This window comes from Globicephala melas, chromosome X, assembly GCF_963455315.2.
Source record: "Globicephala melas chromosome X, mGloMel1.2, whole genome shotgun sequence".
NCBI classification, from domain to species: Eukaryota; Metazoa; Chordata; class Mammalia; order Artiodactyla; family Delphinidae; genus Globicephala; species Globicephala melas.
The window spans coordinates 27,925,859-28,046,484 of record NC_083335.1 but is presented as its reverse complement, the minus strand read 5'-3'; the positions used below and the strand labels follow the sequence as shown (position 1 = coordinate 28,046,484).

General features: G+C 41.5%; 1 protein-coding gene across 1 annotated transcript; it reads left to right on the top strand.

The window, feature by feature from the left end:
* Positions 1–33,181: 33,181 nt before the first annotated feature.
* Positions 33,182–98,704, top strand: IL13RA1 (interleukin 13 receptor subunit alpha 1). Its single transcript, XM_030849810.3, has 11 exons — positions 33,182–33,377; positions 39,977–40,116; positions 45,853–45,991; positions 47,783–47,903; positions 68,981–69,168; positions 71,880–72,031; positions 77,916–77,963; positions 78,250–78,382; positions 81,834–81,930; positions 84,952–85,036; positions 95,944–98,704. The coding sequence occupies exons 1-11, from the start codon at positions 33,299–33,301 to the stop codon at positions 96,034–96,036; spliced, it is 1,275 nt and encodes a 424-aa protein (XP_030705670.1). The 5' UTR covers positions 33,182–33,298; the 3' UTR covers positions 96,037–98,704.
* The last annotated feature ends 21,922 nt before the right edge of the window (positions 98,705–120,626 follow it).

Here is a 120,626-nt window from a genome sequence, read left to right as displayed (position 1 = left end):
TTATCATATGATCCAGCTATTTACCCAAAGGAAATGATAACATGTCCACACAAAAACCTGCACAGGAATATTTATAGCAGTTTTATTCACCATTGCCAAAACTTGGAAGCAACCAAGATGTCCTTCTTGGTAGCTGAGTGGATAAATAAACTGAGGTACGTCCAGACAATGGAATGTTATTCAGCCCTAAAAAGAAATGAGCTATCAAGCCCTAAAAAGACATGGAGGAACCCTAAATGCATATTACTAAGTGAGAGAAGCCAGTCTGAAAACGCTACATACTGTATGACTCCAACTATATGACATTCTAGAAAAGGCAAAACTATGGAAAGACTTCCCTGGCGGTCCAGTAGTTAAGACCCCGCGCTTCCAATGCAGGGGTCGCAGGTTCAATCCCTGGTCGAGGAACTAGGATCCCGCATGACACAAAGTGCAGCCCAAAAATAAATAAATAAATTCTGGAAAAAAGGTGGACATCCTTGTTAAAAAAAAAAAGGCAAAACTATGGAGACAATAAAAACATCAGTGATTGCTGTTTGGAAAGTGGGTGGAGGGAAATGAATAGGCAGAGCACAGAGGATTTTTAGGGCAGGGAAAATACTCTGTATGATACTATAATGATGGATACATATCATTATAGATTTGTCCAAACCCATAGAATGTACACCACCAAGAGTGAGCCCTAAGGTAAACTACAGACTTCGGGTGATTCTGATGTGTCAGTGTAGCTTCACGCTTGGTAACAAATGCACCCCTCTGGTGGGGGCTGTGGGTAATGGGGGAGGCCGCGCACCTGTGGGAAAGGGGTACGTGGGAAATCTCTGCACCTTCCTCTCAATTTTGCTGTGAACCTAAAACTGCTCCAAAAGAAAAAGTCAATAATTTTTTTCAAACTGGGAACTTACTAATATGGAAATAGGCAGGCAGAAGGATGTAACAGAATAATATATGTAAAAATCTATAGGACAAAGCTTTAATTTCAAAAAATAAATCAATAAATCATGTTGGGATTATTCAATAAATAGTATTGTAATAATCAGCTAAGTATCTGCACAAAAGTTAAGGGATCCCTACCTTACTATTTACAAAAAAATCAATTTCAAATTGATCATAGATTTAAAAGTTAAAAAAACAAGACCCTTAAAGAGCTAGAATTGAACATGTATTGCTATGTGTACAGTCTTGAGGTTGGGAAGGTCTTTCCAATGAAGACTCAGAATTCAGAAGTCAAAAAGAATAAGCAACTGATAAATTCGATCCCCCAAATTGTATTTATTTTTTATTTTATCTTTAATTTTATTTTTTTTTGGCCGCGCCGCAGTGTGTGGGATCTCACTTCCCCAACCAGGGATCGAACCCGTGCTCCCTGCAGTGGAGCGCGGAGTCTTAACCGCTGGACTGCCAGGGAAGTCCCCCCAAAATTTTAAACTAAAAACATTATAAGTAAAGTCAAAAGAAAAATAACTGAGTAAAATATTTGCAGCTCTATGATAGATTATAAATATCCTTAATATAAAAAGCATTCTTACAAATCAATAAGATGAATTTTCTAATAAGAAAATGGGTAAAGAACATGAATAGGCAATTTTCAGGAGGGAAAACACAAATGGTTTATAAATATATGAACAAATGTTCAACTTTCTTATTAAAGAAATGTAAATTAAAACAATGACAGTCAAAGGAGGAAGGAAGGACATCTTTATTAAACTCTAAGGAGGAACAAAAAGGAAGTAAACATCTGAGACATCTAGCCTTAAAAAAGACTGGCACAACTTCAGTGACATCTTAACCTGGGGTCCTCGCTTTTTCTCCCTGCTTCTCACCACCCACAGCCTACTTCTCAGCCCGGGAGGTCCCTCCTAGACACTGTGACATCTTCCTGGGGAAGATGGAGAGTCAGTGTCCCAATAGATATGCCAATGAAAGTTCTCCTGCCCAGGACAAGTCGGTTGTTTGTTTTTGGTTTGAGAGGCAGGCATCTTACCAAGGTGACCGACACCTGGAATTGACTGATTCACGTGAGGATTCACCTCTGTGAGGTTCCACATTGAATAAATACACAACAACCGCAGCACTCATGAAAGGAAACTCAAGCCTAGGCAGTAATCCAAGTGGGATCATTGCAGGACAGTAAACAATGAGGAAAGGAGAAAAAAGGATGTGGAAGGGAATGATGACATAAATAGTAACTCAGACAGTACTTAAATATGTGCCTGGCACTGTTATAAGTGCTTTGCATACAAGAATTCATTTCATTCTCACTACAAATTTGTGAGGCAATTACTAATATTACCCACCATCTTATGACTGGGGAAACTGAGGCACAGTGACGCTAGATAAGTTGTTTGAGATCACACAATAAGTGGCAGAGCTGGAGTTTGAACCCAGGGAATCTGGTGTAAAAATTCACACTCTGAGCCACCACGCTGAGATGAATCAAGGGAAAAAGAAGAGAGATGCTGGAGCATAAAAAGATGAGGAAGGAAGGAAAGAGGAGGAAAGCCTCAGTTTCCTGACGTCGGAAGGCAGTTGCTAGATGTATACATATATCCACTCTTTTTTAGATTCTTTTCCCATGTAGGTCATTACAGAGTACTGAGTAGAGTTCCCTGTGCTGTACAGTAGGTCCTTTTTAGTGATCTATTTTATATATAGTAGCGTGTATATGTCAATCCCAATCTCCCAATTTATCCCCCTCCTCCCTTTTCCCCCCTGGTGACCATAAGTTTGTTTCTACATCTGTGACTCTATTTCTGTCTTGTAAATAAGTTCATTTGTACCATTTTTTTAGATTCCACATATAAGCGATACCATATTTGTCTTTCTCTGTCTGACTGACTTCACTTACTATGATAATCTCTAGTTGCATCCATGTTGCTGCAAATGGCATTATTCCATTCTTTTTTATGGCTGAGTCATATTCTAATGTTATTTTTATATTGTGAGAGACAATTGTTTTCAGAAGGAATCCATGTGAATTCAGGAATACCAAAATGCTGCCTTTTGGGTTTGTTTTTCTCCCCTCTGCCGTAGCACAACCTAGAGCAGCAAAATCAGGGCGAGAGAGAGGCATGGACATATATACACTACCAAACGTAAGGTAGATAGCTAGTGGGAAGCAGCCGCATAGCACAGGGATATCGGCTTGGTGCTTTGTGACTGCCTGGAGGGGTGGGATAGGGAGGGTGGGAGGGAGGGAGACACAAGAGGGAAGAGATATGGGAACATATGTATATGTATAAGTGATTCACTTTGTTATAAAGCAGAAACTAACACACCATTGTAAAGCAATTATACCCCAATAAAGATGTTTAAAAAAAAAAGATCTACCTATGCCCCCTCCCACCTCACCATTTAGCTGTAATTTAAACAAGAAAAGGCCTTACATCCTAGGAAGACTGGAGACTAAACTGAAGATAATTCCAATTCTCAGATAAATTCTTAAACGCCCTCTAGTCTTCACCTGCACCATGCCACATCTTTAGGGTTCTAAACGAAATTACAGCTTTATGGCTAAAGCAAACACTGAAATTGAGGAAAAACTGGGAATTCTAAGGCCACTACCAAAATAGTTGGCAGAGACTGTGGGATTTGGGGCATTTACTTCTGAAGAAGGGGAAGGGTGCCAGTATTCACCAGCTTGGTGTCCTGCCGTGGCCTCTCTCCCAAGTTCTAGAGCCTTAAACCCAGCTGCTTGCTGGGCTTCTCACCTTCGGGGCCCATGGGCACCTCAGGATCACCATGCCCCCACCCGACCTCCTCCTCTTCCCTAGAAACCTGCTTCTCTTCCTGTGTTCCCCATCTCAGCGATGACATCTCCCATCCAGTCACCCAGGCCACAAACCCGCAAGTCATCTAGGTCGGCGTACTTTTTCCATGAAGGGCCAAATAGGAAATATTTGAGGCGTTGCAGGCCACATGGTCTCTGTCACAACTACTCAACCCCGCCATTGCAGAATGAAAGCAGCCATAGACAGCACGTAGCAAATGGGTGGGGCTGAGTTCCAATAAATCTGCAGTTAGGTGCACTGAAATATTTTCACATACTTTTCATATGTTACAAAATAGTCTTCTTTTGATTTTTGCCAGCTATTTAAAAATGTAAAATCCATGCTTAGGCCATGGGTCGTACAGAAGTAAGTGGGCTGGATTTTGTTGCTCTAGAATCCTCACCTTCCTTCCCACATCTAATCGGGCAAGTCCTACAGAACTCACTTCCTAAATACTTCTCGAATCTGCCCCACCTCTTCCTCCATATCGACACCGTTTTAATTCGGGTACTTGTCCATATTGCTTTCTGACATGGACAGTTAAAGTTGAAGGCTGCAAAGAAAAATCCTCTATAACTATGGTAGGTGGAAGCACATGTCCCTTCCCAGGTTTTTTAAGTTCCTCATAGCACGAAGCATAAGCTACAGATTAGTTTGCCTCTTCCTTCATCTGGCACTGGAGAAACGATCTATTAATGTATGCCACTGTTTCATGAGGTGGCCTGGGAGGAGAGGGTAACTGATGCCCTGTAATCTAGTCCCGGTGAAAAGCAGAGAATGGGAGCGAGCGCTTGAACGCATGCGCATGCTGGCTCTGTCTAACCTCAGGGGCCGGCTGGACTAGGTCTGGCCCTTGTCTCCACTGGTCTCCAGACTGGACATTCAGACGTGCTTTAGCTTGGGGCCAAGCCGTCTGCTGGTGGCTAGGACTCAGCTAATCTACCCAAGACATCTGTGGCATTGGTCCTCAATTTCTAGTCCTTTGCCCTATGTTTTCAGTGTGGCATTGGACAGCAGCAGTGTTCTTCTCTGGAAACGAGACCAGTGGCCAAACATCACGGGAGTTCACCCTGCCTATATGATGACACTCACCAAGTCTTGGTGGGAGCAAGAGACATTAGACGAATCACTCTCTGATGTCACACCTCCCACGTAAATAAAGGGGAAAGCCAATTTAGTTTCTATTTTATTCACTTTCTGGAATTTAAGAAACATTTTAGATTTTTTAAAAAATTTCATTGAAGTAGAGTTGATTTACAATGTTGGGTTAATTTCTGCTGTACAGCAAAGTGATTCAGTTATACTTAACATACTTTTTTTTTTTCATATTCTTTTCCACTATGGTTTATTGCAGGATACTGAAAATAGTTCCTTGTGCTATAGAGTAGGACCTTCTTGTTTATCCATTCTCTATATAATAGTTTGCATCTGCTAATCCCAAACTCCCAGTCCTTCCCTCCCCCACCCCCCTTCCCCTTGGCAACCACAAGTCTGTTCTCTATGTCTGTGAGTCTGTAAGAAACATTTTAGATTTTTGATTGTTTCTTTTTTCTATGTTGTCTAATATGTCAGTTTCTTAAGTAAAGCATCTTTTGGCTTATTTTGGATAGGATGATTGTAAGTACCTACAAGTCTTTTAATTTAAAATGACCTTTTTCCCTCATCATAAAAGTGAGCTACAACAGCAAACTGCTCATTGGATGACGCAAAAATCCCTCCCACAACGAACACCTAGAAATGTTGTACAAAATATAACATCACAAGTAGATATTTCAGGACTTCCCTGGTGGTGCAATGGTTAAGAATCTGCCTGCCAGTGCAGGAGACATGGGTTTGAGCCCTGGTCCGGGAAGATCCCACATGCCACGGAGCAACTAAGCCCGTGCACCACAACTACTGAGCCTGCACGCCTAGAGCCCGCGCTCCGCAACAAAGAGAAGCCACTGCAATGAGAAGCCCACACACCACAATGAAGAGCAGCCCCTGCTCACCACAACTAGAGAAAGCCAGCGTGCAAAGAGCCAACGCAGCCAAAAATAAACAAATAAAAATTTATTTAAAAAAAATAAAGCAGCATCTTCACTGTCTGTTCCTTGATTCTACCTTATAATCCTACTTTGCATAATGTTGCATAATATACTGTATTTAAAAAAAAGATTTTTCACACCGTCTCCCCTCTCCTCAAACCTCCAGTTTTCTCTCTACCGTGTCACTGTTAGCAAATGATTTTTCTACTGATTTCACTGAAAAAAAAAGGAATAAGAAGAGAATGTTCTGGGCTTCCCTGGTGGTGCAGTGGTTAAGAATCCGCCTGCCAATGCAGGGAACACGGGTTCGAGGCCTGGTCAGGGAAGATCCCACATGCTGCGGAGCAACTAAGCCCGTGCGCCACAACTACTGAGCCTGCGCTCTAGAGCCCGCGTGCCACAACTACTGAGCCCGCGTGCCACAACTACTGAAGCCTGTGCACCTAGAGCCCATGCTGCACAACAAGAGAAGCCACCGCAATGAGAAGCCCACGCACCGCAACGAAGAGCAGCCCCCGCTCGCCGCATCTAGAGAAAGCCTGCACACAGCAAAGAAGACCCAACACAGCCAGTAAATAAATAAATGAATGAATAAAATTTTTTTAAAAATTAAATTATATTAAAAAAAGAAAAACAACCTTCCAATGGCCTCTCTTCTCACTCCAATAAAAGCAAAATCCTTCGAAGCTCTGGCTGATCTGGCACTTTGGGACCTCTGGTGTACTGCTGCTCTCTCTCTCTCCACTTTCCAGCCATGCTCCAGTCACACAGGCCTCCTTGCTCTTCCTTGAACATACCATGTCCACTTCCACCTCAGGGCATTTGCACTGGCTCTTACCTCTGCCTGAAATGCTCTCACCAAAATAACGTCGTAGCTTTCTTCCTCATTTCATTTAGGTTTCTACCCAAATGTCGGTTTTCCCTGAGATAATAACTGCTCCCTCCACTCCCAGCACTCCCCATCCCCTTAGTAAACATGCTTTACTTTTCTCCATCCCAATTCATACTCTCTGACATTATAGTATTGTATTTTCTGGTTTGTTTGTGGTCTGCCTCCTTCAATTAGAATGTAAGCTTCATGAGGGCGGGGCTTTTGCCTTGTTCACTGGTGTAACTCCTGAAAACAGTTCCTGGTTCCATAGTAGATGCTCAATAAATATTTATTGAATGACTGTCTGAAAGGCACAGTTGAGAGTACAAGAAAATAAGGTGGCAGAAAGGATGAGAGAACTAAAAACTATAGTGGTATATGGGTAACTTGTCATCTAATGACTTGAGATTTGACCACTGTGGCCAAGACTGTCATCCCCTAATATCCATTCTCCTCTGTATCTATAACAGAACTCCTAATTTTTAGTTGGACACAGTCACACAGAATAAAGACTACCATGACTAAGTTCTGACCAATGGAATATGAAAGAAAATGTTATTTGGAAGCTACTGAGGATCTTCCTTAAAAGACAGCTGCCATGTCCCTTCTTCTTGACCTCTTACTCTTTTCTGCTGGCTGGAATGTACAAGCGAAGGCTAGAGCTGGAGCAGCCATCTTGGACCATGAGGTGACCTGAGATACAGAGACCACATGGACTGGAAGAACAATATAGAAAGAGCCTGGGTACCTGAGAACATGGTAGGGACAAACACTCCATGCCGGCGTGGCCTGCCTTACTCTGGACTGTTATATGAGACAATTTTTCTCTCACTTATACCTCTATTATTTTGGAGCTCTGTTGCTCTCAGCTGAACCTAGTACTAATCAGTACAATGCACATGCAGAGAGAGGAGCCAAGGCTTTGGAACCAAGAACCCTATATTAGTGTTGGACCATCAATTAGTTATCCCCTCAGTGAAATGGCAAATTAGGAAAAAACCTGTCCACTGGCAGAGGAGACTAAATGAAAGATTGCCTACCTAGGCCTGGGTTCTGGGCAGAAAAATAGAGTTCCTTTGAGAATTCATAACCACTAATATGGTAAGATTTTTTAAACAATAAAAAGCACAACCCAAAGGGGGAAATGATAAATCTGAGTATATTATTATTATTATTTTATTTATTTATTTATTTTTGCAGTACGCGGGCCTCTCACTGTTGTGGCCTCTCCCGTTGTGGAGCACAGGCTCCGGACGCGCAGGCTCAGCGGCCATGGCTCACGGGCCCAGCCGCTCCGCGGCATGTGGGATCTTCCCGGACCGGGGCACGAACCCGTGTCCCCTGCATCAGCAGGCGGACTCTCAACCACTGTGCCACCAGGGAAGCCCTGAGTATATTAAAATAAAAAAATATAATTCTGAATGACAAAATACACCATAAATGAAGTTAAAGACAGGCCACAGAATACATAAGCAACAAAGAATTAGTGCAAGAAAATATAAAGACTTCTATAAATCAATAAGAAAAAGACAACCTAGTAGAAGAACAATGGGGAAGGGACATGAAGAGGTAATTCACAGAAGAGGAAACTTTTTTTTAACATCTTTATGGGAGTATAATTGCTTTATAATGTTGTGTTAGTTTCTGCTGTATAAAAAAGTGAATCAGCTATATGTATACATATATCCCTATATCTCCTCCCTCTTGCATCTCCCTCCCACCCTCCCTTTCCCACCCCTCTAGGTGGTCACAAAGCAGCAAGCTGATCTCCCTGTGCTATGCGGCTGCTTCCCACTAGCTATCTATTTTATGTTTGGTAGTGTATATATGTCCATGCCACTCTCTCGCTTCGTCCCAGCTTACCCTTCCCCCTCCCCATGTCCTCAAGTTCATTCTCTATGTCTGCGTCTTTATTCCTGTCCTGCCCCTAGGTTCTTTAGAACCTTTTTTTTTTTTTAGATTCCATATATATGTGTTAGCATACAGTATTTGTTTTTCAGAACAGGAAACTTTTAACGACCAGCAAACAAATGAAAAGGTGCCCAAACCATATTGATTATGGAAATGGTAATTAAAATAATAACTCATCCTTACTGAGACCCTACTATGTGCCAGGCAACATTCTAAAGGCTTTACATAAGAAACCATTTCATATCCATCAAACTGGCAAAACTTTTAAAAGCACAACAAATAACAACTTCTGGCGAGGATGTGAAGCAATGGAAACTTCCAGGCATGGCTGGTGAGAGTACAAGTACTTTACAAGGCAATTTGGCAATATCTAGTCAAGTGGAAGATACAAATATCACTTCTAGATGGACGTTTAGAGAAATCTGTATATATGCCCAAGAATTTTCAGAGCAACCCCATTTGTAACAGCGAAAACATGGAAACGATATAAATGTCCTCTTTCAGGAGAATGGATAAGTGAACACACACACTCTGGAGCTCTCTACAAGGAAAATGAATGAACTAGAGCTACATGTATCGACATGAATGAGTCTCACAAAGTACTGAATGAAAAAGATTGTTTCAGAATGATACATGTACAGATTACCATTTGTATAGAGTTTTAAAATATGCAAAAACCCCTATATTATTTATGAATACATCCTCATTGTAGTAGTATAAAAATATTCAAGACAATGACACTTCTAGGGAGAGGTGGTGTTGGAGAGACAGGGTGTCAACTCTGTAATGTTTTAATTCTTAAAGGAAACTCAGGTAAATAGGGCATGGGGTTACAGTTTAATAAAGCTAAGTAATGGGTATACGTGTGTTCACCATGTGGGTCTCTATACATTTCTGTAGGCTTGAAATATTAACAATAAAATTATATAAACAAATAAAAGTAATCCAGTCATTTTGAGAAAAAAATTAGAAACTGGCTTAAAACTTACATAATTGTATCATCCAAAAATGTTAACATTTTAATCTAAACTTTTTCACCGAATTCTAATACTTACTGAGCCCCTACTTTGTGCCCAATCAGGATACTGGACATTCTAGATACCTGGGGCCAATAAGACTGTGACATTCCTGCTATATGTGCTGCCAAAATCTCCAGCAAAAAGGTTACAGCTCTGTTAAGAAGTGTCTTTAAAATGTATGTTTAAGTTTTTTCACTGGACAAATATTCAATATTCATCAAAGGGATTACCCACAGTTTTCTGGAAATAACAGTAACTGATACTTTCATTGAGTGTTTACTATGTGCCAGGATCTGTTCTGAGCACTTTACGTGTATTAACACATCTAATCCTCACAACAGCTCTCTGAAGTAGGTGCCATTATTATCATAATCATCCCCATTTTCAACAGGAGGACACTGAGGCACAGAGAAGTTAAGTAACTTGCACAAGGTCACACAGCTAGTAAACGATGGAGCCAGGATTCAGACCAGTCTGACTCCAGAGCCCTTGCTCTTAACCATGGTGAAATCTTATTTTCAGTATCACTAATTTTACAATAATAATGCTTTCGGTTAGTTGTGTGTGGCAAGTGGACATGAGTTGATAATTGAACTCCAACATGGCATTGTCTTAATTAATCTCATTTCATGTGTGTATGGCTTGTCTCCTTAATCAGAGAGCAAGCTTCTGAAAGGCAGACACCGTGGTTTAAGACAATATTTTTTGTTGTTGATCACTATGTACCTTCAATAGTGTTATTTTCCCACAGAAAAATTTCAATAAATACTTACTGAATGACTGAAGGGAAATACAAGAAAACCCATGAACATTTCCACACGGAGGCATAAGAGTTTAATTTCCTAGGTCAATCAGGAAAGATATTCCTCAAGAGTCTTTTCTACGATTTTGGTTTTCATTAACCTTTTTGTTAACGAAAGCTTTATTGAGATATAACTCACTCATTTAAAGTGAATTTAGTGATTTTCAGTATAGCCACTGAGTTGTATGACCATCACCACAGTCAATTTAAAACATAATCATCTTTCCGCCTCAAAACACCCTGTGTCCATTAACACCATTAGCAGCCTTTCCTCTTTTCATCCCATGTCTCCTCCTAGCCCGAGGCAGCCACTAAACCAGTTTCTGTCCCTATGGACTTGCCTCTTCCAGACCTCTCACAGAAATGAATCCTACAATACGTGGTCTTCTGTGACTGGCTTCTCTCACTTAGCATAATGTTTTCAAGGTGGTATATCCCTACAATGAACTATTATTTGGCAATAAAAAGGAATGACTCATTAACTATTTTATGCAACCAATGTATTGCAAGATTTCAAACATACTTATACTTAATTTTTTTATTTTTATTTTTTGCGGTACGCAGGCCTCTCACTGTTGTGGCCTCACCCGTTGTGGAGCACAGGCTCCGGACGCGCAGGCTCAGCGGCCATGGCTCACGGGCCCAGCCACTCCGCGGCATGCAGGATCTTCCCGGACCGGGGCACGAACCCGTGTCCCCTGCATCAGCAGGCGGACTCTCAACCACTGCGCCACCAGGGAAGCCCCTTATACTTAATTTTTAAAAAACTTTTTGTGGTGAAATATTCATAACATAAACATTTCCATTTTAACCATTTTTAAGTGTACAAATCAGAGACATTAAGTATATTCACATTATCGTACCACCATCACTACTATCCACCTCCAGAACTTTTTCATCATCCCAAACTGAAATGCTATATGCATTAAGCAATAGCACCCCATTCTCCCCTCCCCCCAGCCTCTGGCAACTACCACTGTACTTTCTATCAATCTGACTCTTCTAGATACCTCATATAAGAGGAATAATACAGTATTTGTTCATTTGTTACTGGCTTATTTCACTTAGCATGACGTCTTCAATGTTCATCACTGTTGTAGCATGTCTCAGAATTTCCTTCCTTTTTAAGACTGAATAATATTCTACCGTATGAACACACCATATTTTGCTTCCGTTCATCTGTCTGTGGATATCTGGGTTGCTTCCATGTTTCAGCTATTGTGAATAATGCTGCTATAAACATGGATGTACAAAAATCTGTTCACGTCACTCCTCTCAGTTCTTTTGGATATATACCTAGAAGTAAAATTGTTGGATCATATGATAACTCTATGTTTAACTTTTTGAGGAACTGCTACACAGTCTTCCACAGCAGCTGCACAATTTTATATTCCTACCAGCAATGCACAAGCATTCCAACTTCTCCACATCCTTGCCAAAGCTTGTTTCTTTTCTTTCTTTTTCTAATAATAGCCATCCTAATGGGTGTCATGTGGTACCTCACTGTGGTTTTAATTTGCATTTCCCTAATGATTATACCGTATTTTTCGTAAATCCTATTATCCAAGAAATACCTTAAGAGATTTTAAAAACCTCTTTACAAAATGAATAATCCCCACATGTAGCTGAGGAAACTAATTGCTGCAATACTTTAAGCATAAATATGGTAGGTCCTGTGCTGGACACTTTTCACAGGTTAAGTTCCCCCAGGAAGTGAACTCTGAGACAGTTCAGAGTGCAGGCTGTTAAGTAAGGAGTGCCCTTGGGATGAACAGCTGTGGGAGAGGGGTCCTCGATAATTTTTAAGAGTTTAAAGGGGTCCTGAGATCAAAAAATTTGAGATCCACAGTCTAGAGCATACTAGGTGAGGTAAAACCCCCTCAGAGTCACTTTAAATCAAATATCAACCATAAAAAAGGAACAGAATTGGGTCATTTGTAGAGACGTGGATGGACCTAGAGACTGTCATACAGAGTGAAGCAAGTCAGAAAGAGAAAAACAAATATCGTATATTAACGCATATATGTGGAATCTGGAAAAATGGTACAGATGAACCGGTTTGCAGGGCAGAAACAGAGACACAGATGTAGAGAACAAACGTGTGGACACCAAGGAGAGGAAAGCAGGGGGTGGGTTGAATTGGGAGATTGGGATTGACACATATACACTAATATGTATGAAATTGATAACTAATAAGAATCTGCTTATTAAAAAAATAAATTAAATTCAAAAAATCAATGAATCAATCAATCAAATATTTACCTGACTACTAAAATTGGAAGACTCTCTCTCCCATTTCCAATCTGTCTGTCTCTCTCTCTCTCTGTCTCTCTCTCTCTCTGACCTTCATTCCTTTTCCTGTGGGACTCGAGGGACATTGTTCCAGCTAATGATTAAGAACTCTCCAGACAATAGGGGCTTCTTAGACAATGGGTGAATTTCCAGGATGTCCAGCCCCCTTCCGAGAAGGAGGGAGATAACAAAATGTAAAAAAGGTGTCTGTCAAAGACCAATCAGGCAGCTGGGGAGAAGGAGGGAGATAACAAAATGTAAAAAAGGTGTCTGTCAAAGACCAATCAGGCAGCTGGGGACAAGTTCCCTCTCTGGTCCGAGCCTAAGCCGGGACCAATCAGCAGGAGAACACAACCAAATCTATAATTTACATACGGGGAAGTGGGAACCTATAAAACTGACATATTCGCGCCCAAAAGGGTTCCTTCTTCGACCTCCTGCGTGAGGTCCAAGGAACCCCGGTGCACCGGCCTTCAATAAACCTCTTGCGTTTTGCATCGACTTCCGACTCTTGTTGTTTCCTGGGCGAGTCGAAACTCCTAGGAGACCGCGCAGGTCTAACATTTGGGGGCTCGTCCGGGATTCCACTCGCCCCGGACCACAAGAACATCGGGAGTTGGAGGTACCAGGTAAGCTCGAGCTTGATTGTCTGTTTGTCCCTTGTTCTTTGTGGGCCATTATCGGAGGAAAGCCGTAAGAATCGGCTTATTATGGAATCTGTATCGGACCTCTGGCTAGGCAGACGTGCTAATAGCCGGCGTCCATGAGCCCTAGGGGACGCCCTGGTGGCTCATCTGGAAGGAGAGGCAAAGTCTGTCTCCCCTTCACTCGGTTTCGGCAGTTCCCTTGGTGATAACTGCCATCTGAAGAAGTTTCGGTTTTGAAGCGAGCTCGCGGTGGCCCATACGTATATGTGTTTCGTGGAGTTTTAACTGTTTCTGTATTGTGGTCTATTCTTCTTCTCTGACGGACGACAATGGGACAAACTATGACGACTTCTCTTTCCCTTACCCTAAGCTATTGGACCGAAGTTCGGGCCAGAGCCCATAATTTTTCGGTAGAGGTAAAGAAAGGAAAGTGGCAGACTTTGTGTGCCTCTGAATGGCCATTTCAGATAGGATGGCCCCCCGAAGGATCCTTTTTATTAGACAAGATTAAGCTGCTGAAGTCTAAGATATTTAATACAGATCCCCACGGACATCCAGACCAAGTACCATATGTCTTGGTCGGGGAAGATTTAATTCTCTCCCCACCTCCGTGGGTCCGGCCCTTTGTTTCCTCAACAGGTACGTCCGCGCATACATCAGCAGCGTCGGAAATATTAGCCTTAAAGAAAAACCCCAACACGGAGAAGCTACCCGACGCCCCGGATCTACCGAAGGCGATTTATCCTGACCCGCAGTCCGATTTGCTTCTTTTGGATTCCCCACCCCCTTATCCTCCGGCCCCGAATCCCCTACCACCTAGAGGACCCCCAGCTCCACTGCCCTCGGCACCAAGGGAACCATCCATGATGGAAGAAGAAAGGGGTCCCTCAGTGGGCACTAGGAGCCGGAGGGCTATCTCCCCGGACTCCACTGCCCTACCTCTTAGAGAATATGGCCCCCCCGATGGCCAAGGGAATAGACCTCTCCAATATTGGCCCTTTTCCTCTGCAGATCTTTATAATTGGAAAATGCATAACCCAACTTTTTCCGAAAATCCACAGGCCCTTACCGCTTTAATAGAATCTCTTGTTTTCTCCCACCAGCCCACATGGGATGATTGTCAGCAGCTGCTCCAGACTCTCCTAACGACTGAGGAGAGGCAACGGGTTCTTTTAGAAGCCAGAAAAAATGTATTAGGCGCCAATGGGCAACCTACCCAGCTGCCTAACGAGATTGATGCTGGTTTCCCACTCGTCAGGCCAAACTGGGATTTCAATGCCCCGGAAGGTAGGGAGCGCCTGAAAATGTATCGCCAGGCTCTGGTGGCGGGTCTCCATGGAGCGGCCAGACGGCCCACTAATTTGGCTAAGGTAAGGGAAGTAACTCAGGGGCCCCAGGAATCGCCAACTGTGTTCCTGGAACGTTTAATGGAAGCCTTTAGACGCTTTACCCCTTATGATCCAACTTCGGAGGGACATAGGGCTACTATAGCAATGGCTTTCATAGATCAAGTGGCCCCTGATATTAAGAAGAAATTACAGAGGCTAGATGGCTTGCAGGGATTTTCGCTTCAGGAGTTAGTAAAAGAGGCAGATAAAGTATATAACAAAAGAGAAACAGAGGAAGAGAAGGAAGAAAGAAAGCAGAAAGAGCAGGAAGCCCGTGAAATAAGACGGGATAAGAGACAGGAGAGGAATTTAAGTAAGATACTGGCCACTGTGGTTGGAGGAAGAAATATAGGGGATAGAAATAGGCAGGAAGGGCGAACAGCAGACAGAAGGCGGCCATTAGACAAGGACCAATGTGCCTACTGTAAAGAAAAAGGACATTGGGCGAGAGAATGCCCTAAGAAAAAGAATGGAGGAAGGCCAACCAAAAACAAAATCTTAACATTGAAAGAAGAAGACTAGGAAAGTCAGGGCTCGAACCCTCTCCCCAAGCCCCGGGTAACTCTTAAAGTGGAGGGGGAACCTGTTCAATTTTTGGTAGATACCGGAGCCCAGCACTCCGTCCTTCTCCACTCAAAAGGTTCTATCTCAGCTAAAAGGTCATGGGTACAAGGAGCCACTGGGAATAAACAATATTCATGGACCACACGAAGGACAGTAGATCTTGGGATTGGACGAGTAACCCATTCATTTTTGATTATTCCGGAATGCCCCTATCCTTTGCTGGGAAGAGATTTACTCTCCAAAGTAGGGGCTCAAATCCACTTTCAGCCAGAAGGTCCCACCATAACTGATAATAAGGGAAGGTTACTTCAAATATTGACTATGAAATTAGAAGATGAATATAAATTATACGAGCAGCCTTCATCCTCACGAGTTAATGTTACTGATTGGGTAACTCGGTTCCCTCAAGCCTGGGCAGAAACTGCCGGAATGGGGATGGCCAAAAATCGGTCCCCGGTGCTAGTGGAACTCAAGGCAACTGCCACCCCAATAACGGTCCGTCAATACCCCATGAGTAGAGAAGCCAAAGACGGTATCCGTCCCCATATACAGAGGCTACTAGACTTGGGCATCTTAATAAGATGTCAATCAGCATGGAACACCCCTCTCCTGCCGGTAAAGAAACCAGGAACAAATGATTATCGGCCGGTGCAGGATCTACGAGAGGTAAACAAACGGGTGGCAGACCTCCACCCCACAGTTCCAAACCCTTACAACCTCCTGAGCACTCTTCCACCTCAACATACGTGGTATACTGTTTTGGACCTTAAAGATGCTTTTTTCTGTTTAAGACTCTCTCCCCTGAGCCAACCCTACTTTGCCTTCGAATGGAAAGATCCAACATCGGGAATGTCTGGTCAGCTGACATGGACACGGCTACCTCAGGGATTTAAGAACTCCCCGACCATCTTTGATGAAGCCCTCCATCAGGATTTGGCATTATATAGAGAATCAAATCCCCAGGTAACATTACTCCAATACGTTGATGATATTTTATTAGCTGCTGAGACCCAAGAAGATTGTATCAAGGGTACTGAAAAACTGTTAACGGAACTTGGAACCCTGGGATATAGAGCCTCAGCCAAGAAAGCACAAATATGCCAACAACAGGTCAGTTACCTGGGGTATCTATTAAAAGGGGGGCAAAGATGGCTCACGGAGAGCAGAAAGGATACGGTGGCCCAAATTCCGGCTCCCAAAAACGCCAGGCAGGTTAGAGAATTTTTGGGGACGGCCGGATTCTGTAGACTATGGATTCCAGGGTTTGCTGAGCTGGCAGCCCCATTGTACCCCCTAACCAAAAACAGCACTCTTTTCGTTTGGGGCGATAAGGAACAACGGGCTTTTGACCAAATCAAACGAGCTTTACTTTCAGCTCCAGCCCTAGGACTGCCAGATGTAACCAAACCTTTTCATTTATATGTGGCCGAAAATAAGGGCATTGCAAAAGGAGTATTGACTCAGAAATTGGGTCCCTGGAATCGCCCAGTTGCTTATTTGTCAAAAAAATTGGACCCTGTGGCATCAGGATGGCCCACCTGTTTAAAGATAATCGCTGCAGTGGCCGTTCTAGTCAAAGATGCTGACAAACTAACTTTAGGACAAAATCTAACGATAACAGCTCCTCATGCCCTGGAAAATGTAGTCCGTCAACCACCGGATAGGTGGCTAACTAATGCCAGGATGACCCACTACCAAACCCTGTTGCTAAACTCAGATCGCATCAAGTTTGCTCCAGCCACAGGACTCAATCCAGCCACCTTGCTACCTGATCCTGACTTGGAAGGCTCCACCATCATACATGATTGTCAGGAAGTACTAGCCGCAGCACACGGCAGTAGGCCAGATCTGATGGACCTGCCCCTCCCTGATGCTGATTTCACCTGGTTCACGGATGGGAGCAGTTTCCTGGAGGAAGGTAAGCGTCGAACTGGGGCAGCCGTGGTAGACGGAAAACAAGTCATATAGGCAGCGGCGCTACCACAAGGGACCTCAGCCCAACGAGCTGAATTAATTGCCCTGACGAGGGCATTAGAGATGGCAGAGAATAAAAAAGTAAACATCTACACAGACAGTAGATATGCGTTTGCTACCGCTCATATCCACGGTGCCATTTACCAACAGAGAGGGCTACTAACTTCAGGTGGCAAAGAAATTAAAAACAAAGACGAAATCGTGGCTTTGTTGACTGCACTCATGCTTCCTACTAAAGTCAGTAGCATCCACTGCCCTGGACATCAAAAAGGAAATACCCCAATAATTAGGGGAAATAATATGACTGACCAAGTGGCCCGAGAAATAGCATCGGGAGAAGTCATTTTAGGACTGTCAGATAAAGTTCCTGAAAAACCAGGCCGCGATGAAGAAATCATCCCGGCCACAACAAAAGGAACTTTGTCCCCTCAGCAAGCAGAATCCATGTTACAACAGATGCACAGATGGACACATTTGGGGACTAAAAAGATGGTAGCCTTGTTACAAAAAGCCGGGTACGAAACCCCTGGAATGACAAAATTAGCTGAACACATTGTGCAGGAATGCGTCCCATGTCAACAGGTAAATGCTCACAAAGGGAAACTTGAAACTGGAAAGAGACTCAGGGGGGACCGCCCAGGAACTTACTGGGAAGTGGACTTTACCGAAGTGCGTCTTGGAAGGTACGGTGATAAATACCTTTTAGTTTTTGTAGACACTTTTTCAGGATGGATAGAGGCTTTCCCAACAAAGAAAGAAACAGCTGCTGTAGTAGCCAAGAAGATTTTAGAAGAAATTTTTCCTCGATTTGGAGCATCAAAGGTAATAGGGTCTGATAATGGTCCAGCCTTCGTCGCCCAGGTAAGTCAGGATGTGGCCAGATATTTGGGGACTGATTGGAAATTACATTGTGCCTATAGACCCCAAAGTTTAGGTCAGGTAGAAAGAATGAATAGGACTCTAAAAGAGACCCTAACTAAATTGTCCTTGGAGACTGGCGGTACCGATTGGACGGTGCTCCTTCCTTTGGCCCTATTCCGGGTTAGAAATACACCTTCCCGATACCATCTTACTCCTTTTGAAATATTATATGGTGCCCCGCCTCCCCTCCTCACTTTAGGAAAAGAAATAAAACCTGATTGTCAAAATAACACTGACTTATATGCTAGGCTACTGGGACTCCAATTGGTCCAGAAAGAAATATGGTCCCAACTCGCCAAGGCCTACCAACCGGGAACACCGGGAGAAACTCATCCTTTCCAAGTCGGAGACTCCGTATACGTCCGTCGGCATCGAACCCAGACGTTGGAACCTCGATGGAAAGGACCATACACCGTCCTCCTCACCACCCCAATGGCCATAAAAGTGGACGGCATCGCTGCCTGGATCCATGCTTCACATGTGAAGGCTGCACCAGCGACGGCATCATCAGGATGGCGGGCCCAAAGAACCGACAACCCGCTCAAACTCAAGCTTCTACGAACCTAAGACTTATAATTTTGGTTTTACTGCCTTTACTGACTGTAAGTGATTTTAGCCCTCACCTCCCCCAACGTTTAACTTGGCAGGTAATTTCTCAGACTGGAGATGTAACCTGGTCCATTAGTCATACTGCACCCCCCTGGACCTGGTGGCCAGATCTTTTTCCTGATGTTTGTAAATTGGCTATAGGAGCACCTTATTGGGATACAGAAGATTCTCATGATATGAACACTGCCCCTTCCAAAGTTTCGGAAACTGATTGGTTTGGGCCGGGTTGCAAAAATGCAGGCAAAAGAATGATGCTTGGTATCCTCACTTTCTACGTATGCCCCGGGTTCCACCGCCCTTGATCTCTGAATTATAAATGTGGTGGAACTGAAAACTTTTATTGCAAAAGCTGGGGATGTGAAACTACCGGGGATACTAATTGGAAACCCACCTCAACTTGGGATTTTATTACTGTAACGGCTAATTATTCTCATATTGAGGATACCGGACACCGGAGTAAATGTTCAGGATGGTGTCATCCCCTTAAAATTTCCTTTAGTAATCCCGGAAAAAGAGATAAAAAATGGATAAATGGTCATTCTTGGGGCGTTAGATTTTACATGAGGGGATATGATTTAGGAATATTAATGACCCTTAAACTAAAGATTGAGACTCCTGCTCCTATATCAATAGGCCCAAATCCCATACTTGGCCCCCCTTTGCTTCCCCCGGCCCCTTCAACTACGTCAACAAAGAATGAGACTAATGAAACCTCTGGATCCAAAGAACCCACAGTTAAGCCTGGGACTCCTCAGGATAGGATGCTTTCTTTGGTGCAGGCAGCCTTTACGGTTCTCAATGCTATAAACCCAGAGGCTGTTGGCTTTGCTATGCTGCCCCTCCCCCTTATTATGATGCTATAGGATATAGCTCCAACTATACTAATTCTACCTCCTCAGACCAATGTCGATGGAAGCAAGAAGGGAACAGTAAATTAACCCTGTCCTCGGTTTTTGGAAATGGTACTTGTATAGGAACACCTCCCCAGTCCCATAGACACCTTTGTCATGATTTTAGCCTCCCTTCAGGCTCAGGATATCTTGTACCTCCTCAAGATGGATGGTGGACATGTAACACGGGGCTCACCCCTTGTGTCTCTTTAGAGGTTCTTAATACTTCAGCTGACTTTTGTGTGTTAGTGCAATTAGTCCCTAGACTTATCTACCATTCAGACTCATCCTTTTTAGATGAATATGTAGGAAAAACAAAAAACAAAAGAGAACCTGTAACCCTCACATTGGCTGTCCTTCTAGGACTAGGAATATCTGCCGGGATAGGAACAGGAACCACAGCCCTCATACAACAACCCCAGTATTATGCAAGTTTAAGACAGGCTGTAGACATCGACCTTCGAGCATTAGAAAGTTCCATAACTCAACTAAAGGAATCACTCACCTCACTTTCAGAAACGGTGTTGCAGCCTAGATTTGCTGTTTCTTAAGGAAGGGGGATTATGCGCCGCTCTAAAAGAAGAATGTTGCTTTTATATTGATCATTCAGGAACCATTACCAAAACCATGGATAAACTAAGGGAACGCTTAGATAAAAGGCAAAGGGAGAGAGAGAACGAAAAAGGATGGTTTCAATCATGGTTTGATAAGTCCCCCTGGTTTACCACCTTAATCTCTACTCTGTTGGGACCTCTTATTGTTTTATTGTTGATTTTAACTTTTGGACCATGTGTTCTAAATCGCCTGATAGCATTTATTAGAGAACGTATCAGTACTGTACAAGTTCTAATGTTAAGACAACAGTACCAAAGTTTACGAACAGAAGGTTGAGATTCCATGATTGGAATCAATAGTCACAAGAAAAAGGGGGGAATGTGGGACTCGAGGGACATTGTTCCAGCTAATGATTAAGAACTCTCCAGACAATAGGGGCTTCTTAGACAATGGGTGAATTTCCAGGATGTCCAGCCCCCTTCCGAGAAGGAGGGAGATAACAAAATGTAAAAAAGGTGTCTGTCAAAGACCAATCAGGCAGCTGGGGAGAAGGAGGGAGATAACAAAATGTAAAAAAGGTGTCTGTCAAAGACCAATCAGGCAGCTGGGGACAAGTTCCCTCTCTGGTCCGAGCCTAAGCCGGGACCAATCAGCAGGAGAACACAACCAAATCTATAATTTACATACGGGGAAGTGGGAACCTATAAAACTGACATATTCGCGCCCAAAAGGGTTCCTTCTTCGACCTCCTGCGTGAGGACCAAGGAACCCCGGTGCACCGGCCTTCAATAAACCTCTTGCGTTTTGCATCGACTTCCGACTCTTGTTGTTTCCTGGGCGAGTCGAAACTCCTAGGAGACCGCGCAGGTCTAACATTCCCACTTTATCCTAAAACTCTCTCACCCCCCTTGATGTGTTTCACTCTGCATCCCTGTCTCCAGCATATGTTTATCTCACCTTCTCCTCCAGACCTTTTCTGTGGATTGCAAGAAATTAAACTGCTCCTGTTTCCATGCTGGCAGTAGCATTCTCTTTGATGAAGATAAATACAATACATTATATATAGTTTGTTTTTTTAGACCTTCTGAATCACAGAGAGGCATTTTCTTATTGTGTATGCTGACAGGGGTGTACTGCATTTCATTTACATTGTAAGTTGAAATTACACTTTTGTAATAAAGAAATTTCCAAAAATACCAACAGCGTCTATTTAAAGTTTATTGTGAAGAATAAAAGTATATGCTGAATCGCCGTCAAAAGATTCGACTCTCATATTTCCGTGAGGCCCATTCAAAATATGGATGAACAACACCACTGCTTATTTCAATCCAAGTACAGAAACCACCAGAGAACCAAAAACTACCCAAAACTCAACCAAGTTCCAATGTGCCTCTGGTGACATAATCTCTCTTGGAAGAATGTCATGGACACAGAAAAAGTAAAGATCTGAAGTAGGTGGAGTAAGGAATCATCATGACAATCAAATACGAGATGAGAAGAGGGCTTTCTTTTTGGTCTGGGGAGTTTTTGCTATTTGGAAACATAATGTGTTGCTTTCTCCAAGCATCACACGCACACACACACAAAGCACGTAGCTTGCTAAATTTAGTTGCAGTTCTGTCACAACAATGGTGACAAAATTTTCCTCTGACCACAATGTGTTTGAGTAAAAATGCTTCCTCTTTCCAGGCTGTGGTTAGTACATATGCAAATTCCTAGTGAGGTGACACCCACTGTCCCACAGCAGGACTCCTTCTTGACAGCAGACAGTGAGGATCCGACCATCCTCCCTAGGCACAGGTGCAAAGGAATTAAACTGTATCCTAGCTGGTGAGTTCTCTGGCCTTATACCCATTTCACAGAAACTGATGATCGCAGCTGATCCAGTTTCACCGTGGTCAGCCAAGAGGGACACACAAATTCGGCCGCGTGTTGGGCAGTACCTTTTTCACCTTGTGAAACGGGAATCAGTGGACAAGGCACCACTGTCTCTCCTCCTGCTCCTGCTGCGCCACAGAGCCCCTCCACGCTGACTCTCTTCCCCAAGGGGCTTCACCACTGCAGCTTGCACATGGAGCTGGCTTGGGGATGAAAGGGTGAGCAGAAACAGGAAATCAAATGGCAGGAAAGGAGAAATGAAAGAAAAGGGACTGAGAACAAATGGAATATTGTCAGCAGAAAGGAGAACAACAGAAGCGGAACCGTGAGAGACAAGGGAACCCTAAATATGAAAGAGTACTACAACTTCTAATAATGGTTCCCATTTAGTAGTGCTTATTATGTGTTAGGCACTGGATAAATATTTTATGTGAGTTTCTTCATCTCATTTAATCCTTACAACAAAACCTGTGGCAGGCAGTATTATTATGAATATTTTATGAAAAATAAAACATGCTCTTGCAATGAAAAAACAACCCCCCACATACACACACAACATTTAAAAGAAGTCAAAAGAGGAGAGGATAAAAAGGAACAGAAAAAAAAGGGACACACAGAAAGCACAAAATCAGATGGTAGAAATAAGTATAAACATACTAGAACTAAACTGTACAGTTAAAAGACAAGACTGATATGATTCCAATTTTCTTAAATTTTCTGAGGCTTGATTTGTGACCCAAGATGTTCTGACAACAACGCTATGAGATTGGAAATCAATTACAGGAAAAAAAACTGTAAAAACCTCAAATACATGGAGGCTAAACAGTGCACTACTAAATAACCAAGAGATGGCTGAAGAAATCAAAGAAGAAATAAAAAAATACAAAGAAACAAATGACAGTGAAAACATGATGACCCCAAACCTATGGGATACAGCAAAAGCAGTTCTAAGAGGGAAGTTTATAGCAATTCAATCTCACCTCAAGAAACAAGAAAAATATCAAATAATCAAACCCTACACTTAAAACACCTAGAGAAAGAAGAACAAAGAAAATCCAAAGTCTGTAGAAGGAAAGAAAACATAAAGATCAGAGCAGAAATAAATGAAATAGAAATGAAGAAAACAATAGCAAAGATCAATAAAACTAAAAGCTGGCTCTTTGAGAAGATAAACAAAACTGATAAACCCTTAGCCAGACTCATCAAGAAAGAAAGGGAGAGGACGCAAATCAATAAAATTAGAAATGAAAAAGGAGAAATCACAACTGACACTGCAGAAATACAAAGAATTACAAGAGACTCATGCAAAAAATTATATGCCAATAAAATGGACAACCACAAAGAAATGGACAAATTCTTGGAAAGGTACAATTTTCCAAGGCAGAACCAGGAAGAATTAGAAAATATAAACAGACCTATCACAAGCAATGAAATTAAAAATCTTCCAACAAACAAAAGTCCAGGACCACATGGCCTCACAGGCGAATTCTATCAAATATTTAGAGAAGAGCTAACACTGGTCCTTCTCAAACTCTTCCAAAAAATTGCAGAGGGAGAAACACTCCCAAATTCATTCTACAAAGCCACCATCACCCTGATACCAAAACCAGAAAAAGATATCACAAAAAAAGAAAATTATAGACCAATACCACTGATGAACATAGATGCAAAAATCCTGAACAAAATACTAGCAAACAGAATCCAACAGCACATTAAAAGGATCATACAATACAACATGATCAAGTGGGATTTATCCCAGGGATGCAAGGATTCTTTAATATATGCAAATCAATCAATGTGATACACCATATTAACTAATTAAGGAATAAAAACTATATGATCATCTCAATAGATGCAGAAAAACTTTTGACAAAATTCAACAACCATTTATGATAAAAACTCTCCGGAAAATGGGCATAGAGGGAACCTACCTCAACATAATAAAGGCCATATATGACAAACACACAGCAAGCATCATACTCAATGGTGAAAATCTGAAATCATTTCTACTAAGATCAGGAACAAGACAAGGATGTCCACTCTCGCCACTCTTTTATTTTTTTTTTATTTTTATTTTTTATTTTTGGCTGCTTTCGGTCTTTGCTGCTGTGTGTGGGATTTTCTTTAGTTGCGGCAGGCGGGGGCTACTCTTCATTGCGGTGCACAGGCTTCTCATTGGGTGGCTTCTCTTGTTGCAGAGCATGGGCTCTAGGCGTGCAGGCTTCAGTAGTTGTGGCACTCGGGCTCAGTAGTTGTGGCTCGTGGACTCTAGCATGCAGGCTCAGTAGTTGTGACGCATGGGCTTAGTTGCTCCGCAGCATGTGGGATCTTCCTGGAGCAGGGCCTGAACCCATGTCCCCTGCATTGGCAGGCGGATTCTTAACCACTGCGCCACCAGGGAAGCCCATCACCACTCTTATTCAACATAGTTTTGGAAGTCCTAGCCACGGCAATCAGAGAAGAAAAAGAAATAAAAGGAATACAAATTGGAAAGGAAGAAGTAAAACTGTCACTCTTTGCAGATGACATGATACTATACATAGAAAATCCTAAAGATGCCATCAGAAAACTACTAGAACTAATCAAAGAATTTGGTAAGGTTCCAGGATACAAAATTAATGCACAGAAATCTCTGGCATTCGTATACACCAACAACGAAAAATCAGAAAGAGAAATTAAGGAAGCACTCCCATTTACCACTGCAACAAAAAGAATAAAATACCTAGGAATAAACCTACCTAAGGAGGCAAAAGATCTGTATGCAGAAAACTATAAGACACTGATGAAAGAAATTAAAGATGATACAAATAGATGGAGAGATATACCAAGTTCTTGGATTGGAAGAATCAACATTGTGAAAATGACTATACTACCCAAAGCAATCTACAGATTCACTGCAATCCCTATCAAACTACCAATGACATTCTTTACAGAATTAGAACAAAAAATTTTACAGTTCGTATGGCAACACAAAAGACCCCGAATAGCCAAAGCAATCTTGAGAAAGAAAAATGGAGCTGGAGGAATCAGGCTCCCTGACTTCAGACTCTACCACAAGGCTACAGTAATCAAGACAGTAGGATACTGGCACAAAAATAGAAATATAGATCAGTCGAACAGGATAGAAAACCCAGTGATAAAACCACACACATATGGGAACCTAATTTATGACAAAGGAGGCAAGAACATACAGTGGAGAAAAGACAGCCTCTTCAATAAGTAGTGCTGGGAAAACTGGGCAGCCACATGTAAAAGAATGAAATTAGAACACTAGGTAACACCATACAAAAAATAAACTCCAAATGGATTAAAGACTTAAATATAAGACCAGACACTATAAAATTCTTAGAGGAAAACATAGGAGAAACACTCTTTGACATAAACCACAGCAAGATCCTTTTGGACCCACCTCCTAGAGTAACGGAAATAAAAACAAAAATAAAAAAATGGGACTTAAACTTAAAAGCTTTTGCACAGCAAAGGAAACCATAAACAAGACAAAAAGACAACCCTCAGAATGGGAGAAAATATTTGCAAATGAAACAATAGACAAAGGATTAATCTCCAAAATATACAAACAGATCATGGAGCTCAATATCAAAAAAACAAACAATCCAGTTAAAAAATGGGTGGAAGACCGAAATAGACATTTCACCAAGGAAGACATAGACATGGCCAAGAGGCACATGAAAAGATGCTCGACATCACTAATTATTAGAAAAATTCAAATCAAAACTACAATGAAGTATCACCTCACGCTGGTCAGAATGGCCATTATCAAAAAATCTAGAAACAATAAATGCTGGAGAGGGTGTGGAGAAAAGGGAACCCTCTTGTCCTGTTGGTGGGAATGTAAATTAATACAGCCACTGTGGAGAACAGTATGGCGGTTCCTTAAAAAACTACAAATAGAACTACCATCTGACCCAGCAATCCCACTACTGGGCATATACCCTGAGAAAAGCACAAGTCAAAAAGACTTTGAAATGGATTTTGCTGCTCCCCCGCCCTCCCCCAAGCCTGGTGTTTTCCAAGTGAAAAGTGAGGCCTCAGTGCACAGTTCTCAGAGGGAACTGTGCAACAGCCAGATAGGCGAAGTGACCTCTGGGGATGTGCAAATTCGAGCACTGATTCCTTAGCCTCTGGGAGGCACAGTAGATTGAGGCAAGAGAGACTGGAGGGTTCTACGTTCAAATGTAAATAGTAACTACCCTACACATTCAAGACAAACAATGGAGACTTTTCAGGACAAAAAGATGCAGGCAACTAACATGCAAGTGATGCATTTGAATCTTTAAACTGAATGAGTCCTGAGTGGTGAGGCGCTAGCACAGATGGGACTGTTGAAGGCTGTGCTTGGCAGTGTGCAAAGATTGGTCCTGCCTGGGCCAGGGAAGGGGCCAGGACCTAAATAGGGTCTTACATCCAGGGTGGAGAGGGTACAGTGAGAAGGTTGCAGGAATCCTGGCTGAGATGCTGGGGTAGTGGGCCCAACGACAGCACCCCAACCTGAGGCCAAAGGAGGAGCCCTGGATTCCCGACAAGGCACAGAAAGTGTCGGAAAGCAGAACGGGGCCAGCTCCGTAGAGGGAGGGTCTGCGGTCTGAAGGGAGTGAGGCCACGGAGTCCCTGAAAGGGATCTTGAATGCTCTCAAGGGGAGAGAGGGAGAGAGAGAGTAGGGGTGCCAGGCCCCAGGTGTATGTCCTTTGCAACACAGCGCCCCAAGTTGTTTGGCCCAGGGAAGAATTGGCCTCACAGCCCCAGGGGTCTGATGGTGGAGCCCGCAGTTTGCCTAGAGGCTGACCCTGTCCCTGACTGCCAAGCCTCAAATAGTCTTTCCCTAGCCTTCTTCCCTCTGGGCAAGAACTAAGGAAGTCTTGATAATTCCTCTTAGACAACCAGATCTCCTAAACACCACTTTTATTATGTATGTCGCTGCCTTGCTGGTAAAAGTCTCCTTATTACTTCTGAGATCTAGCCTTGAGCTGACTGCTGTTGGCTTATGCTCTCTCTGTCCCTCCCTCCCCCTCCCTCCCCCTCCCTCCCTTTCCCCCCACCCCTTTCCCTAAGTTCTGGTCATCCTTCAAGGTCTAGTTCAACTCCCAACTACTCCAAGAAGCCTTCAAAAGCAATTCCAACCATACTGATCTGTCTCGCCTTTCTCTGAAACCTGTACCACAAAAGAGCATTTTTGCCATTTATGTTTGTTTGTTCCATTTCCTCTAATTGTTTTATAGACCTTTCCATACTTAGGCTGGAAGTTTCCCAAGGGCAACAGCAAGAACTGTTGTCTTTTGTTGGTTGGTTGGTTGGTATCCCTCCTAGCACCTATCAAAGTGTAGCTTATTCATTCATTCAGACATGTTTATTGAGTGTGTACTATGTGTCAGGTACAGTTATGAGTGCTGGGGATACAGCTGGGGGGAAAAATCAGAAAAAATTCCCTGCCCTCCTGAAGCTTACATTCGAGTGTTAGAGAGACAGAGTGACCCAGGAAGGGAGATAGGGAGTGTTGATGGGGTTTGCAATTTTTGATGAGGCGGCCAGAGCAGGCCTCCATGCGCTATCTGAATGAGGTGAGGGAGTGGGGCAAGTAGCAGTGGAAATAGGCAGGGCAAAGGCCCTGAGGCAGGAGTGCGCCTGGCCTGTGTGAGGAACGGCCACAGTCCTGTCACAGGCCTCTCGTGCAAACAGCACTTCCTTGAGTGCACCCTTTTCTAGAAGAAAACCACTTGCTGAAGAGCAAGAACCTTAAAGTCAATTAAATCCGGACTGATCATGTTACATTCATCTTCATCTTCTCTGTGGTACCAGGCGCTGTCTTCCCTACAGCCACCCCAAATAAACTTATAACCTAAGTCAGAGCAGTGTGCTTGCATGCTGTACGCATGGCCTCCAGTCAGATTGCTGGCCCTAAGCTCCTCCTAGGTGGAAATCCTGGAGTCACCCTGGAGAGAGTCTCCGGCCTCCAGGAACGTAAATCCAGTGACGGAAATTGACTTGCACGCAAACCTCTGTATTATTTGCTATGGTAGAGAAATTTGTCGAGAGCTACGGGCACACGTATAGGAGGGAGTAAAGTATTTTGCATTTGGGGGTTAAAGAAGCTAAAAAAATAAGTGACATTTGAAGAATGGAAAAGCTTTCTGGACAACAGAACAGCAAGAGGAAAGGTCTGTAGTGAGAAAATACCAGAGGTGACAAACAAGTAGTAAGTAAGGGGAGTAGGCCAGGCCAGGGAGCTTAGGGCCTGTGCAGACAAGGAGGCACATGCCCTCTTGGTGAGGTGGCAGCCCTGTTTAGCGCCCTCTGACAGCTGGCACAGTGAAACGCCGGCCCAGTGTTAGCAGAACTTCTGGTTTCTTAAGAGAAGCTAAAGATCTGCGGTGTTATGCAAAATTGCCTGTTTATTTTTTTTCTTCATTTCTGGCACCTACATCTAAATAAATACAAACATGTTGTGAACCAAACAAAATTGCCTGCAAGGGACATTCAGCCTGAAGGTGGCCAGCAGCTAGGAGGGCTAGAGCTCCCAGTGACCTGGGGAGTCTGGCTGGACATAAAGCTGGGAAGAGTTTGGGGAATCAGTCACGAAGAAACAAGCCTGCAGGCAAAGGAGTTGGGACTGCCTTTTGTGGCATTTGAGGGGAGGGGGTGTCACTGAAGAAGCTTAAGCTGGGAGTGAAATGGTCAGATTTTCACACTGGGAAGGTCTGTCTCCTGGAGGGTGGATTTGAAGACCATTGTGATCTATAAGGGCAAGACGATAAGGACCTGAACAGAAAAGTGGAGGTGAGGAGGGGGAAAGGGTAGATCTGAGAGATGTTTTCCCGGCTAAGTGACCTCATGGCTAATTGGTGGGGTGGGCAGACTATGTACACTAGATACAGGGAAGGGAGGTGTCAAGGATAAGTTTTAGCATTAACCTCTCACTGATTTTTGGTGGGCATGAGGACAGTGGCTGGGTAGGGATAAAGTACAAAAGAGAACAAAGTACGCTAGCTCAGAATTTCTCAATTATTGTCATTTTGTGCCGGGGAAGTCTGTTCTGGGGGATCATCCTGTGCATTGTTGGATGTTTTGCAGCATCCTTGGCCTCTACCCACTAGATCCCTCAAGTTGTGACCGCCAAAAATATCTCCAGACTTTGCTTCCCCCGCAGAGGCAAAATCGCCCCTGTTTGGGAACCATCTCTAGTGTCAGGAGGGAAGTTCCCTGTTTGCTACTTCCCTTTTTTCTTTGCATTGCAGTGGCGCTGAGAGTCTGTTCTGGTTTCGCTTAGTAAAAGGTAGAAGACCTTTTGTGAGATTTTTTCCTAAGGAGCCAGAATTCTTGACTAAGCCCTTGGTCTGTGTTGGGGTCTGTGTCCTTTTTTTTTTTTAATTTAATTTATTTTTGGCTGCATTGGGACTTCATTGCTGCGCACGGGCTTTCTCTAGTTGCGGCGAGCGGGGGCTACTCTTCATTGCAGTGCGCGGGCTTCTCACTGTGGTGGCTTCTCGTTGCGGAGCACGGGCTCTAGGCATGCGGGCTTCGGTAGTTGTAGCACGTGGGCTCAGTAGTTGTGGCTCGCGGGCTCTAGAGCGCAGGCTCAGTAGTTGTGGCGCACGGGCTTAGTTGCTCCGCGGCATGTGGGATCTTCCCAGACCAGGGCTTGAACACGTGTCCCCTGCATTGGCAGGCGGATTCTTAACCACTGCACCATGAGGGAAGCCCGGGTCTGTGTCCTTTATGAACTCAGCAGGGGGCCTCTCGCTGGCTGGAAGGAGATCTGACTTTGGAAAGGGGGACATCATTCTCTCCCCCCAGATACTTTCTTGTTTGTGCCCCTTTCTAACTCCATTTACAGAAAAGAAGAAAGCCTTAGTGAGAAGGGTAAAGATCAAGAAAGCCAACTGGATGCACCAGTCAGCCCAGAACTCAAGCCACGACCAGCCAAAGTGAAAAGAACTGCAACTGGGAATCTCACACCCAAGTCATCAGGGCTCAATGGATTAAAGGTTAAACCTAAACTTGATGTTGACTCATCAGGACTTTGATTACACAAAGCCAAAATGAGAGTTCTTTGTTTATTGCAGTTCCTGGAAAGCCTTGCATCTGTCTTCATCTTCTTGTATGCGGGGGCAGTGGCCTAACTCAATCAAGATGTTCTTTGAGTAAAAGTACACAGAGATTACAAATAAAAGCTTGATGTTAAAAAACAGCATTCCTAACCCTCGCCTAGTCCTACAAAAAAAATTCTTTTTTTCAAATGTTGCATGACGTTTAGGGTCTACAGGAAATGGAACTGACTATAAGAGTCTTACCCAAAAAAACAAAACAAAACAAACAAAAAAAAGAGTCTTACCCATGACAGCAGGCCAGGACTGTCGAGGCCATGCCACCACGCTTGGTTTTTTTCCCTCACAATGTGCACACTTTCAGGGCCTTTTCTGAAGGCTAATGACAAGTCATGACCCTTATTTTTCTAATCGTTTGCAGCCATTACTGTTCATTTCATTAAGGACTTGCTCAGTCTATGCCAGGCGGTGCCCACGATGGCACTCAGCCAGTCCCCAGGGGCTCCTGTTCCAACTGGAGACTTCTTAAAAGGCAGATGACATAATCATTTTGGAAACATCATTATAAACTTATTATATAATGTTTATAGCAAATGTCAACAAGTGTATGTGTGTGGTGATGGGGAAGGGGAGGTCTTAGGTTAGAGAGTGGCTAGTCTATTTGTGGGGCGACTTAGAAATAATAGTAATCTCTCAGTTCTGCTGGATTCAATAGTTTACACAGTGTTTTCATAAACATTATTTTGTTCGGTAATATACACAGGCAAGGATTCATTCTGAACTTTGGAGTGCAAGACTCAATATCTCAAAATTCAGCTCGGGCAGGCCTGCCCTCTGGAAGCCTCTCCTGCCTCTGCCCTCCCATAGGTTGTCCCTTCTTTGTGGCCCACAGTTCCCTGTTCTTGACCTTATGATCGCCCCTCACACTGGCTGCAGCTCTTTGTTGGCAGGGCCTGCTTTTAATGAGTGTCTACTGCAGTTTCTAGAAGGACAATAATATTTATTGAACTTGAGGGCCTTAATTCCAAGAGTGAGGCCTTTGTTTCGGATAGGTTAAACATCCCCAGGCTCTTTGAGTAGGGTCTAGACTAGGTGTATTATCTGCAATTTTATTGCTATATTTTTTGCAAAAGATTTCAGGTGTGTCCATTGGTTTAATTCAACTCAAATACACCCTAGTTAGTGGGTCTCATCATCCATCCAGACATGACACTTTTTTGGGGGGATAGTGCCAGAATAATCCCCCCCCAATGGTGTACATGACCTAATCCCAGACAACTGTGAATATGTTTGTTACCTTATATGGCACAAGTGACGTTGTAGGTGTGATTAAATCAAGGATTTTTCAAAATTCATTTTTATTGGAGTACAGTTGATTTACAATGTTGTGTTAGTTCCAGGTGTACAGCAAAGTGAATCAGTTATACATATACGTATATCCACTCTTTTTAAGATTCTTTTCCCATATAGGTCATTACAGAGTATTGAGTAGAGTTCCCTGTGCTATACAGTAGGTTCTTATTAGTTATTAATCAAGGATTTTGAGATAGGGAGATTATCATGGATTATCTGGTAGGTCCAAATCTATTTTTTTCCTTAAAAAAATTTTTTTTTAATTTATTTTTCGCTGCATCAGGTCTTAGTTGCGGCATGAGGAATCTTCGCCACGCACGCGGGCTTCTCTCTAGTTGAGGTGCTTGAACTCAGTAGTTGTGGCGCGCAGCCTTAGTTGCCCCGCAGGCATGTGGGATCTTAGTTCCCCGACCAGGGATCGAACTTGCGTCCCCTGCACTGGAAGGCGGACTCTTTACCACCAGACCACCAGGGAAATCCCCCACCCCCCAATTTTTAAAAATTTGTACACAAAAAGGTTACACTCCGTTTACAGCTATTACAGAATATTGGCTATACTCCTTATAGCCTATCTACACCCAGTAGTTTGTACCTCCCACTCCCCCAGCCCTGTATGGCCCCTCCAACCACTAGTTCCTTCTCTATATCTGGTAGGTCCAATCAAATCATAAGGGTTTTTATAAATGTAAAAGGAAGGCAGGAAGGTCAGAGTATGTGACGAGGGAAGCAGAGGTCTGAGCGGTACAGGAACGAGCCAGGGAATGTAGGCAGTCTCTAGAAGCTGGAAAAGGCGAGGAATAGATTCTCCCTTAGAACCTCCAGAAGGAACGCAGCTCTGCCTACACCTAGATATTAGCCCAGGGAGACTTCTGACTTCCAGAACTCTAACATAATACAGCTGGGTTGTTTTAAGTCACTAAATTTGTGGTAATTTGTTACAGCAGGCACAGGAAACTGAAGGGTTCCCGTTTTCCTCCACCCTCAGCGTCATTAATCTTCATAGTCACCCACTTTGAACATATTCAATGTGTATCCTTCCCGCTCACCTTCCGTCTCTCAATATATATCTATCAAAAAGATGAAGAAAGTTCTTTGTGAGCTTTGAAAAATCGAAGTACATAGTATGGCACTGTCCCTCATATTTAGAATTTTTCTTTTTTTCTTCGACTCAACATTATGTCTCACCAGCTTTCAAATATACCTTTTGTCCCGTTGACAAAGCACACTCCCGCCAAGTCCCCTCCTTGGTCTTCCAAGTCCTCCCTGTGAGGTCAGGCCTGGGTTTACTAACCCCGGGGTCAGAATTTAGGAAACAAGGACTCAGAGGCCAACGACTGGAAGCCTCGTCTCCAGACTCCCAGGGCAAGGCTCCTTCCCCGAGACCGCCCGGGCCCGGTGCCCGGCAGGGCACAGCCCGGGTCCTGTCCGAGGCTCAGCCAGGCTGCACAGTCCGCACCGAGCCGGGGGGAGGGGCCGCGCCGCAACAAGGTCAGGGAAGTTCTGTCTGGCCCGCGATCGGACTCCGGGGGCGCGGTGGCGGCTTGGCTGCCGCGGGGCCAGACGTCAGGCCGCGGGAGCCGCGGGCGCCCCGCCCCTCTGTCCTCGCTGACCGCCTGGGGTTACCTGGGGCCTGTGGGCGGGGCGGCTCTTCCAGTCTGCGCCGGCCCCCGGCCTCCAGGGCGGCGGAGCCGGGAAGTGGGAGAGGGGGCGAAGGAGGCGGAGACTACAGCGGCTGCAGCCCGGCCGGGCTCCGAGCGAGGGACTGCATGGAGCGGCCGGCGCGGCTCTGCGGGCTGTGGGCGCTGCTGCTCTGCGCCGGCGGCGGCGGGGTGGCCGCGCCCGCGGGTGAGTGCGGCCGCCGGGGCCCGGGGCGGCGGGGGTCGCGGCCGAGAGGCCAGCAGGGGCGCTCCGGGGGCGCCGCGGCGGGGGTGGGCGCCGGGGGCCGTCCCCACGACGCCCCGCGCCCGCGGCCGCCGCCGCCTCCCTCGCCCGGCTAGAGGTGGGGGAACCGGAGCGGCCGGGTTTTTCCGGATCCCGGGCGGCAGGGGCGGCTGCGGGGCCGGAGGACGACGACTTGTCGCCGCACTTCCCTCGGTCGTCGGGAAGCGCCGAGCCTAGCGCCGGGGCCCGGGGCCGAAACGAGTCCGTGGCATCGGAGGGCCGCGGGGTCGGGAGCCGGAATGTCGCCGGTGCCCCCGGGAGGGGATGAGGGGTCGGGAGGCCGCGGGGACGGCAAGCTAGGTCCGGGCGAGCTGGGACGCGCCGGGGCTTCTTGCGCGGCCGGTCCAGCGAGGGGGTGGGAGTCGGAGGGAACCTCTAAAGCTCCTAGTCCCTGTAGGAAAAGGACGTGAGGGTCGCGGCCACCTCTGGCGTCCAAGAAATCCGGTGGGAATCTCGGAGCAGCATCCACGTGGATGCCTTTTTTTCCTTTTCCTTTATTAACCTTTATATTTTGGAATAATTTTCGATTGACAGAAAAGTTGCAAAGATGGTATAGAGAGTTCTCGTATACCCCTCACCCTGGTGCGGCAATTTAAATTAATCAACCAGAGTTACTGTGAGAAGTTGAGGGCTGATGAATTCCTCACGGCCAGCTTTTGCCATGAGCGGCCTAATGGACATTTTTGGTGACGATAGTATAACTTCAAATTCTAGCCCCAAATTCGATAGGTTTTATTGTCACATTGACACAAACACCCACAATTTGTTTATTGCATTTTCAACCAGTGTGTTGTGCTTTGAAACCCAAGTTGAAATGTTGATTAGGAAACCTCGATAGCCTCTATTGATTCAGTCAACAAAACGTATGCACAGTCTCCTCTGTGCTGGACAGTGTTCTAGGGGCAGAGAGTGGAGCCGTGAGCAAAACAGGTCAAGTTCCTGCCCTTTGGAGTTTATATGCTGTTGGCAGTCAGAGGAAGGGGCCGGGGGCGGAGGGGGGGGGAGTAAAATATAAGGTATGTCGGATGGCGATAAGTACTATGGAGAAAAACAAAGCAGGGAAGGGGTTTGCCATTGTAAATAGGGTGGAGTAGGAAGACCTCCACTGAAAAGGTGGCATTTGAGTAGAGACTTGAGGGAGGTTTGAAGTTTGACAGTCAATGATTCAAGTGCCTGCCTTGTTTAGTACTGAGCCAGGCTCTGTAGGTTGGCTTAGAACCTTAGAGTATACTGCGTAATCGTTGCCCCCAGTTCACTTGGGGGGATCTGATTCCCATAATCATATGGGGCAGCTGCAGTCCAAAGAAGGGAGGGGGTCACCCATCTCATTAGTCTCCTGATTTTCACAGTGCTACTCTAACCCCCTCCCTCCTACAGATTTCGTCCCCCCACGCACCTGGAACAACAAACAGCTGGCCTTCCAGTAATACTGGCAACCCCCAACTTAATCAGTTTTGTCACAGAAGTTCATTAGTAACTTGGTTACTTAGAAATAGAAAAACTTTTTTCCCATTGGAAATATTGATAGAATTGCATGGTTAAAAAAAAAAAAAAGAAAGAAAAAAGACAGTCAGGGGACTTGAGTGTTAGCGGTCTGACATTTCCCAGGTGTGGGACTTCAGGGCTTATCATTTCCCCTGCCTTGCACAGCAGCTTTCTCATCTGTGACAGGAGGTTGAACTCCGTAAGTTTTAAGGGCTCTTCCAGCGCTAATCTTTTGAGTGTTTATAAAAGATTAGGTTACCAGCTTAGTTTAGTCTGTTTAGATTGGTAGCCCACATTGTGGCATGTCTTAATAACAGCTAGCACTTATATAGTGTTTACTCTGCCGGGCAGCGTTCTAAGTTTTCCACTTGAACTATTTCATTTAATTTTTACACAAAACCCTCCTGTAGGTGCTGTTTTAGTCCTGTTTTGTATGTGAGGAAGCTGAGGCACAGCAAGGCCCAGAGCTCTCGTAGGTGATAGAGTGGAGGAGCTTGGCTTCCGACCCTGGCAGCCTGGTTCCAGAGGCCGTGCCCCTACCACTGTATTCAGTGCCTCTCTCTGCAGAATTGAAGGGAGTCCTTGGCTGGGAGAGGAGCTGGGCCCCTCCCAGAGTAGCAGGGCAGGACTGGTTGGCACCCATGCAAGTATGTACAGGCCATTGGTATGAAGTGAATGATCATGTATTGGAGACTTGCTTTATAATAGCCAGACTGTGTAGTCCAAACAATAAGTACTGTAGGCGTTCAGAAGAGGGGAAACTGAGGGCTGGGAGTGTCATGGAAGAGCTAAAGTTTGAGCTAGACTTTTAGGGTGGGTGACATTTGAGTAGGTGGAGGAGAAGTTATTCCCAGTTGGGGGGAATAGCAGCTACAGAGGCCCAGAGGTAAGGGTGAGGGTGCCCTTTTGTGCTCAGCGAGGAGCCCAGCTTGGCAGGAGGGTGCATTGGCAAAATCAGTCCAGGCAGAAGGGCTTCATTTGCCCTTGAAGCTCAGTGGGGCGCAGCGTGAGGGAAATGACACTGGAGGAGAAGCCAGCAGGGAGACTTGACTGAGTGTGGGGAATCACTGGAGTGCGAAGCGACGCAGGGATCTAGGGTTGGAGGTGGCCACTAGAAAGATGTGCTGTGCACGCCTTCTGTCCAGGCCCGTGCCTTACTGCTGTATGTCTGCCTGGCTCACGGGGCCCAGCAGAGCGCATTAGTGTGATTGGGATGGTTGAGAGAGGTGTTACAGGACTTTCCTGGTGGCGCAGTGGTTAAGAATCCACCTGCCAATGCAGGGGGCATGGGTTCGAGCCCTAGTCCGGGAAGATCCCACATGCCGTGGAGCAACTAAGCCCACGCGCCACAACTACTGATCCTGCGCTCTAGAGCCCACGAGCCACAACTACTGAGTCGGCGTGCCACAACTACTGAAGCCCGTGTGCCTAGAGCCTGTGCTCTGCAACAAGAGAAGCCCCCGCTCGCTGCAAGTAGAGAAAGCCCACGCGCAGCAATGAAGAGCCAGTGCAGCCAAAAATAAATAAATACATAAATTTATTTTTTAAAAAAGTGTTGCAAAAAGCTCTGAAAGAGGTTGATGACTGAGTAGATGTAAAGGAAGGAGATGAATGACTCATGTATAACTCTTGTGATTTCCTTGACTTTTCCCGAAATATGCATGCTTCTGCCAGCTCCTGTGATTGAACAAGAGAGAGCAAAAAGTTTTAGTTAAGTAACATGCCTTATTATTAGAAACAGCATTGATCATGTTAATTCATAATTCGAATGGGATCTTGTGCTAGATGTCCACACAGACTCACTTGAGGTTTGACGTTTAGTTGAGGGAGCTACTTGAGTCCCTCTCTCCTTCCCACTCCCCTTTCTGGTGAGTGATCAACCCCTAAGAAATGGTTAGAATTAGATGCTTAAGGAAAGCTCATCAGGCAGAGAAGCTTGTGTCTCTAAGGCCACGGACACATATCAATTCCAGAGAAAACCAAAGCAACTGTTTAGAACTGTTTCGTCTCTTCAAAAAGGAAGAAAGCAGACAGCACACATTTACACAGCACTTGTTCTGTGCCAGGCACTGTTCTGAGTTCTTTTTTATCTGTATTAACTCATTTAATCCTCATAATAACCCTTTTTCATTAGTTTACTATTATCATCCTCACATTATAGATGCAGACACTGAGGCAGAGAGAGGTTAAGTAACCTGGCAGCTGGTGTGTAGCAGAGCTGGCATATGAGCTCAGGCAGTAGGGCTCCAGAGTCCGTGCTCTTAATCACTACACTACGCTGAAATGATGTGTCTTACAGATGAGGAGCTGTTACAGACTTTTACAAGAAGCACAGGTCTCCACTTATTTATGTGTCTGGATGTATTATACCCACATACATATATTCAGATATATTTAAACATTTGGAGATTGTATCGCAAGAGGGAGGAGGTATGGGGATATATGTTTATGTATAGCTGATTCACTTTGTTATACAGCATCAACTAAAACAGCGCTGTAAAGCAATTATACTCCAATAAAGATGTTAAAAAAGTAAAAATTAAAAAAAGAGTTTCTGTGAGCATGTGTGCTTTTTAAAGTATAGGAAGTAGAAAAATCTTAAGAGAAATGGAAGGAACCATTGGGGGGGGAAAAAAGGATGGCAGATAGCCACAAGTAGCCTAAAATGCAAACCTGTTAGAAGATCTGACTAAAGGATGCTTCAGAACAGATGGGGGAAAATGAAATCCGTTTGAGAGATTGGAAATAGGGCCGGCTATTGTTCTATTAAAATACTGAGGTTCAAAAATAGATTTAAAAAGGTCTTAGACTACCTTGAAAATTGGGGTATGATTTAAGCAAACCATAAATAGGTAATATTTTTATTGTTAGGGCTTTAATTTTTGTGTGGGAGTGGGAGGTTTGTGGGAAGGCAGAGTGTCAGGAAGTGCTAAGCCAGCTATCCTGGACTTTTGCTCTAGTGTGTTTCTGGAAACTACACAGTAAGGGAGATAATCCTAAAGTAAATTGTAATCTTCGGTAGGAACAAAGTTTTCATTAGAGACTCTATACCTGATAAACAATTTGCCTTCAAAAATATCATTGACGTGGGCTTCCCTGGTGGTGCAGTGGTTGAGAGTCCACCTGCCGATGCAGGGCACACCGGTTCGTGCCCCGGTCCGGGAAGATCCCACATGCCGCGGAGCGGCTGGGCCCGTGAGCCATGGCCGCTGAGCCTGCGCGTCCGGAGCCTGTGCTCCGCAACGGGAGAGGCCGCAACAGTGAGAGGCCCGCGTACGGTAAAAATAAATAAATAAATAAAAAATATCATTGACGTGATGTTCGAAAGGCCAAACTGGAATAGCTATACACTCCTGTAATCACTTAAAATCCTAACTTAAAATCACTGTCGCCTGAGCCATTGGTGCTCCTGGCACTGGCTGGGTTTTAATGCAGTGCAATAGGACCCCCCTGCTTCCACAAAGACTTGGCCTGCTGTGGCCTCCTCCTCCCCACGGTTGGGCCTTTGGTCTACCTTTCAGAAAGCCTAATGGTAGTTGAGTTAGGAAAGGCGGAATGAATATTGAGAGTTCAGGGTCTGTGCAGGCTGCTGTGTATAAACCTGACTTAGGGGGGAATCCCACCTCTGTAGTGCCTGTGGGGTTGATGTTTTGGGACAAATGGTGTTTTTTGTTCAGTTAAAGAGGAAGGTAATGGCATAAATACTGCAGATTATGTAAGAGGCCCAGAGCACTCCAAAGTGTTGGCATAGAGTATAAAATAGAACTACTGATTGATAAATTAATAAAACTGTAGTCCTTAAGTAATTAATAATGATTAAGTTTGCCACTTTAGACAATTTGGGGGGATTGTTTTTAAAATTAGTTTAATAAACTTTATAAATTTCGACTTACAGAAAATTTGCAAAGATAGGACAGAGGAGCCCTCATCCAGTTTCCGTGGGACGATTTTGGCCTCAGGAGAAGTTCTCAGGAAAGTTTGAAATGGTGTTTCCTTTCCCTCCTCCATATGTACTTCCCTGCATTTGGCAGAAGCATGAAAACTCCTATCCCCGATCCTAAAGCTGGGTCCAGGATAATAGAGCCAGTAAATATTTGGTGGAGACAGTGGTGGGTTTTCTCAAAATGAAACACATTTTTTAAGACACTGGTTCACAGTTTCTCCTCTTTTCGTCCCTCTTCAGATTTGTCAAAGCTACAGTTCCAGTTGTTTAGTGTCAGACCTCAGGGGAGCAACAGGGTTGTTAGATCTCTTTCTCAGTACTTCTTTGGAAAAGTTATAAGAACAATTGCCAGGTCACGTTAGCAAGCACGATTAAAGATGAGCCACTTAAACTGACTTGCAGAACTGCTGGGATTGAACTGTCTGTATTGAATGGGCCTGAGCGCGCAGTGTAGGGGACCCCAAATACCCACCGGAGGAAAACTTGGACATTTAAGAATATACTCTCCTCTGTGTTCACACCATAGCAAGTGGTTAAGAATGCGGCCTGGGGGACTTCCCTGGTGGTGCAGTGGTTGAGAGTCCGCCTGCCGATGCAGGGGACACGGGTTCGTGCCCCGGTCCGGGAGGATCCCACATGCCGCGGAGCGGCTGGGCCCGTGAGCCGTGGCCGCTGAGCCTGCGCGTCCGGAGCCTGTGCTCCGCAACGGGAGAGGCCACAACAGTGAGAGGCCCGCGTACCGCAAAAAAAAAAAAAAAAAAAAAAAAGAATGCGGCCTGGGAGCCACACTTTCTGGGTTTGCATCTCAGCTCTGCCATTGACTGGCCGTGGGATATGGGGCCAGTGATTCAATGTCCCTGTGCCTCAGTCGCCTCATCTTTACATGAGGCTGAGAGTCCCTGTCTCATAAGGTTGTGGAGAGTACTTAGAATGCTGCCTGGCTCAATAAATGTTAGCTCTTGATAACTCAGTTTTCTGATTCTTGGTCTCCAGGACTTGGAGGAATGGATTAAATTAACCACTGAAAACACTGGCTGCTGTGGATAAATGTATTTCTTGTGCTTGATTTGAACAGAAACTCAGCCACCTGTGACGAATTTGAGTGTGTCTGTTGAAAACCTCTGCACAGTCACATGGACATGGAATCCTCCTGAGGGAGCCAGCCCGAATTGTAGTCTAAAGTATTTTAGTCATTTTGGCAACAAACAAGATAAGGTAAGTTTTCTGGAACATATTGCATTGATAAGGTAAAGTGAACCCTGTGAGTTGGAGCTAAGAATAAGTCAAATTCTAATCTTACTTCAAAGTGGGATTTTTATTTTTGAGTTGTGTCCAAATGTTTTAACTGGGAAAATTATGGAAACAACTGTTGACAAAATTGAACATTAGAAAATATTTGCCAATCAAATACAATTGAGATTATTACTCTTTTAGGAAATACTAGGCACTCAATAAATAATTAATTATGTTAAAGTTGGTTCCTGTAGGCACCCAGTGAATAATTAATTATGTTAACATTGGTTTCTGTGTTGCTGCCTGAAGGCTTGTATTTATATAGCACTTTCCATTCCTCAGGGAATTTTCAAATTTACCATCTCACTAATCCCATGCACAGATAGATATGCAAGAACTATGTGATGCAAAAGTAAATGGCCATATGGAAAATGAAAACATAAGATGTCAGTGGCAGGTGGGGTTGACCAGACAGTTCCCTGATGCTTGAGGAAAGATGAGAGAAACTTTCAGCCTTTCCAGTCGGATGTGTGACCGATTTAAGTGAATTTTTGTTAACAAGATTGGATAATTTCGGATTCTTTATGATAGTCTTATTCAATGGAAGTTCCTTTTGAGCCTTATTGGTTTGTAGCCCCTGCTAATTGACAGGTTCCTCAAAGCATCATATCGTCTGTTCAAAACTGTTTTATATCTTTATACAGTCCTTGGGTTCTGCATCTGTGGATTCAGCCAACTGCAGATGGAAAATATTAGGGAAAAAGAATTCCAGGAAATTCCAAAAAGGAAAACTTGAATGCCTCGTAGTGGCAACTATTTACATATCATTTACGTCGCGCTAGGTATTATAAGTAATTTAGAGATGATGTAAAGTATAGGAGAGGATGTGCCTAGGTCATATGCAAACCCTACACCATTTTAATTAAAGACTCGAGCATCCATGCATTTTGGTGTCAGTGGTGGGTCCTGGAACCAATGCCCCTCGGGTGTAAGAGGGATGACTGTATCTTCTTTCAGTGTATGGGTGGGGGAGGTGGAGGATGTTTGGGGTTGAATTTGTCCTGGATTTTGAGAAGGCCAATGAGAAGTTGTTATTAATGACAGTACTTTGGCTCAGTGAACTGTGGAATCACCATGTTCGAGCAGTTTGGTGGCAGGAAGAGTCTGGAGAACTAGTTAGTGCACCATTTAGCTAGCTCATTGGGCTGGGGTAAATTCCTTAACCTCTGTGAGCCTTCATTTCCTCATGTGTAAAGTGTGGCTCTACTCACGTCTCTGGCTTGCTGGTCCACCAAAAATAATGTATGGGAAACTCAATGAAGTGCGGGTGGAATGGGCTCTTCCTCTAGAGGGAAACTTGCTAATCTGCCTTCCTGCTTTCCTGCAGAGGTGTTAATTATAGTTTAGGTGTTGATTGATAAGGAATTGAGGCTGGTCAGAAATATTTGTGTTTTAAAAGAGGTCCTCCAAATGCAGAAGCCTGTGAAACTCTGGTAGGCCAGTTCCCCTTTTCACACTGTTGGCTTCCTCTTGTTCCTAAGGAGGGGCCTTAGACAGTTGGAGTCTTAGTGGCAACTTTTGGTAGTTCAGCCTTGAGAAATTCCAGGAAAGACCCTTTAGTGCGTCACCTAAGTATCTAACTGAAACCCCCAGGAGAGGTCACCATCTTTCTAACATGTCCTTATTCATTAGCCCGTCAACCGCACTCAAGGATCAGTCAGGTAGACATGCTGATATGCTAGTGTAGAAATGGGGCTAATTCCTCGGTATAGTTACAGAAATTTAGACTTGAAAGTAACTTTAGGAGGCAGTGGAATCAGATAGAATTGGGTTTGAAATTTTGTCTCTTTCCCTTTCAAGTTTTGTGGCCGTAGGCAAGTCATTTAACCTATCTGAGCCTGAGCCTCCATTTCCTTGTTTGTAGAATGCTGGGGGGAAAGGCTAGTAAAAGTACCTACCTCATATGAATGGTGTGTGTTTGTTAAAGGAGATAATGTTTGTGATACACCTGGCACAGAGTTAGTGTTCAATAATTGTTAGCTTTTGTTATTATTACTGTTGTTAGATTCAACCATATGAAATTGTTGCCTTTATAGGTCATATTATATGGTTCAACCTAATATTATCGTTTAAACTTGGTCCCTCCGTTTTGCCCCTGAAGAGACCAGATGGAGACCATAAAGGGTGGCCGCTGCCTAAGGCCTGCTCCTTTATTCCAGCCATTTGACAGCTTTGAAGGCTGCCAATGTGGCAGTTGTGATAAACACAGATTATTCTTTCCAGTCAGTGATGGGGGATTTCCTGTCTGGACCTTTTTGAAGTTTACAATCCTGAGACTCAGAATCAATGGGAGGAGTGGTTTTCCTTCCCTCTTTCTGTCCTTTGGACACAGCATTAATGTCATCAGACCACACCGGGGTGTATATGTGCTTTGAAGCATGTTGAAGCAGTGGCATTATGATAGTTTGTACATGTTACAGGACTTTTATGACCGTCTAACAGTCCCAAATTGCTAAATGAGGTAAATCCTTGAGGTCATTTTCAATCTTCAGATTGGAGGACCATTAAGATGAGAGATATGGAATCATAGATGATTTTTTTTTTTTTCAGTACGCAGGCCTTTCACTGCTGTGGCCTCTCCCGTTGCGGAGCACAGGCTCCGGACGCGCAGGCTCAGCGGCCGTGGCTCACGGGCCCAGCTGCTCCGCGGCATGTGGAATCTTCCCGGACCGGGGCACGAACCCGCGTCCCCTGAATCGGCAGGCGGACTCTCAACCACTGCGCCACCAGGGAAGCCCCATAGATGATTAAAAAAAAAAAATTCAATACAAGACTAGCTTAAGTGGCTGCCCTTCACCATTGTTTTAGCAATGTGTAATCTGGCAATTAGAAGAAGGATCTGGCATCAGATTTTAGATCTCTTTCATCACCAAGAGATAAGCAAGTCTTACTAGGTGAATAAATTAAAAGGATGTTGTTCTGTCTAGGCATCCAAAGAGACTGAAGCTGAAGCTGACTCCCCTTTCCTTCTGAGAAAGGATTAGCAGTTGGGAAAGCTGCGATCTAGCCAAATGAACTTTGGTCTTGAGGGGGAGGGATCGGTTCAGGACTCTGGCCTTGATTTTTGATAAATTTTCAAAGGACCCCAGATTCTCTGACAGGTAGAACATAATGTCATACAGCAGCTACCAGTGCAATGAGTCACCACAGCCGAAAGTCACATGGGAGCGATCACACATACTTCATCAAGATCTTCTGGGAGGGATTTAGTTCCTTGTCTGATACAGAGAGGTGCACTTGACTTGGCAATCATTGACAATTGGGGTTCCTACTTTATTCATGCCAATTTAATATTATTTGCCTTGAGCTTTGAAAGAGATTTTTTAAAAGTATTTTATCTTTCCCCCTACCATGTCTTTTCTAAGTTATTTTTTTATTCATATGCCCAAAACAAAAGGTTCAGGTTTAGGGCTTCCCTGATGGCGCAGTGGTTAAGAGTCCGCCTGCCAATGCAGGGGCCACAGGTTCAAGCCCTGGTCCAGAAAGATCCTACATGCTGCGGAGCAACTAAGCCCGTGAACCACAACTACTGAGCCCACGTGCCACAACTACTGAAGCTCGCATGCCTAGAGCCCTTGCTCCGTGACAAGAGAAGCTACCGCAATGAGAAGCCTGTGCACTGCAACGAAGAGTAGCCCCCACTCGCCGCAACTAGAGAAAGCCCGCGTGCAGCAATGAAGACCCAACGCAGCCCAAAATAAATAAATTAATAAAGGGTCTGAATCAATAACCGATTAACTTTGAAAATGAAGTTTTTTTTAAAAAAAAAGGTTCAGATTTAGATGCTAAAGTATGTTTTTACTTTAAGAAATTCCATTTATTAAAAATACTTGTGTAATAAAACTCCTCAGCCCTCTCACTGGAACAATATCTAATATAAGAGAACTGGGATTTTTCCATAATGATTCTAATTTATGGCATTTGACCGTACATTTTCTCCCGGGTGTCCTCAGAGGGCAAATGCAGCTTCCACACAAGAGTTACCAAGGATTCTTGGGTCAGGGTGGCTCCTTCAGGGGTATATGGGACTTCTGCTTAGTAAAATTGTGTGGTTGGTGAAATTTGCATTCGGAGCTTTCCTGCCACCATTACCAACAATCCTTGTTTCCTCAGCACACATTCATCAATTAAGGGCCAGTTTCCTTACTTCGCCATGAGAGCTATAATGGTGAAACATTCTCGAGAGCCTTCTCTTGGCTCAACTGGTATGTTCTAGTCCTGTAGGCAGCGACTATATGGAAAGCCAAATGATAAGTAGGTTTCTTGGCAAGGAATCAGGAATTTGTTGTGAAAATGTACTTGACTCAGAATAGCTGGAGGCCCCACTGAAAGTAGGCAGGGCTTTGCTCTGGGACAAAAATAATCAATGTCCATGGAGCTGAATCACCCTCTCTTTTCTCCCTGTCAGAATTTTGTTTGCAGGCATTTCTTTTTCTCTTCTTCCAGGGCTGACCAGCTAACTCCTTTTTTAGAGTGCTTTCTTGCCTGGGCCTAAGAGCTGTTCGGTCTGTACAAAGTGTTGTTTCTTCCCCATGTCTTTGCTGTGGCTCGTTAATTGATTTGCTGGCTACCTCTCAGAGGACATCCTTGTGCCTGGTTTTGAGAGTCTCTCGCAGTTGCCCTCATGCTCAGTTGGCAGCAGGCATGTGAAATGGCAGAGTACCCCTTAGGGTGGTAGATAAAGGTAACTCTGACAAAATTTCCCTTCATGGCTATCACCTCGTATATAAAAGGAAGTGCTGTCTCCAACTTGAGTCAGAAACTATTGCAAAACAGGAAGCTCCTTGGAGCTCTGATTAAAAGCGGCTCTGTTCTTAATTATCCCAACTCTGTCACCTTGGAAAATGTTAATTTCCTTAAGAGCCTTTAATCTCATTATTCTAAATCATAATAACCAGGCTTGTGATTGTTATCCGTAAGCCATGTATAAGTTGGCTTTCTGTGGTTCCACAAAGCTTATCTACCTTTTAGAATAAGAGCGTGCTATACTCAGTGCATATAATATCAACCCTTATAATTCATATGTGTATATGAGATAATCAAAATGGTCAAACAGTGCAGAAAGGTGTTTCCTGAAAAGTCTCCTCAGCCCTCAGGCTCCCCTTCTTTACTTCCTCTCCTCAGAGGTGACCAGGATTGCCAGATTCTTAAAGCAGTCCTTTTTACCTTGATCTTGATGTTATACTGCATCTACTTGGAATTGAATTTTGATAAGCTTATTGTGTTTCCTTTGAAATTGCTCTTAGATATATGTGTTAGCATGGTAGGTTTGTAGTAAATATCATGATGTGTATACATTGAAAATGCAGGAAACTGTCTTTTATCTATGCCATGGTTTCTCAATGGTGGCACTACGGACATTTGATGCAGGATAATTTTTTGTTGTTGGGGGAGGGAAGGCTGTCTTGTGCATTATAGGATGTTTGGCAGCATCCTTGGCCTCTACCCAGTAGATGCCAGTAGCAGCCCCCTCCCAAGTTATCACAACGAAAAATGTTCTTAGACATTAACAAATGTCCCCCAGGAATGGGAGAACAGAATCACCCGAAGCTGAGAATCACTGAACTGTATACCATTTGATAACTTTCCATTTTCTTTACACAACTGTATTTCTGTGTGTTTGCTACTGCAATGCCTTTTTAAATTTCCTTATCTTAGAAAATTGCTCCAGAAACTTATCGTTCAAAAGAAGTGCCCCTGAATGAGAGGATTTGTCTGCAAGTGGGGTCCCAGTGTAGCACCAACGAAAGTGAGAAGCCTAGCATTTTGGTGGAAAAGTGCATCTCACCCCCTGAAGGTAACAGCTAAAAACACTGTCTCTTGGCATTTAGAGAATAAATCCAAATTATCCATATGCTTATGTTCAGTGTTCATTAATTCATTTAATTTTCAAACATTTGTTGAGTCTAATAAGTGTCAGGCACTGGTACTAGATGCTGACGACACACCAACAACTGTCAGGACATCTCTGCCTTTGAGGTGCTCACAGACAACTTGAATAACAATGCCTGATAGTTATAGACCACTTAATAATTTGGAAAGTGGCACACACACACACACACACACGCACACACACACACACGCCTCTCCCCTAAATAGAGCTTCGCAAGCTTATTCGGTGAAATGAGCAAGGCATGTATTATTACCCTGATCTATTTTGTGAGGAAGAAGGGAACTGAGTGAGTTGCTGTAGATCTTCAGGTCCCAGGTCCAGTACCTTAAACAAATGAAAATATTGATAGTGTCTCACTCATTATATAGAGAGATTAGATTGATATACAGGATGTATTTGGGGAAAGATGTTAAAAGAGGAAAGTGGGCATGTTGGCCCAGCTCTGACTCAAGACTAGCCCTAGAAAAAGCTGTCAAGTAGTCAGCTTGATCATTGTTCCCAGCTCTTATGTTACATGCAGGGAGTAGCATATACTCAGGAAGAGCAGGGCTACCAGAGCCCAGATGTCCAAGTTTAAATCTCAGCTCTGCCAGCTTCTAGTTGTGTGACCTTAGGCAGATCACTTAGCCCCTTCTCTCTTCAGTTTCCTCACCTGTAAAAAGAGATGATGATAGTACTTATCTCCCAGGAATGTTGAAAGGATTACATCAATCAGTACACATGAGGTGCTGAGAATACTGCCTGGCAGACAGTAAATGCTAGATACATATTATCTATTCACATCATGTTGCCCTTTGGTTGGGCAAGGTCCCATCTCCTACCTCCAAACCTTAACACTACATGACTTGTTTTCTAGACCGTTCTCTCTACCTGTATGCACAGATCAAATGTATATGAAGTAATATTTGTAAAGTTATAAAATTCAGTACTGCTAGGAGGCTGGGAGCATGGTTTACAGCAAGTTACCTCCCCTATACTCGTTTCTTGAGGACTTTAATAATCTGAAAGAAACTAAATTGTATTATGACGAAAAGGTGGGTGGTGATGGCTCAGCACAGTACGCCTTTAAGGAGCACGAGGGATAACAGGTTTGAATTTTAAACATAGGCATTTAATTTAGAGACGTGATGTCTTAACTTAAAAGGCTTTATTAAAGGTAGAGATTTCAGATCATCAAGATTTTAGGGCTCCTTAGGCCATAACCCCCAATAGACAGCTACTAAGAGTTACGTTTTGCTTACCTTTCCCCAAATTGCCTCAGGAGGAAGGTTTGTTTAATTTTTAAAACAAGGTGTGTCAGTATTGCTCGAAAGACAAGGTAAAGTATAACTCAGAACACTTGTTTTTTTTTTAAAAGACAGGTAGATATAATGGTTGTTTATATTTTCACATTCATTTGGGAAATTCCATAGTCATTTCCTATGACTGAAATGTTTGACCTTCAGACTCTCTCTCCAGTTAGGAATACAGGAGTTAGGGTCCCTCAGTGATAGTAAAGAGAGAAAGTTGTGAACAAATTAGATTTGGGTTTTCTTCCGCCTGGGTGCCTTCTGGGTCAAATGGGGTGAGAGGTTAGGGATTAGCTTTCCGGAGAAGCAGCCGGAAGCACGCTTGCCATCCCCCAGCCCCTAGAGTGACTGGCCAGCTCGCAGGGCAAGGAGACGGGGGTCCTAAACTCTTGGCTGCATATTCCAGGCGATCCTGAGTCCGCTGTTACTGAGCTACAATGCATTTGGTATAACCTGAGCTACATGAAGTGCTCTTGGCTCCCTGGAAGGAATACAAATCCTGACACTAACTATACTCTCTACTATTGGTGAGTATGCACAGGAGACTTACTGGAGAGGGACTGACTGTGATTGCATTGGGAGCCTTTGCACCTAACCTAGTTAAAACAAACCCCCAAATGGACCAGCCTATTCTTTTCTACACATTGCTTCATGGAAAATGCGTCTGCTTTTGGTGTCTCATTTAAAAAAAAAACAAACCCTTAAAAAATAATTATAGATTCCATATATATACGTGTTAGCATACGGTATTTGTTTTTCTCTTTCTGACTTACTTCACTCTGTATGACAGACTCTGGGTCCATCCACCTCACTACAATAACTCAGTTTCGTTTCTTTTTATGGCTCAGTAATATTCCATTGTATGCTAACACATATATATGGAATCTAAAAAAAAAATGGTCATGAAGAACCTAGGGGCAAGACGGGAATAAAGACGGAGACCTACTAGAGAATGGACTTGAGGACACGGGGAGGAGGAAGGGTAAGCTGGGACAAAGTGAGAGAGTGGTAGTGTGTATATGGACATATATACACTACCAAATGTAAAATAGCTAGCTAGTGAGAAGCAGTCGCATAGCACAGGGAGATCAGCTCGGTGCTTTGTGACCACCTAGAGGGATGGGATAGGGAGGGTGCGAGGGAGACGCAAGAGGGAGGGGATATGGGGATATATGTATACATATAGCTGACTCACTTTGTTGTAAAGCAGAAACTAACACACCATTGTAAAGCAATTATACTCCAACAAAAATGTTAAAAAAAATTATAGATCCGCAAAATTAAATTGCAAAAATATATACAAAGAGATCTCATCTACCTTCACCCAGTTTCTTCCAATGGTAGCATCTCATATAACCAGAGTGCAATATCAGAACCAGAAAATTGACATTGGTACAGTCCACTGACCTTATTCAAATTTCACTGGTGTTCCGTCCAGTTATTTGTGTGTGTGTGTAGGTCTATGCACTTTTATCATATGCATAGATACAGAATAGCTCCATTACCACAAGGATCCCTTGAGTTGCCCTTTTATAGCTACACCCACCTCCCTCCTGCACACCCTCTCCCCACACTCCTCTCCCCCAAGTCTCTAACCTCAGTCATTTCAAGAATGTAACTGGAATGGAATCATACAGCATATAACTGTCTGAGGCTGACTTTATCTTTTTTAGCCTCTGCATAATACCCTGGAGATCCATCCAAGCCGTTGTGTGTATCAATAGTTCATTCCCTTTTCTTGCTGAGTAGTGTTCCATGCTATGGATGTATTGGTTTGTTTAACCTTTAATTCATTGAAGGATATCTCGAGTGTTTCCAATTTTTTGCAAGTATGAATAAAACTACTATAAATATTCATATTCAGGTTTTTATGTGAATATCACTTTTCAGTTCCCTGGAATAAATGCCTTAGGGTGTAATTGCTGGATCATATGGTAATTGCATATCTAGTTTTATAAAAAAAAACCCTGCCAAACTATTTTCTAGAGTGGCTGTACCGTTTTACATTCCCATCAACAATGTCTGAGTGATTGGTATCTACCTCTCAAAGGGAAACTTAAATCATTCCCAGGGTTAAAAAGTAGTTTAGTTCCCCACAAAATAACTTACATTTCATGTTTGTGACTATATCTACAAAATTTGTTAAAATTTTCTTTCTTTTCTAAATTAATCTTTCATCATTTCCTTTCTTTAGAGCCTAGAATTTTTTTTAATTTTTAAATTTACTTTTATTTGTTTTTTTATACAGCAGGTTCGTATTAGTCATCGATTTTCTACATATTAGTGTATACATGTCAATCCCAATCACCCAATTCATCCCACCACCACCGCCACCCCCCACCACTTTCCCCCCTTGGTGTCCATACGTTTGCTCCCTACATCTGTGTCTCTATTTCTGCCCTGCAAACCGGTTCATCTGTACCATTTTTCTAGGTTCCACATACATGCGTTAATATACGATATTTGTTTTTCTCTTTCTGACTTACTTCACTCTGTATGACAGTCTCTAGATCCATCCACGTCTCAACAAATGACCCAATTTCATTCCTTTTTAGGGCTGAGTAATATTCCATCGTATATATGTGTCACATCTTCTTTATCCATTCGTCTATTGATGGGCATTTAGGTTGCTTCCATGACCTGGCTATTGTAAATAGTGCTGCAATGAACATTGGGGTGCATGTGTCTTTTTGAATTATGGTTTTCACTGGGTATATGCCCAGTAGTGGGATTGCTGGATCATATCGTAATTCTATTTTTAGTTTTTTAAGGAATCTCCATACTGTTCTCCATAGTGGCTGTATCAATTTACATTACCACCAACAGTGCAAGAGGGTTCCCTTTTCTCCACACACTCTCCAGCATTCGTTGTTTGTAGATTTTCTGATGATGCGCATTCTTACTGGTGTGACGTGATACCTCATGGTAGTTTTGATTTGCATTTCTCTAATAATTAGTGATGTTGAGAAGCTTTTCATGTGCTTCTTGGCCATCTGCATGTCTTCTTTGGAGAAATGTCTATTTAGGTCTTCTGCCCATTTTTGGATTGGGTTGTTTGTTTTTTTGTTATTGAGCTGCACGAGCTATTTATATATTTTGGTGATTAATCCTTTGTCCGTTGATTCATTTGCAAATATTTTCTCCCATTCTGAGGGTTGTCTTTTCATCTCGTTTATGGTTTCCTTTGCTGCGCAAAAGCTTTGACGTTTCATTAGGTCCCATTTGTTTATATTTGTTTTTATTTCCATTACTCTAGGAGGTGGATCGAAAAAGATCTTGCTGTGATTTATGTCAAAGAGTGTTCTTCCTATGTTTTCCTCTGAGAGTTTTATAGTGTCTGGTCTTACATTTAGGTCTCTAATCCACTTTGAGTTTATTTTTGTGTATGGTGTGAGAGAGTGTTCTAATTTGATTCTTTTACATGTAGCTGTCCAGTTTTCCCAGCACCACTTATTGAAGAGACTGTTTTTCTCCATTGTGTATCCTTGCCTCCTTTGTCATAGATTAGTTGACCATAGGTGCATGGGTTTATGTCTGGGCTTTCTATCCTGTTCCATTGATCTATGTTTCTGTTTTTGTGACAGTACCATATTGTTTTGATTACTGTAGCTTTATAGTGTAGTCTGAAGTCAGGGAGTCTGATTCCTCCAGCTCCATTCTTTTCCCTCAAGACTGCTTTGGCTATTCGGGGTCTTTTGTATCTCCATACATATTTTAAGATTATTTGTTCTAGTTCCGTAAAAAATGCCATTGGTAATTTGATAGGGATTGCATTGAATCTGTAGATTGCTTTGGGTAGTATAGTCATTTTCACAATATTGATTCTTCTAATCCAAGAACATGGTATATCTCTCCATCTGTTGGTAACATCTTTAATTTCTTTCATCAGTGTCTTATAGTTTTCTGCATACAGGTCTTTTGTCTCCCTATGTAGGTTTATTCCTAGGTATTTTATTCTGTTTGTTGCAATGGTAAATGGGAGTGTTTCCTTAATTTCTCTTTCAGATGTTTCATCATTAGTGTATAGGAATGCAAGAGATTTCTGTGCATTAATTTTGTATCCTGCAACTTTACCAAATTCATTGATTAGCTCTAGTAGTTTTCTGGTGGCATCTTTAGGATTCTCTACGTATAGTATCATGTCATCTGCAAGCAGTGACAGTTTTACTTCTTCTTTTCCAATTTGTATTCTTTTTATTTCTTTTTCTTCTCTGATTGCCATGGCTAGGACTTCCAAAACTATGTTGAATAATAGTGGTGAGAGTGGACAACCTTGTCCTCTTCCTGATCTTAGAGGAAATGCTTTCAGTTTTTCACCATTGAGAATGGTGTTTGCTGTGGATTTGTCATATATGGCCTTTATTATGTTGAGGTAGGTTCCCTCTATGCCCACTTCTGGAGAATTTTTATCATAAATGGGTGTTGAATTTTGTCAAAAGCTCTTTCTGCATCTATTGAGATGATCATATGGTTTTTATTCTTCAATTTGTTAATATGGTATATCACATTGATTGATTTGCATATATTGAAGAATCCTTGCATCCCTGGGATAAATCCCACTTGATCATGGTGTATGATCCTTTTAATGTGTTATTGGATTCTGTTTGCTAGTATTTTGTTGAGGATTTTTGCATCTATATTCATCAGTGATATTGGTCTGTAATTTTCTTTTTTTGTAGTGTCTTTTTCTGGTTTTGATATCAGGGTGATGGTGGCCTCATAGAATGAGTTTGGGAGTATTTCTTCCTCTGCAGTTTTTTGGAAGAGTTTGAGAAGGATAGGTGTTAGCTCTTCTCTAAATGTTTGATAGAATTCACCTGTGAAGCCATCTGGTCCTGGACTTTTGTTTGTTGGAAGATTTTTAATCACAGTTTCAATCTCATTACTTGTGATTGGTCTGTTCATATTTTCTATTTCTTCCTGGTTCAGTCTTGGAAGGTTATACCTTTCTAAGAATTTGTCCATTTCTTCCATTTTATTGGCATAGAGTTGCTTGTAGTAGTCTCTTAGGATGCTTTGTATTTCTGCGGTGTCTGTTGTACCTTCTCCTTTTTCATTTCTAATTTTATTGATTTGAGTCCTCTCCCTCTTTCTTGATGAGTCTGGCTAATGGTTTATCAATTTTGTTTATGTTCTCAAAGCACCAACTTTTAGTTTTATTGATCTTTGCTATTGTTTTCTTTGTTTCTATTTCATTTATTTCTGCTCTGATCTTGATGATTTCTTTCCTTCTGCCGACTTTGGGTTTTGTTTGTTCTTCTTTCTCTAGTTCCTTTAGGTGTAATGTTAGATTGTTTATTTGAGATTTTTCTTGTTTCTTGAGGTAGGCTTGTATAGCTATAAACTTCCCTCTTAGAACTGCTTTTGCTGCATCCCATAGGTTTTGGATTGTTGTGTTTTCATTGTCATTTGTCTCTAGGTATTTTTGATTTCCTCTTTGATTTCTTCAGTGATCTCTTGGTTATTTAGTAATGTAGTGTTTAGCCTCCATGTGTTTGTTTTTTTTACATTTTTTTCCCTGTAATTCATTTCTAACCTCATAGCATTGTGGTCAGAAAAGATGCTTGATATGATTTCAGTTTTCTTAAATTTGCTGAGGCTTGATTTGTGACCCAAGGTGTGATCTATCTTGGAGAATGTTCCATGCGCACTTAAGAAGAAAGTGTAATCTGCTGTTTTTGGATGGAATGTCCTATTAATATCAATTAAATCTATCTGGTCTATTGTGTCATTTAAAGCTTCTGTTTCCTTTTTTATTTTCATTTTGGATGATCTGTCTATTGGTGAAAGTGGGGTGTTAAAGTCCCCTACTATGTTTGTGTTACTGTCGATTTCCCCTTTTATGTCTGTTAGCATTTGCCTTATGTATTGAGGTGCTCCTATGTTGGGTGTATAAATATTTACAAATGTTATATGTTCTTCTTGGATTGATCATTATGTAATGTCCTTCTTTGTCTCTTGTAGTTGTATTTGTTTTAAAGTCTATTTTCTCAGATATGAGAATTGCTACTCCAGCTTTCTTTTGATTTCCATTTGCATGGATTATCTTTCTCCATCCCCTCACTTTCAGTCTGTATGTGTCCCTAGGTCTGACGTGGGTCTCCTGTAGACAGCATACATATGGGTCTAGTTTTTGTATCCATTCAGCAAGCCTGTGTCTTTTGGTTGGAGCATTTAATCCATTCACATTTGTGGTAATTATCGATATGTATCCTCCTATGACCATTTTGTTAATTGTTTTGAGTTTGTTATTGTAGGTCCTTTTCTTGTCTTGTGTTTCCTGCCTAGAGAAGTTCCTTTAGCATTTGTTGTAGAGCTGGTTTGTTGGTGCTGAATTCTCTTAGCTTTTACTTGTCTGTAAAGTTTTTGATTTCTCCATTGAATCTGAATGAGATCCTTGCCGGGTAGAGTAATCTTGGTTGTAGGTTCTTCCCTTTCATCACTTTAAGTATATCATGCCACTTTCTTCTGGCTTGTAGAGTTTCCTCTGAGAAATCAGCTGTTAATCTTATTGGGATTCCCTTGTACATTATTTGTCATTTTTCCCTTGCTGCTTTCAGTAATTTTTCTTTGTCTTTAATTTTTGCCAAGTTGATTACTATGTGTCTCGGCGTGTTTCTCCTTGGGTTTATCCTGTATGGGACTCTCTGCACTTCCTAGACTTGGGTGGCTATTTCCTTTCCCATGTTAGGGAAGTTTTCGACTATAATCTCTTCAGATATTTTCTCGGGTCCTTTCTCTCTCTCTTCTCCTTCTGGGACCCCTAGAATGCAAATGTTGTTGTGTTTAATGTTGTCCCAGAGGTCTATTAGGCTGTCTTCATTTCTTTTCATTCTTTTTTCTTTATTCTGTTCTGCAGCAGTGAATTCCACCATTCTGTCTTCCAGGTCACTTATCTGTTCTTCTGCCTCAGTTATTCTGCTATTGATTCCTTCTAGTGCAGTTTTCATTTCAGTTATTGTATTGTTCATCTCTGTTTGTTTGTTCTTTAATTCTTCTAGGTCTTTGTTAAACATTTCTTGCATCTTCTCGATCTTTGCCTCCATTCTTTTTCTGAGGTCCTGGATCATCTTCACTGTCGTTATTCTGAATTCTTTTTCTGGAAGGTTGCCTATCTCCACTTTATTTAGTTGTTTTTCTGGGGTTTATCTTGTTCCTTCATCTGGTACATAGCCATCTGCCTTTTCTTCTTGTCTATCTTTCTGTGAATGTGGTTTTTGTTCCACAGGCTGCAGGATTGTAGTTCTTCTTGCTTCTGATGTCTGCTCTCTGTAGAGCCTAGAATTATTAACAGCAGAACAAGGATGAAAGGGCCAGGATAATCAATTCAATTCAGTAAAACTTTAGCACACATTGTGGGTAAAGCACTGAATGGGCAGCAGAGATAAGAAACATGTCTCTTCACTCCTAAAGCTTCAAATTTGGAGGAGACAGCACCGGGCACAATTGCCTATATAAAATAAGAGTGCATGATGGAGGCTTCCAGAAGCGTAGGCAGACTCTGTGGGAAGTGACAGTGGAGCTTGGGGTGGTGGTGGAGCGAGGCTGAGAGGCTTTGATAAAGGGGGTGCACTGCCTGGTTGGGGTGGAGTCTCCGAGGCTGGAGGTGGCACCGGGCAAGAGTGGTCTGAGGACTGGGGTCATTGAGTCTGTGTGATTCCAGTTGAGGAAGCAGGAGATCTAGTGTTGGCAGTCTGCCCTGCATGTGCCCTTGTCCCCCCTGTCTATTGCTCCTTCAGACTGTTTCTGAGAGAGTGGGGTGTGAAAGGCCACATCCAGGACTTCTGAAGCTATAGTATAAACATGGCCTTTATCCTGGAATGTCCATTTTGCCTGATGACTTGCTGTAAAATATTTTCGGTATATGAAAACACTCACGGCTATGTCATGCAATAGAACACAAAACAACGGCGTTTTTTTTTTCAGGATTGAGAAACATTTATTGAATCAAAATCAAATACTTTCTTTTTATTATCTACAAGCCAACACTGAACTTAACTTTATTCAAGAATGAACACTCTGTACAAAAAAATATGCTTATAGTATAAAAATATCACATGAATTTTTTAACAAAAACCTCCCAAGTTGCCGGGGGGTTAGCATTCACTTTCCTCCCCTGTCCCCAGAGGTGCTCCCGGCCAAGTTGAGAAGCACTGCAGGCGAAGCCAGACTGAGATCGTGCAGTTCAGTCCCCCCCACCCCTCAGGACAGATCATTCTCACTTGAGGTTTTGCAGTTTCACTTGTCCGCTTGTGGTACCTGTTGTTTCTCCTTTACTTTAAGCCCTTCAGTGGCTCCCTGGTGGCTGCAGGATAAAGTCCAAACTCACAGCGTGACTGACAAAGCCTTTTGTGCTCCAGCTCCTGCCCATCTATCTCTGTAGCGTCAGTCTCGTCTCCCCCATGTACCCCCACCCCTCTTGCACCTACCTCCCAGCCCACACTGAACTTCTTCCAGTTCCTCAAACTCGCTCTTCAAACACTCAAACAGAAGAGTGGCGACCAAACCGAACGTTCAGCCAGAATAGCGGAAGCATCCTGCATTCCCTCACAGCCCAAGCCTTGCCCTTTCACCTGGATGCCCCTTATTTGTCCTTCTTAGCTCAGACATCACTTCCCTTCCAGAAAGCCTTCCTTGACTTCTCAAGGCTAGATATGTCCCCAGTCATCATGTACCACAGTATCTGGCACCTTCCTGTGTCATAATACTCAGCACATTGTGTTGCATTTCCTGTTTACTTAGTGGTCACCCTTCCCAGACTGCCATCTCCCTTGAGAGCACGGGCTGTGTCTTGTTTCCCCCTGTGCCTGATACATGGTAGGTGCTCCATAAATAGGTTTTGAATGTTTGGTAGGATCCAAAGTTAAACAACATTCAGGACTGGGGTGAGGACTTAGAAGGGAGGGATAAACAACTCAAGAGCGTTATAGTTGATGAATAAAAACAGAGGAGGATTGAGTACATCTGCCACACGAAAGAACTGCTAGTGAAAGGGACCGAGAACTAAGCCTTAAAAGGAGTAGCCTGACCCTGATGATGTTGTGGTGAAGTCTAGAGAAAGCTGTTACTATAGGCTTTTTTTTTTTTTACATCTTTATTGGAGTATAATTGCTTTTCAATGGTGTGTTACTTTCTGCTTTATAACAAAGTGAATCAGCTAACGTATACATATATCCCCATATCTCCTCCCTCTTGCATCTCCCTCCCACCCTCCCTATCCCATCCCTCTAGGTTGTCACAGAGCACCGAGCTGATCTCCCTGTGCTATGCGGCTGCTTCCAACTAGCTATCTGTTTTACGTTTGGTAGTGTATATATGTCCATGCCTCTCTCTCACTTTGTCACAGCTTACCCTTCCCCCTCCCCATGTCCTCAAGTCCAGTCTCTACATCTGCGTCTTTATTCCTGTCCTGCCCCTAGGTTCTTCAGAACCTTTTTTTTTTTAAGATTCCATATATATGTGTTAGCATACAGTATTTGTTTTTTGCTTTCTGACTTACTTCACTCTGTATGACAGTCTCTAGGTCCATCCACCTCACTACAAATAACTCAATTTTGTTTCTTTTTATGTCTGAGTAATAGTCCATTGTATATATGTGCCACATCTTCTTTACCCATTCATCTGTCGATGGACACTTAGGTTGCTTCCATCTCCTGGCTATTGTAAGTAGAGCTGCAGTGAACATTGTGGTACATGACTCTTTTTGAATTATGGTTTTCTCACGGTATATGTAATCCCAGTAGTTGGATTGCTAGGTCATATGGTAGTCCTATTTTTAGTTTTTTGAGGAACCTCCATACTGTCCTCCCTAGTGGCTGTATCAATTTACATTCCCACCAACAGTGCAAGAGTGTTCCCTTTTCTCCACACGCTCTCCAGCATTTATTGTTTGTAGACTTTTTGAAGATGGCCATTCTGACTGGTGTGAGGTGATACCTCATTGTGGTTTTGATTTGCATTTCTCTAATGATTAGTGATGTTGAACATTCTTTCATGTGTTTGTTGGTAATCTGTATGTCTTTGGAGAAATGTCTATTTAGGTTTTCTGCCCATTTTTGGATTGGGTTGTTCGTTTTTTTGATATGGAGCTGCATGAGTTGCTTGGAAATTTTGGAGATTAATCCTTTGTCAGTTACTTCATTTGCAAATATTTTCTCCCATTCTGAGGGTTGTCTTTTGGTCTTGTTTATGGTTTCCTTTGCTGTGCAAAAGGTTTTAAGCTTCATTAGGTCCCATTTGTTTATTTTTGTTTTTATTTCCATTTCTCTAGGAGGTGGGTCAAAAAGGATCTTGCTGTGATTTATGTCATAGAGTGTTCTGCCTATGTTTTCCTCTAAGAGTTTTATAGTGTCTGGCCTTACATTTAGGTCTTTAATCCATTTTGAGTTTATTTTTGTGTATGGTGTTAGGGAGCGTTCTAATTTCATTTTTTACATGTAGCTGTCCAGTTTTCCCAGCACCACTTATTGAAGAGGCTGTCTTTTCTCCATTACATATTCTTGCCTCCTTTGTCCAAGATAAGGTGACCCTATTTGTGTGCATTTATCTCTGGGCTTTCTATCCTGTTCCAATGATCTATATTTCTCTTTTTGTGCCAGTACCATACTGTCTTGATGACTGTAGCTTTGTAGTATAGTCTGAAGTCAGGGAGCCTGATTCCTCCAGCTCCGTCATTCTCTCTCAAGATTGCTTTGGCTATTCAGGGTCCTTTGTGTTTCCATACAAATTGTGAAATTTTTTGTTCTAGTTCTGTGAGAAATGCCATTGGTACTTTGATAGGGATTGCATTGAATCTGTAGATTGCTTTGGGCAGTATAGTCATTTTCACAATGTTGATTCTTCTAATCCAAGAACATGGTATATCTCTGTATCTGTTTGTATCACCTTTAATTTCTTTCATCAGTATCTTATAGTTTTCTGCATACAGGTCTTTGGTCTCCTTAGGTAGGTATATTCCTAGGTATTTTATTCTTTTTGTTGCTGTGGTAAATGGGAGTGTTTCTATAATTTCTCTTTCAGATTTTTCATCATTACTGTATAGGAATGCAAGAGATTTCTGTACATTAATTTTATATCGTGCTACTTTACCAAATTCATTGATTAGCTCTAGTAGTTTTCTGGTAGCATCTTTAGGATTCTCTGTGTATAGTATCTGTCATCTGCAAACAATGACAGTTTTACTTCTTCTTTTCTGATTTGGATTCCTTTTATTTTTTTTTCTTCTCTGGTTGCTGTGGCTATAACTTCCACAACTATGTTGAATAATAGTGGTGAGAGTGGGCAACCTTGTCTTGTTCCTGATCTTAGTAGAAATGGTTTCAGTTTTTCACCACTGAGTACGATGTTGTAGGTTTGTCATATATGGCCTTTATTATGTTGAGGTAAGTTACCTCTATGCCTACTTTCTGGAGAGTTTTTATCATAAATGGGTGTTGAATTTTCTCAAAAGCTTCTTCTACATCTATTGAAATGATCATGTGGTTTTTCTCCTTCAGTTTGTTAATATGGTGTATCATTTTGATTGATTTGCATATATTGAAGAATCCTTGCATTCCTGGGATAAACCCCACTTGATCATGGTGTATGATCCTCTTAATGTGCTGTTGGATTCTGTTTGCTAGTATTTTGTTGAGGATATTTGCATCTATGTTCATCAGTGATATTGGCCTGTAGTTTTCTTTCTTTGTGACATCTTTTTCTGGTTTTGGTATCAGGGTGATGGTGGCCTCGTAGAATGAATTTGGGAGTGTTCCTCCCTCTGCTATATTTTGGAAGAGTTTGAGAAGGATAGGTGTTAGCTCTTCTCTAAATGTTTGATAGAATTCGCCTGTGAAGCCATGTGGTCCTGGGCTTTTGTTTCTTGGAAGATTTTTAATCACAGGTTCAATTTCAGTGCTTGTGATTGGTCTGTTTATATTTTCTGTTTCCTCCTGGTTCAGTCTCGGGAGGTTGTGCTTTTCTAAGAATTTGTCCATTTCTTCCAGGTTGTCCATTTTATTGGCATATAGTTGCTTGCAGTAATCTCTCATGAACCTTTGTATTTCTGCATTGTCAGATGTTACTTCTCCTTTTTCATTTCTAATTCTATTGATGTGAGTCTTCCCCCTTTCTTTCTTGATGAGTCTGACTAGTGGTTTATCAATTTTGTTTATCTTGTCAAGGAACCAGCTTTTAGTTTTATTGATCTTAGCTATTGTTTCCTTCATTTCTTTTTTTTTTAATATCTTTATTGTGGTATAATTGCTTTACAATGGTGTGTTAGTTTCTGCTTTATAACAAAGTGAATCAGTTATACATATACATATGTTCCCATATCTCTTCCCTCTTGCGTCTCCCTCCCTCCCACCCTCCCTATCCCACCCCTCCAGGCAGTCACAAAGCACCGAGCCGATATCCCTGTGCCATGCGGCTGCTTCCCACTAGCTATCTACCTTACGTTTGTTAGTGTATATATGTCCATGCCTCTCTCTTGCCCTGTCACAGCTCACCCTTCCCCCTCCCCATATCCTCAAGTCCGTTCATTTCTTTTTCATTTATTTCTGATCTGATCTTTATGGTTTCTTTCCCTCTGCTAACTGTGGGGTTTTTTGTTCTTCTTTCTCTAATTGCTTTAGGTCTAACGTTAGGTTGTTTATTTGAGATATTTCTTGTTTCTTGAGGTAGGATTGTATTGTTATAAACGTCCCTCTTAGAACTGCTTTTGCTGTATCCCATAGGTTTTGGGTCATCGTGTTTTCATTGTCATTTGTTTCTAGGTATTTTTTGATTTCCTCTTTGATTTCTTCAGTGATCTCTTGGTTATTTAGTAGTGTATTGTTTAGCATTCATGTGTTTGTATTTTTCACAGATTTTTTTTTCCTGAAATTGATATCCAGTCTCCTAGCATTGTGGTCAGAAAAGATACTTGATATGATTTCAATTATCTTAAATTTACCAAGGCTTGACTTGTGACCGAAGATATGATCTATCCTGGAGAATGTTCCATGAGCACTTGAGAAGAAAGTGTATTCTGTTGTTTTTGGATGGAATGTCCTATAAATGTCAATTAAGTCCATCTTGTTCAATGTATCATTTAAAGCTTGTGTTTCCTTATTTATTTTCATTTTGGATGATCTGTCCATTGGTGAAAGTGGGGTGTTAAAGTCCCCTACTATGAATGTGTTACTGTCGCTTTCCCCTTTTATGACTGTTAGCCTTTGCCTTATGTAATTGAGGTGCTCCTATGTTGGGTGCATAATTATTTACAGTTGTTATATCTTCTTCTTGGATTGATCTCTTGATAGTTATGTAATGTCTTTCTTTGTCTCTTCTCGTTGTATTTGTTTTAAAGTCTACTTTCTCTGATATGAGAATTGCTACTCCAGCTTTCTTTTGATTTCCATTTGCATGGAATATCATTTTCCATCGCCTCACTTTCAGTCTGTATGTGTCCCTAAGTCTGAAGTGGGTCTCCTGTAGACAGCATATGTACGGGTCTTGTTTTTGTATCCATTCAGGCAGTCTGTGTCTTTTGGTTGGAGTATTAAATCCATTTAAATTTAAGGTAGTTATCAATATGTGTGTTCCTATTACCATTTTCTTAATTGTTTGGGGTTCGTTATTGTAGGTCCTGTGTTTCCTGCCTAGAGAAGTTCCTTTAGCATTTGTTGTAAAGCTGGTTTGTGGTGCTGAATTCTCTTAGCTTTTGCTTTTCTGTAAAGGTTTTAATTTCTCCGTCGAATCTGAATGAGATCCTTGCTTGGTAGAATAATCTTGGTTGTAGGTTTTTCTCTTTCATCACTTTAAATATGTCCTGCCACTCCTTTCTGGCTTGCAGAGTTTCTCCTGAAAGATCAGCTGTTAACCTTATGGGGATTCCCTTGTATGTTACTCGTTGTTTTTCCCTTGCTGCTTTTAATATTTTTTCTTTGTATTTAATTTTTGATAGTTTGATTAATATGTGTCTTGGCGTGTTTCTCCTTGGATTTATCCTGTATGGGACTCTCTGTGCTTCCTGGACTTGAGTAACTATTTCCTTTCCCATATTAGGGAAGTTTTCAACTATAATCTCTTCAAATATTTTCTCAGTCCCTTTCTTTTTCTCTTCTTCTTCTGGGACCCCTATAATTCGAATGTTGGTGAGTTTAATGTTGTCCCAGAAGTCTCTGAGACTGTCCTCAATTCTTTTCATTCTTTTTTCTTTATTCTGCTCTGTGGTAGTTATTTCCACTATTTTATCTTCCAGGTCACTTATCTGTTCTTCTGCCTCAGTTATTCTGTTCTTGATTCCTCTAGAGAATTTTTAATTTCATTTATTGTGTTGTTCATTGTTGTGTGTTTCATCTTTAGTTCTTCTAGGTCCTTGTTAAATGTTTCTTGCATTTTGTCTTTTCTATTTCCAAGATTTTGGATCATCTTTACTCTCATTACTCTGAATTCTTTTTCAGGTAGACTGCCTATTTCCTCTTCTTTTGTTTGGTCTGGTGGATTTTTACTTTGCTCCTTCATCTGCTGTGTATTTCTCTGTCTTCTCATTTTTCTTAACTTACTGTGTTTGGGGTCTCCTTTTCACAGGCTGCAGGTTCATAGTTCCCGTTGTTTTTGGTGTCTGCCCCAATGGGTGAGGTTGGTTCAGTGGGTTGTGTAGGCTTCCTGGTGGAGGGGACTGGTGCCTGTGTTCTGGTGCATAAGGCTGGATCTTGTCTTTCTGGCGAGCAGGACTGCATCCGGTGGTGCGCTTTGAGGTGTCTGTGACCTTATTATGGTTTTAGGCAGCCTTTCTGCTAATGGGTGGTGTTGTGTTCCTGTCTTGCTAGTTGTTTTGCATAGGGTGTCCAGCACCGTAGCTTGCTGGTTGTTGTGTGGAGCTGGGTCTTAACGTTGAGATGGAGATCTCTGGGAGAGCTTTTGCCATTTGATATAACGTGGGGGCCGGGAGGTCTATGGTGGACCAATGTCCTGAACTTGGCTCTCCACCTCAGAGGCACAGGCCTGATACCTGGCCAGAGCACCAAGACCCTGTCCGCCACACGGCTCAGAAGAAAAGGGAGAAAAAGAAAGAAAGAAAGAAAAAGAAATAAATAAAGTTATTGAAATAAAAAAATTAAAATATATTATTAAAAATATAAAAGTAATAAAAAGAAGAAAGAAAGAGAGAAAAGAGCATCCAAACCAAGAAACAAATCCAGCAATGATAACAAGCGTGAAAAACTATACAAAAAAAATGGGCAGACAGAACCCTAGGACAAATGGTAAAAGCAAAGCTATACAGACAAAATCACAGAAAGAAGCATACACACACACACCCACAAAAGGAGAAAAAGGAAAAGAATATATATATATAGAAAAAAGGAAGAGGGCTTCCCTGGTGGCGCAGTGGTTGAGGGTCTGCCTGCCGATGCAGGGGACACGGGTTCGTGCCCCGGTCCGGGAAGATCCCACATGCCATGGAGCAGCTGGGCCCGTGAGCCATGGCCGCTGAGCCTGCGCCTCCAGAGCCTGTGCTCCACAACGGGAGAGGCCACAGCAGTGAGAGGCCCGAGTACCGCAAAAAAAAAAAAAAAAAAGGAAGAGAGCAACCAAATCAATAAACAAACCTACCAATGATAGTAAGCTCTAAATACTAAAGTAAGATAAACATAAAACCTGAAACAAATTAGATGCAGATAGCAAACCCCAAGTCTACAGTTGCTCCCAGAGTCCACCACCTCAGTTTTGGGATGATTCGTTGTCTATTCATGTATTCCACAGACGCAGGGTGCATCAGGTTGATTGTGGAGCTTTAATCCACTGCTTCTGAGGCTGCTGGGAGAGATTTCCCTTTCTCTTCTTTGTTCGCACAGCTCCTGGGGTTCAGGTTTGGATTTGGCCCCGCCTCTGCTTGTAGGTCGCCTGAGGGCGTCTGTTCTTCGCTCAGACAGGATGGGGTTAAAGGAGCAGCTGATTCGGGGGCTCTGGCTCGCTCAGGCCTGGGGGAGGGAGGGGTGCAGATGTGGGGCGAGCCTGCGGTGGCAGAGGCCGGCGTGACGTCGCACCAGCCTGAGGCGTGCCGTGCGTTCTCCTGGGGAAGTTGTCCCTGGATCATGGGACCCTGGCAGTGGTGGGCTGCACAGGCTCCTGGGAGGGGAGGTGTGGATAGTGACCTGTGCTCGCACACAGGCTTCTTGGTGGCTGTAGCAGCAGCCTTAGCGTCTCATGCCCGTCTCTGGGGTCCGTGATGATAGTCCACGGCTCGCACTGTCTCTGGAGCTCATCTAGGCGGTGCTCTGAATCCCCTCTCCTCGTGCACCCCAAAACAATGGTCTCTTGTCTCTTAGGCAGTTGCAGACTTTTTCCCAGAGTCCCTTCCGGCTAGCTGTGGTGCACTAGCCCCCTTCAGGCTGTGTTCATCTAGCCAACCACAGTCCTCTCCCTGGTATCTGACCTCCAAAGCCCGAGCCTCAGCTCCCAGCCCCACTCGCCCCTGCGTGTAAGCAGACAAGCCTCTCGAGCTGGTGAGTGCAGGTTGGCACCAATCCTCTGTGCAGGAATCTCTCCACTTTGCCCTCCACACCCCTGTTGCTGCGCCGTCCTCCATGCCTCCAAAGCTGCCCCCCTCCACCACCCGCAGTCTCCGCCAGTGAAGGGGCTTCCTAGTGTGTGGAAACCTTTCCTCCTTCACAGCTTCCTCCCACTGGTGCAGGTCCCGTCCCTATCCTTTTGTCTCTGTTTATTCTTTTTTCTTTTTCCCTACCCAGGTACGTGGGGAGTTTCTTGCCTTTTGGGAGGTCTGAGGTCTTCTGCCAGCGTTCAGCAGGTGTTCTGTAGGAGTTGTTCCACATGTAGACGTATTTCTGATGTATCTGTGGGGAGGAAGGTGATCTCCACGGCTTACTCCTCTGCCTTCTTGAAGCTTTCTCTCCAGTATCCCCTCTTGATGAATAAATTACAAAAAACTGGCCCGACCAAGTAGAAAGGCATTCTTCTTCCTCTGGGCTGAAACGTTCTGGGCTGATGCAGTGTCTTGCCAAAGCTGACAGCAGATGGTGCTCGGGCTGGCTTTCAGCCCTTAGTTCATGCCTTGGTGCAGGGGATAATCTACAGCTATGGGAGGTGGCGCAAGAAGCCATCCTCAGAGAGTGGGGGTTCGCTGGCACCCGGGGTGGGGGGAGCAGGCATCAGTAATACCACTTCTTGTCATACATGTTCCCAGAGTTGGTCATCAGCGTGGATGGACTCTTTCTGTAACAAAGACCTGTGCTGGCCAATACAAGGGCCACTAGTCACACATGACTGTTTACGTTTTAATTTAAATTAATTAAAATTAAATCGAATTAAAACTTCAGTTGCTCAGTCTTAGTAGCCAATTTCACATATGGCTAGTGGCTGCTGAATCAGACAGCACATATCTCAAACGTTTCCATAATCCCAGAAAACGTTGTTGGACGGTACTGGTATAAATTCTGTATCTTTTGCCCTTACTACCCCGCAGCTTATTTGTTTCTGGAGCCACACTGCCTTGGTTCAAATCCTGGCTCTCTTTCTTATTAGCAGTGTGATTTGGAGGTAGTCACTTCTCTCTGAGCCTCAGTTTTATAATCTGTAAAATGGGGGTAGTAATAATAGTGCTACTTCTTAAGGATGTTGTGAGGGCTGTTATATGAAGAGTGTTGAGAGTTGTGCCTAGCTGCTAACATTTATAGAGTAAGCACGCAATACATGGTGGCTATGTTGTTTTTTTATTATTCATCCCCACTCCCTTGCAGATGTAGCCAGTATACATAGCTGGCCTCTTGCCCAACGTCGCATAATTAGCACCTAGCCCATACCTCTTCCTCCCTGCTCTCCCCTAGAGAGGTCCTTTCCAATCAAAACCACAAAAGAAAGATATGTGGCTCATTCATAATCAAGCACTCAGAATTGGTTTAGGTACCAGTTTAAATCTTGCCAAACAAACTGCAGGAGACTGTTTCCCTAATCACCAGTCAGAAAACGGGGAGTCATTTTGAAGCCCCAGGGCAATGACTTGAAGTCCTGCAGGGGTAGTCTGGCATTTAAGGAAGCCTGACCTTAATAGCTACAGACTAGCCATGCCAATGAATTTTCGGGAATTTCTTACCGTATTAATCATCTTCAGAGTGGGGAAATAGTCTTTAATTTGTCCATTTCCTCCTTATGTCTACAGTATGATTCTGTGGATTCCAGTGTTTGATTTTTAACAGGAAGCACTTGAATGCGTCCTATCTTAGGTTATCATCTAATCTTTCACAAAATTTTGAAAGTTGTCTATTCAAAACCGATATTTTTCCTTTCGCTATTTTTTTTCTAAAGAACAACAAAATTTTTTTTAAATTTCATATCTGGGGTCCATGAGCATATATGAAATACTCAGGGTACAAAAATGAAAAAGGAATCTCAAAGGTTCATTATTGAAAAAAATTTAACTTTCTACATAGTTTTCTTTAGTTATGTAAAAATAATGTCATAAGTTTCTTCAGTTTTTTATTTTTGGCTGTGGGTGGAAAACATTTCAGGCCTGTCTGATCTAAAAGCTAGTCATGACTGTAACTGAGCTTTTAAAAAACTGTTTCATTCATGAACCACAGGGGCCTACAACCACAAGAAAAATCTTATGTACAATCTCTTAAGGGACAAGGTCACTTTCTATATTGAAGCATTTCTTTGCACAGCTTTTGAAGAACTAAATACATTAGATCTGAATTTTTGTTTTCTTTTTCAAAAACGACATTATTTAGAACAGTTCTAGGTTTACAACAGAAGTGAGAGGAATGTACAGAGATTTTCCATATACCCACTGCCCCCACAATTAATAACCTCCCCCGTTATCAACATTCCCCACCAATAGTACATTTGTTCCAATTGATGAAGCTACACTGATACATCATAATCACCCAGAGCCCATAGTTTACATTAGGGCTCACTCTTGGTGTTCTACATTCATGAGTTTGGACAAATGTACGACATATATCCATCATTATATCATACAGAGTATTTTCATTGCCCTAAAAATCTTCTGTGTTCCACCAATTCATCTCTCCCCTACCCCAACCCCTGGCAACCACTGATTTTTTTATCCTCCATGGTCAACCACTCATCTTTTTACTGTCTGCATAGTTTTGCCTTTTCCACAATGTCATATAGTTGGAATCATACAGTACGTAGCATTTTCAGAGTGGCTTCTTTCACTTAGTAATATGCATTTAAGGTTCCTCTGTGTATTTCAGAGCTTAATAGCTCATTTCTTTTTAAGGCTAAATAATATTTTGTTGTCTGGATGTACCACAGTTTATTTATCCATTTGCCTACTGAAGGACATCTTGTTGCTTCCAAGCTTTGGCAATGATGAATAAAGCTGCTTTAAACATTTGTATGCAGGTTTTCGTGTGCACATAAGTTTTCAGCTCCTTTAGGTAAATACCAAAGAGCACGATTGCTGATCATATGGTAAGAATATGTTTAGTTTTGTAAGAAACTGCCACACTGTCTTCCCAAGTGGCTGTACCATTTTGTATTCCCACCAGCAGTGAGTGAGAGTTCCTGTTGCTCCACATCCTCGTCAGCATTTGGTGTTGTTGGTGTTCTGGATTATGGACATTCTAATCAGTGTCTAGTGGTATCTTGTTGCTTTAATTTGCATTTCTCTGATGACATATGATGTGGAACATCTTTTCATATGCTTATTTGCCATCCATATATCTTCTTTGGTGGAGTGTCTGTGAAGATCTTTGGCCCATTTTTTAGTTGGGTTGTTTGTTTTATTGTTGAGTTTTAAGAGTTCTTTGTATATTTTGGATAACAGTCCTTTATCAGGTGTGTCTTTTGCAAATATCTTCTCCCGGTGTGTGGCTTGTTTTCTTATTCTCTTGGTATTATCTTTTGCAGAAGTTTTTGATTTTAATGGAATTCAGCTTATCAATTATTTCTTTTAAAGATCACGCCTTTGATGTTATATCTAAAAAGTCATCATCACACCCAAGGTTGTCTAGCTCTTCTCCTGTGTTATCTCCTAGGAGGTTTATAGTTTTGCATTTTACATTTAGGTCTGTGATCCATTGTGAGTTTAAGTTTAGTTTTGTGACTAGTGTAAGGTCTGTGACTAGATTCATTTTTTTTGCATGTGGATGTCCAGTTGTTCCAGCACCATTTGTTGAAGAAACTATCTTTGCTCCATTGTCTTGCCTTTGCTCCTTTGTCACAGATCAATTGACTGTATTTATGGGAAAGATCTGAGTTTTATAAGACTGGATTTTGCAGCACAATCCCCTGGAGAATTGCTGTCAAAATGCTTATTCCTAGGCCCTGGACAAAACCTTCTAAGTAGGGTTCTCTGGGAGAAGGTTTGAGGAATCTGAATTTTTAAAATGAGCACAGATGATTCTGAAGTAAACAGGTGAAGGGTTTGGGACTCTTTACTCTTAGTTCATTTTCTAAATTGTCTTCCTTTTCTGCAGAACCTTTGCACAACTCCCCTTGTAACTGATAATGTAAGGGTTGACTCTGTGTCTTCTGCCAGTTACTATAAAACAGAGTCCTTTGATAGTCTAGACAAAAAAGTGTAATGAGCACATTGCCTGCCTGCGCTGTGCTAGATGATCATTGGGGAAAGGTATATGTAGAGGTTTTTTGAAATGGGAAACAAGATACCAGCATTTAGAACCACACAGTGGAGTAAGACACTTAGAAAGCGATTGTGTTCTGGAACATTGATCTGGCACTGGTTGGAGGACACTGATAAAGTCAGAGAGGTCAGTCTGGAGAAGCCATGAAGCCTCAAGTGATGAGGACCTGAAACAGGATGAGGGGAATATCACAGGAGAGAAGCCCAGAAGCTTTGCAAAGGAAGAAGTAACAAAATTTGGTGATAGAATGTAGGGAAAGCGAAGAGAGGTGATCTCAAAGGCTCTAATCGAGAAGCCCAGAGAAACTGAGTTCTGACTGATGGAAACTGGGACGGTTAGAAGAAAAGGCAGTTTGGCAGGGAAGAGGGGGCATCCGTTTTGGCTGCTGAATTTGAGGTGGGTGGAACACTCAGGTGGAGCAGTTAGGAATCTGGGACTAGCTCCAAGGCGAGAGGTCAGGATTAGGGAAATCCTCAGTGCAGAAATTCTAGTCAAGGGGTGGAAGTGATAAATGGGTGAATGGATGAGGGAGTAAGAAATAGAGAGGGATATGCAGCGGGCTCAGGACCGGATGTGAATCCTCTGAGAATAGGAGAAGGGAGAGGAGCAAGCCAAGAAAACAAGGAAGGAGCAGGCAGAGGGCCCAGAGGAGAGCCATGGGATTGAGCAGATGAGGCATTTTCAGGAAGCGTAACATTTCTCATCCTGACCTCATGCCATCTCCCATACAGAAGAGGAAGAAGAGTCAGGACTCTTCTAGTTTCTCTAACTATTGAAAGTACCAATATTCATGAAAAAGGATCATTCACTTCTTCCTAGAGTATGAAATGGAGCCACTATAAAAAAAAGCCATTATAAAATAGGGCTTTAAAAAATGCTACCCTGCCAGTTTGCAAATATGGACATCTTCAGTCATTTAAAAACAACCAAACAAATAAACTTCTACCTTTGTTTCTTGAATATCTGGTTAAAAATAATGCAGAAGGTTGTCTTATTTTATCTTGCAGGCACAGCAGCCTAGGAAAAGTTCTTCAGTGTGAAGACATCTATAGAGAAGGTGAACACATTGGTTGTTCCTTTGCTCTGACTAAGGTGAAGGATTCCAGTTTTGAACAACACAGTGTCCAAGTAATGGTCAAGGACAATGCAGGAAAAATCAGACCATCCTTCAATATAGTGCCTTTAACTTCTCATGGTACGTTTTAGAAGTCCTCTAAGGCAGTGTGGATAAAAGTGTTATTTTTTTTGAACATCAATAGAAATAATAAAAAATGATGATTTTTGGCTTGAAGATCTTCCCAGAAAAAAAAAGGGACTATATTTATGTATATATTTCTTCACTCCTTTTTAAAGAAGCAAGCTTGGAAATTCTCATATTTATCGAGCACACATGCCACATGCTTTATCCTTGTTTACTTATGAGTACACTGAGCCTTAGAGCAAGTAGTCAGTTGCAGAACCGAGATTAGGACCTGGGCTCTGTGACTCAAGATCTCCAGAGGATGCTGCTGCAGAATAAATGTGACTTAATATAGTTCCTGGATAATCTGCCTCTTAGTTAAAAAAGCGCTTAGACTGGAGGTGGAGTGATCAGGGGTGATATTCAAACTCTCTAACATTCTGGGTGACCCAGGCACTGATCAATCAGAACAACCAGTGCAGCTGAGTTTCAGCCCACTAGAAAGAGTCCTCAACTTAAAAACTTAAGAGACCTGCTTAAGGTCCTAGCTTCTTCACTTTGGACAAGGCATATACACTCTAAGTGCTTCCTCATCTGTAAAAGGGGGTACACAGTTCCTCTTGACCTCAAAGGATTGTTGTAAGGTCCAAATGATGTGAGCTGTATAAAAGCGTTTTGTAAGTCTCTATAGCAGAGTAGTGTAAGCGTCACGTTTATTTATTTGTTGTGATATCCCGACAGAGAGCTCAGATTCTGGCTAAGTGGTACACAGAAAATTTATAGGCAAATAATCATGAATTGACAGAGGTTTCCAAGTCTGAGTAGAACACTGTTTACTGCCGCTTCAGACAGCCATGGAAATGAATTCTAGTAGTGCACGCAGGGTAGCTTAGTTTGTAGGCCGGGGCGGGGGGTTGGGGTGCGGAAACTTGCCAAGTAGGATCATCTGAAGCAAAGACCTTCTCTGCACCCCCCGCCGCCCCCCGGCTTGGCAGGTTGTCCTTCTTGGACCTTTTAAAGCTCATTTTGCTGCTCTTCTTCCTAGAGATTAGTGGTGATATAAAGGGAGATCCTGGGCTTCCCTGGTGGTGCAGTGTTTAAGAATCCGCCTGCCAATGCAGGGGACACGGGTTCGAGCCCTGGTCCGGGAAGATCCCACATGCCACGGGGCAACTAAGCCCGTGCGCCACAACTACCGAGACTGTGCTCTAGAGCCTGCGAGTCACAACTACTGAGCCCGTGTGCCACAACTACTGAAGCCCGTGCTTCATGCTCTGCAACAAGAGAAGCCACCGCAATGAGAAGCCCGCGCACCGCAACGAAGAGTAGCCCCCACTCGCCGCAACTAGAGAAAGCCTGCACGCAGCAATGAAGACCCAAGGCAGCCAAAAATAAATAAATTAATTAATTAAAAAAATAAAATAAAGGGAGATCCTTCTCAGCTAGAAGATGACATTGTCAAGTTGTTTTCTGTTAATTATCCATTCTCTTTTGTTGCTCGGTCTTAAGCATAGTTGACTCCTGAAAAACTAAATTGACTAGGCTAATTTTTTGTTTTTTACTTTCTTTTAAATTGTGGTTATAATTATATAACATTAAATATACCATCTTAACCATTTTCAAGTGTACAGTTCAGTAGTGTTAAGTATATTCACATTGTTGTGCAACGTATCTCTAGAACTTTCCCATCTTGTAATACTGAAACTCTATGCCCATGAAACACTAATTCCCCCTCCCCCGTCCCCCTCCTCCCTCCCCCAGCCCCTGGTAATCACCTTCCTACTTTCTGTTTCTATGACTGACTACTTTAGGTACCTCATATGACTGGAATCATACAGTATTGGTCCTTTTGTGATGGACTTATTTCATTTAGCATAATGTCCTCAAGTTTCATCCATGTTGTAGCATGTGACAAAATTAGGCTGTTTTTTAATGTTTAATATTCATTTATTTATTGGCTGCGTTGGGTCTTAGTTGCAGCATGCGGGCTCATTTGTTGTGACACTCGGACTCCAGAGTGCGTGGGCCCTGTAGTTGCAGCACGCGGGCCTAGTTGTCCCACGGAAAACTATGCTAATGTTTTTTTTGTTTTGTTTTGTTTTGTTTTTTGCGGTATGCGGGCCTCTCACTGTTGTGGCCTCTCCCGTTGCGGAGCACAGGCTCCGGATGCGCAGGCTCAGCGGCCATGGCTCACGGGCCCAGCCGCTCCGCGGGTGGGATCTTCCCGGACCGGGGCACGAACCCGCATCCCCTGCATCGGCAGGTGGACTCTCAACCACTGCGCCACCGGGGAAGCCCAATGCTAATGTTTTAATTGTGGTCTTTGATTGGCATAAGTGAGTGTCGCCTGGGGAAACCGCTTGTACCTGATGCTCCTTGGTACCCATCATGTAGAGGCATATCTGGACCTACGCACTTCTTTTCTTTACCCTCCTTGTGGCAGCTAGATGTCCTGATTATACCCCAGCCATGTCCTAAGCAGATGCAGATCAGAGTTCATGTCATCTGGCAGACACCCCAAAGATGTTCCTTAGATACATTTACTAGGCGCCCTATATTAATCGTGGCTAATCAGAAATTCTAGAACTGTATGTCTGATCATGTAAGGCCATTAAAAGCATCAGCCCTATTTTGATTTACTCTGTGACCTTCATTGTCTCTACCCATATGTGTATCTCATCAAAATAAACTCTGGAAGCTAATTTGTATTCTTCTATTTCTATCAGTGAAGCCTGATCCTCCACATATTAAAAATCTCTCCTTCCAAAATGGTGACTTATACGTGCAATGGAAGAATCCACAGAATTTTTATAGCAGATGCTTATCTTATGAAGTAGAAGTCAATAACAGCCAAGCTGAGACACATGATATTTTCTACGTAAGTTTTTTTGATAGTTGTTATTTAAATATTTTTCTTTCACTTGAATTTCTTACAGTGTAATAAATTGAAATATCAGTGAAATGTAGCTCTTAGATTTCTCATCTGATGATGATGGTGATGATGATGATGATGAAACTTCTCTGAAATAGAGTATGGTGAAAGGTTTGGCAGTTTATGGTAGCATCGGCTGCAAGAGTCCAGCCATTCATTAATTCATTTGTTCAAAAAATTTTTATTACGTGCCTACCATGTGCCAGGCACTGTTTTATGTGCACATGACACCTGACGAAAAGAATTTTTTTCCCACGAAGCTTACCTACTAGAAAACAAGTGTGTAAACGAGCAAGCTAATTTTAGAGAATGAATGTTATGCAGAAAATTAAATGGGGGTGATGGGAAGTCCTGAGGGAATATTAGGTAGGGTAGTCATCCGAAGCGATGACACTTGAGATGCACAGGAGCTAGCCATTTGACGATCTGGGGGCGGAGGGGACAGCATGTACAAAGGCTCTGAGGCAGGAATGAACTTGGCATGTGTGAGAAAAAGGAGACTGGTGTGACCAAAATATAGTAGGAAGAGATGTCTGAGCCTGAGGCTGGGGTCAGATTATGTGGATACCTGGAGGCTCCAGTACAGCCATTCAGTTTTCTTGGAGTTTGTGGCAACTAAAGTAGTCAGTACTGAGTAGTCAGTATTTTTTGGATTATGTACATTTACGCTATTTGTAATCTAATACAAAACATGCTAATTAGAGGTCACTGTGGGGCACTGGGCATAACTGGATGTGGCATAACCTCCGGGCCTCAGTCTCATTGTTACGCTTTACAGCAGAGGACATGAACTCGGGCCTCAAACATTTTTGTTTGGACCACAAACAAAGTGGGGTTTTGTTTGCTTGTATATTAAATTTGAATTTTTTACCCAGATTTAAAACTGTGGTACCTGACAGTGTAGTTGCCATAAGGTGGCGCCTTAGGACCACGTGGACTGCCCCACTCATTTGTGTGCCACCTGCCTGGGCCCTGTGTGCATTTGAGTTTTAGAGGTTAGAAACCAAGTATATTATATTGGCTTTTAAAGGAGTCCTGAATCTCACATGTGGGCAGATTCCTTGGTCCACTTGCTTTAGCTCATCATGGGAGTTTCAAAAACTAAATTATTTTATTTACTAAAATAAGCTGGTATTAACAGGCTGTAACTCCAAGAGGAAGTGACCAGGTCCACAGCTGAGCAGACCTCTTCTGGATATTTGCAAATGAAGGTGTTTGCTGAAATAGAATAATCATTATTCGTACCAGAAACCTGAATCCCCAAATAATGCCACAAAGGAAAAGGCAAAGGGCTTCCAAGTGGGTAGGGGGTGAGGCTTGAATTTACAACCAAGTGAGTTATCCGAAAGCCGAATATGCTTGACTATTCCAGCCTTTACTGTTCTCTTCTGTCTGAAATCCTGAGACACGTGCTGCTTGCATTACTCACTTGGTACTGAATTATGTCCTGCTAGTTACCCATGATCTCTACCAAAAATATAAGCTCCTGTAGGGAGGAGTTAGGTGGTGTTTACTTTGTGCCATTCCTGCTACTAATACCAGCTAACATATATTAAGCAATTACTATGTATTAGCTATTTTAATAAGCACTTTATTTGAATTGTCTCATTTGGTCCTCACAATAACTCCAAGGATCTAGGTCCTGTTTTTTTTTTAAATAAATTTATTTATTTACTTATTTATTTACTTATTTATTTTTGGCTGCGTTGGGTCTTCGTTGCTGTGCACAGGCTTTCCCTAGTTGTGGTGAGCGGGAGCTACTCTTTGTTGCGGTGCATGGGCTTCTCATTGTGGTGGCTTCTCTTGTTGCAGAGCACAGGCTCTAGGAGCACGGGTTTCAGTAGTTGTGGCACGCGGGCTCAGTAGTTGTGGCTCGCGGGTTCTAGAGCGCAGGCTCAGCAGTTGTGGCACACGGGCTTAGTTGCTCTGCGGCATGTGGGATCTTCCCAGACCAGGGCTCGAGCCCGTGTCCCCTGCATTGGCAGGCGGATTCTTAACCACTGCACCACCAGGGAAGTCCCAAGGTCCTGTTGTTTTGTCCCCATTTTACAGATGGGAAAACTCGGTCCCAGAAGTTACTTGTAAGGTCACATTTCTAATAAGTGATAGAGTCAAGATTTCTGTAAAAGTCTGACCCCCAGGACCACCTCAATACTTCCTGTTAATAGTAGCAGGCATCACTTATTGTTTATGATGTGTTACAAATATACTCTTCTATGTACTTCTTATACAGTAGCTCATAACAATCGATGGAATAGGTTCTCTTTTAACCTACATTTTACTGAGCAGCTAAGGCTCAGAGAGGTTAAGTAACTTGCTACAGGCCACATAGCTTATAAGTATGACTTCAGAGGTTGGTCTCCATGTATTAAGCTTTGACCAAGAACACTTGGTATAAGACCATGTGCATAGTCACCACTTGATAAATTCTTGTTAAATTGAGTTACTTTTTTTTTTTTTTTTTTGCAAACTTCTGAACTGAAGAGAGCACACTATACTGTGGAACTTTATCCATCAAAACCAGAACTATAGTTGATTTGGAGTTAACTCTGTTTATACACTTGAGTTTAATGTTCTCTCTCTTAGCAGATGTTCACCAGCTGTTTCTTCCCCTAGAATGTCATCAGCTTTTTGTGTGCTTGCCGATTTTGAGCTCTGCTGGTTAGACCCTTTTTGTTTCTTTCTGCAAGACTTTTTTGAGTAATTCTTTTGCCTGGTGTTCTAGTTAAGAGGGGGAAGTAGGCTGGAATATGAATGGGTGCCACCACATGGTGCTGGGTCAGAGGTAGCTCATGACAGAATCATAAAGCAAGAAGTGACTTGGCTTTGACTACCTCCATCCCCGCCAGCTATCTACTTGGTGATCTGTATCCTTGTTTTCCTTTTCTCACAGAAATATCTGAGCAGTTGGTAAACTACACAAGGAGATTTACATTTGAACAAGAGCCCAGAACTATCAATTTACACAATGATTTGCTGACTTTGGAATATATATATATATCTGGAAGATGGTCCAGGGGAGGGGGGACATCAGCCTGCAACCTGGTCCCTCAAGTGGTAGTTGGCACTTGTGATTCCCCAGCAGGCCTCTGATTCCGAATGGCCAGCACTGGTGTACAGTAGCCCCCGAGTGGCCTTTGCTCTGCCCCTATATGAAATATTGATAGGATGGCTCTTCATCATTCAGTTGGCCTTTCACTCTTCACAAATGCTGGTAGGAACCATTTAGTGAATGACATTGAATGCCAAAGATCATAGCGTGTGTTCTGGTCTTTGTCCCATGTTTAAACATTTCTTTGATAGAAGTTGACTATTTTTTCCATGTTTATTGAGGTATGATTTACAAGTAAAAATTGTATATATTTAGGTTGTACAATGTGATTATTTTAAGGTGTACAACATGATTTAATATACATTGTGAGATGATTATCACAAACAAGTTAACACATTCATCACCTCACAAACTTACCTTCTTTGTGTGTGTGATGAGATAGTAGATTTACAATGTTGTGTTAGTTTCTGTACAATACAGTATTATTAACTGTAATCATCATGCTGTACATTAGGTCCCCAGAATATATAACTGAAAATTTGCACCCTTGACCAACATCTTCCCATTTTCCTCACTCCCCAGCCTCTGGCAATTACCATTCTATTCTCTGCTTCAGTGAATTTGACTTTTTTGGATTCTACATACAAGTGAGATCATACAGTATTTGTCTTTCTCTCTCTGACTTATTTCACTTAGCATAATGCCCTCAAGTTCCATCCATGTTGTCACAAATGGCAGGATTTCCTTGGGGCTGCTAGATCGTATGGTAGTTCTATTTTTAATTTTTTGAGGAACCTCCATACTGTTTTCCATAGTCACTGCACCAGTTTACATTCCCACCAACAGTGCACGAGGGTTTCCTTTTATCTACACCCTCTCCAGCACTTGTTATCACTTATCTTTTTGATGATAGCCACTTAACAAGTATGAGATAATATCGCATTATGGTTTTGATTTGCATTTCGATAATGATTAGTGATGTTGAACATCTTTTCATGGACCTGTTGGCCAGAAGTAGACTATTTAACTAAGCAACAGATTTTCATGTGTTGATTTGGAAATATTTACATTTTAAGAACTGGTTGTTCTCTTTACTTCAGACAGCACATGACTTAAGTTGTGTAGAGGAGAAAATTGCATTTTACTTTCTTTTCTCTAACCCAGTCATTTTTGGTATATTATACTCTCAACAACGGAGCATAATAGTTTTCTTTTTTTAACTTTTTATTATATATAGTATACTATAGAAAAATTGCAGAAGTCATTATGTACAGCTCAGTGATTTTTCACAAATGATTTTTAACTTACATAATCAGTACCCTAGAAGCTCAATCATGACTCCTTTTGGTCACTACTTTCCCAAAGAATGATTATTATCCTGACTTCTAATCCCATAGATTAATTTTGTTGCCTCTTTTTAAACTTTATATAAATGAATTATACAGAACTTTTTTGTGTGTCTGTCTTCTCTTGTTCAATGTTATGTTTATGATATTCACGGATATTGTTGCCTGTGGTTGAAGATGCATCTCATTGCATTCATTCCATCATGTCAATATACCACATTTGATTTATCCATTCTCCCGCTGATAGACATTTGAATAGTTTCCAGTTTGGAATTTTATGAATAGAGTTTTTATGAACATTTGCACACTTATTTCTTGGTGCACATATGTGTACATTTCTGTTGCGCATATATGGGACATAGGGTTACATATGATTGTCTCTAGTAGATAATAAGTTTTCCCAAATGGTTGTGCCGATTTACACTACTAAAAGCAGAAATTGAGAGTGCTAGATGCTTTACATCGTCACCAACACTTGGTATTGTCCAGTAGGTGTGTGTATCGTTATCTTGTGGATTTAATATGCATTTTCCTGATAACTAATGAAGTTGAGCACTTTTTCCTATGTTTATTGGCAATTTGAATATCCTCTTGTGAAATGTCTGTTCAAGTCTTTTGCCACTTTTCTATTGGGTTGTCTGTCTTTTTCTTATTAATTTATGAGGTATATGTATGTGTGTGTATTATATATAAATATATATTTTATATATATATATGCAAATCCTTTGTCATAAACTGCAAATATCTTTTCTCACTCTATGCATTACCTTTGAATTTCCTTAATAGGATATCTTTTGGTAAACAGAAGCTTTTAATTTTAATATAGATGATTTTTTTTTTTTTTTGCGGTACCCGGGGCTCTCACTGTTGTGGCCTCTCCCGTTGCGGAGCACAGGCTGCGGACGCGCAGGCTCAGCGGCCATGGCTCACGGGCCCAGCCGCTCCGCGGCATGTGGGATCTTCCCGGACTGGGGCACGAACCCGTGTCCCCTGCATCGGCAGGCGGACTCTCAACCACTGTGCCACCAGGGAAGCCCTAATATAGATGATTTTATAAAAATTTTTCCTTTATGGTTAATATTTTTTTGGTCCTATTTAAGATATCTTCCTACTTTAAGGTCATGAGGATGTTGTATGTTCTCATCTAAAAGCTTGCTGTATTTATGTATTTATTTATTAATTTATTTTAACTTTCACATTTAGATCTGCAATCCATATGGAATTGACTTTGTAAATAGTGTGAGGTAGGGGTCAAGATTCTTTTTTTTCACATATGGATATGTAATTGACCACTTATTTTTAAAAACCTACCTCTTTTCACTGCACCTGGTCCTCTGATAATGGCATAAAAGAAAACTTGTTAAAACGGTTAAATGATATAAAGTGTGGTCTTTAAAACTTTTTGAATGTATTCATTTTTTATATTTTCAAGGTTGAAGAGGCCAAATGTCAGAATTCAGAATTTGAAGGAAACCTAGAGGTCAGTAAGTTCAATTTTAGCTATTTGGGCTTAAACTCATAGAGTAATTGGGGGTGGGACAGGGTGAGCATATCCTAAATTTGAACTGCTTTGAGAAAAACAAACTACTTTGTTCTGTGGATTATTGCCAATTTTCTTTTTCAGGAGTTAAAGTCAGATAATTTGTATTGCAATACAAAGTCTTAATCATATACAAAAGTTGGCAGATAATTATATTTAGGATTCAGAAGCAGAGAAAGAGAATAAGCTGGTAATATTCCTTGTGTGCTTTTATTTTATATCTAAGGGTACAATTTGTTTCATCGTCCCTGGTGTTCTTCCTGATACTTTGAACACAGTCAGAATAAGAGTCAAAACAAATAAGTTATGCTATGAGGATGACAAACTCTGGAGTAATTGGAGTCAAGCAATGAGTATAGGTAAGAGAATGGGATTTTATTAAAAGTTAAACCATTGATACATGGAAACTAAGTTGAAGCAGAAACTTGATTGTGGGAAAGGGCTGTTCTTCATTCTTTTTTAAAAATTTTATTTATGTTTGGCTGCATTGGGTCTTCATTGCTGCATGCGGGGTTTCTCTAGTTGTGGCGAGCGGGGGCTACTCTTCGTTGTGGCGCACGGGCTTCTCATTGCGGTGGCTTCTTTCGTTGCAGAGCACAGGCTCTAGGCGTGCAGGCTTCAGTAGTTGTGGCACGCAGGCTCAGTAGCTGTGGCTCGCAGGCTCTAGAGCGCAGGCTCAGTAGTTGTGGCGCACAGGCTTAGTTGCTCCGCGGCATGTGGGATCTTCCCGGACCACGGCTCGAACCCATGTCCCCTGCATTGGCAGGCGGATTCTTAACCACTGCGCCACCAGGGAAGTCCCTGTTCTTTATTCTTGACGTCAGCCAGAGAATACTTACAATTGAAATGTATTTTCTGTTTAATTATTGTCGGATCACTCAGGGTTAATTTACAATATGCAGCTCTTTGAAAATTTGCAGTCCAAATGGTGTTATCCTCTCTTCTATCCTGTCTGTATCTTTGTTAACAACCTGAACAAAAATATAGAAGGCAGGCATGATTAAATCTGCAGATTGTGCAATGCTAGAGTACTATCCTATGTGCTGGTAACAGAATCAAGAGTAGGACAATGACCTTGATGGCATTTTATAGAGATAAACATATATCTAGGTTTGAAGAAAATCAGTTTCATTTATTAATTGAGAGGCTGAGCAAGCTATCTGCCAGGGTCAAGTACAGGATTGGAAAGACATGTCCCTTATGGATGTGTGTGCTGTGGGGTGAGGGATAGGGTTTTATTTGACTGTAAGCTCAAAGTGACTCAACATCGGTCCCTTAAATATCCCCCAAAGGCATACTGCAGTCATAGGCAGCAGTGATAGTGCAGCATCCAGAACAAGGGGTGCTGCAGGGTGGGGCACAGTGTCCTGGCCACATCAAAAGTATACAGCATCCCATCCTGGGCACCACATTGTAAGAGGTGCATTGGCAGACTGGAATCTTTCCTTGGAAGGGTAATCAGGATGTTGAAGAATCTCAAAATTTGGGGAAGAACAGTTAACGAAGCAAGCTTAGGGAGTCATAATTGCTGAATTCTAATATTTGAGGTATTGTCAGGTAGAAGAGGGAGTAGGCTATCTTTTTTGTGGCTCCATGGGCCAAAACAGGACCAACTTAAGAACTTTCTAACAGCCATCTAACAGTCAGAGAGACAGGTTATTGAAGTAGTCAATTCCCTATTAATTGAAAAACTGAACAAGCTATGTGCCAGGCAAGGTTGTATTAGTTATCTATTATTGCATAACAAATTAGCTCCAAAATTAGTGGCTTACGAAACACATATTTGGACACAACATTGTAAAGCAACTATACTCCAATACAAGTTAATTTAAACAAACAAACAAAAAACAAGAAAACACAACATTGTAAAGCAACCATACTCCAATAAAAATTAATCAAAACAAACAAACAAACAAAAAACACATATATGGGACTTCCCTGGCGGTCCAGTGGTTAAGACTCCATGCTTCCAATGCAGGGAGCGTGGGTTCGATCCCTGGTTGGGGAACTAAGATCCCACATGCTGTGCAGTGCAGCCAAAAAATTTTAAAAAATAATTAAAAAATAAAAAACACATATTTACTATCTCACAGTTTCCATGGCTCAAAAATCTGGGCATAGCTTAGCTAGGTACGTCTGGCTTAAGTTCTCTCATAAGGTTCCAGTCAAGCTGTTGACTGGGACTTCAGTCTCATCTGAAGGCTTGACTGGGGCTGGAGAATCCACTTGCACAATCACTCATATGGTCATTGGAAAGCCTCATTTCCACTCTGGATGCTGGATGGAGGCTGTAGCAGGTTGCATCATGTGCCCCAAAAAGATTTGTTCAAGTTCCAACTCCTGGTACCTGTGAATGTGACCTTATTTGGAAATAGAGTTTTTGCAGATGTAAGCAAGTTAAGATGAGGTCATACCAGCTTAGAGCGGGCCCTAAATCCAATGACTAGCATCCTTATCAGAAGGAGAGAGGATACACAGAAACACAGAGAAGAGGGCCATGTGAAGATGAAGGCAGGGATCGGAGTGATGCAGCTACAAATCCAAGGAACACCAGGGATTCCTGGGAGCCACCAGAAGCCAGGAAGATGCAAGGAGAGGGTCTACTCCAGAGCCTTCAGAGGGAGCGTGTCCCTGCTGATACCTCGATTTGGGACTTCTAGCCTCCAGAGCTGAGAGAGAATATATTTCTCCTGTTTTAAGCCAACCAGCGTGTGGTGATTTGTTACAGCAGTTCTAGGAAACTAATACAGAGGCCTCTCTCAGTTCCTTACCATTTGACTCTCTGCACAGGGCTACCTCATGACATGGCAGTTGGCGTCCCCCAGTGCGTAGTCCAAACAAGAGAGAGCATATGAGGAAACACCCAGTATGAGAACTGCAGCCCTTTATAACCTTATCTCAGAAGTGACATCCCATCACTGTTGCTATTCACACATGTAGTCCAGCCCACCCTTAAGGGGAGAAAATTATACAGGGGTGTGAATATCAGGAGGCAGGGATCATTTAGAGTCATCTTAGAGGCTGCCTAACACAACATTAGGCCCTGAGATGCTTTCCAGATTTTCATGCCCTGGTGGAAAAGATGAGCATATATTGGGTTGGGCAAAAAGTTTGTCTGGGTTTTCTGTAAGATGCTATGGAAAAACCTGAACAAACTTTTTGGCCAACCCAATAACTAGACATGCCATTCTAAGTGTTAGGTGTAGCAAGGCAGTTAATGAAAGTCTTTGGAATTGGACAGTGCTGGGTTTGAGGCTTGACTCCATCACTTACTAAACCCTCTGGACAAGCCACTGAACCTCTCTGAGCCTTACACTTCTCATCTGTATAAGTGGGAAGTAATATTATCTATCTCTTTAGCATAGATATAAGCATGCAAAATTACCTAGTATGATATCAGACATACAGTAGTTGCTCAATTAAGAATAGCAGTGGTAGTTGTTGTTAGGATTATTTTAGGTGTTCTAATAGTGCTAAGTAACCAATAAGAAAAGATAGTCACTGTTAATGAGATGACATATTTAACAAATATAACATCTTTGTTAATAGTGTCTGAAACCAGTTAAGATATCCTGGTTTCAGATAATCCTTAAGGTGCTTTTTCATCCATGGAATTTTAGGCACCAGAGCAGGACTTTTTTTTTCACTATTAAGATAACAAAAGATAAGAGAATTGAAGAGTTTTGGGAAATATGTTGGTGTAGAGGGCAGAAGTATCTGTAATCTCATTAGTCTAATACAACTGTTGCTTGGTTTATTTCTAAAAGGGTTTTATTTCTCATGTCTTTCTCTTTGCTTTTCATTTTCCAGGTCAGAAGGCCAATCCAACATTTTACATAACCACGTTACTCATCATTCCGATCATCGTTGCAGCTGCAATCATAGTCCTTCTACTGTACCTGAAAAGGTAAGGCAGCTGCCCAGGCAGGCTTGACAGTTTCTGCTACCCTGGTTGCTATGGTTATTCTTCTTTGTGGGTGTGTTTGATGTTTCCCCAGTGTGTTGGAAGCATTTTGGCTATACCTGGCTTTTTGGTAGTATAGCATGGCAAAGAAATATTATTGTACCCATTTTCTGGTGAGAAAAGTGTTGGATCCCAGGGCTCTGCTCAGGCAGTGCTCTCTTTGTATATTTTTAGAATTGTTGATAAGACCTATGTTCACTCTACTCTTTCAAATGCCTAATTTGTCAACAGTTGGTTGGTAGATCATAAGTTTTAGAAATGGAGACCATTACCAATTAAATGACTTGTCTAGTGTGAATGCAAAACAGGTTGCTACTTAATGCTATAGGAAAGAGAACTTCAAGTTGTCTCTAAGTTACAGCACTCATTCCTTGAGAATGTTTCACTTTCTCAATTTCATCATAGGGACTAGTCTGGTGCTATTATTTGCTCTTTCAGTAAATACCTAAAGTTGGAATAAGGTTATTAAGCTGGTTCTAGAATCAACATTTTATCGTTATTTCAGTATTCTTTAAACATATGTTTGTTGAGTGCCTGTTTATGTGCCAGGCACTGTTGTTATTGCTGGGGTTGTGGCAACGAACAGAACAAAGTCCCTATCTATGGTTTCACTTAGTGAGTAGTAAAGTTGTGGAGTTGGGCTGGGGAGAAAGGCTAGGAAGTGATATGAGGCTCATCTTACATAGGATGCCAGGGAAGTCCTCTCTGAGAAAGTGACATTTGAGGACAGAATTAAAGGAGCAAACCAGTCAGCTATTCAAAGAAAGAGTATTCTAGGCCAAAGGAACAGCAAGTGCAAAGGTCCTGAGGCTGGAATGAACTCCGTGTGTCTTGTTAGAGGAGAGCATGCAAGGGGGAGAACAACAGGAAATGAGGCTGGAGAGGCTGGCAGGGCCAGATCATGTAGGCTATGGCAAGGAATTGAAATGTTATCCTAAGCATGATGGGGAAACATGAGAGAGTTTTAATCAGGGGAGGGATGTGATTGGATTTACTGTCGTAAAAGATCATTGTATTGCTGAGTGAAGACTTGACTTGGACAAGAGTGGAGGCCGGTAGACTAGTTAGGAGGTAGTAAGAGGTAGTCTGATGTGGAATATATTTTGAAGACGGAATTAATAGTGCTTGCTGATGGCTGCTTGTCTTCGAAGGTGTGAGGGAAATTGAGGATTCAAGGATAACTCTTAGATTTTTGGCTTCAGCAACTAAGTGAATGCTAGAGCCATTTACTAAGATGGAGAAGATTGGGAGGAGAGCTGGCTTTAGGGAAAAGGTGAGGACTTCAGTTTTGAACATGAGAAATTTGAGATACCTATTAGATATCTAAGTAGAGATGCTAAATAGGTACTTGTATACATGAATCTGGAGTTTAAGGGAGAGGTTTGGGCTGGAGATAGAATTTTGGGAGTCCTTGGCATGTAAATGGATTTAAAGCCCTAAGACTGGAAGAGAGCACTAATAAAGTGAGGGAGATAAAGAGGACAAAAGAGAATGCTGGGACACATCAACATTTAGAGACCTAGGAGATGAGGTAGGTCCACCAAAGGGTACTACTATCAGATGCAAAAATAGAGAGTCCAGACAAAACTTTAATTCTAAAATATACGTGCACCCCTACGTTCATAGCAGCACTATTCACAATAGCCAAGACATGGAAACAACCTAAATGTCCATTGACAGATGAATGGATAAAGAAGATGTGGTACATATATACAATGGAATACTACTCAACCATAAAAAAGAATGAAATAATGCCATTTGCAGCAACTAGAGATTATCATACTAAGTGAAGTAAGTCAGAGAGAGAAAGACAAATACCATATGATATCACTTATAAGTGGAATCTAAAACGTGACCCAAATGAACATATCTATGAAACAGAAACAGAATCATGGACATAGAGAATAGACTGGGGTGGTTGCCAAGGGGGAGGGAGGTGGGGGAGGGATGGAGTGGGAGTTTAGGATTATAAGATGCAAACTTTTTTTTTTTTTTTTTTTTTTTTTTTGTGGTACGTGGGCCTCTCACTGTTGTGACCTCTCCCGTTGCGGAGCACAGGCTCCAGACACACAGGCTCAGCAGCCATGGCTCACGGGCCCAGCCGCTTCCGCGGCATGTGGGATCTTCCCGGACCGGGGCACGAACCCGTGTCCCCTGCATCGGCAGGCGGACTCTCAACCACTGTGCCACCAGGGAAGCCCAAGATGCAAACTATTATGTATAGAATGGATAAACAACAAGGTCTTACTGTGTAGCACAGGGAACAATATTCAATATCCTGTGATAAACCATAATGGAAAAGAATGTATATATATGTATAACTGAGTCACTTTGCTGTACAGAAGTAATTAACACAACAATGTAAATCAACTATACTTCAATTAAAATTTTTTTTTAATTTAAAAAAAAACAGAGAGGAGACAAGGAAGAAAAATTAAAGAGAATGCCCCCTGTTCTCAGAAGATTATTTTTTTCAAAATTATAAACAGCAAGCTCCCATCTGATCTGTGATAAGTAAAGCACCATTTTTATTTAAATGATAGAGGATAACACACACAGTGCCACACACACAATTATAACTGTGTGAGGTGATGGATGTGTTAATTAGCTTGATTGTGATAATCATTTCACAATGTACACATATATTAAAATGTCACTTTGTACACCTCAAATTTATACAATTTTTGTTTGTCAAGTATATCTCAATAAAGCTGGAAAAATTTTTTTCATTGAAAGGGTATAAGTAGTCTGCTACTGATGGGCCCTCTGCTTTATCCACACTTGATACTTTGAGGAGATCGATTTCTCAGCTTGTTTTAGAAATTTTTTCACAAGTACGTTATCACTAAAGATGACTTGTGTACCATGTCTTTTGTCCAAGCCTTCTTTTAATATGGCTGTATTTAAGTGGGACATTTCTATGGAATGGACGGTTTGATCCAAAATGTCTCTGTTTTCTTAAAGGCTCAAGATTATTATATTCCCTCCAATTCCTGATCCTGGCAAGATTTTTAAAGAAATGTTTGGAGACCAGAATGATGATACCCTGGTAAGCACTGACTCTGTGAAGTCTGAGATTGATTTTTTGGGGGGGAGGCTATGGGATTTAAAAAAAATTTGGTAAAACATAAAATTTACCATTTTAACCAGTTTTAAGTATACAGTTCAATGGCATTAAGTACATTTACAGTGTTGTACAACCATCTTCACTATTTCCAGAACTTTTTCCATCATCCCAAACAGAAACTGTACCCATTAAGCAATAACTCTCCATTCCCCTCAACCCCTGGTAACCTCTATTCTGCTTTCTGTCTCTCTGAATTTGCCTAACCTGGGTACCTCATATAAATGGAATCCTATAATATTTGTCCTTTTGTGTCTGGCTTCTTTCACTTAGCATAACATTTTCAAGGTTCATCCATGTTGTAGCATGTGTCAGAATTTCATTTCAAAATTGGTTATTTTAAACTACATTTTATCTAAAAGATTAAAGAAGAGCTGATTTAAAACGTTGTATCTCAGGCCAAGCATAGCATTTAAGAAGTTCCCAGAATACTTCGTCTGTCTTGTTTCACGGGGCTTCATTCTCTCTCTGGGGTAGGGAACATATTTGATCTAAACCTGCAGGGGGAGGAGCCTCCTTTATGAAACTAAGCCAATAGTCAGGTCTTCTGACTGGAGTAATTTTTCAAACTTGATTTAGGGAAATAGAAAGATAAGGTAAACAATTGAAATAGATTGTTTTCATGCTATTGCCTGGAAAGCTGGCCTCCGAAGACATGGAACTAGAGCAAACCCACCCGAACTGTTAGAGTTAGCTGGCTGCAGACTCTTACGCTAGAATTTGTGGCTGGAAAAGCTAAGACCCTATGGGAACAAAAGAGTTTGAGGCTTCTCTGATAAATACATTCACCCAAATAAAATAATAAAGGCACTAAATGAAATAAATATCAATATTATTGTATGTATCTTAAATTAGTAATTTCAGGCATAGGGCCGTTAATTCAGGGAAATAGTACAGCATAGTAGATAATAGCCTGCGCTCTGGAGTCAGAGTGTCTGGCTTCAAATCTCTGCTGTGTCATCTACCGTCTATTTGACCTTAGGTAACTTCCTTAACCTTCCTGTGCCTCAGTTTTCCCACTTGTAAAAAGTGGAGGTAATGATAGCACCTGCCTCATAGTGTTGTTATGTGGATTAAATTAATTTAATACGTAGAAACCACTTAGTGTGTCTGGCACATTATAGGTGCTTTGTAAGTGTTAGTGCTTAGTATTACTATTGATAATACTTTCCATTTATCTTTAACGCCCAAACGATTCTTGTAATGACGGGTGATACACAGTGGCTAGGGAAGGAAGGCAGGGAGGCTCCTATGCTGTCAGAGGAAGAGCCATCTGGATCACTTTTTCACCAAGTCATGGGCATGGGCAGTGGGTAACTGTGCCAGATAGGGCACCACTAGCCAGGGAGGTCTAGAAGTCAGGCACCTGATGAAGGGCTGGTATACTGCAACTGAGGTGACGGTGTTTCTTCAGCTTTGAGTCACAGTCAGCTGCAGTGCTTGTAGGAGTATAGAATCCTGGGCCCTACCTTCAGAAGTTCGGATTCACCGGCTCTGGGATGGGTCCCAGGAATCTGCATATCTCAAAGGAGCGCAAAGATGATTCCTATCCTGGCATGATCGTTCATGGAGCGCACTTTGAAAATCACTGTTACAGATACTTTCCTTAGGATCACCCGTGTGTCTTCATTTTGCCAGCTACTGAGACAGATGCTGGAGGTTGAGAATTGTGCAAGTATTCTAACAGCTCTAACCAGTGATTGGAAGTCTACCGTGTGTACACAGTGTATTAAATGCTCCATCTTCATAACCACCCTGTGGGGTAGGTGCTGTTAGTACCATTTCACACACGAGGAAATGGAGCCTCAGTGAGGTTAAATAACTACTGCAGCCACACAGCTAGTAGATAATAAGGTGAGATTTGACCCAGGACTGTCTGATTCTAGACTTTTCCCTTTCTTTCCACTCTGCTGCATTGCCTTTTGTAAGATAGAATGTTTGTCCTCAAGAACCTCACTACCTCCTTAGAGTTCTGTATGATAGAAGTACCGGGTTGGGATAGGAGAGTTCCGAGAAACAGATTTGGAGTCATGTTATGGCTGGCCTTATATGAGAAGGTATTAGGAATATCACTCTTTGTTTTTATAACTTTTTATTTTATACTGGCGTATAGTTGATTAACAATGTTTTGTTAGTTTCAGTTGTACAACAAAGTGATTCAGTTATACATATACATGTATCTATTCTTTTTCAAATTCTTTTCCCATGTATGTTGTTACATAATACTGAGCAGAGTTCCCTGTGCTCTACAGTAGGTCCTTGTTGGTTATCCATTTTAAATATAGCAGTGAGTACATGTCAATCCCAAACTCCCTAACTATCCCTCCCCCCCCTTCCCCCTGGTAACCATAAGTTTCTTCTCTAAGTCTGTGAGTCTGTTTCTGTTTTGTAAATAAGTTCATTTGTATCAATTTTTTTAGGTTCCGCATATAAGCGATATCATACGATATTTGTCTTTGTCTGACTTACTTCACTCAGTATGACGATCTCTAGGTCCATCCACGTTGCTGCAAATGGCATTCTTTCCTTCTTTTTAATGGCTGAGTAATATTCCGTTGTATATATGTGCCACATCTTCTTTATCCATTCCTCTGTTGGTGGACATTTAGGTTGCTTCCATGTCTTGGCTATTGTATACAGTGCTGCAATGAACATTGGGGTACCCTTTCAGACCCTGTTTTTCTCCAGATATATGCCCAGGAGTGGGATTGCAGGATCATATGGTAGCTCTATTTTTAGTGTTTTTAGGGAACCTCCATACTGTTCTCCACAGTGGCTGCACCAATTTACATTCCCACCAACAGTGCAGGAGGGTTCCCTTCTCTCCACACCTGTCATCCTGACAACGACCTGGAGGGAATGGATTAGGGAGGGGAGGCGCTAGCACGGTAGCAACCTGGGAACCTAGTCCTGAATTTGCCCCACAGATGTTTTGTTTGGCCAGCGTGGTGTATTTAAAATTTTTCAATTTGGGATCTTAAGCAGGGCATGCACTCTACCAGTGCATCTCAGGCCCTATTCCTGAGATTAGGAATTCCTGAGAATTCCTAATTCCCACTGTGGTTTCACACGTTGACCTAACGTGCCAGACCCCTGAAAAGCATTTGAGTTTGCTACCCCTTTTAGCAGAATGAAGACAAAGTGCCATGACACAAATGTCCAATATCTGTGAAAACATGTTTGGACTCACTGATATATACAGGACATACAGCCAAAGCATTGATGAGATATAAATTTCCAGCTTAATACATTTCTAAAAAGTGATAATATCCAGTGTTAACAAGTGGGTGGGGAACTGGCACTTTTCGTGCAACGCTGGTGGGCCTGTAAAATGGTATGTGTTCTTTCTGGAGGGCAGCTTGGTAAAATGTAACAAGAATCTTTGATCTTGTCATTATTTCTTTAGGAATCTATTTTAGGGAAATAATCCAACAATGGTACAAGGATGGTCAATGCAGCATTTGTTTCTAAAACGAAAAATTAGAAACTAAGGAAACATCAACAATCAAGAATAAGTTTTTTGAAAAGTTAGGTTTTCAAAGCATTTAATGTCCTAGCAAAATACTCACGGTGTAAGTGTAAGAAACATATCATAAATGTGTAGTGTATTACAATCCTAATGTTTATAAAAAACCTATCAATATATACATAGAACAATGAGTGGAAGGACATGCGTCCAAATAATCATCTCTGGGCAGGAAGATTGTGGATAATTGATATTATTCTCTCTCTACCTTTCTGAAATTTCCAAATTGCCTGTAAGGAGCATGTATTACTTTTATAATAAAAAGAAACGCTATACAAGTCATTAAGGGAAAAGAGAATATTGTGGTCATCCAGGTCTGTGAGATAATAGGGATTTGAATTTAGGTGGTAGCAGAGGAGATTGATGCAAGAGACATTATTAAAGGAAACTCATTACGACTTGGTGACTCTGTGTGGGTGATGAAAGGTGGCGAGAGTAAAAAATAATTTCAGGGTTTCAAGCCTGGGTGATAGAGTGAATGATGGTAACATTGACAGCAAAATCAGATCAATTATCTTTCTCAGAGATGGGAGAATTGCTTTTTTTCAACTTGCTGTCTAGAGGATAATAAGTTGTCCTGATGAGTCAGATAATTCTATAATTTAGTGAGGTGGATACACTGACAAGATGGACCACTAAAAGCATAAGATGTTTTTGTTTGCGGTGGTTGCAGACCATTAAATAAAATCAGTGTTTAAAACTAAAAGTATAATAAAAATGCCAGACAGGGGAAAGGGTGATAGAACAAATTTCCATGTTTGCTTTTTAACCAAATGAATAATCTACTTTCTCTACATGGCAGCAGTTCTCGAAAATTGAACTGCATATACAGCAGAAAGACTGTCCTTTTTACTTCTAGAATCATCGAATTAGGGAATGAATAATTATGGAGTGAACATTGCCCTAGAGGTCATCTAATGAGGTGTATGTTTACATGTTTAGTTGTCTTTAACTATAAATTTTCAAAATTCTAGTCCAGCTCCTCACTTTAAAGATGGGGGCATTGGGGACCATGGAGAAATTTCTCAAGGACTATCACATAGAGAGAGAATTGCAGAACCTGAAGTAGAAGCCATTGTAGCCCAAATTTACCAACTTCTAATCCCAAGAAGTAATCCATGCCCTTTCTAAACAATTTCTTCTTCCACGCTGCACCATCAGTAGTGGTTGTTTAAAAAAAAAAACTTATTTAGGTTTAGCCACCAGTAAATTAAATCTTCTGTATCATTTTCCTTAAGGTTTCTACTGTTTTGACAGTGTTTTGCTCATCACTGTAGTAACATTTTGGCCAGCAGCATTTTTTCCTGTTGCTTTGCTGTTTGCCTTTTCTGTGTGACTAATTGGGCTGCTGGCCATATTTGGGGGGTAGGGGGGCTTTGCGGAGGGAATTGCTTCTCTTCTGTGTCTGCATTTCTTTTTCATCCATAAAATATTATCTATTCTTCCTCTGCTTCTTGGAAACCAATTACATTTTCAGTGCTGTGCCAGTTTTGAATTCCTGATTGGAAAGCAGCTTTTTAACTTGGAGTTGACTTCCAAATACTGCTGAATTTTTTTTTTAACTTCAGTATGTATCCTTAAAAGCTAAGATCGCTTTCCTACATAGCCAAAATAGCATGGCCGCACTTTAAAAATGATTAATTCCTTAATATCATCTAATACTCAGTCCATATTTAAATATTTCCAGCTGTCCCAATTGTCAGGAGACAGATAATATCCAGTTGTCCCACCATTAGTGAGATGGACCACTGTATTTAAGGTGATAATAGCATGTCCCCTCCTGCCATCTACACGTTTCCTCCCCTTGCCACCTGAAGATAATCTGTGTGGTGGTAATGTTAGCACCCTGTCAACTCTTCAGCTGATGCTTTTTATTGACCAATTAGTATCTTTGCTTGAATCAATAATCTCAGTAGGGGTTGTGAAACGATGATGATTTTTCTCATCTATCATTTAATCTACACTTATAAGCTAGCATTTTCCTACAAAGCACTGCTTTCAGTCCTCAACTAGGCTTCTTAGTTGTTCTGAAATTCGGTTTCTGCTAGAAAGGTAGGAAACATGTTTAATTCTTTCCCTTTAATTATCAGTTTTCAAAGTGAGTGTTTGAATTGATAGCCACCTCAAATGGTACCAAATTAGTCCCCTCCACACCACATTCAACAAGTTCTTTTTAGGCTGCAGTGATTTTTAAGGCGTGGGGATCTACAATTCATATTGTACAACTTTCTATTGTGTCTGTTGCTCTGAAGAAGACGGGGGCACATAATCAGCTGATTTGTACACACAAGGCCAGTGTTCTGCGTGGTGCTTAGGTGCGTGAAACCCACTTCACCTCTGTTGGCAGTTCACTGTGTGAAATAACCAAATCTTGAAGGTACTCTTAAACTGAAACTTGATGTTCCATTATTCTATGACGTTTGTTTCTTTCTTTAAAAAAATTCTATATACATACATGTATTTTTCTAGGATGACTAACAACTAAAAGCCAGTTGTGTTCACCACCCAAACACTGGTTTGTTTTCATCTAGGATGTTTTTCATCTTTGGCCATTATTCTATTGTCGATTACCTTGTTTAAAAAATCGGCAGGGTAAGAATTGAATTATGGACTGTAATTCTGTGGATTTTTTTTTTCTACAAGTCATTTTAAAATTAGACTGACATATAATTCACAAAATTGAATAACAGGTCAGAGCCTTTGCTTTTGTCCCTTTTACCTTACATAGACATATGCATAGAAGCAGTGCTCAGGCAAAGGCCCTGATGCTGACGATGGGTGAAAATGAGAGTAATCAGAGTTTCAGGAATGAAAAAAGGCAATTAAAAAATTAATGTTTGGGCTTCCCTGGTGGCGCAGTGGTTGAGAGTCCGCCTGCCGATGCAGGGTACACGGGTTCGTGCCCCGGTCCGGGAGGATCCCACATGCCGCGGAGCGGCTGGGCCCGTGAGCCATGGCCGCTGAGCCTGCGCGTCCGGAGCCTGTGCTCCGCAACGGGAGAGGCCGCAACAGTGAGAGGCCCGTGTACTGCAAAAAAAAAATCAATTAATTAATTAATTAATGTTTTCTTAGAAGCCACTTCTGCTGCAGTGTTCTGATTGCTTTTTTCCTGTCCAGCACAGTTAAGCACTGGGTCTAATGAGCAGACACCAATGAAAATGTAGCATTCAGGGTGCATCTTTTAAATTAAAATAATATTTCTTTTAAAAGAAATATGTTTATTATAGAGAAATGAGAAATACAGATAACCAAAAGAGAAAAATTAATCTTGTTATCCAGCTATAATCATCTTTAAGGTTATGAGAACAACATAGAGGAATGGAAATACAGTCGTCCCTTGGTATCTGTGGGGGATTGGCTTCAGGACTCCCTCGGATACCCAAATTCACGGATTTTCAAGTCCCTTAAATGGTGTAGTATTTACACATAACCTATGCACCTCCTCCGGAGGGCTGACTGCACCTTTACTGGTAAATGGAATAATAGTACCAACAATAATAATAGCAGTTCATACTTCTTGAACTTTTGCTATGTGTTAGACACTTTTCTAAGCACTTCCTTCATTAATTTGTCCCCATCCTGCAACAGGGATTATCTCCACTCTACAGATGAAGACAGTGAAGCACCAGAGGGATTATACGTAACTTGTTTGAGGTCACACTGCTGCTGCCTAGCAGTGCTAGTATCTACGTCTAACTAACAAGAGTTAGAGCTGGGATCTGAGCCCAGGCTTCCTGATCCTCCAGTCCACACTTTTAACAAATTATATAATATGTTTTCATAAAATGCTCATATTTATCTTTATTTGAATTTAACAGATGAAAAGGAAACAGGTGGAACTGAAGGAATTTCTGAACTCTTGACAAACTATAAAATAATTTTTAACGATTATTAAAGACAGCAATTTTTCCATATGTTCTTCCCATTCTCTCCCCATTCTTAAAGTTGTCCAGGATCTACATTTCCAGTGCATAAGGCCATTATATACTATATTGTCTCCCTATAGCCCTCTTTAGTCTTAATTCTATATGGTATGTATTTGATGCTCACCCCCGATCTTTATGTTGATGTCTCTCCAGTCATTTTGGTTTTTTGAAACTCCAGAACTTTTCTCAGGAAGGATTCATGGGACCAACATTTCCTGGATTATTTACATATTGATGGAGTTTCCTACATTAATCATTGAAATTCATTTTAGCTAGATATAAAATCCATGGCTTACATGTTCTTGCTTTGGGTATCTTAAATATGTCATGCATTTTCTTCTGGCATAAAGTGTTGTCAAGGTCTGCTGACAATATAATACTCTTTCTGTGTTAAAACACTTAGTCTTTTTTGCCTGGTTGTCAAAAGATTTTTTCCTTCGAAGTCCTATAATTTTACTAGAATATGTCTTGGTATTAGTCATTCTGGGTTGATTTTCCAAGGTATATAGTGTGCCTTTTCAGTATGTAGTTTCAAATCTTTTTAAAAACTTTCAGTGAAAATGTCTTCACTTATAGACTTTTGTTATTCTGTTCCCTTATTTTCCTTGCCTGTCTTCTATATTTGTCACATCCTTTCGAATAATTTTCATCTCTCTTTATTTCTTCTTGAAAATCCTCCTTTAAAAAAATCCTCCTTTTCATCTTTTGTTTCTCTTAAGTTTTATCTGTTGTGTTTATTTGCCCCTGTGTTTCCTCTAGCTAGTCTTCATTCTGAAATGATTATTTTCTTTTACTTCTAATTGTTTCTTGGGTTTTACCATGTCATTTCTGAATTGTTCTTATTCTGAATTTTTATATTCTTCGATATCATGCACTGTTTTTCATATCACATAACTTTTTCTTAATATACTTTTGCTAGTTTTGAAATATTAGATTATAATTTTCATCTGTGTATATTTTGTGGACATCTTTCTGGCATCTTTTAATTCCATAAGATATTATTCTGTCGCTTATTTTTACATGAAATTAGTTTCCCTAAAGTTTTAGAAGGAGACTTGATTTAGGATAGTTTTTTTTTTCTAATTTCATGGCTATAGAGTTCCATCTTCTATTATTTTTGACAGTTTCTCAAAACTATAGTGAATTCCTTTCTGAAATCTGGCTCTGCCTGTTCACCTCATCTACTTTTATCTGGACTTTATAGTTTGTGTCTCTCGCCTGTGTCCTAGCCAGTGTGGAGTCTTTTCCTATCCGTTTCTCTTCAGAGTGGGACTTTGCCCAGGAAGGGAGCTTCGGATGGTTCTGAGAGTTCATAGGGCTCAGGTGGCTCTCAGGCTGTTCTGTGGACTCCTTGCATTTGGTCACTCTTTTGGCGGTGCAACCCCCTGCCAGACTCACTTATTGTTCATAAATTAGCTTGCTGAAGTTTGAGTGAGTTGTTTTAGAATTCTCCGATCTATCAGATGCCCTGCTGATTCCCTCTCCATACTCTCCCATAGCTAATGCCATGTTGCTCTTGTAGCATCTCTAATTTGTCCCTACCCACTCATATTTCAGGGTTCATGGGGGCGTCACTTTCATCTGGTCTTGTTGCAGATTGTGTCCGTGGATTTTGGCTTTGCTTTCCTACTTACCCTACTTACCTTTCCTACTTGTGGTTTTTATAGTGGCATTTGGGGAAATGCAAAAACTATGCTGCCATCCACTACCTTCCTCGTAGGATTTCTCTGTAAACTACAGACCATGGGCCAACTCCTTCCTGCCAGTTGTTTGTGTACAGGTTGCAAGCTGCAAATGGTGTTTACACTTTTAAGTAGTTGAAAAAATATAAAGAAGAAAATAATATGAAATTCAGATTTCGGCGTCCATAAATAAAGTTTTGTTGCAACACAGCCATGCCTATTCATTTATATATTGTCTATGGCTGCTTTCATGTTACAACAGCAGAGACTATATGGCCCTCAAAGCTGAAAATGTTTATTATCTGGCCATCTGCAGAAAAAGTTTGCCAACCCTGGTCCTATAATATACTTTTTCTTTTTTAAAAAATAAATTTATTTATTTATTTATTTTTGGCTGTGTTGGGTCTTCGTTGCTGCATGCGGTCTTTCTCTAGTTGCGGCGAGTGGGGGCTACTCTTCGTTGCGGTGCACGGGCTTCTCACTGCGGTGGCTTCTCTTGTTGCAGAGCACGGGCTCTAGGTGTGCAGGCTTCAGTGGTTGTGGCTCGTGGGCTCTATAGAGCACAGGCTGAGTAGAATTTGGATATTTTAAACAGTGTCTTCCAACTTATCTCTCCATACGTTCTCTAAGCCTGGATGCTCCTGACCTGCTGAGTCCATCTCCAGTTGCACAACCTGAGGCAGCTGAATCATCATTGTTGCTTGTGTCTATTTTTCCTTCTTTCCATTTCCTTTTCTAGGCTTATAGAACCAGAAAACAACAGAGCAGAAATGGAGCTTAGAAATAATCTAGTGCAGGGATTGGCAAACTTTTTCTATAAAGAGCCAGATAGTAAATATTTTTGGTTTCATAAGCCTTTTGGTCTGTTACAGCAACTCAACTGTGCTGTAGTAGCACGAAAACAGCCGTAGACAGTACAGAAACAAATGGGGGTGGCTCTGTTCCAATAAAACTTTATTTAAAAAAACAGGCAGGCTGCTGGATTTGGCCCTTAGACCATGGTTTGCAGTCCCCTGGTTTAGTCTAACAACTTTATTTTACAGATGAGGGGACTGAGCTCACATTTCACCCTTTCCTTTGACTTGTAAGGAAGGAAGGCAAGGACCAGGATATTGGCTTTCACAGTAAGATACACACTTAAATTGAGTTCAAGATGAGTTTACCTTATATGCATAATTCCCTGTCTCGCAAATGATGTTACACGAAGCTGTTAATGCAAGGTCTTTCAAAACTTTTAACTGCACTAAGACCTTTGGGACATTTTATGTATTGCCGTTCACCTTGATGCCTTTTTGAGCCTATTGCATCTCTGGAGCAATGGTCAAATTTGAGTGGTAAAAAAATAAAGATAGAAACAGTTCAAGTAAGGAAAGCATGCTGCTCTTTTATTCTTCTTCAAAAGACTTCGTTTCCAATTTTGGAGGTGTCCACATTTATCTTTTGAGATGGCTATTAAATATCATAAACAGTCCCACGGTGTTTTTCACCTTTAACGTTAATTCCTGATTGTTTTGTTTAATTGATTGTTCAAATAGATGAAGATTCTTAGGTCAAAAAAAAAGACCCCAAACAAAACAGGAAAACATATACTCGGGGTTCCGTGCACAGAAACCTAAAAATAAGCATTGGCTGCGAGTACTCAGGGAAAGAACACTGTTTAGAAAAGTCATCGTGTATGTGTTTTTTCTTCCCTTCCAGCACTGGAAGAAGTATGACATCTATGAGAAGCAAACCAAAGAAGAAACTGACTCTGTAGTGCTGATAGAAAGCCTGAAGAGAGCCTCTCAGTGATGGGGATAATTTATTTTAACCTTCAATGTGACCTTGTGAAGATTCATTCCGTTTTCCATTTGTTATCTGGGAACTTGTTAAATGGAAACCGAAACTACTGGACCGTTTAAAAACAGGCAGCTCATAAGAGCCACAGGTCTTTATGTTGAGTCGTGCACCGAAAAACTAAAAATAATAATGGGCTCTTTGGAGAAAAGAGTGGAGTCATTTCTGTTGAATTATAAAAAGCAGACGTCTTTTGCTAAGGCTTCAAACTAGAGGACAAAAGCAAAAAGTGATGATGGCAGTCGAGTTAATCTTACCAGGAGTTGTGACAACTTCCTGAGGGACCTATGCCTGCTTTGTATTCTTTGTCTCAAATAATACCAACAAATTTTATTTGTAGGAGAGTTCATCTTGGGTGCAAATGCTAAAAGTCAGACTTGAGTCATAGAGAACATCTAGCAAACAAAATTGATAAAATCTGTTATCTGTTGTTTGGGATCCCACTGAGTAATGGCTGTGGCTATTAAAACCCTTTAATAGTCCGGAATCTTCATCCCCTTCAGCAGCATTTTCCTCTGCTTTGAAAGGCCCAGGCATCCTTGTTGGCCGCGACTACAGAAAAAGCAGAAGCAGCTTCTTTACTGAGATCTTTCAAAGCCATTTCAGGCTTTTAAGGGCAGCAGAGGCAGAATGACTTATTGGGTATTAGAGTTTGAGCGACACAGTCTCTAATGATGCATTGTTTATTCTTCACCTCCGCTACTCAAATCAAGTATCTACTCTGCGTCCAGATTGTGTTAGGCCCCCAGGTGTGAGGCACCAACTCCCTCAAAGAATTCACAGTCTAGTTGGGGCTCCTCAGTTCTTTGTCCACCAGTCATTTTCCAGACCTTTCAACACCCCTCTTCCCACCTCGATTTCCCCTTTTGCATCTCCCTCATTCCCTTCGGTGTAGTCTTTCACCTCTCATGAGCAATTAGAATATAAATCTGCTCACAGCACCTAGAGGAGCAGGGAGTAATTTGCATCTCAGGAAAAGTGTGAGTAGACTGAGAAACAATGACTAATTCTCGCATATTTTGTAACTTCTGTGTGACTCTGCATTTATTTGAAGCTTTTCGGCATTTACTGTTTCTGTATGCATTTTATAAACAGAAAGTAGGTATTATCTTCACCTAGAACTTTGCTATTTGCTTGAGAAAAAAAGAATAGTTGTGTCTTTCTCTTTTCCCTTACTCCCACAAATGGTTATTAGTAGGTTTTGTTTCTTATATTGATAACCAGCCATCCAAGGCTCCAACGTTTGTATTTTTTTTTGCATATGTTAAGGCTCCATTCTCACCCATCCCCACAACCTATCCATATATATATATTCCCTCTACTTCTACTTCCTCCATATTTAAAGTGTGGAAATGAGAAGTCCCCTCTAATGTTTCTCTCCTCACACACATAGACTCAGATTACTGGTAGGAACTTGAGAACTCTGTATCACAGTTTCTCCAAACATTCATCCATTTGTATTAATAAGATAATGCTACTTCCAATTCCTGCTCTTAGGGGAAGGGAGATCAGACATCCCTGCTCTTTTCAGGTTTGGGCACAGTGGAGGACCACTGTGCCCTGGCTTTCCTGAGGAAATTGGGGTTCATGGCAATGTCAGATGTCAAGGTGTTTCCTCCCCCTGCTTTTATATTTGAGGTCAGATTGAGGCTGGGAGACGGGCATGGATGTGCTATTCTGTCCTACTCTTCTCTAGAAAGAATATTTGGTTCTCCTGTGTAGGGATGAGATTATTTCCTAGCCAGGTCTTATACTTCTGCAAAACAAAACACCTAAATGCCTCACCCAAAGTCATTTTTCCTGTCATCCTATCTAGATGGCAGCACGGAGAGGGGATGCTTTGATATTCTGATTACCCAAAGAACTACTGATGACGGTCCCGTGGCCTGGGAGTGGGCTGGGAGCGGGGGTGTTTCCATCTTGCTCTTTTAGTGGTAAAATAGTTGAGGGAAAAGTGGGCAGTGAATTATGGGAGTACCTATGGCTGTTTTATAACTGCTGAAAACTGATCCCCAGGTCTTGAGAGCTCTTGGAGACTTTAACACATTAGTGGAATTCCCACTACCTGTAGGAAACTAGTAGGTTCATGTGCTATTTTATGTCTAACTTTATGGATTTGTTTTCTCCACATATCAAAGTAAAGCCACTGTAAGGATGGTCCTTCTTATTCTTTCATTCAGATAAGTGTTTTCTTCATCCCGCACTGAAGGGATACGTGAAACAATGTTAACATTTTTGGTAATGCCTTCAAATGGGGATCATTTTGTTTAACTTCTTAACAGAAAAGCTTGAGTAAAATAAATATTAATTGTCTTTTTGTATGTGACCCAAATGTTTTCCTTTGCCTTATTTTGGGGAAAGTGTCGTGAGGAGTGGGTGGCAGAAGAAATTGGAGTTAAAAGAATATAAGTTGGGAAAAAATTCCAAGACAGCTCTTTCATCTTACAAGCATGTATCATAAGCTTCCCTGCTGTTCTCGGCATGCCTGTGTTTTCTGATAAAGGCCTGCACCTGGTTTAGTACAGCCTTTGCAAACAGTACCTAAAGGGGCATAAGTATTTGCTAAATCGTGTTTCTGACAATTAAGGGAAATGGAGAACTGGTCCTTTCTAATTTCAAGCTTCAAATAGAGTGCAATGTACTTAAGGAGACTGTCATGGTATATACACGATGAGGGACCTCTGGTTATGAATTAATCACATAAACAGGTTAGATTTGAGACTAAGAAAATCAGTGTTCAATAGCTTCCCTCTTAAGAGATGGTAATGTAGTTTCATGTTTTCTGTAACTACAGCAAAACGGTTTGAATGTCACGGAGGGTTTTTCTCATTTGTATTAAGTTCTGGGAGTGCGTCTTTAGCCCAACATTTGTTAATTACCCTGCATCTTTCCAGGATCCAAGCCCTAGGGTATGGGTAGGGGGTGCTGATCTTGGTCAGGTTACTTCTGTAACTATCGAAAATGATCCAAGAAGATTCTGGAAATCCATCTCCAGATAAGTATACTTTTGTTTTGTTTTGAATAAGAAATCACCTTTTGGTCCTCAACACATCAACACGCTGAGTATTATGACAGAAAACATTTAACTGAGGACCCTTGAGACTGTATATCTGTACGAGATCTACGGAAAACAAATTCCTGTAGCCACAAACATGTTTACCTTATCTCAGGGCAGAGGAGCCAGAATGACCTGAGAATGACCTGCTTTCCAGGGTAATTTACCATTTTGTCATTTCCAAGAAGCCCTGCTCTTTTCCAAGCACAGCTCTGTGCTCATGTGAGTAGCATATCACGCTACTAGAATATTAGTAGTTTTAGAAGAGAATAAGGGGACAAGAACACTTATTTCAGAGACTCTATTTTCTTTTAAACCCTAATGATTAGATCAAGCAATAAAGTTCTTTGTAAATACCGTAGCGAAATCTTGGCATGCTTTTACTTTAAGAGAAGAAGCAGTTTTACTGACATTTGGATGTGCTAGGTATTTTTGACATCAATTCCCAAGATGATTTCTTCCTGAATGTTCTTTGGCCTTTAGCCATCTTTTCTAATGGTCACACTTTTAGTTTACCATTAGCAACAGGAAAATACTTCACTGCTAGTTTTCAACATTTATTAGGTAGACCATTATATAAAAAAGAGAAAATTAATAGTTATTGAGTAGCTACTGTGTGCCAAGTTACATGTGTTATTTCACTAAATCCCCATGTGAGTCCCATGAGATAGGTTGATTATTATCTTCATGTTACAGATAAGGAAACCAAGACATCAAATGATTGAGTGTATGTGTGCAAGATCACACAGATCGTGACTGAGAGAAACAAGTCAGCCTGGCTTTAGAGCCTGTATAATATAGCCAGTGATGTACTTATTTGTCCTAAGGAGGCAAAAGAAGAAACATCTTATTTCAAATTATTGCCAAATTTCTTATCAACCGACAGACTGAGAATTTAAAATATTTAATTGCAAAGTGAGCTTTATGCAGTGTCTTAAGATTCATTCGTGCGTCCATTCCTCTATGAGCCAGGCAATGTGCTAGGCACTAGGAATTTAGAAGTGAATAAGATTTGTCATGGTATCAGGTGTTTAGTCAGGGGGAGGCTACTTTGTACAGGGAAAGAAGCCTGGATTAGAATGTAGGAGTTCCAAATGACCTTGGGCAGGTATCTCTTCCTATCTGCATCTGCTTTCCCATCTATAAAATGAAGATGTTAGACAGTGATATATCATCCCACCCAAGGCTCATAACAGTGGCCATAAGTCGTAGAGCTCATTTAGAAGTGAGGATCTTTGCTACGTGCACTAGCAATGCCACAGGCAGGTCCCCTCCTCTCTCTGGGCATCAGGGTTCTCATCTGTAAAATGAGACTGGACTAGATTAGCTCTATTCTGACATCCTGCAAAAATTAAGATGATGACTTTTGTTTTACATATCAAGAAAATATGTTTATGGTCACTTCTTATTCTTGCTATAGGAGGTAGTTAGCTATTAGCAGCAGCTGCAAAAAATAACCAAAGTCGGCCCTTTAATACGACAGTAAGAACAAAGGAATTGATACATTGGGAGAGCCTTGTGGTTCACCCAAATCAGAATTTTCACGAGGGCCCAGCCATGGCTGTGCCTAACAAATATTCCTTAACATGCTTTGCAGATCTTAGGTCATTTTGCCTAGAAATGCAAAAATAGACTTTGTATAATACAGATTGCTTGTATAATGACTACATTATAGTGCATATAGATGCATTCTCTAAAATCCATTTGAATTCAATACTTGCAAATTTGGTCATTGAATTTACCTTTTTGGGTTTCGTTTGATCAAAATTAAACATGTACATAATTTTAAACGTCAAAGAGTACCACAGGGCTTATAAAAAACAATCCCCTGCCCCGCCCCTTCTTACCCCGGATCCCTCCTCCCAGAAGAGGTCCTCACACCCTAATCCCTGGAACCTGTGAAAATGTTACTTTACGTGGCAAAAAGGACTTTGCAAATGTGGTTAAGATGACAGAATTTAAAATGGGGAGATTATCCTGGATTATGTGGCTGGGTCAGATCTAATCATTTGAGCCCCTAGAAGCAGAGAAATTTCTCTGGCTGGAAACAGAAGAGGAAGAGAGATTCAAAACACAGAAAGGACCCAAAGTGCTGCTGCCGGCTTGAGGATGGAGGAGGCCATGTAGAAAGTGTCAGAGGGAACCGCGTCCTGCCTGCAACCTGAATGAGCCTGAAAACAGACTCTGTCTCCCAGCGCCTCCAGATAGGAACCCAGGCTGGCCGACCTGTCGTGACTCCAGCCTTGTGGGACCCTGAGCAGAGAATTCAGTCATGCTGGGCTGCACTTCTGACCTGCTGAAGTATGAGCTAATAAATTTGTGTTGTTTAAAACTGCTTTTAACATTTTTAGCTGTTTCTTTTGACATATAACTCTTTACTTTGGAATAATACCCTAATACCTAATGCTATTTCTTATTTTTATTTAGGTTTAGAAATTATCTATTTCTAAATTTCTGCTATGGAAGATGAGAAACTAGCTTTCATATATGCGTCCCAACACATACACACACACCACGTGCACTCATAATTCTCTTCCACAAATACAACAAATTTTGGTTTAAATATTCAATATTTGCATTAGACCATATAATTATTGCTCACAGTTGATCCATGTAGAGTGCCATTAACTGTACTTCCTTTATTTTGTTTTTCCCAAATAGTCTATTTTGGTTTGATTTGGATTTTTTCTTCCAGTTTTATTGACATTAATTGACAGACAGCACGTATAAGTTTAAGGTGCACAACATAATGATTTGATATCCATACATAATGAAATGATTACCACAATAAGTTTAGCGAACATCCATCATCTCACATGGATACAAAATTAAAGAAATACGAAAAAAACACGATTTTTTTCTTGGGGTAAGAACTCTTAGGATCTACTGTCTTAACAATTTTCACATATAACATACAGCCATGTTAATTATATTTATCATGTTGTACATTACATCCCTAGTACTTGTTTTATCTTATAACTGCCAGTTTGTACTTTTTGACTGCCTTCATCCAATTCCCACTCCCCACACCCCCTGCCTCTGGTAACCACAAATCTGATCTCTTTTTCCATGAGTTTATTTGTTATTGAAGTATAATTGACCTATGTTAGTTCCTGTTACACAACATAGTGCTTCGGTATTTCTATACATTTCAAACTGATCACCACGATAAGTCTAGTTACAATATGTGACCATACAAAGATATCACATAGCTAGTGACTATATTCCCCACACTGTACATTTGGTTCGATTTGTTTTGCTATGCACCTGCCATGACTTCAGTCTCAAACTTTCTATCAGAACCATTAAACTCCACTCAGTATGGTCAAGCATATTAGGTAATCTAGTCATACTCAACTCTACGAGTTCCATTTCTTTTTCTTGGAGACAGCCCTAGTGGAGTTTGCTGCCCCCCTGATCCATTCTGGAATGGTTGCCCTCTAGGCCCGCTACCCAGCTGTCATCCTGGGAATTCCGTTTGCTTCTCTTCTGTGTTAGAGTCTGTTTCCTAGCTCTCAGCTCGTCCACTTTCTTGCTTTACACCCTTGTTTTGCTGGACCACATCCTGCACTAACTTCCTTAGAAAGATTGCATGGGAGGTAATTTTAATAAAACCCTTCTGTGTCTGAATATATCTTCATACATCATTAACATTTTCACCAGGTGAAGAATTCCTAATTAGAAACAATTTCCTTTTAGAATTTTGAAAACATTATTCTAATATGTTCTTGCTGCTAGTGTTGCTTTTGAAAAGTCTAATCCTGTATTGATTTCTTTTTTTTTTTTGTATGTAACTTTTTTTTCCTGCAAGCTTTAAAAGTTCTCTTTTGATCTCTAGTGTTTTAAAATTTAACAGTGATATGCCTTCTTCTGCATCTTCTTCCATTTACTGGGCTGGGCTTTTGTGAACCCTTTCAATCAAAAAACTCATCTTTCATTTTTGAGACATTTCTCACATACTATCTCTTTTTTGTTTTCTCTATTTCTAGAACTCCTATTAGTTGTATATTGGATGTCCTGGACCGATTCTTTAATTTTCATGTCTTTCTCTCATGTTTCAATTAATTGTCTTTTTTTTTTTTTTTTGCTGTACGCGGGCCTCTCACTTTTGTGGCCTCTCCCGTTGCGGAGCACAGGCTCCGGATGCGCAGGCTCAGTGGCCATGGCTCACGGGCCCAGCCGCTCCGCGGCATGTGGGATCCTCCCGGACCGGGGCACGAACCCGCGTCCCCTGCATCGGCAGGCGGACTCTCAACCACTGCGCCACCAGGGAAGCCCAATTAATTGTCTTTTGGTTCTACTTTTTTGGAGGTTTCCTTAACTTGATCTGTCTGAGCCTCAGTTCTCATCTGTAAAATGGTGATAAAAGGACCTACCTCATAGGATTATTTTGAGACGTTGATGAAATAAACCATTTGAAGTGAACTTCAATAAATGATGGCTGTGATTGTATGTAATGTTATTCTGGCACCAGTTCCTTTTTCCTTCTTATGTGAAAATGACAATCCTAGTGGCAGCAATATATCTTGCTTTTACAGTATCTTATTATACTATTAACCTTCATTGTACTGAGTTTGTAATGGTATGACATTTTCTAATTGCACTGTTTTAGAAAAAAATATGGTATAAATCTAGTTAGCAATATTAGAATCTTAGAATGCTAGAATTCAAATCTTAACTCTTTTATTTGTTTCTAAAAATGTTTAAAATCAAAAGTAGTTTTTTTCTTTCTCTCCTTTTCTGTTTTTCTTTTTTTACTTTTCAAGTTGTCAGAAAAAAACTGCACAGATCCACTTTCTCCCCTCACCTCTGGGTTAGATTAAAAACTGGAAAAATAACGCTGGATAGCTGCTCCTTGACAGTAAAATAGGTAGTCTGGAGGCCAACTAACCATTTTCTCAGGATGGGAGTGCAGTGCACTAAGGAGGCTAACAGATAATCGACAAAACCCAGCCCCAAGAGGAGATTTGGATTAGCTGTGACCTTCACAGCCAAGAGCTGCTCTGCCTGCACGCAGGGACCCCAAGGAGACCAGAACTAGAATTACAGAGGAAGAAAGCCTGTAAGTCAGGAACAATCTAACTTTGCTTTCTCTATTTATTTATTCATTTTTTTCAACCAGGAGTGATACTAAAATTATGTGACATGGGCACCAACCAATCAGATCTGATGCCAGCTGTAATTTCTTGGTAGGGTCATACTAGTATGTACTAATCCTGGATTCAACAGATTTTTTTTTAAGGTTTTTAAAATAACATTTATTTCTTAAAAGTTAACATGTGCATAAGAGGAAACCAAAAAACACAAGAAGCAAAAAACAAAGTCATCCATCATCACAAGCAGTTTGCCATTTGATATGTCCTTCTAGGTCTCGTTTGTGTATTTATACAACTAAGCATCCATTTTTATGTAATTAAGATCATCCAGTTATGTATCATGCTTTTTCGCACATCATGAATATTTACCATTTCAAAGTCCCAAAGCTATGAGTATTTTGATAACCAAGAATACACTACACCAACTCAATCTGGAAGAAAAAAATGTAATCCTGTCTTTCTTGGTGACAAAGATTTCACAGAAGACAAAAATGGCAACAGGCTTCTAGATAAAATTATTGTCAGAGTTATGATTAAGATACTACATTCCTTTAATATTCCATTAAAAGTGAGACATGAAACAACAGAGTACGCAAAGCATAATGCTTCTAAGAGGATTCATTATCCGATCTAAACTATTAAAGCATTAGCAAGGAGGCATGTTTCCATTGAATTACTTAACAATGTATTCCTATAGTACAGCCAAGAGATGCATACACATTAATGGTTATCATCAAAATATAAATACGAACACATCCACATACATCCCTCCATTTATACTTCCTTCTGCCCCTCTGCTGCCAACCTAATGAACAAGTCCTGACGTACATTTCTCAGAGATGGTTTAACAATTCCATGTCCAAGATGCTGCTTTTTTATCAACTATAACAAAGATATTTACAAATTGGTTAATTCACTAGCTCTACTTTTTATCATACATTGTCACCTCAGGACATCGAAAAAGCCTAGATGTTGCAAAATAATGAATGAACCTTGTCCATAATAAACATAGGTACTTTACAAAAAATGCACATATAGACCTGTGGTTATAACCTAAAACTGTCTTTTAGATATGGAGATATTAGCCAAGAGCCCTCCCCTTCACCCTTCCTCTTACCCCTCTTCCAGCATTTCAGCTAAGTACAGGACTACATCTAGCTCCAAGAGGGGGATTAACATAGACACTCCCAGAAGACACTCCTAAAAACCGACAAAAGGGCATTTATTAAGGGATTATTTTACTACCTCTACTTTTAATATACTTTGGGTATTAGGACTTGCTTATTCTTTAATACACAGCAACATTAACTAAAATGGACAAATAGAACAATGGTTAGACAATCTGAACTTGTCTAAAGACTCATGGGCATAGAACCCTTCTCTCTGCACTTCCTTCCCTGCCCCCTCCCCCCTCCACCCAGTGAACAGTCAGCTTACTCTCCAAGACTCAAGTTTAACAATTCCACCTTCAGCAGATATTTCCTGAGAACCTACCACGCCCCCGCACTGCACGATGATGGGCAGGTCAGTTCCTTTCTCTTAGTTTCGGTTTTTCTCTCCTGTGAAAAGGAGTAAGTGATCTACAGGAGCCCCTTCAGGTCTAACCTCCACAATCAATAAAGTGATAAAGTTTGATTGTTTTTAGAACAACAGTGGAAGCAGATATAGAAAAACAGCAGCTGACCCAAGACTTGTAGATTTGAAAATGTAGACAAAAACAGAAAATGATTCTATGAGTTATTGTTTGTCTTGAGAATTGGACTGAGAATGAATTCTAAATGTCTTATCTCCATGATGCTTCCAAAGGCACTAGAGGGGAGACAAAGCTAGCTCTACCCAAAAGGTGAGTTTGTTTCACAGCTTTGACATTCCAGCTGCATCCCACTAGCCCTCACCAGCATGCCTATGCAAGGTACCTTCCCTCTTTTGAGTCTACTACTTTCTTCCAGCTACTACCGCCCCCAAATGCTCTCTTTCAGTGGCTGGCAGTGGCTTGTCCACTCTGGCAAGAGTCCATGTTGCAGGCCTTTCCCAACTTCCTCTCTTTCCAGACTCGCCCTGCCTCATTTCCTCTTCCTTTTGGCCTCTGCCTCATTTTAAGACATTAAGACATTTGATCAGTTCATCTTTGCTAATGTGGTCAAGGAAGTCCAAGATGTTTGTGGATAATTATTCCTGGATAAGATTCATATTACAAGGAGCCTCCCCAAAACCATGCTACCACTTCCATGGTAGATTTTTGAAAATCTTTTATTATAGAAAAGTTCAAACATAAAAGTAGAGAGATTGTTACAATAAATGACCTACCATGTACCCATCATCCGGCTGCAACAATTATCAACATGGAAAATCTTGTTTCATCTATACCTCCACCCATTCTCTATCCCCCACAAAATGAATTATTTTAAAGTAAAACCCAAACATTATATCATTTCATCTGTAAGCATATCAGTATACATCTCTAAAAACTAAGGATGCTTTTTATTTAAAAAATAACTGCAATACCGTTATTACACTTAAAAGTTAACAATAATTGCTTAATATTACCAAATATCCAGTCAGTGTTCACATTTTCCCAATTGTCTCATCATTTTTTTTCTATAATTTGTTCAAATCAGGATCCAACCAGGCTCACGGTGGATTTTTGAATATTGATGCTTCGTGATATGTAGGGGCAAGGATTTGGCAACAAACAATTGTTGGCCCTCAAAACCACACCATGTTGGCATCTGGTAATGAATATGGCCCTGTCACCACAAAGTAGCTTTTTTTTTCCTTTCCAGATTGCTGTGACTAAACATAAGTTTAGTGTCCAATTGGACTCCGGAAATTCTTTACAAGAACAGTATGACATCTGTGAAAGAAGTGAAAACTCAAGTTTGGCCTTGAAATTAGAAAGCTCTTACACAACCAGCACTTAGGTTTCCTTGGAAAATAAAACCCTGCACGCTTGCATGAGCGCACACACACACACACACACACGCAACCAAATGCCAACTTGTAATATGTCTAGGGAATGGTTTTGCATATGGCAGTACAAAGCATATGTGTGTTGTATCATTTTTTCCCTCAGGATAAGGACCAATTTAAGCACATTGGAAATGTGATATTGAAAGAGCATTTCAGCATGGATTAAGACCAAAATGGTGCAACCCCCTCCTGATATTTTTAAGTGCACTGAAAATCTGAAAACAGGGTAGAAAAACAGGCTTATGGGTCTGAATATTAGGCCGAGAAAAGTTATGCATGGTTAAGTATGTGCTTCTTAAACCTGCTGAGTATACACTTAGTCATTCAGCTTTCAGCAAGTTGCTGCTTTGAATACCACTGGGAAATATTGATATACACCATGTCTATCACCAGCAGGACATAGTAGATATATTGGAGTGAAAAAAAAGCTGATTAAATTGAACTGTGGAATCTGGGAGCAGCATTCCTGCTGCCAGGGTCTGCTCCATTCCACTTTTTTTTTTTTTTTCCGGTATGCGGGCCTCTCACTGTTGTGGCCTCTCCCCTTGCGGAGCACAGGCTCCGGACACACAGGCTTAGCGGCCATGGCTCACGGGCCTAGCCGCTCCGCGGCATGTGGGATCTTCCCGGACCGGGGCACGAACCCGTGTCCCCTGCATCGGCAGGCGGACTCTCAACCACTGCGCCACCAGGGAAGCCCTCCATTCCACTTTTTAAATTCATTCATTCAAGAAACCTTGAAATGAGTATAGATTATGTGCAAGATGCAGTGGTGGATTCAAAGAATAGCACATGCTTTCTGTCTTAATGTTTCTTATAGTCTGGGGCAGGGATGGAAAATTTGTTTAATCTTGTGGGCCAGTTCTGCCTAGAGTACTGTTTCGAGAAGGATTTTGAGACTGAATTTGGGCCCGGTAGCAAGACAGCTAGGATCGAATAGTGATGTCTCTTACTGTGTGCCGGTGGGAGATGAGTTGAAGCATTTGTGCCACACAGTTGCCACCCTGGGCTAAGGGATGGAGGGAGATCTTCATCCATATAAATGATGAATAATCTGCAAGGCAGAATGCTAAAAATTAGAGCTTTAAAAAGAGGTCCAAATAAAGTGCTGTAGACAGGCAGGGGAAATAGTGATAGAAGAATTTCTTAAAGAAGGTGCTAATTGATCTGCATCTTGAAGTGTGAGTAGGATCTGATGAGATTAACAAAAGGGGACATTCTTATCCTTGGAGGAGTTTGAGCGAAGGCACAGATCATGGTGCCAGGCTGGGTTGTGGGGGAAGATAATGGAGACAAGCAGATGTGTTAGGAGCTCAGTCGAGAGGTGCTGAGGATCTCCTGTGCCAGGCAAATTGGAGAGGAGGGTGCAGATCCTAAGTATTTTAGAGGTGGGCTCACCAGGAATGGGTGGAAGATGTTTAAGATGACAGAGAGAAGTGGAGACTTGGGTGGGGGGTCGGGGATGGGGGGATGAGAAGAATTCTGTTCTGGACATGTTGACTTGGATTGTTGGAGGGAACCATCGGGTCATGATTTCCATCAGGGTGGAGGGCACTCAGGGATGGCAGTGAGAGGAGAACGACTTCAAGAGTTGGGGTCGCGGGAGCCAGGCGCCGGGGAAAGACCAATGGGGGAGGGGCGGACACTCGCAGAAGAAGACGCATTGCAAGCCTTCACGGCACAGGGTGAGGAAACCCGAAATCTAAGCTTACTATGGGGCAGTCACGGGACTGCCAGCGAGACAGAGCGCTCACCAGTACCTTCCAGCTCAGGACTAACGCACTGCTGCCATCTGGGGGCAGCATGTAGAATCTATAATGGCAGCTTTGCGAAAGCCGCTTGGTGACAGGGGACATATTTCGGGGCCAGCAAGAAAGACCTCGCCTCTCAGAAGTCTTTTACATAGCACAGGGATATCAGCTCGGTGCTTTGTGAACGCCTGGAGGGGTGGGACAGGGAGGGTGGGAGGGAGGGAGATGCAAGAGGGAAGAGATATGGGAACATATGTATATGTATAACTGATTCACTTTGTTATAAAGCAGAAACTAACACACCATTGTAAAGCAATTATACCCCAATAAAGATGTTAAAAAAAAAAGCCTTTTACAGTTCTTCCTGGAATTTTTTTTTTTTTTTTTGGCCACACCCTGAGACTTGCAGGATCTTAGCTCCCCGACCAGGGATTTAACCCGGGGCCATGGCAGTGAAAGCACCGAGTCTTAACCACTGGACTACCAGGGAATTCACCCTCGAATTCTTTTTAGCTAGCTTGATTTCTCGGTCCCCAATGAAGAAACCATGGGGGCACGTGTTCTGTAGCATCCTTTCTTTCCAGAAGGGTTTGACCTTGACCACAGACTGCTTCCAGTCTGGCATCCCAGCACTGAATTGAGATCTTTCCTGCTGCTCCTGCTATCCTGTAACTACTGACCAAAGTTCCGGCCTGGACCGCAACTCCTTGCTGGACCCACCAAATCCCTGGCTTTGGTTGAGTCACTGGCTGGCTCTGACTTTTGATACTGCTGTAGAATATCTTACTTTTTGCCTGCAGGGGCACCACTTACTCGTTGATGTTTTCTTTTGCTAACCTTTTCTGTAATGGAACTGGACCTTCATCTTTTCATTCATTCGTTCAACAAACATTTATTGAGTGGCTATAGTGTGCTAGGTACTGAGGATACATTGAGGAGCAAAAGCAGATGGGACCCCTCAAAAAGCTGTATTACAGTCTAACTGTAAAGACAGAAAAATAATCATACTAAATGTGATCATTGCTATGAAGGAAAGGTTCATGATGCAGTGAGAGCAGGTAACAAGGGAACCCGACCTAGTCTTGAAGGGGAGTAAAAACTTTTCTAAGGATGTGACATTTAAGCTGAAATTTGAAGGATTAGTCAGAATTAGCTAGGAGTTAACTGTTCTAAAAAATATGAAACCCACAAGGCTGGGCAAAGAAGGAGCAATCCTCTTGGTTCCTCTGTCTTCTAGAATGATAGTGCAGTAGGGAGACTCCAAGCTTTACACAGACAATCCCTAGGAGAATCTTTAATCCTGAATTGGCGTGTCAGTTAAAGTGAAAAGTGTGTGTCTAAAATCAAAATAATAATTACAACAACAACAATCAGAAAATCAGGAAACATAGAAATAGAGATTAAAAAAATAACTACAAGGACTTCCCTCGTGGTGCAGTGGCTAAGAATCCACCTGCCAATGCAGGGGACACAGGTTCGAGCCCTGGTCCAGGAAGATCCCACATGCCGTGGAGCAGCTAAGCCCCTGCGCCACAACTACCGAGACTGCACTCTAGAGCCCGCGAGCCACAACTACTGAGCCCTCCTGCCACAACTACTGAAGCCCACGCGCCTAGAGCCCATGCTCCTCAACAAAAGAAGCCACTGCAATGAGAAGCCCGCGCACCGCAATGAAGAGTAGCTCCCACTCGCCGCAACTAGAGAGAAAGCCCACGCACAGCAATGAAGACACAATGCAGCCAAAAATAAACTAAATAAATAAATACATTAATTTTAAAAAATAACTCCAAATTAGACTGCCCCTTTCGGAAAAGAATAGGTATAAGTAGATAAAGAAATATTAATTTTCCTGAACTCTTGAAATACTAGATTTTGATTTCTTTCATTTTTAGTTTTTTAAGAATTAAACCAATTTTAAAAATCTCCATATGCACTCAGTTGAACTAGAACATAATGTCTTAAATGTTCTAACATATTGGACCTGAACCAAATTAAGATATCAAAATCTATCTGAACTTCAGATGCCTCATTGTTAAAATAAGAATAATAAGAGCAGCATCCTGCGGGGGTGGGGGGAGATTGGAGACATAATGAGTTAATACATGCAAAGCACTTAAACCAGTACCTGGCCCAGTAAACACATAATACATGTTAGTATTATTATTTCAGCGCTGACCTGTTTATAGAGCGTGTCAGGAGAAATAGTTTCAGGCTAACGGAACACTGAAGCTGCTTCAACACCAGGCCATGGAAGAGGCTGGCTACTCCAGCTACACAAAGGGCCAACTCTGACACTAGCAATGGTAAGGGAAAAAAAAGAATCAAGCCCAGTATATTAATCCTATGGATTAATGGTTATGTTCAACCCCATGGCAACATGATGCAGTGGGAAGTGCAAGGACTTTGGACTTAGAGGGACCTGTTTTCAAAACATGACCTTATCTCTTCCAAGCTGTACAACTTTAGGCTTCTTACTTAACCTCTCTGAGTGTCAGTTTCTATTGAATGTAGCAATTCACAGGATAGGTTTGAGGATTAAGGGAGTTGGCATACGTCTAACACCTGACTACTCCTTTGCACTGAGGAAGCAGAACCAGTCTGAAAGAGTGAAACATCAGAAATGTAGATTTTTTTAATGAAATTTTAATATTTTCATGTATCTACGAAAAATGGAAAGTAGGAAAATAGCAGACGTACAACAGGGATTCAGAATTAATTTCTTCACCTTATTAAGAGCTTTAGGAAGAAATAATAACAAATGATAGTGGCTGAGCACTTGTGTGTCAAAAACCATTCTCAAGACCTTACAAGGGTTAGCTCTTTAACCCTCACAATAACATTTAAGCTAGATGCGATTATAAACTGCCTTTACAGATGTGGAAACCGAGGCACAGGAGTCAGAAACTAAGAACTAAGTGGCAGATGCAGAATTTGAACGTAGTTGCTTTGGCTGCAGAGCCTGGATACTTCACCACTATTACCCCATCTTTAGTGCTTTGCTCAGGATCCCAAGGGGTAGTACTTCTTAGGAAAGTCAAATCCTCTTCTTTCGTCCTCTACCCTACTCCCTCTCCACCTCTACACCCTCTCTTAATCTCACGGACACTTAATACAGCAACTCTTTTCTTTAAATATCTGGAATAAATAACCTGGCTCAGTCCAACATTTTAACAATTTAGTGTAGTCCACATAAACTCATGCAAATGAGTTTAATTTTATCGTGTTATTCAAAATAGGGCATTTATACAGAAATGCGCATAAAGCACGTATATACATTTTAAAAAATAGAAAAAAAACCGACCCATGTAACCACAAATCAAGGTCAGGAGTAGAACATTGCGGAAGCCCTCTGGAGGTCTCTTTTTAATCAATACTTCTCCCTCACCCGCAGGGTAACCACTATCTTGACTTTATTTAATATTTATATATTTACTAGTTCCTTGCTTTCTTTTAGTTTTATCATCTCTGAATGCATGTCTGAACAATATAGTCTCACCTGTGTTTGAGTTTTACATAAATGGATCCTTACCGTAAGTATTCTTTTTTTAAAACAGCTTTATTGTGATACAGTGCGCATCCATAACATTCATCCTTTTAAGGTGTACAATTCCGTGTTTTTTAAAAAACTACATTCAGGATATGGGAACATATGTATACGTATAACTGATTCACTTTGTTATAAAGCAGAAACTAACACACCATTGTAAAGCAATTATACTCCAATAAAGATGTAAAAAAAAATACATTCAGAGTTGTACAATCATCATCACAATCATTTTAGAACATTTTCAGCTCCTCAAAAAGAAACCTGGGGACTTCTCTGGAGGTCCAGTGGTTAAAACTCCGTGCTTCCACTGCAGGGGGCACGGGTTCGATTCCTGGTCTAGGAACTAAGATCCGGCATGCCGTGTCGTGCAGCCAAAAAAAAAAAAAAAAAAGAAAAAACCAAAGAAACCCTGTACCCATTAGCAGTCACCCTCTTTTTCCTCCTTCCCCAACTCGCAGCAACCATTACTCTACTTTCGATCTCTCCGGATTTGCCTATTCTGAACATTTCCTATAAATGAAATCATACAATATGTGGCCTTTTGTGACTGGCTTCTTTCATGTGGCATAATGTTCCCAAGTTTCATCCATGTTATAGCGTGTGTCAGAACTTCATTCCTTTTAACTATCCATCAGTTGATGGACATTTGGGTTGTTTCCATTTTTCGGCTATTACTAATAATGCTGTTATGAACTTTCGTGTACAAGTTTGTATGTTGATATATGGTTTCATTTCTCTCGGGTATTCACCTAGGAGCGGAATTTTTGCATGGTATGGTAATTCTGCATTTAACGTTTTGAGGAAATTCCAGACTGTTTTCCAAAGTGGCTGTATTATTTTATATTCCCACCAGCAATATTTGAGAATTCGAACTTCTCCATATCCTTCCCAACACTGGTTATTGTCCGTCTTTTTTATTACAGGCATCTTAGTAGGTATAAAGTGGTATCTCATTGTGGTTTTGATTTGCATTTTCCTGATGGTTAATGATGTTGAGCATCTTTTCATGTGTTTATTGGCCATTTCTATATCTTCCCTGGAGAAAGGTCTATTCAGATCTTTTGCCCAATTTTTAATAGGGTTATTTGTCTTTCTATTATTGAGTTATAAAAGTACTTTATATATTCTAGATACAGATATATGATTTGCACATACTTTCTCTCATCCTAGGGATTGTCTTTTCCCTTTCCTGACAGTGTCCTTTGATGCACAAAATATTTAAACTTCGATGAAGTCTAACTTATCTATGTTTTCTAATTTACCTGTGTTGCTTGTGCTTTGGTGTCACAGAAGTCTTTGCCTAACTCGAGGTCACAAATTTTTACTTCTGTGATTTCTTCTAAGAGTTTTATCATTTTAGCTCTTATATTTAGGTCTATGGTCTATTTTGTGTTAATTCTTGTGCATGGTATGAGATAGGAGGTCCACCTTCATTATTTTGTATGTGGATATACACTTGTCCCTGTGTCATTTGTTGCATAAACTATTCTTCTCCCCCACTGAATGGTCTTGCTATCCTTGTCAAAAATCAATTGACCACAAATGTATGGGTTTACTTCTGGCCTCTCAATTCTGTTCTATTCTGATCTGTATATCCATTCTCACGCCAATACCAGGCAGTCTTGACCCTGTAGCTTTTTATAACTTTTGAAATTGGGAAGTGTGAATCTTCAAACTTTATTCTTCTTTTTCAAGATTGTTTTGGCTATTCTGGGTCCCCTGCATTTCCACATGAATTTTACGATCAGTTTGTCAACTTCTACCAAGACGCCAACTGGGACTATGATAGGAATTACACTGAATTCAAGGATCAATCTGTATATCGCCACTTTAGCAATATTATGTCTTCCAGTTCATGAAGATGAAATAGCTTTCCATTTCTTGCGATCTTTAATTTCTTTCAACAATGTTTTGTGGTTTTCCTTGTAGGAGTCTTGCACTTCTAAAATTTATTCATAAATATTTTATTTTTTGATGCTATCGTAAATTAAATTGCATTCTTAATTTCATTTTTGGATTGTTCGTTGCTAGTGTATAGAAATACAATTGACTTTTGTATCTTGATCTTGTATCTTACAATCATGCTGAACTAATTTATTCATCCTAGAAGTTTTTTCGTGGTTTCTGTAGGATTTTCTATATGCAAAATCATGTCCTCTACAAATAGAGATTGTTTTACTTCTTTTTTTCCCAATCCAATGCTGTTTATTTCTTTTTTCTTGCCTAATTTCCTGGCTAGAACTCCAATACAGTGCTGAATAGAAGTGTCAAGAGAGGACATTCTTGACTTGTCTTTATTGCTATGTCATTAATTTATATTCTTTTTTTTTTTTTTTTAACATCTTTATTGGGGTATAATTGCTTTACAATGGTGTGTTAGTTTCTGCTTTATAACAAAGTGAATCAGTCATACATAAACATATGTTCCCATATGTCTTCCCTGTTGCGTCTCCCTCCCTCCCACCCTCCCCATCCCACCCCTCCAGGCTGTCACAAAGCACCGAGCCAATATCCCTGTGCCATGCGGCTGCTTCCCACTAGCTATCTACCTTACTGCGTTTGTTAGTGTGTATATGCCCATGACTCTCTCTCGCCCTGTCACAGCTCACCCTTCCCCTTCCCCATAACCTCAAGTCCGTTCTCTAAGAGGTCTGTGTCTTTATTCCTGCTTTACCCCTAGGATCTTCATGACATTTTTTTCTTAAATTCCATATATATGTGTTAGCATACGGTATTTGTCTTTTTCTTTCTGACTTACTTCACTCTGTATGACAGACTCTAGGTCTATCCACCTCATTACAAATAGCTCAATTTCGTTTCTTTTTATGGCTGAGTAATATTCCATTGTATATATGTGCCACATCTTCTTTACCCATTCATCCGATGACGGGCACTTAGGTTGTTTCCATCTCCGGGCTATTGTAAATAGAGCTGCAATGAACATTTTGGTACATGACTCTTTTTGAATTTTGGTTTTCTCAGGGTATATGCCCAGTAGTGGGATTGCTGGGTCATATGGTAGTTCTATTTGTAGTTTTTTAAGGAACCTCCATACTGTTCTCCATAGTGGCTGAACCAATTCACATTCCCACCAGCAGTGCAAGAGTGTTCCCTTTTCTCCACACCCTCTCCAGCATTTATTGTTTCTAGATTTTTTGATGATGGCCATTCTGACTGGTGTGAGATGATATCTCATTGTAGTTTTGATTTGCATTTCTCTAATGATTAATGATGTTGAGCATTCTTTCATGTGTTTGTTGGCAGTCTGTATATCTTCTTTGGAGAAATGTCTATTTAGGTCTTCTGCCCATTTTTGGATTGGGTTGTTTGTTTTCTTGTTATTGAGCTGCATAAGCTGCTTGTAAATTTTGGAGATTAATCCTTTGTCGGTTGCTTCATTTGCAAATATTTTCTCCCATTCTGAGGGTTGTCTTTTGGTCTTGTTTACGGTTTCCTTTGCTGTGCAAAAGCTTTGAAGTTTCATTAGGTCCCATTTGTTTATTTTTGTTTTTATTTCCATTACTCGAGGAGGTGGGTCAGAAAGGATCTTGCTTTGATTTATGTCATAGAGTGTTCTGCCTATGTTTTCCTCTAAGAGTTTGATAGTTTCTGGCCTTACATTTAGGTCTTTAATCCATTTTGAGCTTATTTTTGTGTATGGTGTTAGGGAGTGATCTAATCTCATACTTTTACATGTAGCTGTCCAGTTTTCCCAGCACCACTTATTGAAGAGGGTGTCCTTTCTCCATTGTACATTACTGCCACCTTTATCAAAGATAAGGTGTCCATATGTGCATGGGTTTATCTCTGGGCTTTCTATCCTGTTCCATTGATCTATCTTTCTGTTTTTGTGCCAGTACCATACCGTCTTGATGACTGTAGCTTTGTAGTATAGTCTGAAGTCAGGGAGCCTGATTCCTCCAGTTCCTTCTTTCGTTCTCAAGATTGCTTTGGCTATTCGGGGTCTTTTGTGTTTCCATACAAATTGTGAAAGTTTTTGTTCTAGTTCTGTGAAAAATGCCAGTGGTAGTTTGATAGGGATTGCATTGAATCTATAGATTGCTTTGGGTAGTAGAGTCATTTTCACAATGTTGATTCTTCCAATCCAAGAACATGGTATATCTCTCCATCTATTTATATCATCTTTAATTTCTTTCATCAGTGTCTTATAATTTTCTGCATACAGGTCTTTTGTCTCCTTAGGTAGGTTTATTCCTAGATATTTTATTCTTTTTGTTGCAATGGTAAATGGGAGTGTTTTCTTGATTTCACTTTCAGATTTTTCATCATTAGTATATAGGAATGCCAGAGATTTCTGTGCATTAATTTTGTATCCTGCCACTTTACCAAATTCATTGATTAGCTCTAGTAGTTTTCTGGTAGCATCTTTAGGGTTCTCTATGTATAGGATCATATCATCTGCAAACAGTGACAGCTTTACTTCTTCTTTTCCAATTTGGATTCCTTTTATTTCCTTTTCTTCTCTGATTGCTGTGGCTAAAACTTCCAAAACAATGTTGAATAATAGTGGTGAGAGTGGGCAACCTTGTCTTGTTCCTGATCTTAGTGGAAATGCTTTCAGTTTTTCACCATTGAGGATGATGTTTGCTGTGGGCTTGTCATATATGGCCTTTATTATGTTGAGGAAAGTTCCCTCTATGCCTACTTTCTGCAGGGTTTTTATCATAAATGGGTGTTGAATTTTGTCAAAAGCTTTCTCTGCATCTATTGAGATGATCATATGGTTTTTCTCCTTCAATTTGTTAATATGGTTTATCACATTGATAGATTTGCGTATATTGAAGAATCCTTGCATTCCTGGAATAAACCCCACTTGATCATGGTGTATGATCCTTTTAATGTGCTGTTGGATTCTGTTTGCTAGTATTTTGTTGAGGATTTTTGCATCTATGTTCATCAGTGATATTGGCCTGTAGTTTTCTTTCTTTGTGACATCCTTGTCTGGTTTTGGTATCAAGGTGATGGTGGCCTCGTAGAAGGAGTTAGGGAGTGGTCCTCCCTCTGCTATATTTTGGAAGAGTTTGAGAAGGATAGGTGTTAGCTCTTCTCTAAATGTTTGATAGAATTCGCCTGTGAAGCCATCTGGTCCTGGGCTTTTCTTTGTTGGAAGATTTTTAATCACAGTTTCAATTTCAGTGCTTGTGATTGGTCTGTTCATATTTTCTATTTCTTCCTGATTCAGTCTTGGCAGGTTGTGCATTTCTAAGAATTTGTCCATTTCTTCCAGATTGTCCATTTTATTGGCATAGAGTTGCTTGTAGTAATCTCTCATGATCTCTTTTATCTCTGCAGTGTCAGTTGTTACCTCTCCTTTTTCATTTCTAATTCTATTGATTTGAGTCTTCTCCCTTTTTTTCTTGATGAGTCTGGCTAGTGGTTTATCTATTTTGTTTATCTTCTCAAAGAACCAGCTTTTAGTTTTATTGATCTTTGCTATTGTTTCCTTCATTTCTTTTTCATTTATTTCTGATCTGATTTTTATGATTTCTTTCCTTCTGGTAGCTTTGGGGTTTTTTTGTTCTTCTTTCTCTAATTGCTTGAGGTGCAAGGTTAGGTTGTTTATTCGAGATGTTTCCTGCTTCTTAAGGTGGGCTTGTATTGCTATAAACTTCCCCCTTAGAACTGCTTTTGCTGCATCCCACAGGTTTTGGGTCGTTGTGTCTCCATTGTCATTTGTTTCTAGGTATTTTTTGATTTCCTCTTTGATTTCTTCAGTGATCTCTTCATTATTAAGTAGTGTATTGTTTAGCCTCCATGTGTTTGTATTTTTTACAGATCTTTTCCTGTAATTGATATCTAGTCTCATGGCGTTGTGGTCAGAAAAGATACTTGATACAATTTCAATTTTCTTAAATTTACCAAGGCTTGATTTGTGACCTAAGATATGATCTATCCTGGAGAATGTTCCATGAGCACTTGAGAAAAATGTGTATTCTGTTGTTTTTGGATGGAGTGTCCTATAAATATCAATTAAGTCCATCTTGTTTAATGTATCATTTAAAGCTTGAGTTTCCTTATTTATTTTCATTTTGGATGATCTGTCCATGGGTGAAAGTGGGGTGTTTAAGTCCCCTACTATGAATGTGTTACTGTCGATTTCCCCTTTTATGGCTGTTAGTATTTGCCTTATGTATTGAGGTGCTCCTATGTTGGGTGCATAAATATTTACAATTGTTATATCTTCTTCTTGGATCGATCCCTTGATCATTATGTAGTGTCCTTCTTTGTCTCTTTTAATAGTCCTTATTTTAAAGTCTATTTTGTCTGATATGAGAATTGCTACTCCAGCTTTCTTTTGGCTTCCATTTGCATGGAATATCTTTTTCCATCCCCTTACTTTCAGTCTGTATGTGTCTCTAGGTCTGAAGTGGGTCTCTTGTAGACAGCATATATAAGGGTTTTGTTTTTGTATCCATTCAGCTAATCTGTGTCTTTTGGTGGGAGCATTTAGTCCATTTACATTTAAGGTAATTATCGATATGTATGTTCCTATTCCCATTTTCTAAATTGTTTTGGGTTCGTTATTATAGGTCTTTTCCTTCTCTTGTGTTTCTTGCCTAGAGAAGATCCTTTAGCATTTGTTGTAAAGCTGGTTTTGTGGTGCTGAACTCTCTCAGCTTTTGCTTGTCTGTAAAGGTTTTAATTTCTCCATCAAATCTGAATGAGATCCTTGCTGGGTAGAGTAGTCTTGGCTGCATGTTTTTCTCCTTCATCACTTTCAGTATGTCCTGCCACTCCCTTCTGGCTTGTAGGGTTTCTGCTGAGAGATCAGCTGTTAACCTTATGGGGATTCCCTTATGTGTTATTTGTTGTTTTTCCCTTGCTGCTTTTAATATGCTTTCTTTGTATTTAATTTTTGACAGTTTGATTAATATGTGTCTTGGCGTATTTCTCCTTGTATTTATCCTGTATGGGACTCTCTGTGCTTCCTGGACTTGATTAACTATTTCCTTTCCCATATTAGGGAAGTTTTCAACTATAATCTCTTCAAATATTTTCTCAGTCCCTTTCTTTTTCTCTTCTTCTTCTGGAACCCCTATAATTCGAATGTTGGTGCGTTTAATGTTGTCCCAGAGGTCTCTGAGACTGTCCTCAGTTCTTTTCATTCTTTTTTCTTTATTCTGCTCTGCAGTAGTTATTTCCACTATTTTATCTTCCAGGTCACTTATCCGTTCTTCTGCCTCAGTTATTCTGCTATTGATCCCATCTAGAGTACTTTTAATTTCATTTATTGTGTTGTTCATCGTTGCTTGTTTCATCTTTAGTTCTTCTAGGTCCTTGTTAACTGATTCTTGCATTTTGTCCAATCTATTGTCCATTCTATCTCCAAGATTTCGGATCAACCTTACTATCATTATTCTGAATTCTCTTTCAGGTAGACTGCCTATTTCCTCTTCATTTGTTAGGTCTGGTGCATTTTTATCTTGCTCCTTTATCTGCTGTGTGTTTTTCTGTCTTCTCATTTTGCTTATCTTACTGTGTTTGGGGTCTCCTTTTTGCAGGCTGCAGGTTTGTGGTTCCTCCTGTTTTTGATGTCTGTCTCTAGTGGCTAAGGTTGGTTCAGTGGGTTGTGTAGGCTTCCTGGTGGAGGGGGCTAGTGCCTGTGTTGTGGTGGATGAGGCTGGATCTTGTCTCTCTAGTGGGCAGGTTCACGTCTGGTGGTGTGTTTGGGGGTGTCTGTGGCCTTATTAAGATTTTAGGCAGCCTCTCTGCTAATGGGTGGGGTTGTGTTCCTGTTTTGCTAGTTGTTTGGCATAGGTTTTCCAGCACTGTGGCTTGCTGGTCGTTGAGTGAAGCTGGGTGCTGGTGTTAAGATGGAGGTCTCTGGGAGATTTTCGCCGTTTGATATTATGTGGAGCTGGGAGGTCTCTTGTTGATCAGTGTCCTGCAGTTGGCTGTCCTACCTCAGAGGCAGAGCCCTGCCTCCTGGCTGGAGCACCAAAAGCTTTTCATCCACAGGCTCAGGATAAAAGGGAGAAAAAGTAGAGGGAATTAGTAGAAGTATGAGGAAAGAAAGAAGGAAAGGAGGGTAGGAAGGAAGGAAGAAAGAAAGAAAGAAGCAAAGAAGGAAGGAAGGCAAGAAGGAAAGAAAGGAGGGAGGGAGG

Coding starts and splice junctions, on each gene's coding strand:
- IL13RA1 (XM_030849810.3), top strand. CDS start 33,299: ATGGAGCGGCCGGCGCGGCTCTGCGGGCTGTGGGCGCTGCTGCTCTGC. Junction 45,992..47,782: donor GTGCATCTCACCCCCTGAAG/GTAACAGCTAAA, acceptor TGCATATTCCAG/GCGATCCTGAGTCCGCTGTT. Junction 85,037..95,943: donor ACCAGAATGATGATACCCTG/GTAAGCACTGAC, acceptor CTTCCCTTCCAG/CACTGGAAGAAGTATGACAT.